Source organism: Carassius gibelio, chromosome A17 (assembly GCF_023724105.1).
Source record: "Carassius gibelio isolate Cgi1373 ecotype wild population from Czech Republic chromosome A17, carGib1.2-hapl.c, whole genome shotgun sequence".
Lineage (NCBI taxonomy): Eukaryota > Metazoa > Chordata > Actinopteri > Cypriniformes > Cyprinidae > Carassius > Carassius gibelio.
This window is the reverse complement of record NC_068387.1, coordinates 831,052-965,085: the sequence shown is the minus strand read 5'-3', so window position 1 is coordinate 965,085 and position 134,034 is coordinate 831,052. Positions and strand designations below refer to the sequence as shown.

General features: G+C 37.4%; 1 protein-coding gene and 1 long non-coding RNA gene across 3 annotated transcripts; one reads left to right on the top strand and one right to left on the bottom strand.

The window, feature by feature from the left end:
* Nucleotides 1-30,119: 30,119 nt before the first annotated feature.
* Nucleotides 30,120-109,271, top strand: LOC128031492 (glycine N-methyltransferase). The gene is made up of 6 exons (XM_052619791.1): nt 30,120-30,423; nt 73,810-73,937; nt 77,913-78,026; nt 78,096-78,238; nt 80,854-80,978; nt 108,846-109,271. Exons 1-6 carry the CDS (start codon nt 30,218-30,220, stop codon nt 109,015-109,017), a joined length of 888 nt encoding a protein of 295 aa, XP_052475751.1. The 5' UTR covers nt 30,120-30,217; the 3' UTR covers nt 109,018-109,271.
* On the bottom strand, nt 32,663-39,870 carry LOC128031498 (uncharacterized). 2 transcript variants are annotated; one of them, XR_008188100.1, is made up of 5 exons: nt 39,221-39,870; nt 38,229-38,290; nt 37,848-37,905; nt 36,977-37,067; nt 32,663-36,497 (listed from the first exon to the last, which is right to left on the bottom strand). It is a non-coding gene; the product is annotated as an uncharacterized LOC128031498 (long non-coding RNA). The 2 variants fall into 2 exon arrangements; XR_008188099.1 differs by having other exon boundaries at nt 38,229-39,870.
* Nucleotides 109,272-134,034: the final 24,763 nt, after the last annotated feature.

Below are 134,034 nucleotides of genomic sequence, written 5' to 3'. Positions count from 1 at the left end.
GAAACACATAGTAAGAATTGGTTATAAACAAAAAACAACTGAAACAGAAATGCAAGAAGGAGAAGGTAAAAGAGATTGATCAAAACAATACTTCTCGCGAGGAGGGCTGAACTGGAGGGTTGCCGCAACCACTACCACGTTATACTAACCTTTTTTAATACCCAACAAAATGGAAATTGAATTCAGATGAACGCACTTTACTGTTTATCATAACAAAGGTCAAGTGTCAAGTGAAACAAGTTTTTCCTAGCAACGACAACTGTGCTAGACACTAATGAGACAAGAAATAAATACACTTACGATCTGCTTTTAACTCCTGCTGATTTAACTGCTTCTCACAAAGGGTATTTCTTTACACTGTCTTGGCTAGCGCTTGAAAGCACTTTACTGTTTATCACAACAAAGGTCTAAGCAAGCGAACAACACTGACAACGTATGCGGTAGAGTAGAGACTTAACGCAGCACGTCTTAACACAGTAAACAAACAAGTGTTTCCTAGAGCAACGACAACTGCGCTAAACACTAATGAGACAAGAAATAAATACACTTATGATCTGCTTTTAATTCCCGCTGATTTAACTGCTTCTCACAAAGGGTATTTCTTTACACTGTCTTGGCTAGCGCTTACAGATAACATTAATCAGTTTGGATTTATTGGCCAGTGCTGCTGTGTTTTCAGTCCAGGCGAGGTCCTCTGTGATGTGCACACCCAGGAACTTGTTGCTGCTAACTCTTTTCACAGTCGCACCGTTGATGGTCAAAGGAGCATGCTGAGTGTTCACTCTCTCGAAGTCTACAACAATCTCCTTTGTCTTCTCTACATTCAGAGAGAGATTGTGGTCACCGCACCACCCGACCAGGCGGCTCACCTCACTCCTGTAGTTGGTCTCATCTCTGTTGCTATGACTTGATATGGTCCATGACTAGCCATTCAGAGCACTTCATTATAATAGGAGTAAGTGCAACTAGACAGTAGGCATTGAAGCAGGTTGGAGATGGCTTCTTCAGGACTGTAATGATGGTGGTAGCCTTGAAGCATGTGGGAGCAACAGCCTGACTAAGTGGGATGTTGAAAATGTCTGTAAAGACATCAGTGAGTTCCACTGCACAGTTTCTCAGTACACGCCAAGTAATGTTGTCAGGACCCGGAGCTTTGCGTGCATTGATCCTGCTGAAGGATCTCCTGACGCTGTCTTGGGTCATCATCATCACCTGGTTGCCGGGAAAAGGTGGAACTTTCTGTGCAGTGGTGCTGTTTTGTTTCTAAAAGCTAGCAAAGAAGGCGTTTACCTCGTTCAGCAGAGAGATGTTGCTGTAACAGGTCGACGGTGGTGGCTTGTAGTCCGTAATGGTCTGTATGCCCTGCCACAGGCTCCGTGTGTCTCTGCTGTCGCTGAATTGATGGGCTATCCTCCCGGAGTACTGTCTCTTAGCCTCTCTGATGCCACGGAATAGGTTGTCCCTGGCTGTCCTCAGGCCCATCTCATCTCCAGCTCTAAGGCAGTCTTCCGCGTCTTCAGGAGTTTGTAGACCTCCCCTGTCATCCACGGCTTCTGGTTGGCCCGGACAATGATGGTTTTTGTGACTGTTACATCATCAGTAAACTTGTTGATGTAGGCAGTGACAGTCTCTGAGTACTCTTGGAGGTCTGTGGTGTTATTGTATGTGGCAGTCTGCTTAAACATATTCCAGTCAGTGGTGTCAAAGCAGTCTTGAAGAGCCTCTGACGACCCTTCCGGCCACAATTTGTTTGTGAACTGGTTTGGAGACTTTAATGAACATTCTGTATGCAGGCAATAGCATGATGTGGTCTGAGGCACCGAGATGGGGGAGGGGGCGGGCTCCTCTCTGTGTGGTGTAAACACAGTCTAAAATGTTATTACCTCATGTTGGAAAGTTAATGTGTTGGTGTATTTTTGGAAACACACTCTTTAAGTCTGCATGGTTGAAATATCCAACTATGATGAGAAAAGCATCAGGGTAGGCTGTCTGCTGCTCACTGATTTGCTGGTACAGTTAATTTAGTGCATTATTCCTGTTGCTGTTGTTTGAGTTTGGAGGAATGTAAACAGCAACGAGCAGTATGGCTGTATATTCCCTCACTAGATAGAACAGCTGGTACTTCATAATCATAAACTCAACCAGGGGTGTGCAGACCACAACAGCATCATGGCACCACACATTGTTGAAGTAAACACAAAGACTACCAAAACTAGCCCAATTGCGTTTCCAGGAGGGCAGCGTGCGCTAAACTGCTGTCGAATAACAACACAGGAACCGCTGGCACAATCAGAACTCGCTACATATTTCTGAAGGAGGGGCTTTATAGAACAAGGAAGTCATCACCCCGTTTTTATGACAGTGAAAACAGCGGTATACAGATAAGTTAATTGTGTGAAAAATACAGTGTTTTTTACATGCGAAACATGAACACGTTATATTGCACACTGTAAACACAATCAAAGCTTTAAAAAAATGTGAGCTTTAAGTCAGATGCAGCGGTGATATTACTATCACCAACATTAAAACACGTTATTAGCTTAATGTTATCAAATCCAAAAAAGTTTAACAGGAATATAAAGGCAGGCTACCTAAAAGTGACGCAAGGGCCTCATCTTGGGCTTTTTTCTTTTTCTTATCTCAACACCGGACTACTGTTGTCTTTTCCCGGGTATAGTTGTCCATCAGTTATGATCATTTGCAATCAGCTGCAAACATGAGGTGAGAGCGAACGTGTGCACGGCTGCGGGAATGGCGCGTCACATGTCTGTCTATCTTCACCGTAAAACACATTTTTTATGATTGTATATATATATATATATGTTCACGTTTACATGCTTATTTACGTATACATACTGTCGCACTGTTTCCTGCTCGTCTCATGTTACGTCATGTTGATTGTTTCAGGTGGGTGTTACCGCTGATCATCTTGATCAGCTGCAGCTGCAGCTCATTACATCAGCCTATTTAATGCCCTGTCTTTTGTCTCTTGTTTGTCAATGGAACGAGGAGGCGCAGTGGGATATGTTCCTGCATGGGCTGGCTGACCACGTCCAGAAGGAGATCTACGCCCTGGACCTTCTGACCTCACTCAATGGACTCATTGAGCTGGCACTAAGGGTAGAGGCATGACTGACACTGACGCGGCGAGGATGCGGCCAGCCCCTTCTACGATCACGAGCCCATGCAGGTAGGGCGAGCTCAGCTTTCCCGGGAGGAGAAGGAGAGGTGAAGATCCCTGGACCTTTGCCTCTACTGCGGTGGAACTGGTCATCATGCCTACATCTGTCCGGTAAAAGGCCAAGCTCGGTAGTAAGTATGAGGCTACTATCGGGTGGGATCTCCGCCGAGAAGACCTCATCAGCATCTACACTCCTCCCGGTAAGACTGAGATGGTCAGCATGATCTCATGACTGTCAAGCACTTCTGGACTCCAGGGCTGAAGGTAATTTCATGGACCATGCACTTGCACGCAAAGGCTGGCAGCAAATTCCCCTCAGACCCCTCACTCACCAGATCACGGTTCACGCCCTCATTGGACAAAGACTGCCGGTTATCTCACTCACCACTGGAAACATTACCCTCATCACATCAGGCAACCACTCAGAAGTCACCTCATTCTATATACTAGACTCACCCCTTGCACCCATAGTTCTTGGTCACCCCTGGCTCCTCCATCACAATCCCAAAGTGGACTGGCAACTTCATTCCATCAGTTTGCAATCAGTAATAAATGTAATGAGTCTTGTCTAGTGTCTGCTTGTCCGTCTGTTTCTATGTCTATGTTTCAGGAGGAAGCAGTGAATTTGTGTTTTACGGTGAAGATAGACAGACATGTGACGCGCCATTCCCGCAGCCGTGCACACGTTCGCTATCACCTCATGTTTGCAGCTGATTGCAAATTTGTCTAACGTGCCCGCGGAGTCCCTCAACCTGAAGGAAGTGTTCAGTAAGTCTCATGCTGCTTCTCTCCCTCCGCATTGTCCTATGACTGTGCCATAGATTTACTGTCAGGTATGAGTTATTGGTATAGGCAATTGAGCTATTTTCATCTTCAATAAAATTTAGTGTAAATGTCATATGAGATATATATTAATCATATTCCTGATTAATTATTCAAATTCGCTATATATAATTTGAGTTAATTATTATGTACAACCCAGTGCGGCTACATATTGGTGGAGAAAAGCGGGCATTTCAAACGTCGTTTTGTGAGCAATCAATCTGTGTATATGGTTTTTAATAATTTCTGCATGTGCGCTATTAAATTATGTACTTGTGAGATAAGTCGCAAGACGCGAACTCACTCCTAACTGACTGAGGCAAAAAGCTTATCAGTCAGCACGTTAGGTATTTATAGAAACTTAACAGTATAGTCACTGTCATTTTTAATGAAAGTAAACTGCAGTATAACGTTAAAAGTCTCCTGTTAAGAAAGACCAAAATCTTTTTACAGTGAGAACATTTTAATATGAATACAGGGTTTCCGCGGGGTTGTAAAAGGTAGTAAATTAAATTATGCCAAACTAAGGCCAGTAAATAGAAGTAAAAAGTAGTAAACGTCATCTAACGAGGTAGTAAATTTTCGAAGCCCCATCTAACTGGGTCTATATCCAGGGTCCGAAATTAAGTTTTTTTTATTTTATTTTTATTTATTTTTTTTTTTTTTTATTTCAAAGTGTTTTTATTGTTTTAAATGTACATAACACAAACCGACATATATTCTCTTATGTCATACAAGGCATCCCCATCCACAAACCTCATACTTTATACATTATCTCACATATCCCCTTTCGTCGCAGATTGGCATCCAAGGTTTGCACAAATATTGAGAATGCACACAGAACACCCAAAAACAAAACAAAACAAACAAAAAAGAAAAATAAATAATAATAATAAAAAAATAAATAATAAATAAATAAATAAAATAAAATAAAAAATAAAAAAATAAGGAGAGGGGAAAAGAGGAGATGACAACATACCTTTTTTTTTTTTTAATCTAAAGAATTAGCATCAAATGCAGTTTCGTAATAATCGAAGAAAGGTTGCCATACATTCTGAAACCTTTCTGCTGAGTTTTGGACTATAGTTCTTAACTTTTCAAGCTGGAGGAAGGACATAGTTTCGCACACCCAACGTGAGTGTTTTGGGGGTGAGGAAGATTTCCAATTTGTAAGAATTAGTCGACGAGCTAACAGTGTAGAAAATGCTATTAATTGAGATTGGTCTCTTGATACCCCAAATTTACCATGTACCACCCCAAATATTGCAATTATAGGATCTGGATCCATATTCTTTTTACAGATGTAGGTGAATATATTAAATATCTCAGACCAGAATGTGCCTATGCTTGGGCATGACCAAAACATGTGAGCCAGAGAGGCAGGGGCTTGGTGACAGCGCGTACAGTTGGGATCCACATTAGTATATATTTTGGCCAATTTGGTCCTAGAGAGATGCAGGCGATTAAATACTTTGAATTGTATCAACCTGTGCCTAACACAGATAGACGATGTGTATATTTTATGTATAGCTCTTTGCCAAATTTCATCCGTCAATTCTGTGTTTAGATCCTCCTCCCACTGTACCTTAAGAGACAGTAGAGAAGGGCATTTCATGGCCTGAATAGCAGTATACAGCTGGGAGACACCACCCGAAAGATGAGGATTGACCGTCAGACAATGATCAAGAGGGCCGATATTTGGTTTTAAGGGGAATGAACGAAACTGGGAACGGACAAAATCACGGACCTGAAGGTACCTAAAAAAATGTGTTTTTGGTAAACTTAATTCATTAACCAAATAGTCAAAAGAAACAAACGTGCCATCTACAAAAAGATCTCCCACACTGTTTATGCCTTTTCTAGTCCAGGTGAGAAAGGCCGCATCTATAAGCGATGGCTTAAAAAGAAAGTTTGAGGAAAGAGGCATAGACACCAAAGCTTGTATGTGACCAAAATGTTTCCGAAATTGGGTCCATATGCGTAAGCTGCCTCTTACAATAGGATTGTCCGTGTGTGCACCCACCGCCACTGGCAGTGGAGCACACAACATTGAGGCCAAAGAAACGGACGAGCATGAATGTTGTTCCATTAGACACCAACTCGGACTACTCCCACCAATAGAAGCTCCATACCATATTACTAATTTGTGAATGTTTGCAGCCCAATAATAGTATAAAAAATTTGGTAGAGCTAGCCCAGCATTCTCCTTACGTCTCTCGAGAACTGTTTTCCGTACGCGAGGTATAGTTTTGTTCCATATAAATGTACTGATATGCCTGTCAAGCTCTTTAAAGAATGATTTGGGTATGAAGATCGGGACTGTTTGGAATAAGTACAAGATTTTAGGTAGCGTTACCATCTTTATTGAATTAATGCGTCCAGCTAGGGACAGGGGCAGATTAGACCAGCGATTAAGGTTCTCCTTGATCTGTCCTAAAGCTGGTTTGAAGTTATTTTGGAATAGGTCCTTATATCTACTTGTGACACTTACTCCCAGGTATGTCATGGGGCCCTCTTTATGAACCAGGCCACCCCTCGTGATACCCCGTATATTGTTATTACTTCGCAATGCCGCGGCAAGTGGCTCAATGACCAGATCAAAGAGAAGAGGGGACAACGGACAACCCTGTCGTGTCCCTCTCTGAACAGTGAAATATTGCGAATTAAAGTTATTAGTCCTCACTCTAGCTTGGGGTGCTGCATACAACGTCTGAATCCAAGAAACAAAGACTGGGCCAAAGCCGAATTTGCTCAGAGTTTTGAAAAGGTGTCCATACTCAATTCGATCGAAAGCTTTATGCGCGTCTAATGAGATCACTATTTCTGGCGAGTGAATCGAATGTTTAGAATATATTATGTTAAAGAGGCGACGTAAATTATGAAAAGACTGCCTGCCCTTTACAAAGCCTGTCTGGTCAGGATGCACAATTTTTGGTACTATGGGTTCCAATCTTAAGGAGAGAATCTTTGTAAGTATTTTATAATCACATGTGAGTAGGCTGATCGGGCGATAAGACTCGCATTTAGTGGGGTCTTTGTCCTTTTTGGGAAGCACAGATATTGTGGCCTGGGTCATAGATGTAGGCAGCTTTCCTTGTTTGAGTGATTCATTATAGACTAAGCACAGTAAAGGTATCAACTTAGAGGCAAAAGCCTTATAAAACTCAATTGGATACCCATCAGGGCCTGGTGCCTTTCTATTTTTCATTAACCTAATTGCTTGACTAATCTCAGTTTCAAATATCGGCTGTTCAAGGATGGCCTTATCCTCCTCAGCTATAGTCGGCAGAGTTAAATTTTCAAGAAATACATGGTCACTAGGATTTTCTGAAGAATATAAGGATGAATAAAATAATCTGAATTGTTCATTAATGTCTTTTGGGTCAAGCTTAAATTCTCCATCCGCAGTTTGTATTTTTGTAATAAAATTGGTTGCAGAATATTGACGCAGCTGGTGAGAGAGTAACCTGCTTGCCCGCTCTCCATGTTCGTAAAAGTTTTGTCTAGATTTCAGAAATTTCTCTCCTGCTTCCGTAGAGGCAAGAAGATCAAATTCAGTTTGTAATGCTATTCTTTTTTTGCGTAGGTCAGCTGTAGGGGCCGAGGAGTGTTGCTGGTCAACATTGTGGATTAGATTGATCAACTCATTGTAGCGTCTAGACCTGTTTTTTTTTAGACGAGCAGTGTATTCTATTATTTGACCTCTAATATATGCTTTAAGAGTTTCCCAAAGTATTAAAATATCAGTGTCTGGCAGCTGGTTAGTTTCAATAAAGAAATCAATCTGTGTTGAAATAAAGTCTACAAATGTTTCATCAGACAACAAAGATGTATTAAATCGCCAATTACATTGAATTGGCCTTCTAGCCTGGAGCCAAAGTTCCATAGTGACCGGAGAGTGGTCAGAAATAACAATGCTTTCATAACTGCAAGACTTAATTGATGAAAGCATTTTTTGATCCAGCAAAAAGAAATCTATTCTTGAGTATGTTTGATGAACAGCGGAGAAAAAGGAAAACTCCTTTAATGTAGGATTCTTAAATCTCCATGGATCTACTACACCACTAGAACCGCAAAAAGCATTTATAATAGTTGCAGATTTAGAGGGGGAAGGAGGGGCTGTAAATGCTTTGGAACGGTCTAGATGAGGTTTAAGAACCGTATTAAAGTCTCCTCCCACAATCAGATGATGTGTGCCCGGCTCTGGTATACGGCCAAACAGTTCTTTAAAAAAGTCTGGGTTATCCCAATTTGGAGCGTACACACTAACTAGGACCACCGGCACCTTATAAAGTCTACCCTGGACAATAACAAAACACCCGCATTTATCCCTAATAACACTGGTTTGTATAAATTGTACATTTTTGCCAATCAAGATGGCTGTACCGCGAAATTTAGAATTTAATTCAGAGTGGTAGACCTGTGATACGCATCCTCTCTTTAATTTAGGAATGTCTGTTGTGCGAAGGTGTGTTTCCTGTAGGAATATTATCTCTGCTTTCAATTTGTTTAAATGTGAAAACACCTTACTTCGCTTTACAGGATGATTGAGTCCCCTCACGTTCCAGCTCACAAATTTAGTCGCAGGTCTATTCATTCCATCTGCAGAACCCATGGCTGATAAAGTCCAACTCAGTGCTATTATGAAAACTCATCTCCAACGCTAAGAAAAAGAAAGAAGGTAAAGGGGAAAGGAACAAAGACACAAAGACAGAGAAAAAACAAACTGTGCAAAGTAAAAAGAAAACTTTTAACTCACCCATTAACAACACAAACCCCTGCTGGTCCCTCCCCAAATGAGAGACTGCACCCCCCCAACCTCCCAAGCCACTATGAAGTTTCATAGAAAGAAGAAAATAAAATTTACCGAGTGGAGCTGAGGCCCCACACAAACCTTATAATAACCATTTAGCCGAACATTTTAAAACCGTCAAATTATCCATACTTGTTCCTACATTAGAAGACAGTTCTGAGTGAGACAAAAAAAAAAAAAACACGCCTCAATCCGCATATGCAACTAGCCGTCAGTACACCCACTGTCCAATGCCACTGAACTGATCCAATGTCCCATGGCATTACATTGCAGCAATATTGATCCCCAACAATAATTGGTTCACTCCAATACTCCCAACAAATATATCGAGGTGTGTAGCCGAACAGACACCCATATTAATCACTCATAAGTCCCCTGACGAAGGTAACCGCCTTCTCTGGGTCAGTAAAGCTCTTCTGCTGGCCGTCCCGAGTCGTAATCCTCAGTTTTGCAGGATACAACAGCCCGTATTTTACTCCCTCGCATTGCCGTAATAACTGTCTCACCTGTCCGAAAGCCGCTCTCCGTCGCGCCACGTTCTGCGTGTAATCAGGGAACACTCTGATAGTGTCGCCATTTTCAGATACGAGTTTTGGAGATGTAACAGCCTTTCGTAGAATGCTTTCCTTCTCTTGATAGTAATGGCATTTGACGACAAAGGCTCTCGGTGGCTGCCCATCTCCCGGGGCTTGCTGCAAAGTACGGTGAGCCCTGTCAATAACTGGCGGCTCGTCCAGGCCCATCACTTTTTGTAAAAGTTTTGCAACGAAGGTGCTCGCTGAAACGCCTGCCTCTCGTCCTTCTTTCACCCCAAAGATGCGTAAATTACATCTCCGTGATCTCGCTTCCAAATCCTCAGCCTTTGCCATCAAACTCACCACCTCTTTTTTCAGTTCAGCCACCTGCTGCTCCAGATTAGCGATAGCATCCGAGTGAGTGTTAGCTGCAGTTTCCAAGCCTGCGGTGCGCTCCTCTAGCGCGTTAGCTTTGGTGTTAGCCTGATCGATTGCACCTTTCAGCTCGTCTCTCAGACCACTGATTTGCTTGCGTATTTCTTCATTTTGCATTTCTGCTTTCTCATCCATTTTCGCCAGCAGTTCATTTCTTAATGAATTTATTGACTGACTGCCCCGAGCTCGTGCTTTCTGCTGGTTCGCTAGCTTTAGCAGCCTTCCTCAGATCCGGCATGTTTATAGATGGCTCAACTCAATTAACAGAATAAAAAACAAAATTCTCACAGTTTACCAATGCACAAAGTGTCTGTATGGCTTCATACACCGAAAAAAGTGTCTTGTCAACGAATTTTAAGGTTCATGTGGGAGAGCTCAGTTAGACACGTCTACATCTCTCCGAGGCCCAACCGGAAGTCAGGGTCCGAAATTAAGTTAAGTGCGGTTAGATTTTTCGTTTGGCGACAGTGAAGTGCCAGTTTCGGCGTCTGTTCAAATCTCCTGCGAATCTAGAGCGAGTGAGCAAAAGCGCGCATGCAAACTGTGTAGCAAGCGCACGGCAAAGCGGGAGAGACCTTGCATGTGTGTGTGTGTGTGTGTGTGTGTGTCTCTCTCTCATGCAGTGGTGGCGCGTTTATATGAACGGCACCTAAACACTGTAAAAAAAAAAATATTATGACATTTTAATTGTTTATTAATAAACAAGTGTTTCTGTGCCAGCTGCAAAGATGAGGTTGACACTGACTCGCGATCTTCGCAGTAGTGAACGCACCGGAGAAAAAGGCATTTCTCAAGGATTAGCCAGGGGTGGACTGACCATCGGGAGCACCGGGACATTTCCCAGTGGCCTGACGGTCAGTCTGGCCTGCCGGCTGCCGCTGTGCAGTCGATCAAGCTGACGTGCAATAGGCTGTTATGCAACTGCAAATTAATTGACGGTCTTGAATCTATGAATCCGGCGATCGCGGAGTGATATGAACCCACCACATGACCAAACATCAGCGAAGCACTGCCTAATTTGCTATATCCAAAGGCAGGCTTTATCTTAGAAAATCGCGCAAAAAATGGAGCGCAAAGGAGGAGCAGAGAGGGAAAGGAGAAAAGCCCTGGCCACAGACGCAGCAAGTTGTTGCAAAATCCCAGCCATTTTTGCCAGAAAGGGAGCAGGTCGGTCAGAATTAAATTTATATTTACTATGGTTCACTGAAAAAAACGAACTGTTCAGTTTAGCACACACGGTTCGACACGCGCTGGGACCGCTGTTCAACTTAAATCTGACAAAGCATCTGTAATATGGTTTAAATAAATGACACGTAAAACAAACAGGGTTCAGATAATATATGTTTCTGTTGATGCTTGCGCATTCTGGATTCCCAGACATTACAACAACAGCAATGGAAAAAAACCCTCTACAAATCATTCACTCTTGTTCAATACTAATACGAACACTGTAAAAAAAAAAGTGAATGTGAAAAAGTCTTTATATTAATCGAACAGCAACAACCAAGAAATCACTCACTGCTCTTGATTAAAAAGCCTTTTTTTTTTTACTTAAATAAAGAATAATCTTACATTTATAGTCCAAAATGCAATGCTGTTTTACATTTGATTACTTTAATTTCTGTACCTAAAAACTAATGCAAGACCTACCTAAAAAAAAAACTGAAAGTCAATTTATTTTATTTGTATCTTTACTCTATTGTACTTATTTGTGATGTTGCTTGTATTTAGAATATTCTTAATAATATGATAATATATATTTTGTGAAAGTATAGTTTTTCCATAAACACAGAATATACAACTATACCGAAACCGTGACTCTAAAACGTGAAACAAACCGAACTGTGAAAAAGTTGAACTGTTCCACCCTAATATTTACACAATCATTTTGCAGATGGAAGCTTTCATTCAAAGCGACTTACAATAGATAAAATCAATTTAAAATAAATATATATTACAAATGTATATAATGATAGATGTTTTAAAAGAGCATCTTAATGACAAACTAGCACACTGTTTTGCATATGAAGATACAGTATTTTTTTAGAGCCAAAATTGACCAGAAACTGATTTTCTATTTCTAGCCTACCATATATAGCCTAGTGTACAATGCTTATTTATTTGGTGATGAAGGAAGCAACAGTAGCACTAGTGCTGTTAGTGCTCCTGCTGTTGAACAAGAGGGGGTGGACAGTTCAGCTTTTGAGTCAGAGCAGGAAACCTTCAGGTAAAGTTTAAGCTATTAACAAAACTAAACATGCTGGCTATACTCTTAGAAAAATATGTGCTTTTATGATTAATAAGGTCATCAGTAGTAGGACTGTGATCATTGGGACATACAATTGATGGCTGCATAATTAATATAGATTATTGAAAGTTTTTATTTGATATTGCAGAGAAACTCAATGTGCAGAGTGAGAGAGAGGGGATTCAGGGAAAGATGATAGAGACAGTGAATGCCTTGATACTTCTTGATACTTAATTTGATTATTTTGCCTGTCCACAGTCTAAGGATTTTGATTTATTTTTTAAGTATAACCCAATTCAAACAACTGAAAGAGCCAAAAAGTTTAACAGACTGGTGGACATATGAATTGGGTGGTGACTGCAGCAACAGAGGTGGCCTGGGGTGGAGTCAGATTCCCGGCCTGATTTACTGTCCCAGTCCACCACTGCCTAGCCTACTTTTATTTAGTTTTGAATGGTTCTGTTTAAAAGTAGAAATTTCAACCTTTCTGTAGATAATAGATATAGGATATTTGTAATTTGTTTAGGTCTGTGAGGCGAGTAGCCTAGGCTACCTATACGCTGAGTTTCGGTTCATGTCTGAACGTGTTATGATTATACAAAATAATGAAACATGGATTAAAATTAAGATAAAATTAATACAAAACGAAATTCGTTTCAAAGAGAGGCTTTGTGTTTTCTGTTTGATGTTTTCTCTCTTTTCTCTCTCTGTGTGTGTGTGTTGGACAGTGCTTGGCTTGTGTCCAGTGTTAACGTTATTTGTTTATTAATGAAATACTGTTACTATAGTGTACAATTGCAGTGCACTCTATTATTACACATTGTGTAGCTGTTCATTCTAAAGGTCCAGTCTGTCTTCTAATTTTTATGTAATTGTTACTCTTTGACATATTGAGTAAATCCTATGGACCAAGACCTGTTGTGATATCTTGATTAATCCAAGTCCTATGGTAGCGTTTCCTCTTACTTGAATGTAGCTCACTCACTTGCCCTAACACACATGCACACTCACATACACCTACAGAACCTCTCCTGACTTTCACTTTCTCGCTCTCTCTGGTTCTCTATCTCTCCCTCCCAGTGTTGAAATTAAGTTATAATTGCCTCATTAAATTGTGATTAAATATGTTATTAATTAATTTTGGAAAGATGTTTCATGTCTTTACTTGTCACTTTACTTAACACTTAACACTGCTACAGTTGAAGTTTGAAGCCGTGTTGGTAGTAAAAATATTGTGGTGGTAGTAAAATAGGTGGTAAAAAGGTAGTAAATTCAATTTAAGAATCTCTGTATAAACCCTGGAATAATTAAAAGATGAAGAAATCTTTTATTAGTTGCAACGTAAATCTGAACATGAGCGATGTTCTTCTGATTCAGTTAAAAAGGCCTTGCTTATTAAATATTGTTATTGAATTTGTGGTGAACCACAGTGATATTCAAAAATAAACTATAAAAAAAACTCCTGGTCTAAAATTGGCTTAGCTACCCGATTTCTAAACCTATAACATTTAAATCATAAGTGCTATTTTGATAAATGTTTAATGGGAGTCAACAGATGGAAAATTCCTGTTTTTTTTTTTTTTTGTTTTTTTTTACATTTGTGTTTTGGAAGTGAACGGATCCTTCCTTCACCCTATGTTTAATATAGCACCACAGAGTTAAAACCTTTTCTGTTTGATGCAGAAAATCAGCCTTACAAACGATCAGATTCTAAGTCATTTTGAAATGGCAATTCTGTAATTCCGCTATGTAAACACCAGAGGGAGCTCGTTGTTTAGAAGTTTCAAGTTACGCCCTGCCTTCTGATTCCATCTTGCATGAGTGCAAAATTCTAAAGTCTAAAATTCTCAACAATTATTTGCATTTACAGCTTTGCTCGTGCGAATATTATTACAGGGAAACAAAAGAATTTTCCCTTCCTTTGACTGTTGACATTTACTTTGAGTTTGGTTCAAACATGATTTGAATTAAAATGTAATTGTTTAATATTGGAAATCTAGATGTTTCAGGTCAACTACTGATTGACCCACTTAGAAGGTAAGCCATCTAGTGGCAGTCTCCTGTTAAATTGACTAACAGATATCTCCCTTTGAATTGCATGTCTTACCTTTGTTTTGATTAATTTCATAATTATTAATGATACCTTACAGCTATCATTGGTTATTATAGAATATTATTCAGATTTTCATTTTAATTCTTACATGCTTATTTAAAATTTTGATTTAAACCAGTTTTGAATTTTTTTAATTTGAATTAAGTTTTCTGCTCACCAGGTTAAGCACAGAGAGGCAGTACTTCCCCCTAGTGGTGAAAACCAGCTACTTCTCACGTGTTCCATTCCTGTCTTTTATTTTGATTTTTTATTATTTTTCTTCTCTCTCTTGGCTTAGGTTATTTTGATAATTACCATTATTATCATAATCCCTTTTCTTTGTTTTATCATTATTAGGTAAAAGCTGTTACCTTTCCTTTCTACATATATATTTACTCAATCGTTGTTAAACAAACCAAACCTTAATTAACTTTAAGTTTCCTTTGTTCATCCTTTGTGTATTTGAGTGTAGAACTCCCTTGGAGATTGGACAGTCATCTCAGGTTTCCAGTGAGCAAGGCTGCCCGACCAGTGTCACCGACACTGGCTGCGAGTGAAACTCGGTTCCTCTTGTCTCTGTCCGTTAGCGGCACGCAGTGGAGACATCAGCAATTTGGCACTCCAAAGGTTGTGTTAAAAGTCACAAGCTGTTCAAGAGGGTGCAATGCCAGAGTAACAGAGGACCGGGGACACTGCGGTTGAGTGTTTGTGGAGCACCGGAGAGGTTGACCCAGCCACTGGTTTCCACCTGAATGACTACAATTCACCCAGGTGAACCAAATGTGATAAAACCCATCCACTTATTATAAGCCACAGAATATTAGATATCCCCCGGATATATTTTAAAGGGGGGGGGGGGGGGTGAAATGCTCGTTTTCACTCAATATCCTGTTAATCTTGAGTACCTATAGAGTAGTACTGCATCCTTCATAACTCCAAAAAGTCTTTATTTTTATTATATTTATAAGAGAAAGATAGTCTGTACCAATTTTTCCCGGAAAAACACGAGCGCCTAGAGGCGTGACGTGTGGGCGGAGCTAAAGAATCACGAGCGCCAGTAGGCTTTTGAGTTGAGAGCATGTGGAAGCTGTGACACAGATCCAGAGGCTGAAATTTAACAAGAGCAGCATCAGCAAAGGCGGTATGCTATGTGGTATGTACTGAAACTGTATATATTTGCTTAGCGGTTTTGGAAAATGACTAAGTTCCACTTTATGTCGTCTTTTTTTTTTTTTTTAAGCTGTACATGTGGAAAGTGCAGTTTGATGACAACATCGCATGTTGTTTACTTGATGTGCTTACGCGCTGATAGCTAAGTTAACAACACAGAGATATTTGAAGCAGTTTTACTCACCGCATGTGGTTCTAACACACGATCGTGACCCTTTTTAGTTTTTATGTGCAATCCGAAATGCAGGGAACAAACAAAAGCTCTTGCACAACTCCGTTGATGCTCTGTAAAAATAAACTCCATCCACTGGTCCCTTAATGCTGTTTCTCTTTTGGTAATCTGTGCAGGGTTGTCTTGCCCTGGCAACCAAAAACACACTTCTTTTGTGACTTTTCGCGACGCTCTCGCTCTGATCAGGCTGTGCTCAGCCTCTCAGTGCTCTGCTATACGGGAGCGCGCGCTCTTCCGGCAGAAGTGCCTTAGGACCCATATAAGGAAATTCCGCTCCATCTAACGTCACACAGAGCCATACTCAAAAAAAACTTTCCGAAACTTGTGACAAACCGGAAGAGGTTTTTTTGGAACAAAAATACTCCTTCAAACGTACAACTTAATTTTTGAAACTTTGTCCATGTTTAGCATGGGAATCCAACTCTTTAACAGTGTAAAAAACTCAGTATGCATGAAATAGCATTTCACCCCCCCTTTAAGTGTTTGACCCCTTTTGCTTCTTTAAGCCACACCATATTTCTAGGTTTCCTACCCAGATAGCCCACTCACCTGTTGGCCCTATCTTAAAACCTAGCAGTAGGCTTAGGCCTCCTTACTCTCACTAACACATTGTGTTTCTATTGTTTTTATCTCATTTCAAGTGTTGTGTTTCACTTTGATCTTTTTCTATCCTCTGTTCTGTTGTGATTTGTTTCTTTCATTTCACATAGAGACAGTAACCTGTGAGAGCCACCAAGGAAGCTAAATAGTAGAGCGACAACCAGCAGCCGGTGTCATCACGTGACCCGCTAGGCTACTGCCTGTCAAATCTCCTTTTCAGGTCCTTCGTTGACCCAAGTTAATTGGCTACTGAACTGTCTGACTGTTTGCATCAGTTAGCCCCAAAATTCTCATAAACGACACAGAACAGCTGGAGAGAGAAGCCAGAAAAGAACTCAACAAAAAAACTCCAGCCAGGTGACGCTCTCCTAAAAAGAGCAGAGACTGAACAAAAAGAAAGAGACTATAAAACCTGGGCCTGCAAAACACACTTGCAAGCGGCCCTAGCTAAAATCAACGAGCTTACTCTGCAGAGAGATGAGCTCCAAGATGAACTTGACACTGTTCACACAGAACTGAGATAATCTCACAGATTACAGAGTGGCTGGATTGGAGAAACACACACCACAAAGTTTCTGTCGGCCCGCCACTCCAACCCTTTCAGCCAAGAACCCAGAGCTTAAAAAGGGGGTGTAAGCTCACGGCCAGGGGCGTAGCAACCGGGGGGGACGGGGGGGGGGACACGTCCCCCGCACTTTTAGAAACAGGTGATTCTGACCCCTGCTATTTTTTTTTTTTTTTTTTTTAGGATCCAGCGTGAATATTTCCTGTAGTGTTCTCTGATTTGTTACTTAGATTTGAGTGAAGTAACATTCAGCCAATCACAGAGCGAATCATCTCCTGGGCGCGTCTGCTATGAGCTTCAAATCTCTTGTTGCTCTTCTGAATTTTCGTTCGTTCGTTTGTTCACTTTGCTATTAGTCCGTCTGGGATAAAATGCACCCCAGAAAAAAGCAAAGGACGATTACATCCTTTTTTCAAACACACACTGTAAGTATGTTACAGTATGTCGCGATGACACGAATCGCGCGATAAAGTTTTCATGTTATGATTTAACCTATTGAACCCTAATGGACCTCGTCACGTCGCGCCGGATTCAGTGTGTTAAATGCTCTCCTAATTGTCACTTTGGATAAAAGCGTCTGCTAAATAAGACGTAACAATGTTATTGGTTTCTGCTGTCTTTTGTTTGTCTACATGCTGCTCGCGGAGTAAAATTATCATTTCACAATAAATCATATTTGTTTTGCAACGAATATCTTAAAATACTTTATCAAATTTTATTCTTTTAATTCATAACTGTTACTTTATGTCCTAACTAGTCTGTAGGAAAGGCAGGCTGTGACGTCACTGGCAGAGAGAGGGGGCAGTTGCTCAACCTCTCCAGAATGTGTACAGGTGAGATTTGTATAAAAAAAAAGCAGATTGACTATCTTAAACTGCAGTAGGGAACTTTTGTCGCTCTAGCGGTTAATAAACAGAACTGCTTGCGTCTTGCGGAAGAACATCGTAGACGGAATTACTTCTCTATGGTTAATGTCTATGAAGAATCACATGTACTGGGTTAATCCGCCGCGGTATCCCCGAAGCAATCTAAAATAGTCCGAATATAAACACTTATTATAGGTGCACCCTAGTGATTCAGGACAAGCCAAAAACACGGTTTGGAAAATGGATTCATGGTGTACTCGCTTATTATATACATTTTTCTACATTTTGAACAAACAAAGTTACGGACCGCAGCTCTGATTGGTTGTTTTTTAACGGGAGCGATGTATTTCTGCAAAAGGCAATAGGACCACTGGGAGGAGCCAGAGGAGCTTGATTTTTTCACAGATTATCTGTCTCATATTTTTCATAAAATGTATGTTGTATAAAATTACTGTAGATGTAATCTGTATACTCATTTAACACCTGTTTTTGTCCAACTTTAAAAAAAAAAAAAAGTTATTGTTCAAATGTAGTGCAACTGAAATATTGTAAATATCATAAAATATCTTTATTTCATAAAAAAAATATATATATATATAGATGGTCTCCCATTGGTCTCAAAGTCCTGCAGTATTTTTAAATTTTGAGTATGATTTAACAAAAATAGGTTCCTGTAAGCTATCATGTCATGTTCCCAAATTTGAAAAAGTAAAATGCCAATTGGTATTCTATTTAGAATTTATTATGAACATCAGCTTTGGGTCAAATCACCATACAGCTGTCCCCCCCACTTTTAAAATGGCTGCTACGCCCCTGCTCACGGCTCAAGAAATCACCAGCCAGCTTACAAGAACACCTGTCAACAACGGAGGGGAGAGAACCCTTCCAGAGAACGCATGCCACTAAACCCTGCACGGCTCACCGAGAACTTGACAAGCTAGCCAGAAGCATCTCTACATTCAATCCAGATCCTGCAGGAGAACATGATGTTCATGCTTCTTTACAAGAAATTGGCTTTCACTGGCAAACTGTCACCAACGTGACAGATGTGAACACATACCTGTTAAAAATCACGTCCTGCCATGATGTGCATTGTTTTCTGGATCGTCAACCAGAGACTGTCAAAGCGTACTACCAGCAACTGCTACAAACTTTGATTCTTGAATTCTCTGATCCAGGCTTAGACCATGGGCTCCTTATTGCTATGGACCTCAAACAGGGCCGACTTGAAAACCCACAGACTTTCTGTAGTCAGCTACGAAAAGCCTACTTCGGAGCATGCAACGAACCAAGTATGGAAAGGGATGTCAACTTAAAAACTCTGTTCCTTCTAAACCTACATGCCAGTTGGAGTTTTCATCTCAGAGTCCCAGCGTGTCCGAGTACCATGACTACACAAGAGTTACGGAACTTGGCCCACAAAGCTTGCACCAAGCAAAAGACTATTTGTGAAAAGACTGTGAAAAACCCCAAAATCTCTGTCTCTGAGCACTGCTTGGAGTTAACCCTAGAGGGCGCCCTACAACACCACAGTCACAGACATTTTTACTGAGTCAATACCGTTCCAAGCCAGCAGAGGGCAACACAATCATGGTGGTGCTCATCCAACGCACCAGAGCGAGTGATTCTGGGACCGGCGACCCAAAAAGAGCCGATCCCCACCATCCAGGACACAAAGCCCCGACAGCCGGCAATGGAACCACTCTCAACATGACACTGGTAAGCTCAATCCTGAGCCCACGTCAGAAAAACAGAGTGCAGCCACGTCTGAGACAGCAGAGATCCTGAGGATGCTGAAAGAGCTTCTTTACATGAAAACTCGCAAGAAAGACAAGGAAGATGAACCAGACATCGTATGTCTAAGCATAAGAACTGAAACCAACACCCTGTCTAACTGCCATTTGGATGAGCCAAGCACCCAGAACACTGCCCGTCATCCACAGACCACAAAGCTAACTTTCACATCACAAGGTGACAACATCACCCAAGCTCCACAGCTGACACCTGCACACCCTGAACAAGACGGCACAGGTCCTCACACCAGGTACCACAAACACAAGGTACCAGAAAATGCTGTTTTGACTACCTGCCTTCGCAGCGAGCTACACAAGACCGGTCCTCACCACCGATCGATCGTCACACCTGCCCTGATGCCAACATTCCTGGGCAGCATTGTCAAAAAGGGGGTGAGCCGAAATGGAGTCAGCATGGAAGACCTGATCGACACAGGATTAAACCTGACGGTGATCTCATCCCACCTTTTCAAAAGACTCCAATTTGAAGCTAAGAGACAAGATCGAACTCTTACACCTCAAACTTATGAACTGAATGTACAGGCGTACAGACAGAATGACATCCGGTTTGAACAGGTTGTTTCCATTCACCTGACAATCGTTCTGATGAGTCTAGTACATCCCATGTATGTCTCACCAATGAACACTCATACATTTCTCATCGACAAAGACCTGCTAGACCACTTTGACCCTTGTCTGAACTTCAAACAGCTAAAAGACTTTGCTCAAGTGCGATAACCTCTTTCCCTCCAGCCACACAGGTTGCCAGAGCCAGACTGCCAGGTCACAGAGGTCACAGGAACTCCTACAGAGCCAGACTGTCAGGTCACAGAGGTCACAGGAACCCCAGCACCCAGCCGTGGCTCAAGTTCAAATTCAAGCCCCTGCACCTTAGTCAACAAACAGGGTATGGTGGTACCAGCTTACACCAAAGGGGTCGCTGGTCGGCTCAACCTGCAATGTGGTCAAACCTTAAACCACACGCTGGGTTTCTTCCAATCCTCACCTGAATGTGTGGAACTCGGACTCACATTTGAAGCCACACCTCTCACTGAAATGTCATCTTGTATAGTCTACATCCTGTGCAACAACTGCAGGGCAACGGACATCAACATTCCCAAGGCCTACCAGCTGGGATGGCTAGTGAGCCATGACTTTAATGACTTTGAACTAGTACTACCTGTCATTGAGCCCATTCCACCTGCACTGATACCCGAAGGGAGTACAAACAACACATTGTACACTGCACCCTTCAAATTTGTCGCCATCACATCTCTCATGTCGGTGAGCAAAGACCAGGTGTGCAGAATGGATCTGACAGATGACCAACACCTCACAGTATACACAGTCTCCCACCAGAACGTCAGTGAGGCTGATGAAGCTGCTACACCTCTCAATACCAAACTGACATTAACACTTGGCGACCGTCAGTTCACCTTCAACAGGTGTCTGTTCGACTATGCCAACTCACCAGCTGAATTCAACATCTGTTTGAACAAAGCCTGTACAGACTCTAACTATGCTAGACTCAGTTTCGTGTGCCATCTTCCATGCTGTAAACAGAATGGTTTCAAAACTGCAAACAACAAGCATGTCAAACACCAACACCTGTTCCAGCAATGTGATAACATCACAAAAACACACAATGTGACCATGTACTGGAGGAAGGTAAAAGAACACTCGAAGCTACTAAGTCTAGACAAGGACTTAAAAGATCAATCTGACACCCTTGCCAATACTGGCACACTAAACAACATTCTGTGGTCACTCCCAACCCACCCACCCACATTCAAAGTTGTAGTGATTACACACAGCATGAGAACTTTACTAGCTAAACTGTCTACCTCAGAATCGCTTACGCTGGCTCCGTTGTCTACACTGACCAACATAGTGGACATGCAGGCTTCTGAAACCTCCATAATGACTTTGCTTTACCACCTCTCAGACCCCTCCATCCACCCTGGCAACCAGTCTACAGTCACTGACAACCAACGCCCCAGACCACTGCATGATACACAAAACATGCTGCGTGCACAGAACAATATTGTGGGTTGTGCACCGTCTGACATCACAATGCCAGGGCTTGTAATGCCACGGAGCAAAAGGGGGATAATGCCAATATATTTCCATGACACAGCATGTACTGCACCACGCAGCACCAGAGCCACTGACAAAACATTGAAGCAACCGTCATGCCAGCAGCAAGATGTGGCAAAACATGGGGCAGGGTGAGCAAAACCCAGTCGCCGCCCACTAAGCAAAGAGGCTGCCCTATCCAACCAAAGACAGCCCTCGCTTGTTTCTTCCTCCCCTTTCTCTCTCTCTCTCCCTATTATCTGACTCAGCTGTTTACAGAGTTAACAACAGACATGCTGTGGGAGGTTACCTCCTCCAATGACACCCTAACCACGGGTAACACCCCACCATACATGATACCCTTAAGCCTTGTGCTAACTGTGCTGGCTTACACCATCACCACGCCAGCTGACCTACTACAAATACACCTGGCCAACTCTCTGGATAATGCCATCCTACTGCACGTCAACCCCAAACAGAGAGAAGTGAATGTGCTCCTGAACCAACCCATCAGCGAGTCAAGCCAAGTCTACAGACGTAAAGACATTGTCAGTGTCAGGTTGTGGAAAAGCAACACCCACACCAAGACACACATTCCAGATGTGGTGGCCTACCACGACAGCGACACACAGCTGTACCTGGCCCCAAACATGCACCCTTCCTCAGACACAACGCTGAAGGAATCTGCGGGTTGCAACCCCGGGTCAGCGATACGCGCTGCCCTGCCGAAGTCAAGCCTCGTACACAAGTCACAGAAACGCAAGCAGAGATTGTGGGTGACAGATAGCTCGTCAACACTCCTGTGCGCTCAGCTACACTGACCTACGACCAGCATGACACTGCCACCCATGTCAACCTGCTTGACCAAGTACTCAACGAGATGCAAACCGCTACAGCCAAACTCACGACAAGCATGGCTGGAGGTCTCCGATGGAATCCCCGGAAAGGGGGTGCCAAGTCAAAGACAACACCGAACCTCATCAAGCTGAATCCTCAACTTCAGGAACTACCTGCCATCATGATCCACCTGCTACATGACCATCACGATTCACCTGTCATCTGCCCATCCTGATAATTGCAGTCCGATGATGTCCACACAGGGACTTCATCCGACGAAAAGGGGGAGGTGTAACGGATATGCAGGTCATCGATTCATGGGTTAAATTCAGGCATACAAATGAAACCTTTTTACACTAATGCCTTTTCTTTTCATTACTAAGTTTATTCACCTATTCGCCTCTCCACACGAGGAAGACGAATCCTGAAACACTGCCTTGTTAAACCTTTCAAATACAGCGCGATTCCGCAGCAGCCCGGAAGATGAACGGACACTCCTTGCCACAAAGGACCATGCTGCTCCAGCTCACGCGGCTCCAGCACACGCACGCTGGTTTCAAAAGATCAAGCGTTACACAGAGGCATTTGCAAGTATAATTTTTCTATGGAGATTTAAATGCTGCTTAAAGTTTGTCTGTGATTTGAGTCGTTGTTGGCGTCCAAGGTTTACTGTACTTTACGGGTTTACGGCTTTAAGGGTTGCTCACATTACGAGCAGTGTTGGGAACGTTACTTTAAAAAAGTAATTAGTTATAGTTACTCACTACTTGTTTCAAAAAGTAACTGAGTTAGTAACTGAATTACTCTATAATAAAAGTAACTCGTTACCAGGGAAAGTAACTATTTGCGTTACTGTAAAAAAAAAAAAAAGTTGCTACATGTCAGAGAATTGTTCGAATTGATGAAAATGCCAACTTTTCATCGGATTGCTCCTGACTCGCCATCTCTGCTGCGAATCTCTGTGTAGCTGTTGCGTGTGTGTGTTTGCCGCGTGAGCCGCGTGTGCCGGCATGTGTGTAAAAACACTGGCTCTGATTGGCTACCATGAAACACATGACTCTGCCTTAGCCAATCACAACCGCTTATCTCGTCATTAACCCACCTGCTCACTCGCTGTGTGAGCCAGGGGTGCGTTCGGATTGCATATTATTAAATCAATGCATAGTAACGCACCGCATTTAACGTTCAGTAACGTTAAGGGCATTGTAACGACGGGAAAAGTAATTAGTTAGATTACCCCGTTACTGAAAAAAAATTTCAGTATATTGGCGGATCCCCTTATCTCCAGTGTCCAAAGAAAAAACAGCCTTCACAACGCCGTTTGGATTGCACCAATTCGTGACGCTTCCATTCGGTTTGTTCGGGGCCCCGGCTACGTTCCAGCGTCTCATGGATAGGGTGCTAAGACCCCATGCTGCATATGCCGTGGCCTATCTGGATGATATCATCATCTATATTGGAGACTGGCAGCAGCACATGGAGCATGTGAGGGCCGTCCTTGGGGCGCTGAGACAGGCGGGGCTAACGGCCAACCCGAAGAAGTGCGAAGTTGGGCGGGTGGAGGTAAGGTATCTGGGCTTCCACTTGGGTCATGGGCAGGTGCGTCCCCAAATTGATAAGACTGCAGTGATTGCAGCCTGCCCCAGGCCCAAGACCAAAAAGGATGTGAGGCAGTTCCTGGGGCTGGCAGGATATTACAGGAGGTTTATCCCTGACTATTCGAACCTCACCAGCCCGCTGACTGACCTCACTAAAAAGGGGGTACCAGATACGGTCCAGTGGACGGAGCAGAGCCAACAGGCCTTCACCCGGGTTAAGGCTGCCCACAGGCTGGCAGCAACAGTAGTAAGAGACCTGTAACTTGAGCAACAGTACGAAGCCGAGAACTCGTTCTGAATATTTTAAAGGCTTAACAGCTGATGAAAAAGCAGAAGCGATTGTAGACGAAAATAAAGAGTGATTTTATCTCAGTTTTTATTTTATACAAAACATTTTCATCTAATCTTTTTTCGTCAACAATAATGCATGTTAATTTAGTCTTAGTCAGCGTTTTTGGACAGTGGTGCAGTCTTGTCATCGTCTTGTCTTAGTAATGAAAAAAAGGTAGTTGACGAACACATTTCGTCTCGTCTGACAAAATTAACACTATCTAAGGGCTAACAAAATTCTTGCTGTGTTCTGGCCAATGTTCTTAAAAAAAGCCTCTGGATATTCGTGTGGCCGAGTGTTCTGTAACGGGGAGAGACGTGCGGATCCAATGTGCAAGCTTTTATTACACAGAGACGTGCTCATAAAAGGCATGGGTCAAACAATGGCAAACAGGTATATAGAGGACAAGACAAAGAATATTCCAAGGGCAAGCATGGGTCTTCAATGAAAGAACAATATCCAGAGGGCTAAGCAAGAGGAGTATTACAGAATCCAGAGCAAAGGGTCAAAACAAGAGTAACAGAGAAAAAGACTAGAAATACAAGAAAACGACTAAACTATGAAATCTATAAACTGAAACAAGAGTATGAAAACAATAAACTGAAAAGAGACTATGAAAACATTAAACTGAAAAGAGACTATGAAAACTATAAACCAAAACAAGACTATTTAAATAAATAAATAAATAAAGGTGACTTGATCTGACAACTATTTTCTAATGAATCAGTGTTCACACTGGTCACAGAGTACACAAGAGGTGAGGGGGTGATAACAGATAACCTGATAATCTGTTCAAGATTGCAAGTCAATGGCAAAACATGTACTGATATTCTCAATGTTACCCAGAAAACAGGATACAGGTTTAACTACTTTGAAATAGTTCTGCTTAAAGCTGCGGTAGGGAACTTTTGACGCTCTACCAAAACAATCCAAGGTTTTTATTTAGCACTGTGGCTAAATTAACAAATTACCAGACGCCACCTGATTCAAATATCCCACCAACGTTTAAAGCTGCAGTCTGTAACTTTTGACGCTCTAGCGGTTAATAAACAGAACTTCTTGCGTCTTGCGGAAGAACATCGTAGCCGGAACTACTTCTCTCTGTTTATGTCTATGAAGAATCACAAAGGTACTGGGTTACTCCGCCGCGGTATCCCTGAAGCAATCTAAAATAGTCAGAATATAAACACTTATTATAGGTGCACCCTAGTGATTCAGAACAAGCAAAAACACGGTTTGGAAAATGGATTCATGGTGTACTCGCTTATTATATAAATTTTTCTGCATTTTGAACACAAACAAAGTTACGGACCGCAGCTCTGATTGGTTATTTTTTACCGGGAGCGATGGAGTTTCTGCAAATTGCAATAGGACCACTGGGAGGAGCCAGAGGAGCTTGATTTTTTTTTCACAGATTATCTGTCTCATATTCTACTGTCAGGACATAATGACAGGTTTAATAAATATGTAAAAAATATTTTTTTACAAAACTTCCCTACAGCACCTTTAATGTTATACTGTCAGACATGCAAAATAAATGTAATGTATCTCTTGCTCTGGCTACTGTGTATAGACCACCAGGGCCGTATACAGAATTCCTAAAAGAATATGCAGATTTCCTCTCAGACCTTCTGGTTACAGTTGATAAGGCGCTAATCATGGGAGATTTTAATATTCACATTGATAATACAAATGATGCATTAGGACTTGCGTTTACTGACCTAATAAACTCTTTTAGAGTCAAGCAAAATGTCACCGGGCCCACTCATCGTTTTAATCATACACTAAATTTAATTTGCATGGAATCGATCTTACTGATATAGATATCGTACCTCAAAGTGATGATGTTACAGACCATTTCCTTGTATCGTGCATGCATATGTCTCAGGGTTACCGTCTGGGCAGAACTATATTGTTCCAGCCATCAAAGACAGATTCCCAAATAACCTGCATGATCTATCTCAACTGCTATTTGTAACCAAAAATACACATGAATTAGACTAAATGATTGACAACATGGGCACTATTTTCTCTAATACATTAAAGGCTGTTGCCCCCATCAAATTGAAAAAGGTTAGAGAAAAACGTACTGTGCCATGGTATAACAGTAATACTCACTCTCTCAAGAAAGTAACTCGTAGTCTTGAACGCAAATAGAGAAAAACTAACCTGGAAGTTTTTAGAATTGCATGGAAAAACAGTATGTCTACCCAGACAGGCTCTAAAAACTGCTAGGGCAGAGCATATCCACAAACTCATAGAAAATAACCAAAACAATCCAAGGTTTTTATTTAGCACTGTGGCTAAATTAACAAATTACCAGACGCCACCTGATTCAAATATTACACCAACGTTTAAAGCTGCAGTCGGTAACTTTTGACGCTCTAGCGGTTAATAAACAGAACTGCTTGCGTCTTGCGGAAGAACATTGTAGCCGGATCTACTTCTCTCTGTTTATGTCTATGAAGAATCACAAAGGTACTGGGTTACTCCGCCGTGTTGCCCCCAAGCAATCTAAAATAGTCTGAATATAAACACTTATTATAGGTGTACCCTAGTGATTCAGGACAGGCTAAAAACCCGGTTTGGAAAATGGATTCATGATGTACTCACTTATTATATAAATTTTTTAAAATTTTGAACACATAAAAAAGTTACGGACCGCAGCTCTGATTGGTTGTTTCTTACCGGGAGCGATGTATTCCTGCAAATTGCAATAGGACCACTGGGAGGAGCCAGAGGAGCTTGATTTTTTTCACAGATTATCTGTCTCATATTCTACTGTCAGGACATAATGACAGGTTTAACAAATATGTAAAAAACACATTTTTACAAAAGTTACCTACTGCAGCTTTAATAGTAATGACTTTATGAATTTCTTCACTGATCAAATAGATAACATTAGAAATAAAATAGCGAATGTAGATTCTACAGCGTTTAACACTTCAGTTTCATCCATCGCACCCAAAGATAAACTGCAGTGCTTTACAAATATAGGACAGGAAGAGCTAAATAAACTTATCACTGTATCTAAATCAGCAACATGTTTATTAGATCCTGTACCCACTAAATTACTGAAAGAGTTGTTACCTGTAGCCGAAGAACCGCTTCTCAATATCATTAACTCTTCGTTATCTTTAGGTCACGTCCCAAAACCATTCAAGCTGGTGATTATTAAGCCTCTTATTAAGAAACCAAAACTAGATCCTAGTGAACTGGCAAATTATAGGCCTATTTCAAATCTTCCATTTATGTCTACAATTTTAGAAAAAGTTGTGTCTGCTCAATTGAGCACCTTCCTACACAAAAATGATCTGTATGAAGAATTTCAGTCAGGTTTAAGGCCCAATCATAGCACAGAAACTGCACTTGTTAAAATTACAAATGACCTGCTTCTTTCGTCAGATCCAGGCTGCATCTCATTTCTAGTCTTACTTGATCTCAGTGCTACGTTCGACACCATAGATCATGACATACTCATAGATCGATTACAAAACTATACAGGTATTCAAGGGCAGGCTATAAGATGGTTTAGATCCTACCTGTCCGATCGCTACCATTTTGTTTACTTAAATGGGGAGTCATCTCATTTATCATCAGTAAAATATGGAGTGCCACAAGGATCCGTACAAAGTCCCCTTCTATTTTCAATATACATGTTGCCCCTTGGTAATATTATTTGAAAATACGGAATTAGCTTCCACTGTTATGCTGATGATACTCAGCTATATATCTCAACGAGACCAGATTAAATTTCTAAATTATCTAAGCTAACAGAGTGTGTCAAAAATGTAAAAGATTGGATGACAAATAATTTTCTCCAATTAAATTCGGATAAGACAGAGATATTAATTATTGGACCAAAAAACACAACACAGAATCTTGTAGATTACAATCTGCAACTAGACAGATGTACTGTTACTTCCTCTACACTCAAAAATATGGGTGTTATATTAGACAGCAAATTGTCTTTTGAAAATCATATTTCCCATGTTACAAAAACTGCATTCTTCCATCTTAGAAACATTGCCAAGCTACGAAACATGTTATCTTTTTCTGATGCAGAAAAGCTATTTCATGCATTTATGACCTCTAGACTGGACTATTGTAATGCACTTCTTGGTGGTTGTCCTGCTTCTTCAATAAGCTACAGGTAGTCCAAAATACCTCAGCTAGAGTCCTTACCAGGTCAAGAAAATATGATCATATTACCCCAATTTTACAGTCCCTGTACTGGCTACCTATTACGTTCTGTATCAGTTACAAATTATCATTACTTGCCTGTAAGGCCCTAGATGGTTTAGCTCCTGCGTACCTAACTAGCCTTCTACCACGTTACAATCCATCACTAAGGTCACAAAACGCTGGACTTTTGGTTGGTCCTAGAATAGCAAAGTCCACTAAAGGAGGTAGAGCTTTTTCACATTTGGCTCCCAAACTCTGGAATAGCCTTCCTGATAATGTTCGGGGGTTCAGGCACACTGTTTCTGTTTAAATATAGATTAAAAACGCATCTTTTGCATGAAATGTATAGTGATATAGAGTAGAAACACTTATGTATTAGAAATAGTTTTTATGATGAATGGACAATATAGTAATTAAGGTGTATTTCGCAGATGGTTAAGAGGAAAAAGAAGAGGAAAAGGGCTAAAGCAATGCGACTTAAACAACTGAAAGCTTCGGCAGAGGAGTTGGCCGCACTCCAGGTGATGACATCAGAAGAACCAGCGTTCGACGTCTGTGTATAAAATACTGAGAGAGAGACTAGACGGACGGATACTGAACAAGCGCAGTATCCCTCGACGCCTGATACCAGCTGATTATACCTTGACTTTATTGAAATTATTGTCTGCAAAAGTAGTAATTTAAGAGCCCTAAGCAAGAACTGACCACAGGGAAGTCTTCTGAGCTTATTGTAAGTTTTTTTTTAATGCTTATAGTTTTGTCCAGAGTCGACTTTCCTTACCTACCTGAGAATAATAAATAAATAGGTAAAATGTGTATAGATAAAGGTGACACCATAAAACACAACAAACATAACTAACAAATATTGCTACAAGTGTGACTTCATCATATAATAATTAATAATAATATTAATAATGTTCATCATCTGGCTGACTACGTCTTGTATTAATTGTTCTACAAATCCCGTCATACATGCACAAACTGACAGTCACCACTATTACTAAATATTGTAGAAACATAATTTTCTTTAAAGTTGCTTTGTAACGATTGTATTGTAAAAAGTGCTTTCCAAATAAACTTAATTGAACTGAACTCAATATGCTGCATTTGAGGCATTAGAAAAATAAACACATTTTCATGACTGGAATTTGACAAGTACATAAAAATATTAATGTTACATAAATAGATACTTTGCAGTGTATTAAATGACACAAACTCATAGATAATAATAATTATAAAAAGAATGCACATGAACAAACACAACAGCGAAATTAATGTAAAAAGCCATTAAATAATATATTGTGACAGCCTCAGTGAGGAATAATATAACACATAAGATCTATATTATGTGTTAAGTGCTAGTGTTCGAGAAATGTGGATATTTATTTTAGAAATGTATTAATTTTTTTTTTTTCCACTGAATCATTTAATTACGTTCATACAGTAGGCTATTTTCATTCTCTTTAATATTTTCATTGTCTTTAATAAAACCCAACAATGCAGGTTTTTACTTTACTTTGAACTTAAAAAAGAAAAGTATAAAATATTTTAGGCAGTGCCCACGTTTCCACATGTCCAACAATATCATATCAGTCACACTTTTCTTAACACTTAAGTTACTCTTTAATTTTCTTTTTTTTTTTTTTTTTATCTGACGAAACACAGGTCGGATGTGTATCAGTAATAGACTGAGCACGTCATCAAAAGTCTTGGCCAATGGAAATGTAGGCGTTAGTGTATTCGCGCCTCAGATTGGTCAAAAGTTTCTGTTTCAACACGCGATATAAATGTCAACATCGACATTGTAAGCCTGAAAAAGAGACTCAAACAGGAGATTAACCGTTCACGTGGTGTGATAATGGTGGACAGTGTTTATCGTACACGCTCTCTCGGTGTTGGTGTAGTTGGTCTTCCTGATCAGTATGCCGACGGTAAAGCAGCGAAAGTGTGGCAGCTGTACATCGGAGACACTCGGAGCAGGACAGAGGAGTACAAGAGCTGGTTGCTCTCCCTGCTCAGAAAACATGGGGTTCAGAAGGTGCTGGATGTAGCCTGCGGCACAGGGTATGACTTAAATTAAGTAATAATGATAATAATAAATTTGCTTTGTGGTTTACTCAACTCCCCCTCTCAGAAATCTTGGTCATGCGGTTGGCCATTGAAACTGAAGGCATTTTATCTGAACAACACAAAGGCCGTGTTGCAGCAAGAGTCATGTATTCTTTTGTTATTTGACACTGGCAGGAGTGCTCTTGTTTTTGTGACATATCAGGACACAAGTGAGATGGGTATGACATGGGTATTACAAGGAGAGGGTGACTTATGAGGACATAATGTCCCCATTTTTCAAAAAGCTTATGAATCATACAGAATGATTTTTTGAGAAAGTAAAAATGCACAAAGTTTCCTGTGAGGGTTAGGGTTCGGTGTAGGGTTGGTGAAGGGTGATAGAATATACCGTTTGTACAGTATAAAAACCATTACACCTATGGGATGTCCCCACTTTTCACAGAAACAAACGTGTGTGTGTGGGTATAGAAATACATATGACACAATATAGATAGATAGATAGATAGATAGATAGATAGATAGATAGATAGATAATAAGATAGATACTGGTGGTAAGGAAGTAACAGATAGTTAAGATTTTTGTACTATATATTACCACTTTATAAATGTACACACCAACTTGTCTAATAATATCCATTGCTGGGCAGTGCTGTGTAGTAGCTGTATTTGAGGGAGTGTCTTCAATGTTAACTCAGCATAACCTGCAAAACCTGTTTTCCAGCCCAGACATTTGTATTCTCCACACAGGCTTGTCTGTAGCATATATTTAACAGCATATTTAAATGTAAACGGCGAATGATTGGTTTAAAGTCAGCATTAAATGGAAATTGTGACCGACTTTTCTATAATGTGATGTATATAGAAGTGAATAATCTGTCTATTACAAGAAATATAGGCCAAGACTTCATCCATTTAGAATTGATGGAATCAAAGAAAGTTGTTTTGCTAACTAAATGGAGGAAGATCTGAATGCATGTTTGTAGTCAGTTGTGGAGAGAGAAGTTGTTGGAGGGGAGGGATTGAAATTCACCTGGCCATTGGACAACCTTATTGCCCAGCCTTCACATTAATATACACGTCAGAGTAGAAATGCTGTTACGAGAAGAATAAAAGGGCACATTAACAAAAAAAAAAAAAAAATAAGAAGAAGAATTGTCAATTTTGATTGCATGGGGATTAATAGTGTCAGTACCAGCACTCTTTAATTATGCACTGCAAAGCTCGATGTGTGATATAGGAGAAAAAGACTTGACAAATGCATGCATCACTCTGCATTTATTAAATGCATGTTTCAAATTAAATCACAATTTTGTGCATTTGTTTCATTAAAGTTCATTGAAGTTTCATTGAAGTTCATTAAAGTTTCATTGAAGTTAATTTTTGTATGTAACTATATTTAAAATGTAGAACTGCCAAGGAATGCGAGTTTGCTTAAAATTGATAATATTTTTACACCATTAAATATAATTAGCTTTATTTCATCTTGTCATTATAAGCACATCATTCTGTTCTCTTTAATTTAGTCAGCCATACAGCCCTTAAAAGTAGAGAAAAAATCACTGCATAAGGGTGTGTTGAAAGTCGTCAAGTCATAATAAGTAGAATGCAGACATAATTTTTTTACGTAATTAATTAAAGTGCTTTAGTGCATTTTAGAGCAGGAGTTTTGAAATAGATTAGATATAATTAAAAAGATTATAGATCAGTCAATACAATAGTTTATTGTCAGTGAATATTAAAGAAGTCATGTGATGTTGCTAAAAAGAACATTATTTTGTGCATTGTGTTTGTGCATTTTAAGGTTAAAAACACGGTAGCACTTTATTTTACAGTCCTATTCCTCATGTACATGCTATGTACTTAGATTTATATTACTTTTACATGTAGTCATTTAGCAGATGCTTTTATCCAAAGCGACTTACAAATGAAGACAATGGAAGCAATCAAAAACAACAAGAGCAATGATATATAACTGTTTTAACAAGTCTCAGTTAGCTAAAAGGGCTTTTAAATAATATAATAAAAAAAAAACAAAAAAAAAAACAGATAGAATAGAAAAAGAATAGGACATCTTTTTTATAATTATATAATAAGTGAAAAGAAAATAGATAGAATACAAAAAGATTAGAAAGTTATTTATTTATTTATTTAGTTTTAAGAATTTAATTAGAATAGTGAGTGCTTAACCCTCTGACCCTCTTTGTTTGGGAGTCACACTTACCTTCTTCGCGGTCAAAAGTGACCGAAGCCTTGAAATGTAACTTTTTTTTTTCTTCAGGAAAACCAATGTAATATATTTTTGTTCAATAATATTTTTGGATTATTATATATGATTTTTAGGTAATTTTATGATACTATGCAATATTTATACAATATTAACGAGATATTTTCTCCATTAGAATTAATGTATATTTTTTATCTCTTTATGTATTTATTTATTTTTTTAATAAATGCAATAGTTCACATTAAAATAAAGTGAAAGCATTTAAAATCCATTTTTTGATGTGAGAATTGGGCAATCTGGAGGCATTAAAAAGGTAAAAACTTGGTGTAATGTTGCGTAACCTCTTGTATTAACACCCTATAGAATTATAGAGGCTTTTGGATTCACATAGTTTTTTAGACCTCATCTCTTGATTTTTTTTTAGGTTTTGCATTTAGATCTATGTCGAGACATTTTAAAAGATAACTTTTTGTCAAGGTTTAGATATTTTTGGTTAGATAAGTATCAGGTTTTACATTATGATTTCAGTCAAACATTAAAATCTTGTTAGAAAGGGAACACATAGAAAGCATTTTTGTTACTCAGTATTTGATAATTGAAAAATCTAACAAAATAAGGAATGAAAAGTGATCATTCAAAGCACTATACAAACATTTTGTAATTAATATTTTATGCAATGTACTCAAATGTTAGAGAGAGAGAATGAGAATCTCCTTTGGATTTTTTGATTTATGATTTACTGATTTTATTTCAATAACTTGAAAAAAATAATATTTTATTCTGATGCAGTCTTACCAGTTCATTTCTGTGTGTTTTTGTGTGTGTGTGTGTGTGAGAGAGAGAGAGAGACACTTTTTTATTTTTTCCATTTATTGATTGGTGTCAATTTTGCCCTCCTGATATTCTGTAGAGTCACCCCTTGATTGCTGCACACTTTTTTTCCATCATAATGAATGGTTAAAGCCGGAGTCACGCCCGTTTCACACATACTCCGTCTGCGGTGCGTATGTGTTGCGTATTTTTTTATGCATCCATGTTAACGGATTTCAGCGTTCACACTGCACGCGGTTGCGGTCCGTCAGTGCATTCCAGGAGCAGTGCGTCTGCAAGCAGTGCATCGATCATTTACGTACCAAGTCTATTTTTGCTGTGCTGCATGCACTGAATTAAAGTGACAGTGCATTGTTCGCGGTAAAAATGAGCATGGATTGACACGGAAATGCAGTCATTTCACAATAAATGTATACTTATCAAAGCCTACTGTGTTTCACACGCAACACATGGGTTTTTATGGAAGTTTTTTCCTAACATAATTAAAATTAAAATTAAAATGCTTAAAAAGATCAAATAATAAATCAAAGTCTCAAAACAACTGTTCAAATGATAAATCAAATGGTCAAAATATTAAATAATAAATCAAACACTCAAAATGTCTGCACAAATTAAAAATCAAATGCTCAAACCATATTTCATTTCCTCATTTGGATTTGATTTTTAATTTTCATCATCAACCCAGGAGAAACCTGTCAAAATTGAATATAAAAGTCAATGCTCAAGTCATGAATCTGATGCTCAAATTATATATCAAATACTCAAATGCACATGGCAAATGATAAATCAAATGCTCAAACGCACATCGCAAATGATAAATCAAATGCTCAAACAGACATCGCAAATGGCAAATAAAATGCTCAAACCTACATCGCAAATGTTACATCAAAAGTTGAATGTCAATCAACCTAGTGTGGGCGGAGCTTTGAGATGGAAGAGATCAAGATCGGATGGTGGAAATTGTTTTTCAAACTATAATTTTACATTTGCGTGGACAAGCAACGTCATTTTTTGTGGTTGAAAGTGCAAGTGAATTCGTGGAGCTTTTAGTGAGTAGTTAGAAAGCAAATGTGTTAGACAGACAGTTTTGTTTTTTTTTTGTTAACACTTGAACACCTGACAGGCGAATTTAGCAGTCATACACAGCAAAAAACGTTGGGTTGTTTTTTTTAACCCAACCGTTGGGTTACACATATTGGGTCAATGTGTTGGGTTATCTTAAAATTTGTTGGGTAATTTTTTTCGTCGTTGGGTTATTAGTTGGGTTATTTAGTTATAACCCAACTGTTGGGTTAAATATGTTTCCCGCTTCACTCCTGTTCAAATTTTAACGGTCCAGTCAGAGACTCAGTGCGGACATCAGCAGCAGCCTGCGTGATTATGAAGGGTAAGTAACTGTTAATATAATCATATGATGTATATAACTGTCATAACATTAAGTAATGTGTCTGATATGTTAATTATTGTTTTTTTATACGTTAAAAAAGTTTTAATTCCCTTTAGTCCGTTTGTTTCCCCCAGATAATCAGATCGATTGTCAATTAATGCTATTCATGTTTGTTAGCCAGTATTAATACAATAAAAGATTTAGACAAGTATGACTTAAAAGTTAATAAAAATGTTAGAAAAGCCGCACGGACCATTTATCGGATCGGACCAGTGAAAGAAGCTGCTCGAGCGAGCTCTGAGCTCACACACCAGTAATGCGACAGACAACAGACTCCGCGAGAATCGTTTGAATGAACCTGCAATTTTCTGTTATAAAAGTTCAAAACCCAGACGAAAGAAGAGCGCGCAGTCGTGAGGCAATCCGCTCTTTCAGCGGAAATTTATACTAGTGCCCCAAATTTACATAACATTACTCCTCCCACCAATCTTTAAGAGGGGAGCTAAAAACAGAAAAGTCATATTCGTCTTAGCGCACCAGCACTAATTAATTGTACTGTAAAAGTGTTTTTATGATTTAACTTATTCATATTGAATATTGTTATGCATCTATTGGAATACCCTATAATTACAGCAGTTTCTCTTATGAAGCTAGATTGATTGACATGTTTTTTAAATTTGTTGTACTAAATGTGTTTATACTTATGTTTTAGACAATGGACTTTTTCGTGATGGAAAAAATGCAACAATATAATTTCTGCCTGTTAACTGAAACATTTCAAGGTAAGTAACCTACACTCAAAAAAATAAATCGTTGGTCTAACTTAATATAATTATGACACCTATTTCCACACATTTGAATGGTGTTGTCTCAACTTAATTTAGGCAAATGGAACCCAAGAGCAAAATTCATTTTGAACCAACAAGATCAAATCATTTTCATTTGAATCATATTATCGTATTTATCTATAAACTATTTAATCTTGTTGAGCCAATTAATCTTAATCACTTAATTTAGAAAACCAGAAATATTGTGTCAACTACTATCGTTAAGTTAATTGTACAACTTTATTTACATCAAACAAATGTTTAATTGTTGACATGTCTATCAAAATGTAATTTACTGCACAAATAAAATGTTCTCAAAGTGAATGTCACAAGTTTCTCTTTATTCTTATTTCAAGGCAAATTTTCAGGTGAAAAAAAAAAAAATATATCATCCAAGATGAACAACATTATATTTCAATGTATATGCACAGCTAATACCTTCTTGAGTCAAGATTTAGTCTTTTGAGAATACACACGTAAGGTAACTTACTCCAACATCTTGTTCTTAAGGGCTGGTACCTTTAGTGAAAGTTTTTGTCCATCCAAGATAAAGAACACTTTCTGGATGACCTCAAATGTAGCCTTGAGTTCTCGTGGGTAGCTGAGGTTCAAGGCGTAAGTAAGTCCAAACAGCATGGCCACTCCTACACGTTCTTCAAAGAGCAGAGCACCTCGGTCCCTTCAATCAGGATACCAATGTCCACAGGTTTATCCCCTGGTTGGTGTCTACTGACTGGATGATGTAGATCCCCATTACCATCTGCTCTATGGCTTCTTTAGCATTCATCCAGTCGCAATCCTGGGCAAGACAAATAAAATGTGTTTAGTGTGTAAAACAACAATATTTATTAATGACAGTAAACATTTGGGGTGCAACAGTTCAAAATGCTCATGGTTCGGTTCGTATCACAGTACGGTTCAGTATGTGCTATGTTCAGGGAAAATTGGACTACTGCAAAATAAAAATTAAGAACAATTAATAAGAACAAATAATCAAACTACAAGCAACATTACAAATAAATACAATAGATCAAGATTCAAATAAAATATTTGAATCATTTCTTGTGTGATTTAACATTAAAAACACAGGCAGTGAGAATAGTCATCGTCATTAGAGGTGGACCGCGGTTCAAGTGCGTGCCGAACCGTAAGTAGAGAATGGTACGGTTAGATTTTTTACAGAGAACCATTGCACCCCTAGAAACATATGAAAACTGTAACAAGTGTACAAAACATAACGTAAACATAAAAGTGAAGAAGAGAAAAGCAGTAGCTTACATTGTACTCCTTGAACAGCTGTAGATGGTCCTCCTTTAAGTATACACAGTTCTTTGAGGATGCATTCTCTTTCCATGTCTACGCTGTTGTTCTGTAAAAAAAAAAAAAAATGCACAAAAACATTGATTATTTGACCATATCATATAGATAACTAAGTATATCAGGACAACCAATAATAAAAATTCTATCATTAATTACTCACCCTCGTGTCATGCTCGAAGACATTCGTTCATCTTTGGATCACAAATAAAAAAATTTTTTATGAATTCTGAAAGTTTTCTGTCCCTCCATAAACAGCTATGCAACTGAGACTTTGATACTTCAAAAAGTACATAAAGAGATCATAAAACAAATCCATATAAATTGAGCGGTTTAGTCACATTTCTCTGAAGACTCGCTTTATATTATGAACAGATTTAGATTTGGATTTTATTCACATATAAACATTCATCAACTCGCACATCAGTTGTGGTGAACGGAAGCATAAGCATGTTTGTTTGGCATGCGAGAACCAATGAGGTTCATTCTCGTTACGCAGCACGTCTGAGCTTCTGTTTTTGGGCATCAATCAGGTTCAGTTGACCTTCCATTGATGTTTGCTGATCAATGTTTATATGCAAGTGAAAGCCTAAATTAAATCTGTTCATCATACTTTCAAACATCGAACTTATTAAAACGTCAAAGTCTCAGTTGTGTCGCTGTTCATGAAAGGACATAAATCTTTCAGAAATCATCAAAAAGATCTTCATTTGTGTTCCAAAGATGAACGAAAGTCTTACGGATTTGGGACGACATGAGGGTAAGTAATTAATGACATCATTTTCATTTTTGGCTGAACTAACCCTTTAAGAACATCACTAATACAACTTACCACATGAAAAAGTTTACTAAAACCCAAGCATGGGATGCTGTTTATTGCTCTTGTAAACCTGTAAAATAAAAATATAAAAATAATTTTTACATAAATTTGCAGTGTTCTCATCTTTACCTGAACAGAGAAATCTCCTACAGATTGCTCAGCAGCAGTCGTCTGAATGAAATGGCTAATTTTATAACTGAAACAATATAGTAAAATAACTATCAAATTGTATGAAATCAGAAAATTACATTATCCATTCGTATGTTGGTTATGAAAACATTAGGTATTACCAAGCACACACTAATAAAACACTTTAAACTTTCCTTTATTTTATTACAGTAATAATGAGCCATTTTTCTAAACCCATTTAAGAACATACTTAATACAACTTACCATGTGAAAAAGTATACTATAACCCAAGTATAGGATGCAATTTAATGAGCTCTTGTAAAAACCTGTAAAATAAAACAATGTTTACATAAATTTGCAGTACACTTGTATTTACCTGTACAGATGTTTCACGTATTACATGCTCAGCAACAGTAAAATTATATATACAAACACAAAACAATTCTGAAGAAAACGGGCGATCCTGCTCTACCGACTAAACCGAGGCTGATTTTCCCATGCAATATGCATTATAACTGAAATCAATATAAAAAGTAAATGCTGCCCGGAAGGGAAGTTTCGATCATTATATTTCATACAAACAAAAATCAAATTGTCTTTAAATCATTCTCATTCAATTACAGCAACTGTAACAATAATACAACGTAATACAAAAATGTGCAGTAGCAATTACAACACACAGTGATAAGATTAAAGTATAAATATCACGTTTAAGATCACATCTATAAAACATTACGAATTTGAACATGTAACAGAAGTGAGGGAATCACTTACGGTCACAGTATTCATCTGTGCGAAATAACAACGCGTGCACCCTAATCCTGTGCGATCATAGTCAAATGACACATGCCTAGTACGCATGTGCTCTATACTGTATTCCACGCCGCCTGGCTGCTTGTTGATTAACATCAAGCATATAATTGTATTGACATCTTTGTTTGTTGTTTCGTTTTAACATTAATTCGCAGTGTTCTCGTCTTTACTTGTACAGAAGCATCACTTAACAGTTAACTGAAACAATCTAGTACAATAACGCTTGCAACTACCGCATTAATGTTAAATTATGTACATACATGCAGGCGTTTATATCGATTTACTATGTTTTTATCGAGTATGAACATGTGACTAATAGAGTAGTTCAAATATTCCAATAAGCGGTCAAATATCCGCTTAATGTTGAATTCTGACTGATTTAAATAGTTTTACTCTCTATCAGCACAATGCAGACAAAGAAAATAAAGGATTTTTGAACTTACCAATTCTACAGCATTCCACCATAGACTGGACTCCACCACGTAATGGCGCCCGCGATAACTGACGAGGTCACGTGGATTTCCTGTCATCAGCGCATGCGCAAAAGTAGTAGTTTGACTCGAATCATTATTTTTTGTTGTTTCGACACAAATGAATTGAGCTCTTTTAAGGTTGTATGGATTTAGTTCAGACTGATTTAAAATAATTGTGTACATCCCTTAAACTGATTAATTTTATTTGTTTCAAAATGCTCTATTTATTTTTATCGAACAACACCCAGATTTCATTTTTTTGAGTGTATTTAAATCAATGATACATACATTTTCAATTTTACTTAGACCTATGACAAAAGGACCTATGAAAAAGGACAAGTGAGGTGAAATAAGTGTATTGTTGCATTCCGTCCAACAAAGCTTCCTTTCATTTACAGTGTACTTTTGTTCCTCCCTACAAGCCAAATCAGTTTGGGGTATAGGGTGGGAAAATTTACTCACATTAGCCGCAAATATAGCCAAATTTTCTGGAGGGAGTGAAAACTGGTTTAGTCTGTCTCTTAGTGCAAATGATAGTAGATCCCCACAAAGACTGTAAAAATTTAAACTGAGATAATTTTTTTTTTTTTTTACTTGTATGTAAAATCTCTGTACTTTTGTCATTAGGCCTTCGTGCAGAAATTATCTTTAAACCCCTTCCTGCCATCTGCACCATACCACACAAATGGAAAAATGGTCTGCATATCATACACGGAAATGAAGTTGTCCTTCATTGACATTCAACCTGTAAGTAAAAACAACACTTAAAATTACAGTGCCCTGTGTAGTCAAGTCACCTTTATTTATTTTGTATAAGACACACGTTGTACAATACAAATAGTTCCAAGAAGATATTTTGAATAAAAAAATGATGACAGAATTTTCATTTTTGGGTGAATTATCACTTTAACCAATTTAAATTCGCTATAGCTTTTAACTCATTTAAATTCACTCATTTGTAAAGTGAGTGTATCAATGAAATATCATCACAATTCATGTTAACTGATTTTTTTTAAATTCTTTTAAGGTTTACACTAATTAGTGCTGTACTTGAATCACGAGACAAGCCAGTATTCACATGTCTTGATGCTTGGTGACAAGGAAAACTCCTCCCAAGATTTTATTATTTTAAACGGGGAGGCGATGGAATAGAAGACGATACTACAAGCAGTCGATCGGTGTTTCAAACTTTTCTTTGTATATGACATCTACTACCCAAAGCCCTCTGCTCCCATTTGAGAGTTTTTGGAACACACAGTCTTTGATAGTTTCTTCTGCACACTGTCTCCTCCTTAAAAACTTTGTATTTAGTAATCAATAAAAAAACTTTTTTATTTTATTGATCATCAGTAGGTCCAGCAGTATATTATTATTATTACTTGATTTTATGATTATTTTTTGTTTTATTATATGTTATGTTCATTTTACACACACAGCAGTGAGAAGTGAATACACACCCGGAACAGTGGGCAGCTATAAATCCAGCGTCTGGAGAGCAACTGGGGGTACAGTGCCTTGCTCAAGTGCACTTCAGCCATGGGTATTGAGGTTGGGAGAGAGCGCTGTTCATTCACTCCCTCTCACCTACAACTCCTGCCAGTACCGAGACCTAAAACCTGTGACTTTCGGTTTCCAGGTCCAACTCTCTAGCCATTAGGCCACAGCTGTGAACTGTATTTGCACATTTGTGTGTTTTGATATGAATATGAATCAACACATTTGTACATCTTGAAAATGTCAGTTGTATTTTTACATGTTCTTGTACATTTAAATAAAATATTTTAAAATATATTTGTAAATGTGTTACTTGCATATTAAAATAAAATCTGTAAGTTACAACAAAGTAGTTTCAAAATATGGTTGTGGTAAGTAATTTTTAATAAAAATACTGATGTTAATTAATGTAAATAATTAACTCAACTGTTGGGTAATTTTTAACCCAACAGGATTTTAACCCAATGGGTTGGGTTGAAATAACCCATAGATGGGAAGGTGCTATACCAACCCATAGTTGGGTTATTTTTAACCCAACATTTTTTAGTGTGTAGTTTTGTCTGTTCGTTGTTTGGAAATTTGCAAGGTTAATATTCAGTGTTTAAACTATGCTATGTAGAATCAGACCTTTATGCTTGTTAACATTTGTCATATGATATTTCTTTAAAAGGCATGCTTTTTTATGCACTTTTTGCAGAAAGTTGACTTTCTCATGCTTTGTGCTATGTTGACAACAATTGATTGTTCAACTTAAATATGATTGAAAGAGTTGTAATATCATTAAATAAAACCATTTCCACCAGCCGATCTTGATCTTTGAGCATTTGATTTATCATTTGAGCATCTTATTCATGATTTGAGCATTGACTTTTATATTCAATTATGACAGGTTTATACTGGGTTGATGATGAAAATTAAAAATCAAATCCGAATGAGGAAATGAAATATGGTTTGAGCATTTGATTTTTAATTTGTGCAGACATTTTGAGAGTTTGATTTATTATTTAATATTTTGACCATTTGATTTATCATTTGAACGGTTGTTTTGAGACTTTGATTTATTATTTGATCTTTTTAAGCATTTTCATTTTCATTTTAATTATGTTAGGAAAAATCTTCAATAGGTTTTGGCTAGATTTAAAACAAGAAAAGGAGCAACTTTAGAGAAACAAGGCAACATTATATATGCACTTTTATAGAGGAAGAAAAACAAAGTTATTTAAGACCCGTTGGATTGCGTGTAATAAAGATTTAAATGCAAAAGGCACGAGAGTTGACTGTTTCTGTCAGTGGTGAGTTTTAATTTTGAATGTTTGTGATATCCTAACAAGAAAAGTAGGCTAATGTTGCGTTTAAATGTGTTTGCTACAAAATTTAAATGTGTAAATGTGTGCAGCTTGTTTCAGCAACTTATTATAAAAACCTAGCAGTCAAATGCATGAGTAGTAATACATTTGTTTATATTTGAATTTAAATGTGTCTATGAAAGATTGTTACTGTAGCCTACTGTGATGAAAGAGTATCACAATGCTGAAAAAGCTTTTTGAATTTTTTTTTTTTTTTTTTTTTTACATGATTTGATATCAAAATAATGGACAAAGCTTGTGTTTTGTGGCTTAAACTGCCGCGGATCAGTAGCGGACTGCAAACGCGTCCTGTGTGAAAGCACAATGAGTCCGTGCTGCTTCAGCACAACATACATACACACGGACTGCAGACGGATTATATGTGAAACAGGCGTCACCATATGGAAAGCCAAATGGGTCAGAATACGCGTGCTTTTCAACGCCGTATTAATTTTAAAACACCGTTTTCATAACGCCGCCAGGCGTTAAATAAGCGCCGTTACGCGTTAAGTTAACGCCAGACGCCACCACACGTTAAAATAACGCCACACGCCGATAGACGTTAAGTTAACGCGACACGCCACTTAAGATGCAGATTTATTTACTCATCTACATGGACACACCTCTCATGGCTACAAGGACTCTACGGCAAGTCAGAGCATCCAGTTTGCAAGAGCGCGAAGATGGCTAGCCCTTACAATTCTACATATAGCTTTTGTCTCATAAAGTTATCACCCCAGGCATGAATAAGTGCAAATTTGGAAAAGATTTTATTCAACAGTTAAATTAATAAGAAAGTAATATTATTATTGTATTATTATATTATATTTTGAGTAGGCTATCATTTCAATTTAATAAATAGTTGGCGATAGTTTCACAAATATAGAAAATCTGTTTATTTACATTTACATTTACTCAACCTAATGTTGTTTCAAACCTTATTCCTGTATATATATATATATATATATTTATAAACATAAACTGAAATTATAATCATAGCTGAATTAAGCAGAACTGCAGAGCTGACCCCCACTAAAAATAGACTTATGGGAGTTCCCCCTGATATTTTGTATTAGCATCAACAACAAAGGCAAATCTGAATAATAATAATAATAATAATAATAATAATAATAATAATAATAATAATAATAATGCAATTAGGATAGTAAATAAGATTAAACAGAAGGAGTATGGGGATTGAATGAAGGCTGTAAATGTTTATTGGTTCACCTCAGATCGTGAAAGCAGGCTGCAGTATTGTCATTCATCATAACAAACAGTGTAGAGATGACTCCCTCGGAAGAAATCCTGCAGGCGCCCCTGAACATATGGACTTAAATTTCAGGGACACTTAATTTGCTCTATTTCTTAAAAACAAATTCAAACAAAGTCCAAACAAACACACAGCTGTTTCTGAACAACGTTTATGAATGAATCTGCATTTTAGAACAAATCTAGCGAGTCAATGATTTACCCATCACCCATTCATAAAGAGAGTCATTTGCTTTGTGATTCATTGATAAGGCAGTGACATGCTGCCACCTACTGTCGGTTTCAGTTTCATTTGAAAGTATAAATGAGTCATTTAAATCGTTTAATATTTCCATTTTCAAAACTTTATATTTTAAACATTAATTTCATTACATCGTTCTTATGAAATACATTAACGCCACCTCCAAGTCTTCTCAAAAAGTCTGCATAATCCTTAATGCGACAGCAGAGTTCTGTGTCTTGCAAAGCTGAAATGTTGATGCTGATTTCATTTGACTGGTAACTTATTCTTCTGGATTGTATTTTACTAATTTAATAAAAATTAGATGGAAAATGGGATCAAAAAGCTAAAAAAAAAAAAAAATCAAATATTGCCCTATTAATTTAGAATCAGAATCAGAATCAGAATCAGCTTTATTGCCAGGTATGTTTACACATACGAGGAATTTGTTTTCGTGACAGAAGAATTTATTCAAATTCATTGAATTTATGTTCCTAAACAAAGAAATATCAAAAAAAGAAAAGCATAGAGGCCTTGATACTGTAACGTTACCTTTTAAAAAACTAATTGCAAACGTTTATGCAAAGTGTATTATGTACAAATAATGCAATACTGTACCACTAAATAAGAAAGGTTTTGAGGGCAAAGCTAATCAGGCCAATGGGAGACAATTAATAATCAGTCTCATTTTATATTAAATCATTCTTTCATTTCACTAATCAATCTTTTTTATTTTTTTTTTATTAAACACAAAGGGGTCATTAATGATGCTTACATTATAGCATGTGCAAATTCACAAACAAAGTATATATAATTTGGCCAAAATTACAGGTACCTATATTAATATTCAAGAATGAACAAATGTACTGTTATTATAGATTACAAAGGTATTTATAATTAAATACATCCAAAAGGTCAGGACTTGCCATACATTTTCTCATTTATTTAACCATTGTAATAATTTCCAAATTTGGACTTATTTGTGTCATTCGATAACTATATTCCCTATATCCATATTTGTAATTGCTTTATTGTAAAATAAATCAGGTAACTACTTTTGAGTATGATTTCAGTTTATCATATGTTATTATGTTTTTAAAAAGGAAGAAAAAGTACCCTCAGAAGATATTTTAGAGCCTAATTGAGTTAAATCTGAAAAAGCAAACAAAATGTAGCTTTAAATATTAATATTTAATTTAGAATTACACATGCTATACTTTTGTTACAGAAACTGCATCTGAATCATTGGGTTGAGTAAATGTAAATAAACAGAATTTCTATTTTTGTGAAACTATGACCAACTATTTATTAAATTGAAATGATAGCCTACTCAAAATATAATATAATAATAAAATAATAATATTACTTTCGTATTAATTTAACTGTTGAATAAAATATTTTCCAAATTTGCACTCATTCGTGTTTTAACTTTATGAGACAAAAGCTATATGTAGAATTGTAAGGGCTATCCTTGCCATCTTCGCGCTCTTGCAAACTGGATGCTCTGACTTGCCGTAGAGTCCTTGTAGCCATGAGAGGTGTGTCCATGTAGATGAGTAAATAAATCTGCATCTTAAGTGGCGTGTCGCGTTAACTTAACGTCTGTCGGCGTGTGGCGTTATTTTAACGCGTGGTGGCGTCTGGCGTTTACTTATCGCGTAACGGCGCTTATTTAACACCTGGCGGCGTTATGAAAACGGCGTTTTAAAATTAATACGGCGTTGAAAAGCACGCGTTTTCTGGTCCACTTGGCTTTCCATATCACCAACCCGTCGATCGCGGTCGACAAGTCGATCTTGGAAGCATTTAAGTCGATTGCGAAGATTTTTAAAGATCTTAGAAAAAAACTGTATTTTTATTAATTATTATTTATTATTTTAAAATGCACGATGTGTGAGCCTATTGTGTGTAGTAAATTGTGTCTAGGGGAGGGAGATGGGTATATTTGTCCAATCAAATAGCCTATAGTTTACATATAATGTCTGTAAAACAACCACTTTCTTTAGGGCCGTTTCATAGTCAACGCGAGAAATGCGAGCAAGCAACGCGAGTGACGCGCTCCCTTTCATAGTCTAAACAGTGAACGCAAGCGTCACTTGTGATGCGTGTATGCAATACACCGCTCACGCAACAGGGGGTAGTCGGGTGATATTAGTAGAGTCGGGTCGCGTGATATTCAGATCACAATGGCAACTGAAGAGGAGTGTATTCTGTTGCTGATGAACTATTGTGTAAATGTGGATGAATACGTATAAGTTTGCATAATTTTTCCTCTTCGCCCGCCGTTGTATTCAAACCTTCTTCTTCTGTAAACACAATATACTTTAATTAATGTACAATACTTGCAATGTCGCCCCCACCGACAGCGCATAGTATTGCGTGAATCGGCGCGTCGCGTATCAAAAACTAGGACGACACAAACTAGGACGACACAAAGCGTAACGATGCGTAGCCTCGGGGACGCATATGCGTACAGATGCGTTGACTATGAAACGGCCCTTAAATATGGAAGGCCAAAAGGGTCAAATTCACGTGAATTTTAACGCGTCAACAAATGCGTTAAATACGTGTTGTTTACGTGTTAAAAATCAGCGCGTATTTAACGTGTATTTAACGTGTATTTCACGTGTTAAATACACACATGTGAAGTACACGTTAAAAATCTGTTTGAGCGGGTCAATGTCATTGGCTGCTGAGGACTTGGGTCAAACCACTTCTGTGAGCTTAGAGGGGTGTACCATTCACAGACAGGCAACCATCATTTAACATGCTATAGATCAGCTTATTCAGCCTTATTATTTAGTCTTTTTTGTATAGCCTATAGAAATAATATATTTAAATTGCAGTTTTATTAAATATTTATTTTTTAATAAATATTAATTAAAATTTTGTGGTGATAGTATAATGTTTACAAAAGTTACATTATTTTGTAATGAAACAGGACTTTTTGTTTAGCTCTTGACTCGCCGAAGTATACTATTTAAATACTGTTGCTTTCTGAGTGCCATACACAAAAATACCAACTCATAACTCCACGAATATAGCAAGGAGAGTCAAAAGTTATAGTCTGATTCTACTGTGACGATCCAAGGGGCTGTAGTATTTTATTTTGCTCAGCAGGTGTCATGGGGTAACACTTTTTGTGTCTTTAGGTTAAGTGCTGTGATGCAGGTGTGGAAAATTGATTGTGATTAACAATGCTGCCTATAAGATGCTGGCTTTCTTACCCTCTGGAGGGAAGGAGATTGGGGCTTGGTCTTTGCTGGTCTTGCTGTTTGGTGGTCAGGCGGACTTTCTCACGCTCTCAGTCCAAGGCTTGATGTTGGTTTTTTGTATCTTTATATTTTTTATGTTTTACCTCAATGTAGTTATGTCTGTTTTCTGATTAAAACACATATTTGTGCAAATTTGATTATGTTGTATGGACTCTCTATTCATGTTGCTACTCCTTGATCCAAGGGGTTGTAACACTACGTTCTGTCAAATGTTTAATAGAGCTCTCCAACTGATTCATGGGTTTAGGTATTATTTACATATGAAAGATCTTAATGGATTGTTTTGATTTTGGACTCATTTCAATCTTGAGAATCTGCTGTAAATAATGATATGCCTGTGGCGAGTGGGGCGGGGCCGAGAGGCGTGGGAACGAGGAGTGAGGCCAGGTGTAGTGATTGGAGATGAGCTACACCTGCGCCCCACCGCCAGTATCGAGACCCACGTAGGAGATGGAAGGATATAAAACTGGAGTGACGACCGTGAAGGACAAGAGAGGACCAGGCCTGGGACATTATTTTATGTTTTGGCTTTTATTTGTGCGCGTCAGTCGCCGTGAGGGGCTGACGTGCTGTTTTGTTTATTTTTGAATATTAAAGTCTTTATTTGATTGTGCGCCGGTTCCTGCCTCCTTCTTCCCGATGAATATGGAGATTTGTAAATCATTACAGTGGTGCCGAAGCCCGGGAGTAGGGGTGACGCGCTGCTGAAGATCCCTCGCCGCTGTGGTGAATCCGCGGTGCCCTCGAGCAGGCGAGGTATGTGCCGCCATGGACGCTCGAGGCGGTGGGCTGGAGCGAGTTGCCGGGGACGGGCGAGCTCGCTGCCGACCGCCCACGATATGGAGGGGCGGCTGCCGTCCGTGAGGGAGCGGAGGAGTCGGCGCCGTTCGCCAGGGGGCCGGAGCCTGCCGCCTCCGTGACGGAATCCGGAGGGGCAGGGAACGGGGCACTTCTGCCGCTGCCCAAAATCGGAGGAGCCGTCGCCATCCACCGGGCGGCGGAGGAGTGTCGTGCCATCCGCCGAGGGCCGTCCAGTGCCACCGCCGGGCACCGCGGAGGAGATCACCCAGCCGGTGGGGGGCCGAGCAGCAGTGCGTCTGGGAACCAGAATTTTATTTTTTTTTTTTTCTCCTCTCTCCCCGCTCTCGTCCTTGTCGCTCCTCCTTCCATCTCCTTTTCTCTCGCCTCGTCTGTCCAGGTGTCCTACCCTCGGGTTCCTGCAGGTCCCCGTGAGCGGTCCCCCCCGGAGGGAAGGGGGGGGGGGGGGGAGTAGAGCGCAGTCTCGAGGGTACCCCCCGGCCTGCGAGGGGCGATGGGGGTATGTGGCGAGTGGGGCGGGGCCGAGAGGCGTGGGAACGAGGAGTGAGGCCAGGTGTAGTGATTGGAGATGAGCTACACCTGCGCCCCACCGCCAGTATCGAGTCCCACGTAGGAGATGGAAGGATATAAAACTGGAGTGACGACCGTGAAGGACGAGAGAGGACCAGGCCTGGGACATTATTTTATGTTTTGGCTTTTATTTGTGCGCGTCAGTCGCCGTGAGGGGCTGACGCGCTGTTTTGTTTATTTTTGAATATTAAAGTCTTTATTTGATTGTGCGCCGGTTCCCGCCTCCTTCTTCCCGATGAATATGGAGATTTGTAAATCATTACAATGCCATTTTTCACAATCAGAGCATGTTTCATGAAGTTATAAAGGTAAAACCATGAGAATATTGCAGCATGTGTGCATTTTGAGTTTTTTCTTTTTTTTTGTTATAATTCGTTGACAAATATCTTCAAATCTAAATGACAGATTATTGTATAATTGGGCTCATTTTAATTGAGAGAATTAAAAATTTGACAGAGTACAGGGATAATTCCTGGTCAAAACAATGGAGCCTAAAGTGGCTGGTCTGGGAAGCCTGTGATCAGTGAGACAGGGTACAGGTGAGGCGGCGGACCCCTCGTTACTCCTCACGGCAGATAACTGGGGGGTGAACAAGACAACAAACAGTCCATACAAAACTCTCCAAACGACTTGACAAGACTAGACAGGACAGGACAGGACAGGACTAATGGTCTGTAGAAAAAGCACAAAAACGTCAGAAACATCCAAAATGGTTAGTAATAATCTAACAGGGAATGTAAAGAGACAGAGCTAGAAATAGAGAGCCTAATGATAGGACATAGAGAGCAGGTGAGCGGAGGAGAACGAGGAAAAGAAAGAACCAGCAGATGGAGACCGAACTGGGATCATGACAGTTGCAATCCCGACTCTTCATCTCCTCATTAGAAGCGCTTTTAGAGATAAGTACATCTTTATGGGTTATAGTTATAATGAAAGTATAAAGTTATAATGAAATTTTTTTTTTTGTTTTTTTTTTTTGTTAAGTAGTTATTTAAAGCTATATATATATATATATATATATATATATATATATATATATATATATATATATATATATATATATATATATATATATATTTATATATATATATATATATATATATATATATATATATATATATATATATATATTTATATATATATATATATATATATATATATATATATATATATATATATATGTAGATGTGTGTGTGTATGTATGTATATGTTTTCAGTTTCGGTTAATTTTTGTACTCCTATTAAAGACAACACTGCAGAACGAGCAACTGTTTTGTTGATATTGCGTGTACAGTTATGAATAATGTATTACTTTTACCTTTTATGAGCAAAAATGATGGCATATCCAAGGAAAAAATTGCAAGTGATCATGCTGCCGTCTCCCTGTCCTGAAGCATCTCCTCACAAATGATTGGATAGCTTACATTTATCTGGGTCTAACAAACATCTGGGTCATATGCTTCAACTGTTTTATATCTATAGATTTTATTTTAGGCAAGTCGTGATGATTTGAGAAGGCTAAATTGATCAAACATATAGGCTCACTGTCTGCCGCTGGCAGCTTGGTCGTTACTTAAAAAAAACTGAAACTTATATTTAACAAACATAAAATGCTCCAAACGCTTTTCTAACTAAACTTAATAAAATATATTATATTAACAAAATATAATGACTTTGCTATTACATATAAAACTGAACTATTTTAATAGCTGATACAATAAGTGTAAGCTGTTTAGGGACTGTTCACCTGTTCAAATCAGACAGGTTTGTCTGATTTGTCCCATTTTTTTCAGACACAGTGGAAGATCTGATAAGAATCAGTGTAGAGGGCCAAGTCTGGAAGATTTTGATGCTAGAGAGAATGTGGCCAGCTGGATTAGCAAAGGCCAAAGATCAAGAAGGCCAAACTATAGGAATTGTCCATCTGAGGGGCATGTGACTGCAGTGGAGGATAGTCCATAAGACATTGAGCCATTGTTCAGTTTGAAGCCCTTAAAACCTTAATTTAGATTTTCTTTTTATTTCATATATCTTGAGATGTTTTAGGTTTAAATTTCACCTCAGTGAAACACTTTAAGCACCAAAACTTTTTCAGTAAGTTACCTTTCTTGTAGAAATGTGCTTCAAATACATTATGTTGACCAGATTGTTAGTTAATCTTTTAGACTACAAGTCAATATTGTTTATATGGACAGCAATTAAAAAAAAAAGTGGACTTGTAAGAAAAAAGTTAGGCGCACTAGTGTAATAAGTGAAAAAAATGAGCCTAGAGCCCTGTTGTTTTATTCTACTTCATGAGGACTTTCAGATGAAATGTGGCACATGTGTATCCGAGTTGTGTGATATTTTTATAAATATTAGAGTACATGGCAAAATGATGATTATAATTTTTTTTCTCAGCACTATTTTGGAGTTGATCAACATGCTATGCATTGTAATGCTCAGACTCTAAGTTTTCAAATGAGTTCTATTTTTTATTGATTTTAATTCAGCAGTTTGAAAAATATGATTAGTTATATTGATGCGTTGGGGGGGGGGGTGTTGACGACGGTGGTAGTAATAGAATACTTCTGTTGTCCTGACCCTAGTACAAGTTTTCATTCTAATCCTGAAAGTCTTAAATGCTTGTGTCTTATAACATCACCTGTGTACCTAATTACTGATTGTCTGATGAGTGCATCGCTGAACAAAAAGTGCAGAATTGCTGAACAAAAAAGAGGTTTCAATAAGTGCCACCTGCTTGGCGATAGCTGTAAATGTAAGCACAATAAAAGCTGTTGATTCCTAAGATGATTGTTTTCTAAAGACAGATATTGATTTCAATGGTTTGTATCTTAAACCTGAATTCATTGCTTACCTCCATTGTAACTATTTCCCCCACACAAATGTTAATGCTCGATGCTAACTTAAGCCTTATACTATCACAAAACATTTGAAACCGATACTTTAACTAAACTTATGTATGTCCTGAGATATTGAATATCAAATAAGATGGATATTAATTTATCTTCAACACTATATTTTTTCTTACATTTTTGTCAGTTATTTCTCAGCAGGAGAATGTGCAAATATATATTTTTATTTACTGAAAGTCAGAGTTGAGCAGTAAGTAGTTGCTAGTAATTTAGTTATTTTAATAATATTGGAAAATTTGAAATTCTCTCGATTAAAATGAGCCCAATTATACAATAATCTGTCATTTAGATTTGAAGATATCCGTCATCGAATTATAACAAAACAAGAAAAAAACTCAAAATGCACACATGCTACAAAATTCTCATGGTTTTACCTTTATAACTTCATGAAACATGCTCGGATTGTGAAAAATGGCATATCATTATTTACAGCCGATTCTCAAGTTTGAAATGAGTCCAAAATCAAAACAATCCATTACAATCTTTCATATGTAAAAAATACCTAAACCCATGAATCAGTTGGAGAGCTCTATTAAACATTTGACACAATGTAGTGTTACAACCCCTTGGATCAAGGAGTAGCAACATGAATAGAGAGTCCATACAACATAATCAAATTTGCACAAATATGTGTTTTAATCAGAAAACAGCCATAACCACATTGAGGTTAAACATAAAAAAAATATAAAGATACAAAAACACAACATCAAGCCTTGGACTGGAGAGCGTGAGAAAGTCCGCCTGACCACCAAACAGCAAGACCAGCAGAGACCAAGCCCCAATCTCCTTCCCTCCAGAGGGTAAGAAAGCCAGCATCTTATAGGCAGCATGGTTAATCACAATAAATTTTCCACACCTGCATCACAGCACTTAACCTAAAGACACAAAAAGTGTTACCCCATGACACCTGCTGGGCAAAATAAAATACTACAGCCCCTTGGATCGTCACAGTAGATTCAGACTACTAACTTTTGACTCTCCTTGCTATATTCGTTGAGTTATGAGTTGGTATTTTTGTGTATGGCACTCAGAAAGCAACAGTATTTAAATAGTATATTTTGGCGAGTCAAAAGCTAAACAAAAAGTCCTGTTTCATTACAAAACACTGTAACTTTTATAAACATTATACTATCACCACAAAATGTTGAATAAGCTGAAAAGGCTCAAAAGGCTGAATAAGCTGATCTTATAGCATGTTAAATGATGGTTGCCTGTCTGTGAATGGTACACCCCTCTAAGCTCACAGAAGTGGTTTGACCCAAGTACTCAGCAGCCAATGACATTGACCCATTCAATTAATTAATTAATGCGTACTTCACGTGTATTTAACACGTGGAATACACGTTAAATAGACGTTAAATACCCGTTGATTTTTAACACGTAAATAACACGTATTTAATGCGATAAATACGTGTTGTTTACGCGTGAAATACACGTATTTAACGTGTTGTTGACGCGTTAAAATTCACGTGAATTTGACCCTTTTGGCCTTCCATACTTATACTTTGGCCTGGCACCGCAGCGCGAGCCTCCACTGACTGCGCGCGCACATCCCAAAACAGACGAGACATTTATACTTGACGCAGCTGTTTTAGACTGAAAACCAGACCATACAACTGATTTAGACGTGGGTGCTGGTGTGATGACATGTACTTACATCCGTCTGCTCGGGCATGATTGTTTTAAGCCTGTAATCGATTGATTATTGAGGTAATGGTGTGGCACCGTTCGCTGAAAAAAAAAAAGTTCGGTTCAACCACACACGGTTCGGCACGCGCTTCAACAAATCTGAAAAAGCATCTGTAATATCATCTGTAATATGGCTTGCTATAAATGGCACGTAAAAAACAGGTTCAGAGTTAATCTAATAAATGTTTCTGTTGATGCTTGCGCATTCTGGCTTCCCAGCCATTACAAAAACATGAGAGGAAAAAAAAAACCTGGACAAATCATTCACTCTTGTTCAACGCGAATGCTGTATATGAGCAGTCATTTATTCCGTCATCACCTGGGTGCTGATATCTGTGTTTAAACTAAACTCATTTAAGCTTTGTCAGTTAAAACATTTAAGACCCAGAGGACACGAGCACGCGCGTACAGTCTGAAGATTTGTGCGTGAGCTCATCCATGGCGCGTAAACGCGCGCTCTCCATGCGCGCAAATATAAGCTCTCTCTGAAGTATTTTGTTTAAATGGACAAATTCACACAAAAATCATGTCAAAATGTCTGTTTTAAGTATCCTACAGCAGACATAGCCAGCTGAACGTAGGCCACTGTATCAGTGCATTCTCTAAAGTGACAGTCTTTATATGAATCGAACAGCAACAACAAAGAAATCACTCTCTGCTCCTGATTAAATGAAAAAAAAAAGCTAAGTTTAATAAAGAACAATCTTTAATTTATACAGTCAAATATGTGATGCTGTTTTAAATTTGATTACATTATTCAATTTCTGTAGCTAAAAATGAATGTAGGTCTGTAATTTGTTTGAACATATTTTTGAAGAATTGAAGGATGACTGTTGTCATAATATTTTTTATGCTAGTTGCAATAACCTGAGTATTTCCATTTTGAAGTGTTTGAAATATGTTTTAAAAGGGAAAGTGAAACAGTACATTAGGCCTGTAATTGACTGATTATTGTGTTTATATAAGAGTAATAAGCCTGTGGAAATACTTAATGTTATATTACTGTTGAAAATGTTGAATTATAGTTGGCAGTTTGTATAGTCATATACTAGTTGAGTAGTTAAATAATTGTCAATGTGTAATAAATAACCTATAAAATCATTTAAAGTTAGACTGGAGTGAGATGAAACTAGATCAAATCACAAAGCAAGCTGTTGCTAGCTAGCTGCTAATTTTCTAAAATTTTATATGGTAAAAAATTACACTATTACACCTTTTAATGCTATGTTTTTGTTGCAACATTGTTGTATGTTTGACACCCCTGAGTTAGAGGGTCAAATAAAGATGGAAGAGATGTGTTTTAAGCCGATTCTTGAAGATAGCTAAGGACTGCCAAAAGGATTTAGTTTGGCAAGTCATTGCACCAGCAGGGAACATTTAATGTAAAAGTCCATAAAAGTGATTTTTTGCTTTTTTGGGATGGCACAATCAAGCGACGTTCATTTGCAGAACGCAAGCTTCTAGAGAGCACATAAGTCAGAAGTAATGAATTTAGGTAAAGGCAGTGGTGGTTTTGTAGGCAAACATCAATGCCTTGAATTTTATGCGAGCAGCTATTGGTGGCCAGTGCAAACTGATAAAAAGAAATGTGACGTGTATTATTTTTGCCTAATTAAAAATGTATCTTGCTGCCGCGTTCTGGATTAATTGTAAAGGTTTGATAAAACTGTCTGGAAGACCTGCCAAGAGAGCATTGCAATAGTCTTGCCTGGAAAGAACAAGAGCTTGAACAAGGAGTTGTGCAGCATGTTCCGAAAGAAAAGGCCTGATCTTCTTAATGTTGAATAAAGCAAATCTGCAGGACCGGACAGTTTTTGAAGGGGTTATGGTTGATGTGCCCAAATTGATGGTGAAATTGTGATGAAACGATGGGTTTGCTGGAACCACAAGCAGTTCTGTCTTGGCAAGTTTGAGTTGAAGGTGATGGTCCATCCTCCATTAAGAAATGTCTGTTAGACAAGCTGAGATGCAAGCAGCTACCGTTGGATCATCAGGATAGAATGAGAGGTAGAGTTGAGTGTCATCAGCATAGCAGTGATATGAAAAACCATGTTTCTGAATGACAGAACGTAATGATGCCATGTAGACGGAGAAGAGAAGTGGTTCAAGAACTGAGCCCCGAGGCACCCCGGTAGTTAGATGTTGCGACCTGGAGACCTTACCTCTCCAAGATACTTTGAAGGACCTATCTGATAGATAAGACTCAAACCACTGGAGATGGTTCCTGAGATGCCCTTTGCCAGTAGGGTTGACAGGAGGATCTGGTGGTTAACCGTGTCAAAAGCAGCGGACAGATCAAGCACGATAAGTATTGAAGATTTGGATTACGCTCTTGCCGGTTTTAGGGCTTCAACAACTGAGAGCAAGGCAGCAAGGCAGTCTCAATTGAATGTCCACTTGCCAGATTGGTTGCTGTCAAGCAGGTTGATCTGTGTGAGAAAGACAGAAACTTGGTTGAACACAGCTCGTTCAAGTGTTTTTGCAATGAAAAGAAGGCAAACTGTCTGTAGTTCTCTAAAAGAGATGGATTTAGGTTAGGTTTCTTAAGTAGTGGAGTAATATGAGCCTGTCTAAATGATGAGGGAAAAACACCAGTGAGGAGGCTTGTGTTAATGATGTGAGTGAGTGTAGGTACAACTGCAGGAGAAATGGCTTGAAGGAGATGAGATGGAATATGATCAAGCGGACAAGTAGTAGGATGATTAGAAAGAATGAGTTTGGAGACTTCTGCCTCAGAGAGTGAAGAGAAGGATGTGAATGAGTGTATGTCTGCTGGTGAGATGTGCGTGATGGACAGTGGTTTGGAAAATTGTGCGCTGTTGTTTTTAATTTTATTAATGAAAAATGTGGCAAAGTCGTCAGCTATTAGAGATGAAGCAGGAAGAGGAGGAGAAGGACAAAGGAGCGAATAATTTTTTTTAAAAAGCATGCAAGAGTTGATTATTATTATGAATTTATTAATTTTATTATGTTAATATGTCCTTTTAGCAGTCTAGAGACATTAGCAGAGAAGGAAGAGAGGAGTGACTGAAACACATTAAGGTCAGTTGTATTTTTGGATTTGCGCCACACTCTTTCAGTAGCTCTAAGCTTAGAACGATGTTGGCGTAGAACATCAGATAACCGAGGGGCAGAAGGGGTGGTACGGGCTGGCCTGGAAGACAAGGGGCTAACAGTGTCTAAACAAGATGTAAGAGTGGAGCAGAAAGTATCAGTAGCACTGTTAGCCTTTGTAAATTAAAAAGTAACAAAGCACAAAGCGATTACTGGACGGCAAGTGCACTTAATATAATTAAGTTCATGCATTAACAGAATACAGCATGGACTAAGATCTTGTTAAGAAGAAGCCTTATGATTATAAACGAGAACTGTTAACGATATTGCCAATATCCACACAGATGACAGCTTTACTTGTAGTTTGTTCAAGTTATGAACGAAATAGACGCTGTTTTTCTGCACTTTCTCTTCAAGTCTCCATCATTTCTCTCTCTCGCGTGTTTATCAGGTGTGTGTCAGCGCTTCTGCGCGGCAGATAAGGACTGTTTAAAACTCTTTTTCCCACTAAAACTTCAATGTGCATTCACTCAATGCGCGAACATAACAAAAGTTGTGAATGCAAAACAATCAGGAAAAAAGGCATTACATGCAATTTTTTAAGAGATAACATGTAAATACATAGGCCTAGTCGCCAGTGGCGACCTCAGTAAAAACTTCACTCGCATTTTTATATTTATGGTCGCAAATGCGACCGTTTTAGTCGCAGTTTGGAGCCCTGCTACGATGACCTCGGAATAAGAGAGAAACAGACAAATATTAGCATAGATGCCATTCTTCTAACGATGTAGCAATTAAATAGGGTGTTATGGGAAGTGTTTCCGGTTCCGGTTTACCTAATTAATGCATCCTAAAAATCCTTTAACGGATTTGGATATTAAAAGCATATTAGTATGTTATGTGTAAACCAGGTTAAAGAGATGGGTCTTTAATCTAGATTTAAACTGCAAGAGTGTGTATGCCTCCCGAACAATGTTAGGTAGGTTATTCCAGAGTTTAGGCGCCAAATAGGAAAAGAATTTGCCACCCACAGTTGATTTTGATATTCTAGGTATTATCAAATTGCCTGAGTTTTGAGAATGTCTAAAAAATCTATACAATGTTTGATAGGGAGCCAGTGCAGTGTTGACAGGACTGGGCTAATATGGTCATACTTCCTGGTTCTAGTAAGAACTATTGCTGCTGCATTTTGGACTAGCTGTTTGGTTACTAAGCGTGTAGAACAACCACCCAATAAAGCATTACAATAACCTAACCTTGAGGTCATAAATGCATGGATTAGCATTTCTGCATTTGACATTGAGAGCATAGGCCGTAATTTACATATATTTTTGAGATGGAAAAATGCAGTTTTACAAATGCTAGAAACGTGGCTTTCTAAGGAAAGATTGCGATTAAATAGCACACCTAGGTTCCTAACTGATGACGAAGAATTGACAGAGCAGCCATCAAGTCTTAGACAGTGTTCTAGGTTATTACAAGCAGAGTTTTTAGGTCCTATAATTAACACCTCTGTTTTTTCAGAATTTAGCAGTAAGAAATTACTCGTCATCCAGTTTTTTATATCGAACATGCATTCCATTAGTTTTTCAAATTGGTGTGTTTTTACCGGGCCGTAAAGAAATATAGAGCCTGAGTATCATCAGCATAACAGTAAAAGCTTACACCATGTTTCCTGATGATATCTCACAAGGGTAACATATAAAGTGTGAAGAGTAGCGGCCCTAGTACTGATCCTTGAGGTACTCCATACTGCACTTGTGATCGATATGATACATCTTCATTCACTGCTACGAACTGATGGCGGTCATTTAAGTACGATTTAAACCAGTCAATGCAAAAGAATGCCGTGGTCAATTGTGTCAAACGCAGCACTAAGATCCAATAAAACTAATAGAGAGACTAATATATTTTATATCTAGCTTTCGCAACGCATACTGCACTTTTGGAATTCTTTATTTTCTTTTTCTGCTTGTTTGTGAGTTTTGTTACATCTATATTTTTTAATTGTTAATTATTTTAAAATTAATAGTGTACATATTTGTTAAAATCAATTCCCTATTTTCATTTTCGAAACTTTTTTTGGTTGGTCTGATCGATTGTGCAATCGATTTTCGAATTAAAAGTGACAGCCCTAACATATACCATTTTTCTCTAAGAAGGAATATAATTGTGAGGATACCACCTTTTCAAGTATCTTGGACAAAAAAGGGAGATTCAAGATTTGTCTATAATTAACTAGTTCTTTGGGGTCAAGTTGTGGTTTTTTGATGAGAGGCTTAATAACAGCCAGTTTGAAGGTTTTGGGTACATATCCTAATGACAATGAGGAATTAATAATAGTCAGAAGAGGATCTATGATTTCTGGAAGCACCTCTTTTAGGAGCTTAGATGGCATAGGGTCTAACATACATGCTGTTGGTTTAGATGATTTAACAAGTTTATACAATTCTTCCTCTCCTATAGTAGAAAATGAGTGGAACTGTTCCTCAGGGGGTCTATAGTGCACTGTCTGATGCGTTACTGTCACAATCATTACATGGAGTGCCCATGAACTTTTGTAGAGGGCACTCCAATCAGGACAATTCCACACTCACCACCAGATGCCACTTGGACTCTAGCACCTCTTATCTGTTGCACCACACCCTAACTACATTTCCCATTAGTCTCTGCATCACAATCACCCTGCCACACCTGCACATCATTCCTCAATCAATCTCCTTGCCACACCTGCACCTCATTTACACACACATATAAGCAGCACACTCACTCTCACTCACTGCGAAGTCTTGTTTAGCCAGTCTGACATTTCCGAGCATTTTCCTTGTGTTTCCCTTCTGTACCTGACCTTTGGATTGTTTATACCGACTCTGAAGGGTCCACTGGGAACTGACTCGACTCTGGAGGGTCCACTGGGAACTGACTCGACTCTGGAGGGTCCACTGGGAACTGACTCGACTCTGGAGGGTCCACTGGGAACTGACTCGACCCTGGAGGGTCCACTGGGAACTGACTCGACCCTGGAAAGTCAATGGGCACCTGACTCGACCCTGGAAAGTCAATGGGCAGCTGACTTGACTTTGGACTGCCTGTAGAGACGTGAGACGCCTCAGCTTCGGGCACCGCCTCTGGAACGGCCTCGGGCACCGCCTCGGTAACGGCCTCAGGAGCGGCCTCGGGAATGATCTCCGGGCTTTGAGGAACGGTAGACACCTGTCTCCTCCTCCTCCGCCCTCTATGGTGGCGAGTCGGTGGCACCTGGTCTGGAGGCTCAGGCGTTGAGTCGGCCATCTTGTGCTGTGGCGCTGGGCTGGCGGCCATCTTGTGCTGTGGCGTTGGGCTGGCGGCCATCTTACAGATAGGAGCTGGATACATTGGAGAAGTAACCTCCTCAACTGTAAAGGGAGAGCCACAAAACTCCAACACAAAGTCAATAAACTGTCCCAGGGTCCAGCTAGGGTCTCCCTCCGGTAAACTCAAGCTTACCCTAGTATCAAGACCACTCCAGAAACAGTCCTTTACCAGTTCCTCATCCCCAGGCAAAAGGTGACTATACTGAATGAATTCCTCCACAAAGAGCTCAATTGGTCTACCATACTGAAAGATGGAGCATAGCACCTTTATAGGGTTGCATGAACTGTTAGCCGACTCCATACCTGGTCTGGGGTTCAAGAAAGCTTCTGGATCCTGGTTTGGCGAAGTCTTCTGTAATGATGAGACAGAGAGATTCGGATCCATGTGCAGAACTTTTAATGAGAATGGTCAGACAGGCAATGATCAGTAACGGCGTCAGGTATGTGGGGATAATCAGAATCGATAACAGGAACAAGCAGATGTCGGGGGCAGGCAGCAGAGAATCAGAGTCGGTATAAACAATCCAAAGGTCAGGTACAGAAGGGAAACACAAGGAAAACGCTCGGAAATGTCAGACTGGCTAAACAAGACTTCGCAGTGAGTGAGAGTGAGTGTGCTGCTTATATGTGTGTGTAAATGAGGTGCAGATGTGGCAAGGAGATTGATTGAGGAATGATGTGCAGGTGTGGCAGGGTGATTGTGATGCAGAGACTAATGGGAAATGTAGTTAGGGTGTGGTGCAACAGATAAGAGGTGCTAGAGTCCAAGTGGCATCTGGTGGTGAGTGTGGAATTGTCCTGATTGGAGTGCCCTCTACAAAAGTTCATGGGCACTCCATGTAATGATCGTGACAGATACTGTAGCTGACGGCTGAATGGTTGCAATTTTATCTCTAATAGTATCGATTTTAGAAGTAAAGTAGTTCATAAAGTCATTACTGCTGTGGTGTTGGGACATGTCAACACTTGTTGAGGCTTTATTTTTCATTAATTTAGCCACTGTATTGAATAAATACCTGGGGTTATGTTTGTTTTCTTCTAAAAGAGAAGAAAAGTAATTGAATCTAGCAGTTTTTAACGCTTTTCTGAAGGATAGGTTACTTTCCCGCCAAGCAATACAAAATACCTCTAGTTTTGTTTTCCTCCAGCTGCGCTCCATTTTTCGTGCTCCTCTCTTTAGGGTGCGAGTATGCTCATTATACCATGGTGTCAAACTGTTTTCCTTAACCTTCCTTAAGCGTAAAGGAGCAACTGTATTTAAAGTGCTAGAAAAGAGAGAGTCCATTTTCTGTTACATCATCAAGTTGTTCTAAGATTTTGGATATGCTAAGGAATTTGGATAAATCAGGAAGATAACTTAAAAAACAGTCTTTTGTGGTAGAAGTGATGGTTCTACCATACTTGTAACAAGAAGTACAATTTACAATTTTGCCTATATGAAGTTTGCACAAAACTAAATAATGATCTGAGATGTCATCACTTGGCTGCATAATTTCAACACTATCAACATCAACTCCATGTGACAGTATTAAATCTAAAGTATGATTTCGACAATGAGTAGGTCCTGAAATGTGTTGTCTAACCCCAATAGAGTTCAGAATGTCTATAAATGCTGATCACAATGCATCTTTTTTATTATTAACATGGATATTAAAATCACCAACTATTAAAACTTTATCTGCAGCCAGAACTAACTCGAATGTAAAATCTCCAAACTCTTTAATAAAGTCTGTATGGTGCCCTGGTGGCCTGTATACAGTAGCCAGTACGAACTATAACAGGGGATTTATCATTAACATTTGTTTCTCTGGATAATGTTATATGAAGCACCATTACTTCAAACGAGTTATACTTGAAGCCTGCCCTCTGAGAAATCCTGAAAAAGTTGTTATAAATTGAAGCAACACCTCCCCCTTTGCCTTTTAGACGCGGCCCATGTTTATAACAGTAATCTTGGGGGGTGGACTCATTTAAAATAATGTAATCATCAGTTTTTAGCCAGGTTTCTGTCAAACAGAGCACATCTAAATTATGATTAGTGATCATATTATTTACAAAAAGTTTTTTCGTAGAAAGGGATCTGATATTCGAAAAACCAAGCTTTATCATTTGTTTATCCATATTGCATCTGTTTTTTATTTGTTGAACCTCAATTAAATTGTTTATCTTAACTTCGTTTGGACGTTTTTTTGTATTTTCTAGTTCCGGGAACAGACACAGTCTCTATAGTGTGATATCAAGGTGAAAGAGTCTCTATGTGCTGAGAATTAGCTGACCTCTGTGACGTGAGGCAGCTAGCAGACGGTCGGTTTAGCCAGTCTGTCTGCTTCCTGACCTGGGCCCCAGTTAGTTAAGTATAAACACTTAGACTATTTGCCATATTTCTAGAGAGAAGAGTGGCGCCACCCCAGTAGGGATGAAGACCATCTCTTTTCAACAGGTCAGGTCTGCCCCAAAAGCTCGTCCAATTGTCTATGAAACCTATGTTATTCTGCGGGCACCACTTAGACATCCAGCCATTCTGCTATGCATCTTGTCACCACGGTAAAGCAGGGAGGGGACCAGAGCATATTACAGTGTCTGTCATCATGCTTGCAAGTTCACACACCTCTTTAATGTTATTTTTAGTGATCTCCGACTGGCGAAGTCGAACATCATTAGCGCCAGCATGAATAACAATCTTACTGTATTTATGTTTAGCATTAGCCAGCACTTTTAAATTTGCCAAGATGTCAGGCGCTCTGGCTCCCGGTAAACATTTGACTATGGTGGCTGGTGTCTCTATATTCACGTTCCGTACAATAGAATCACCAATAACTAGAGCACTTTCATCAGGTAATATATTCTGCGCTAAAGCACATGCATTAAGTTTGCCACAAAGCACATGCAGAAGTAGCCTAATAATTGTGAAAAATGAGACGTTTTAATTATTTATTAATAAACAAATGTTTTCTTGTTGGCTGCAAGATGAAATTCACAGTGCTGGCTCTCTCCAACGAGAGAAATGCAACATTCACAGATTGATGAATGTTAAATATTAATGCGCCCTGTCATTTACGCGCATTAATAATTTTTGCACAAACATTTGAATATGAATATTAAAGAGCCAGTAAGATGAAAATTCTAAGCTTCCTATCACTGTTTATAAGTCCTGTACAACAGGTTTAAATCCATCCAAGGTTAAAAAACATTGTCTTTTGTCAAAATATCATTTTAAAATTACCTCAATTCTCAGAGATCCCCAAACGGTTCGCACGAAGCTGTTCAAAAGATTCAGTTTCCCTAAACCCCACCTTTCGGTAGCATACTGTGTTCTGATTGGTCAACTAACATAGTCAGTTTTGATTGGTTGTTCCACACACAACTTCATGGTAAACAATGCGTTAGCATCTTTTTGGGGTGGATTGTCTTATTCCTCTCATCGCGAAGCAAACAGTAAAATAAAAAACTTGAACAGTCTCGCTGCTTTATCTTCTATGTGTGCGTATTCAAGCCGCACGCTTCAGTTTGAATCTGAATAGCACGTTCAGGGCGGGGGCGTGGTCACATTAGATATAATGAAGGGAGACGTGAAAAACGGACATCGCGTTATTTTCATATGGATTACTTTATCACAGAATATCTGTTAGCAGCACTTGTTACACTTAATTTTAATGACGTGTTTGTAAATGAAGATCAGCAGCACAGACAAAGGCTGCAGACAGCAAACATACTGATAAGACGCTCGGGAGAAAACAAACACATAACTTCATAATCATACATCGCGTTGTGATTCGGAGATGCTTGTTGGTCTAAATAAAGTTGGTAATGAACCCTCTTTTATGGCCAAACGCTTTGAAAATCCCGCCTTGTACTCACCGAGATTAGAAAAGCAGTCATCAGTGAAATGTTGTGAACACAACAAAAGGGATTTGTTGTACTGCTCTGTTATTGTGGTAAAAATGAATTTTAGCCATTGGTTCGTCTGATCTTCATTCTTTGGCAGTGAAAATAAAACAAACTTGCCTTCACAATAAAAAACACACTGTCTCCTCGACATGATGCTATCACACCAACCAGAGCGTTTGTGTGGGGGGTGGGGCAGGTCAGAGTTCCGTTTCTCTCAAGACGGTAGGCGGAGATTATTATGCAAAGTGTTCCTAGTGACGTACATAGAGATGGGCAAAAGATTTGAAATCTATAATGACTCGTTTCAGCGATTCAGAGTCGACTCCTTACTTTAGAAGCCAATAACTTTATAAATCGTGTACTTTTGGTTTAATTAGTTTGCACATCGTTTACACTAATGGACAGCTACATCATACACTGTAATACAGGTAATTTTTGATTTCCCATCTGTGTGCCTCTTCAATTCACATTTTGCATATGGATTACACTGTACATTATTTTTTACATGCAATTATCCAAAATAAAACCAAACAAGATTTGTAATTAAGATAAAACAAATAAGAATAAATGCTGCACAACTACCTACCATCAGTGTAGTGCAAATCTTGCACATATTTTACACACCTGCATTTAAATCCAGCTGCATTTTTTTAAAATTAAATTATATGAAAGCAATTAGGGCTGGGTGGTAAATCGATTTTATCGATTAACTCAAATTTGTAATTTACATTTGTTTGTTTGAATGAAAATTGTTTTTCTTTTTAACATCCACCAACGCACCACTCAAGGCTCCCGTAGTTATCATTTGTTTATCCATATTGCATCTGTTTTTTATTTGTTGAACCTCAATTAAATTGTTTATCTTAACTTCGTTTGGACGTTTTTTTGTATTTTCTAGTTCCGGGAACAGACACAGTCTCTATAGTGTGATATCAAGGTGAAAGAGTCTCTATGTGCTGAGAATTAGCTGACCTCTGTGACGTGAGGCAGCTAGCAGACGGTCGGTTTAGCCAGTCTGTCTGCTTCCTGACCTGGGCCCCAGTTAGTTAAGTATAAACACTTAGACTATTTGCCATATTTCTAGAGAGAAGAGTGGCGCCACCCCAGTAGGGATGAAGACCATCTCTTTTCAACAGGTCAGGTCTGCCCCAAAAGCTCGTCCAATTGTCTATGAAACCTATGTTATTCTGCGGGCACCACTTAGACATCCAGCCATTCTGCTATGCATCTTGTCACCACGGTAAAGCAGGGAGGGGACCAGAGCATATTACAGTGTCTGTCATCATGCTTGCAAGTTCACACACCTCTTTAATGTTATTTTTAGTGATCTCCGACTGGCGAAGTCGAACATCATTAGCGCCAGCATGAATAACAATCTTACTGTATTTATGTTTAGCATTAGCCAGCACTTTTAAATTTGCCAAGATGTCAGGCGCTCTGGCTCCCGGTAAACATTTGACTATGGTGGCTGGTGTCTCTATATTCACGTTCCGTACAATAGAATCACCAATAACTAGAGCACTTTCATCAGGTAATATATTCCGCGCTAAAGCACATGCATTAAGTTTGTCACAAAGCACATGCAGAAGTAGCCTAATAATTGTGAAAAATGAGACGTTTTAATTATTTATTAATAAACAAATGTTTTCTTGTTGGCTGCAAGATGAAATTCACAGTGCTGGCTCTCTCCAACGAGAGAAATGCAACATTCACAGATTGATGAATGTTAAATATTAATGCGCCCTGTCATTTACGCGCATTAATAATTTTTGCACAAACATTTGAATATGAATATTAAAGAGCCAGTAAGATGAAAATTCTAAGCTTCCTATCACTGTTTATAAGTCCTGTACAACAGGTTTAAATCCATCCAAGGTTAAAAAACATTGTCTTTTGTCAAAATATCATTTTAAAATTACCTCAATTCTCAGAGATCCCCAAACGGTTCGCACGAAGCTGTTCAAAAGATTCAGTTTCCCTAAACCCCACCTTTCGGTAGCATACTGTGTTCTGATTGGTCAACTAACATAGTCAGTTTTGATTGGTTGTTCCACACACAACTTCATGGTAAACAATGCGTTAGCATCTTTTTGGGGTGGATTGTCTTATTCCTCTCATCGCGAAGCAAACAGTAAAATAAAAAACTTGAACAGTCTCGCTGCTTTATCTTCTATGTGTGCGTATTCAAGCCGCACGCTTCAGTTTGAATCTGAATAGCACGTTCAGCGCGGGGGCGTGGTCACATTAGATATAATGAAGGGAGACGTGAAAAACGGACATCGCGTTATTTTCATATGGATTACTTTATCACAGAATATCTGTTAGCAGCACTTGTTACACTTAATTTTAATGACGTGTTTGTAAATGAAGATCAGCAGCACAGACAAAGGCTGCAGACAGCAAACATACTGATAAGACGCTCGGGAGAAAACAAACACATAACTTCATAATCATACATCGCGTTGTGATTCGGAGATGCTTGTTGGTCTAAATAAAGTTGGTAACGAACCCTCTTTTATGGCCAAACGCTTTGAAAATCCCGCCTTGTACTCACCGAGATTAGAAAAGCAGTCATCAGTGAAATGTTGTGAACACAACAAAAGGGATTTGTTGTACTGCTCTGTTATTGTGGTAAAAATGAATTTTAGCCATTGGTTCGTCTGATCTTCATTCTTTGGCAGTGAAAATAAAACAAACTTGCCTTCACAATAAAAAACACACTGTCTCCTCGACATGATGCTATCACACCAACCAGAGCGTTTGTGTGGGGGGTGGGGCAGGTCAGAGTTCCGTTTCTCTCAAGACGGTAGGCGGAGATTATTATGCAAAGTGTTCCTAGTGACGTACATAGAGATGGGCAAAAGATCTGAAATCTATAATGACTCGTTTCAGCGATTCAGAGTCGACTCCTTACTTTAGAAGCCAATAACTTTATAAATCGTGTACTTTTTGGTTTAATTAGTTTGCACATCGTTTACACTAATGGACAGCTACATCATACACTGTAATACAGGTAATTTTTGATTTCCCATCTGTGTGGCTCTTCAATTCACATTTTGCATATGGATTACAATGTACATTATTTTTTACATGCAATTATCCAAAATAAAACCAAACAAGATTTGTAATTAAGATAAAACAAATAAGAATAAATGCTGCACAACTACCATCAGTGTAGTGCAAATCTTGCACATATTTTACACACCTGCATTTAAATCCAGCTGCATTTTTTTTTAATTAAATTATATGAAAGCAAGTAGGGCTGGGTGGTAAATCGATTTTATCGATTAACTCAAATTTGTAATTTACATTTGTTTGTTTGAATGAAAATTTTTTTCTTTTTAACATCCACCAACGCACCACTCAAGGCTCCCGTAGTTCCGAATGGGCTCCTCCCCGCGCGTCTGAGATAGAGACACGCTGCTGAGCAGAGGATGAGTGGAGCAGAGTGATTCTGACTGGAGCGAGGAGCAGAGTTTTTAAGAGTCTGAGCGTCATGGTTTTCACTCGCTTCCAGAGCCTCCATCACGAGTACAATTCATGCCAACACCCCGTAAATATAATTGCATATTCAGCAAGAATTCATGTTAAACATATTTAGCTATGGCTTGATCAGAAGGTTATAATGACTTTAATAGTCAAGAGGGATGTTAAAGGCTAGTTTAAGGAGTTTGTCTGTTTCTTTTACTGATTATTTTCAGGTTAAAGCATGATTTAAACAGATACAGCACATTCACACGCAATCGCTTTAGCAATAATGCATTCAAACAAATGTAATCTTACAGTGCTACTACATTATCAGTAGGCTATCTGATTTTGAAATCTTAAAGAAATTCATCGATCTGTCTAGATAAAATAACGCACAAAAATGTACTGTTATTTTCCTCACAAACAAAATTTGCACAGCAGAAAGCAGATTTAATGCTTACAATGTTATAAGTTTGGCATGTGATAGGGAAAAAAGTTTATACACAATAGCCTAAGCCACTTTGAAACTCTCCTGTTATTTTTATTTTTTTATAGGCTACGTTATGAACATAACATTTTAAACATACTGAAATACTTTATCCAGGGAGTGAAGGCGGTATCGGTGCGCGAGAGGAAGTTGTTACAGCTCACAGACTCTTCTGTGAGTGATAGAGATGTTTAAACCCCACTAAATGAAGACGACCGCTTCCATGACTGCGGAGCTGCCAGAAGTTTTTTTTTTTTTAATCATCTTGTCTCAGTTATAAATGTATAACTATATTAAAACTTATTTTGAAAAAAATTTCTTTGTCATTTGAATATTGTTTTTAAAATCGATTTAAATCATAAATCTGATATTTTTATTTTTTTAGGCCATATGCTATTGCCCAGCACTAAAAGCAAGTAAAGGCTCCCTTTAAAATCACTTATGATGTCAGTTAATGAAGCTCTTTTTTACATTGTGTGGATTTTGTTGTTTATAATGACAGAACTTGAGTTTAATCGTGAGGACGGTTTCTTAATCCATCAATTCTTTACAGTTTCAAAGATTTTGCTAAATCGTGCAGGTTTAATTTATTCTATTATATAAAATTATAATATTTTATAAAATAAGTAATTTTACTGTACAGTTTTGGAGACAACTAAAAGTAAATATATATATATATATATATATATTAATTTTGTCCAGCTGCTGTGTAAGCCCTGTTGGCGATGATGGATGTACTACATGGCACTTTAAGCCAAGGGTAGATGGTGGGCACAGATGTGCGGCGATCGTTTCCTCCAGGGGGGGAGTTTGGTGTATCGCCTTTTTGTCAGCTCCGTCAATGGTGGTGAGAGCTGCTGCAGTAGAGGGGTTTACCTTTGCTGAGTAGTGGGCTCGCCGTCTCTTGTCAAGCTTGTCGTGGATGGATGACAAGAATGCGGTTGGGCGCTGGCGGGTCTCTGTCGGGAACCATTCGTCCAGTAATCCATGGGTGGGTTTGTCCGGAGCCGACCACTCGAGTCCCAGATCCTTTGGGAGTACGCAGATTAGCTCAGCGCCTGGCTTCGGTCTCGGCACCTGAGGGGGCGGGGCTGCTTCGGGTTCTGCTCTTTGCTGGAATCACCCCATTCCTCTGTTTCTGATGCTGCCAATGACACAAAGTCATCTGTGGTGACGTCCTAAATGATTATGTCCTCCTCGGACATGCCGAATGAGAATAGTCTGCTCACAGCTGAAGAGGGGTTCTGGTCCTCGTTCGCGTAAGAGGATGCAGGGAGGGTGGGGCATGCGGTCGTTGTGCCGACGTGACAGCTACACAAACACGAACTAATCAGGCTCCAGCAGAAAGGAAAAAATGAGTTTTTCCTATACATAATGGGAGTGAACGTTCCAAAGGGAACTCTGTATTTTCATGCAGTGTGCCTATGTAAAAAGAGTAAATCCGATCAGAAGCTTGTGAAATGTAAACACGCATATCAACCCGATCACTTTATTTAGCGTTCATGTAAACATTACATTCGGATTGGATTCGTCAATCAAAATGAATTCATTCAGATGGAAGCAAAAACTGTAAACGTACCTAATGTCAAATTTACAGTCACTCACAACTGCTGTATTAGAAAGACCCTCATAGAAGCGTTAACTAATTTCATGCAAAGGTAATATAATGACAAATTGAATAAACCTACAAACAGTATTTATGATGCTGATTATCACTGAATTGCATCAACACATTCTTTTTATCACATTCTAGTGATACATTTTCAGTTGATTACCACTGTTTTTAGAAATAAAAAAGTGTTAAATAAGTTTTTTTTTTCATAAAACTTTTTTGTAATTGTCCACTTTGCATTGGAATTTAAAAACATTGTGTATATTTTAACCTTAATACACTAATTGAAGTATAATAAAAATATTAGAATTTAATTTTTTTATTTTAAATGATCATTAATGGATCATAATTTTTGCACAAATATTACATCATACAGAAAAAAAATCCTTAAAGTATTATTGATCTAAAAAAAAACTGTTGCAAAGTACCACTTAAGGTGTCCTGCCAAGAAGATGTCACCTAAGTAAGGAATAACTGAGGCTTAACCTCAAGAACAAAATTAATGTTTTCTCTCTATAACTCCTCAAATGCTACTGTAAATTATAGTCAGCATTGTAATCAGTGCACATTATGCATTAACATTTACCAGTGTTCATCTACAGCGATATCATTGACTTAATTGCAAATAAATGCACGGACACTATTTAACTGAACAGAGATGACATCACTGAATTCAATAATGAACTGCCTTTAACTATCAATTTGCGGTGGCCAAGATGGCGCTGTGAACGGACGGAACATTCGAGCTCTCAGCATCAAACTTAGTTAATTAGGATAAATTAGTCTTCTGAAAGATCTTTCATATTGAGCAAAACTGTGTAGTATTTTGGCATATCTTTTTACACCAATTCATTAAAACAAAATGCCTAAATCTGCACAAAAACGACCACGTGCTATTAGCAAAGCAGTGAACAGTGAAGGCAGGATGTCTATCACTGATCATGATTACGAAGATGGGATGATACATGATCTGGAAAATGAGGAAGAATTTCCCCCACTTCCCTTAACACCCAGTAAGCCTCCGATCGCCAAGAAACCTACGATTTCCCAGTTTAGTGCAGACAACTTGAAGTCTGATGAGATTGTTGCTAAATTAGCTCATCTCATCAATACAAGAAGCGATGCATTAGAAGAGATGGTTAAAGCTACACGAGGAGAAATTAAGGACTTGACGGAAAAGTTGGGCTCCATTGAAAGACGTGTAGAGATAAGTGAACATTCTACTCTGACCTGCATGAATCGTGTGGCAGATATGGAGCGTTACAGCAGGAGATGGAACATGAAAGTGCACGGCATCCCGGAAGCGGTGAAGGAGAATGTTCGCGACAAGGTGATTCGTATTTGTCAAGAAGTGTTACCGCAAGAAAGAGAGCAGTTGCCAGCTGCGATTGATGTAGTGCACCGTTTGGGATCCAAGCGTTTGAATGATTCCAGGCCTTGAGCTGTCATCGTTCGCTTCGTTGTGAGAAGATACAGGGAAGCAGTGTGGAAAGCTGCCAAAAACAACCCGTTTCTTCGAGATCATGGCTTGCGTTTCACCGAAGATTTAATGAAGGAAGACAGAGATTCCAGGCAGAAACTATGGCCTATAATCAAAAAGGCTCGAGAAGAGGGTAAATCGGCATACTTTGTTTAGAGGCCGGGGCTTTATTGACGGTGTGGAGTTGTAAAAGAAACACAAGTATGCTGTTGTAGACTTAAAAATCTGGGTTTGTCGTTTCATTTTACTAGTGAAAGTGGCCAACAGAAACTGTATTTTGCTGCTTCAAGGGGGGAAAATGCTTTTTGAAGGGCTATTATTCCGTTGTGCTGGTTAATGTGTATATGTGTGTATATGTATGCTTATATATATATATAGGATAAAAAAAAAAAAAAAGAAGACAAAAGAAAAGGTGCTGATCTCGGCTCAATCTGAGTTTTAGTTTCTTATAGTTATCTGGAGGTTGACTTCATACTGTATATATAAATATATTTTTTCAACTTTGTTCTGTTAACTCTGTTAAATTTATCTATATTTTCTTTTAACGCTAGGGGGCTGCGTAATAATATTAAAAGAAAAGCACTGTTTTTATTTGCTAAACAATACAGGTCTGATTTTTGTTATATACAAGAAGCTCATTCGGTTGATGATCGTAAATTTTGGAATGCTCAGTGGGGTAATTCGGTATGGTTCTCTAATGGTTCTGAACATTCAGCTGGGGTAATAACACTCAAGAATAGATTTAATGGGGAAGTAGTGCAGTCTGTAAGTGATCCTGAAGGTCATATTGTTTGTCTGTTACTCAATTGTAATGGTACGTTTATTATAACAGCTAATGTTTATGGATACAACAGGAAACCAGAGAATGATAGCCTTTTGGGGGCTGTAGGGAACACCTTTGAAGGTTGGCTGGATAAATATCCAAATGCTTATATAATAATGGGAGGGGATTTTAACATTATTCAGGACTGTACTAAAGATAAATGGCCACCAGGTTGATCAAATTCAATAAATATTAATCTAAAAATGTTCATGGATAAATTTAATTTAAAAGATATCTGGAGAGTTAAACACCCTAATGACATAGCCTTCACATGGAGTAATAAATCAGGCTCTAATCTATCCAGAATAGATTATTGGTTAATTTCAGAAAGTTTTAATAAGGATGGGGTCAAAGTAGATATTTTACATACTCCTTTAACAGAACATAAAGCCAACTATATAAATGTGAACCTGCACTCCAAAAACCATAATGCAAATATCTCATATTGGAAACTTAATTGGCTAAATTGGAAAATGCCTTTGGTAAAAATTGGGAACTTCTAAAGTTTGAAATTGGCAAATATATGAGAAAGTATGGTTCCTTCATGGCCAAAAGTAAACGTGACAAAGAAATTAGAATAATAACAAGGATAACAAATTTGTCTCAGAGACATCCAGACTATCTTTTAGAGGATGAAAAACTAGAAATGGCTGAGTTATCAATTAAACTAGATGATTTGTATAAGAAAAAAGCTGAAGGTGCCTTTACTCGTTCCAGAAAAAAGTTGCTTGAAGCAGGGGAACAAAATTCACATTATTTTTTTTTTATTTAGAAAAGCGGAACTTTGTTTATAACACCATTAATAAATTAAATATTAATGGGGTTATAACAGATGATCATACAGCTATTTCTCAATATTGTAGTGATTTTTATAAAAAATTGTATACATCTAGTTACTCTCAGGTGTCAGCCGAAGCCTTTTTGAATTCGTTGCAGATTAAACCTATTAATAGAACTGAAAAGGAACTTTGTGAAAGACCTGTTACAATCTGCGAGTTGATGGATGCAATTAATCATTTGAAAAATTCCAAATCACCAGGTACTGATGGCCTGACATCAGAATTTTATAAATTATTTTCAAAGGAATTGGCTCCCTTTCTTTTAGAGGTTTTTGTTGACAAACAAAACAGTGTCTTCCACCTAATTTAACACAAGGTTTAATTGTATTGCTTCCAAAAACAAATAAAGACAGAGAGTATATTGATAATTGGCGCCCTATTTGTTTATTGAATAATGATTATAAACTGCTGGCCCTAATTTTAGCTGGAAGATTGAAAAAAATTTTAGATTCAGTAATCGATGAATCACAATCAGGATTCATGAAAAATCGGCACATAACAAATAATATACGATCAGTTTTGGACATTTTGGACTATTCAGATCTGATTAATAATGGTTTTATATTATTTTTAGATTTTTGTAAAGCTTTTGATTCTGTAGAACATCAGTTTATCCTTGATACTCTAAAGAAATTTGATTTTGGAATTTTTTTTTCTTCAGCAATCGAAACCCTTTACAAAAATGGTAACTGTTCTATAAAGTTATTTAATGGTACTTCCCCTAGATTTGATATTTCCAAAGGTATTAGGCAGGGGTGCCCAGTATCTCCATACCTCTTTTTGTTAGTAAGTCAGCTTCTTTCCTCTCATATTATATCAAGCCCACTGAGAGGTATTACCATTATTGATAGAGAGATAAAAATTACACAATTAGCCGATGACACTACTCTCTTTATTCAAAATGAAAATCAGATATCTGTGGCAACTGATCTAATTGGCAAATTTTCAAGAGGATCTGGGGTATACTTAAATTTGGCTAAATGTGAGCTTATGGCCATAAAGGAATGTCTCAAAAATAACTATAATGGTATTCCCTTAAAGAATGAGGTTCAATATCTTGGAATATTGATAACCAAAGACCAGAAAAAAGAAGGTGCTTGCTGAATTTTAGTCCTATTATTGAAAAAACTAAAAAGTTAAATCATTGGCTCTTAAGAGACCTCTCTTTAAGGGGTAGAGTTTTAATTACAAAGGCAGAGGGTATTTCTAGACTTATTTATGCAGCAATGGCTTTACATCTTGATAAAAAACTATGTAAAGAAATTGACAAAATATTGATTGATTTCATTTGGAAAAATAAAATACATTACATAAAGAAGACAGTTATTATGAATTCATATGAGAATGGTGGCTTAAATGTTTTGGACTTTACTACATTGAATAATACATGTAAGGTTAATTGGCTTAAACAAATTGTTAAAAATCCTAATTCCATTTGGTGTTTTATTCCCTCCCATATTCTTTCAAAACTGGGTGGTATTCATTTTTTTCTTAGCTGTAATTATAATATTGATAAAATACCAGCAAAACTAGCTGAATTTCACCGTCAGGCCTTTTTATCATGGTCTTTGATCCACAAGCAAAATTTTTCTCCTCATAGGTACTATAAATGGAACAATAAGGATATAATATATAAACACAAATCGCTTTATCTGAAACACTGGTTTGATAATGGCATCATATTGGTGGATCAGTTATTTAATTTGAATGGTTTTCTTTTAACTTATGGTGAGTTTTTGGCACAGTATAAGATTCCTGTTACACCAGGGGACTATGCCAACGTTTTTGGGGCTATTTCTCCTGAAGTTTGCATGTTATTTAGACATCAGACAAGAATCAACATCCAACAATTGTCTCTGCCTAATGTAATGAGTTCTTATATAGGTAACATCTGTTTTTCTTTTAAATCACACTTTCTCCAATGTTGTTTTATATATATATATATATATATATAGGGTGGATTCCATCATGTTGGTAGAAGAGGGATTCAAGGTGGTTAGTGTGGATGCCAGTGACAAAATGCTCAAATACGCTCTTAAAGAGAGATGGGAGAGGAGAAAAGAGCCCACCTTCGATAACTGGGGTAAGTGTAGGTCTGTCATGATAACAACTTTTTTTTGTATGATATATTGCCCCAGAAATAATTGCTGTACATTATATGTTGTCATTTTAAGACCATTTTATACCATTGAATATATAATCATAATATAACAGCATAATAATGCAAGAAGGCCTACACGCTTACAAATGACAACAAACTTTTAATTATTAAGAATATTTAGATAATGGAAATTTAGTCTGGGTATAAGATACCTTAAAAAAAATTGAATAAATAGTCAATATATTTTCTATGTAAATTAAGGGTGCACTTTATTGCTGAAAAACTCAATCCCTACTTGCAGTCAGATGTCCATATGAGCAAAGGCACAGATCCCTAAATGAGGCAATACAGGTCCTTCTCAAAAAATTAGCATATTGTGATAAAAGTTCATTATTTTCCGTAATGTAATGATAAAAATTAAACTTTCATATATTTTAGATTCATTGCACACCAACTGAAATATTTCAGGTCTTTTATTGTTTTAATACTGATGATTTTGGCATATAGCTCATGAAAACCCAAAATACCTATCTCAAAAAATTAGCATATCATGAAAAGGTTCTCTAAACGAGCTATTAACCTAATCATCTGAATCAACTAATTAACTCTAAACACCTGCAAAAGATTCCTGAGGCTTTTAAAAACTCCCAGCCTGGTTCATTACTCAAAACCGCAATCATGGGTAAGACTGCCCTCCTGACTGCTGTCCAGAAGGCCATGATTGACACCCTCAAGCGAGAGGGTAAGACACAGAAAGACATTTCTGAACAAATGGGCTGTTCCCAGAGTGCTGTATCAAGGCACCTCAGTGGGAAGTCTGTGGGAAGGAAAAAGTGTGGCAAAAAACGTTGCACAACGAAAAGAGGTGACCAGACCCTGAGGAAGATTGTGGAGAAGGACCGATTCCAGACCTTGGGGAACCTGCGGAAGCAGTGGACTGAGTCTGGAGTAGAAACATCCAGAGCCACCGTGCACAGGCGTGTGAAGGAAATTGGCTACAGAGAAGCAGCACTGGACTGTTGCTCAGTGGTCCAAAGTACTTTTTTCGGATGAAAGCAAATTTTGCATGTCATTCGGAAATCAAGGTACCAGAGTCTGGAGGAAGACTGGGGAGAAGGAAATTCCAAAATGCCTGAAGTCCAGTGTCAAGTACCCACAGTCAGTGATGGTCTGGGGTGCCATGTCAGCTGCTGGTGTTGGTCCACTGTTTTTTATCATGGGCAGGGTCAATGCAGCTAGTTATCTGGAGATTTTGGAGCACTTCATGCTTCCATCTGCTGAAAAGCTTTATGGAGATGAAGATTTTGTTTTTCAGCACGACCTGGCACCTGCTCACAGTGCCAAAAACCACCGGTAAATGGTTTACTGACCATGGTATTACTGTGCTCAGTTAGTTCTCCTGACCTGAACCCCATAGAGCAGGGATCCTCAAATCTGGACCTCGAGATCCACTTTCCTGCAGAGTTTAGCTCTAACCCTAATCAAACACACCTGAGCATGCTAATCAATGCCAATGAATGTCTTTGGGATCATTAGAGAATCCCAGACAGGTGAGGTTGATCAGGTTTGGAGCTAAACACTGCAGTGCATTGGACCTCCAGGGTAAGATTTGAGGAAGGGGGCCATAGAGAATCTGTGGGATATTGTGAAGAGAAAGTTGAGAGACGCAAGACCAAACACTCTGGATGAACTTAAGGCCGCTATCGAAGCATCCTGGGCCTCCATAACACCTGAGCAGTGCCACAGGCTGATTGCCTCCTTTTCACGCCGTATTGAAGCAGTCATTTCTGCAAAAGGATTCCTGACCAAGTATTGAGTGCATAACTGAACATAATTATTTGAAGGTTTACTTTTTTTTTGTATTAAAAACACTTTTCTTTTATTGGTCAGAAGAAATATGCTAATTTTTTTAGATAGGAATTTTGGGTTTTCATGAGCTGTATGCCAAAATCATCAGTATTAAAACGAAGAAGACCTGAAATTTTTCAGTTGGTGTGAAATGAATCTAAAATATATGAAAGTTTAATTTTTATCATTACATTATGCTAATTTTTTGAGAAGGACCTGTATATGAAGATGAAACTTTTTTGTAGAAGCACTAACTATACCACATTATATACGAGAAGCTGCAAAAGACACAGGAGAAAAAACATGGCGACATTAACTTTTATTTAAATACAATGAGCAGTAAATTGCGTCACCAAAAATGATTGAGGTCATGTACATATATTGTGCGATAAGTCAATATGACAGGACTAGGTAAGTGGAGATCCCCGTTTTGAGTGGGTGTGTTTAAATGGGTGTAGAAATATGTGTAAGCAATTTTTTTGTACAAATATTGGGATTTATAAAAAATAAACTTGGCGTAAATATGTACCATGTGTATGCACTCATTTTCCTGGAGTGAGAAACGTAATGAAAAAAACAATGATTCAATGTTTTCATTTGGATTTACACGTTTACATAAAATATTCCACTCTCATTAATGGAAATAAGCATTGAAATTGCATAAAATCATTACGCAGAAGTTAAACAAAAATGAAATTAATTTAGACATATTTTGATAGTGGATGCGCTTGATCACTTTTCAAGGTGGCATGCTAATGTCAGGGAGGAGTGTTTTAGGTGCACAAAAACTCCATCTTTAAATTAAACTACAAATCTCATGTTATGAGAAAATATTTTTATTGAGAACAGTGATGTGCACTTCGATATTATGGCAGACATTGCTGGATTTAGCGGTCGAACGGTCTATTGTTCATCTTGGATAGGTCCAGTGATAATACCTTACTGTATACAACCACAGCTGCACAGAGGTGGTGATGTCGTTGTATGGTGTTGTATAGGCATCTCCACAAGTTTATGAAAAATACCACTGTATCTGAAGAATAACACATTGAGAAAATGGTAATTTGCATGTTTCCTTGTTAAAAAAAACTGTCAGTGAAGTTAGACAATAGTATTTACATTGCAATATTTTATATAGTCTGAGAATAGCTAAAAGATGTTCACCTTATCAGCAAAACTGCATAAATGTAATTTGATTTAATTGTTTAAAAAAATGTAAATACTATTTGGCCAGTGGAAAATAATGACTTCCACTCTATTCTAAAATATTTATCTGAAAAACTATTTTAATCAGTTTTGTATTTATGGATATTTTGATATATTTATTCTGAAACATAACATGGATTTAAGCAATAATAATTGTGACCCTGGAGCATAAAATCAGTCTTATAACACTGGTCAAAATGTTATATTTTTTTAATGCCAAAATTCATTAGGATATTAAGTAAAAATCATGTTCCATGAAGATGTTTTGTAAATTTCCTACTGTAAATATATAAAATTTTTAATTTTTGATTATTAAATATACATTGTTAATAATTCATTTGGACAACTTCAAAGGCGATTTTCTCAATATTTATTTATTTTCACCCTCAGATTACAGATATACAAATTTTTGTATCTCGGCCAAATATTGTCCTATCCTAACTAGCCATACATCAATGAAAAGCTTATCAATTTAAAAAAATTGACACTTAAGACACTTAAGGTTTTGTGGTCCAGGGTCCAGGGTCACAATTGTGTATGGCACAAATGGAATTTATAGTCCATATCTCATATTTCCTTTGACGGTGTTGAACGTGGTGTCACATGGATGGAATATGCATGGAAATGAAATTCTGATGAGGTTATGCATAGTAAAACTAGGCATTTTATCTCCATATATGGTGATCTCGAGGAGGAGAAAGGATTGAAATTCATGTACACACATTCTTCCCATGACTGGGATTTATAAAAGGATTTTTGTGCAGGTTCTGGTTTACGCATGGCTTTATAAATCTGAAAACCTTTTGTGCCTACGTTAAATCTAGTATTTGAGCATTATGTACACTTTTAGGATCAAATCTACATTGAGTTTTATAAATGAAACCCCTGGTCTTTTTATTTCAGTAATTGAGGAGGCCAACTGGTTAACATTACCAGAAGATGTAAAAAAACCTGGAGATGGATTTGATGCAGTAATTTGTCTAGGCAATTCATTTGCTCATTTGCCAGACTTCAAAGGTAAGAATACAATACCAAAATATGTTTTAATATTTTTACGGATTTATCTATTTTTATCATGTTTTACAGGGGACCAGAGTGATCAGAAGCTTGCTTTACAAAACATAGCCAGCATGGTGAAACCTGGAGGGATCCTAATCATTGACCACCGTAACTATGATTACATCCTTGAGACTGGCCAAGCACCCCAAGGAAAGAATATTTACTACAAGGTAGTTAAAAACCTACTGCGGTGTGCTGACCTCATTTTCAATGAAACAGGAAGTTAGAGCGAGACGTATCGCGTGAGATTTCCCCTTTTAAAAATAAAAAATAGCCAATAGTGTTTCCTTTATGTCACAACCACAGTTTTATAAAAGAATACATTTAATACATTACTCCTTTAGGCCGTGTTTACACCTGGTATTAAGATGCATTAAGAACGCTAAAGATAGGTGTAAAGGAAGTTTGAAAGGTTTTGAGCTCGTCTACTTTTGATCATTTACAGAAATAAGTTGAAAATGCATTCGAACAGATTGTTTCATGTTGATTCACTCATGTGATCGAATGTGTTTGAACGGCCACTAAAGAGTGCCTCCTCTCTTGCCTACCTATCATTACTTAAATTATAGGACATGAAGCGTGCCAGCCAGCCAGAATTTAAACTACTGAAATTTAAACTTGGTATTAAAGGTGCCACAGAATGCAAGAATCACTTTTATAAGGTGTTTGAATACAGTTGTGTGGCTGCAGTGTGTGAAAATAACCAGCCTATAATGGTAAAAATCCAAATAATTCATAAACGGTCTCTCCACACTAGCAGGTCCAGGTTTCTCAGTACTTTGACAACATAACCGGTGAAAGACGCTCTCTGTCAAGTCACCTTTATTTATATAGCGCTTTAAACAAAATACATTGCGTCAAAGCAACTGAACAACATTCATTAAGAAAACAGTGTGTCAATAATACAAAATGACAGTTAAAGGCAGTTCATCATTGTATTCAGTGTTGTCATCTCTGTTCAGTTTAAATAGTGTCTGTGCATTCATTTACAATCAAGTCAACGATATCGTTTCACCGGGCTGCGAAGAAATATAGTGCTGAGTATCATCAGCAAAACAGTGAAAGCTAACACCATGTTTCCTGATGATATCTCCCAAGGATAACATGGATAAACACGGACTTGGCAGGAGCAGCAGCTCATTTTGATTTAAAGGGGACAAACACAAATAACTGCACGTTTTATTTGTTTTATACGTTTAACATACCCAAAAAGTGGCATTTTCAACATGCTTTTAAAAATGATCTGTCTTCATTCCCAGGTCGACATCACGCAAAAAGCCGTCCCCTCTCTCACGAACTGCAGATAAAGATATATGGAGAACATGCATGTGGAGTGCTAGTGAGACTCCTACATTTATCTTTGATTCGTAAAATGTCCCACGACTGGAAATGCTTTTCAAAAGAAAACCCACCACTTCAGGTTGACTTTGCGCCAGGCCATTCTCTGCAGACTGATTTAAATATTGCACAGGAAAGATTGATCCGATCGGTTATCCAGATAAAAAAGTCAGTTGATGTTGCCAAGTGTAAATGCGCCATGTCCTGATTGACGGTGATCGCATGTTAATAATGCCAAGTGTAATTACAGCCTTAGATTCAAAGATAAGAAAAAGCTCATTCACCCACCTATAGACACTTCCTTCTATGAAATTAGGAAAATGTTCGGAAATGGCTAAAAGAGACTGATTAAAACACCAGGTGTAATCGGGAAATGTGTCTTGTGTATTTGTTATCCGATTAGTCAAAATGCATCTTAATACCAGATGTAAACAGGGCATTAGAACTGTTACTAGGAAAAAAACTGTGATACTTTTCAGAAATACAGTTTGAAAATGCTGGTGCATGGCGCACCGGTGGTATCTCCTTTCCTCATAATTTCTGTTTATAATGCAGAAGACGTCTAACCAGTCTTGCGATGTTTGTTTCCTTCATCACAATTTAAAATACAGCATTACATACATTTTGTTGTCTGTGCTGACTCGTGCATATGATGATATCACTCTGTGATATCATGTCTGTGGACCAGAGCACACTGTCCATGCTGTGGAGGTTTGCATGACTTCATTCACCCCGTTGGAAGCATGTTTAAACATGTTATCACTCCCCATCCTATATATAGTGTAATATGTGCCATTTGCCATATATATTAGTGAAAAGTTCAATATAATTTTCCATATTGGCATAAGTGGGAGACTATAAGTTTTGAATTCTTATATCTTCTAAATGCAAATTTTGTTCATGTTTTGTAGCAAATTAGCTTATAGTAGTAGTAGTAGTAGCCCTTTATTGTCACTAGTCACAAGTACCAGCTAATTTATAGATATCCTTAAGACTAACATATTCATACTAAAAACTCTCTGAGTTTTGATTTTATGGTGCCTTTAAAAATCTAACTTTGTACTTGGGACCAGAATTCACTACATTTTGTTTTAAGAATAACCTATAGACTATAATTGTGATTGGCTTTTGTCTGAAATCATCCACTTGGTTTATCTTTTTTTTTTTTTTTACGTCAGGGCTTAGCTGCAAAAATGTACAAAAAAAAAAAAAGTTCTCATCAAAATTTTGTCAGCATACCCTGCCTAAACATGACATGAATTAAAGGTGCAGTAATGCATTTTCTGAGAAACAGTGAAAATGTAAGTTATGCAAAATGCAAACAAACAGTTCTGTGAATATTTGCTAGCTGTCTGTTCTGTTTTATGAGAAACAAAGAATTTTATTTTTATTTTATTTTATGCCTTGAAAATAGCCTTTGATGCTGACGTGGCACTATACTTTTCAGAGTGACATGAAACAGGACATCTCCACCTCAGTACTGTGGGTAAATAGCAAGCCTCACATGATCACACTGGACTACACTTTGGAACTGCCTCAACCAGAGGATGTTCAGACTCAACCTGATGCAAGGTACTGTGACCTGAGCTTTTGGTAGGGTCCGTTTTTGAGTGGTTGTGATCTATCTAATTATAGATTACTAATCTGTCTGTCTATCTGTCTACCTACATACCTACCTACTGCTACTACTACCACCACTACCAGTCAAACAAATGCAGGCTTGGTGAAAAGAAGTGTAAGGGAAATTGGTCAATTTAGCTCAAAGGGAATCATTTAAGATTTTAAAGGGAATTTGAACAGAATCAGTGTTTCACGGCTGATTTCACTGAGACGCCCTGCAATTCACTGAACGAGCCGGTTAACATCAAATCTGCACTGGATATTAATATCCAAAGTATAGTGAAAACACTATCAATTAGCACAGTAAAAAGATCGGCAGTTTAAGACATTAACTTATAAGCACAAAACACAAGATACTTCTCCTTTCAATATGAATAAGGCTTTATTAGATAAATCTAAGACATATAAACTAATCTTACACATAAGCACACACACTCACACATTCATACAAGTTGCAGGAAGATAGAAAGTTAGGGAAGAATGAGTTTAAGAGAACGAAAATGTACGAAAATTATATTAGATACAGCAGTATAGATCAGTCTGGAGGTACTACTTGCTAGGGCTGCACGATGTGTCGTTTAAGCATCGATATCAGATGTACGAATCCACGATAGTCACATCGCAGGATGTGCGATGTAGGCTGTAGTAGTTGATCCGTTATTAACTGTATGGGCCAGCTGCTCCCCGGCCCTTGACGAATGTGATTCGCGGATTAATTGCACAGCTAAACCATCATAGAGTGAAAGTTTATAATTGACAGGACTGAAAACCACATGCAAGTTTAACAGGGCAGAGAGAGAGGGAGCGCGAGAGAGACAGAGAGAGAGAGAGAGGGCGCGAGAAAGACAGAGAGAGAGAGAGAGCGCGTGCGAGACAGACAGAGAGAAAGAGCGTGCGCGAGAGAGACAGAGGCCGGTGACACACTGGCTGCGTGGCGTGAGCGTCGCGTGTCTGAAGCGTCCCAAAACCGTGGTGGCTGCCTTGCGTTTTCTGTGTCTTCTGTCTTTACACACCAGAACCGTGCCTGACGCGGCGCTGGGCTGGAGCGCTGCTGCTACAGAGAGAGCACGCGCGAGAGAGACAGAGAGAAGAGTACATTAGAAGTTCCATCAAAGTTTATAGAAATGTATATGGATTTATTTTGCATGTAATTTTTTTCTTTTTTTCTCTTATGAATATATGTATTTTTGTTTTGTTTATATTCTGATATGTACAATGCTTTGGCAATATGTACCTTTGTATGTCATGCCAATAAAGCAATATGAATTGAATTGAGAGAGAGAGAGAGAGAGAGAAACCGAGAGAGAGCAAGCCGTTTTCAAACAACACAAGCTCTGTCTTGCTCTCTCTCCCTCGCGCATATTAATCAATTGACACTATGGTGTCGATGTTTAAATCATTTAAAATGAGAATGTAAGTGTGCTCACCCCATTTGTTTGTAAGAAAAAATATCGCAATATATATCGCAGAAAAATAATGTCATTTTTTCCCAATATCGTGCAGCCCTACTACTTGCGTCTCTTGTATAAAGGGGGTTTCCCGATGTCGCTGATTGGCTGGAAGTTCAGTAGTCGCTGAAGTGACATCTTAGGAAGTTGGCTGACGATGGTTGGGCGTGGGCTGGTTGAAGTTGAACGTGCATTCGAGGTCAGACTCGGAGACAAGGCATTACAAAACTTAACTCAGAACACGAGACTCTCGAACGGAAAAGAAAAGAAACTAAAGTGAAAGGACAGAAGTAAAGTTTGACAAGACTAGGTGGTGTTTCTTCTCATCGAGGCTAAGTAGCTGCAGGCGTGCAGGCCGACGCAGGCTGGAACCACGCTCAAAGAACTCTTACAGCTAAATTTGATTGTGTCCTGAGCATTTAAACTGGCCTGTTGGCCACACCTCAAATGTTGTCTTGACCAATCAGATATTGTCTTGGCTCGGGGGTATCATAAATCATATGTTATCTTATCAAGGACGTGGTCCGAATTTTCCCACTCTTGCAGGGTATAATTTCGGACATGATTCCTATAACAAGAATTTGATACATTTGACAAATAACTGATGGTCAGGAATGTCTCAAGCAAGCAGACTGAAGCACAAACATACTAAACATGAATATGAATCCTTAAGCTATCCCGTAGTTATAAAAGACATACACAATAAGTGATTATAAACATGATAGTCAAATGTGTGGGTTACATATAAATGAATATGGAGTTAAGCGATGGACTGATATTCATTTATACGGCTAAGAACTTAGCATTTTATACTAAGTCTTGCCTTTCACACATGACAGGGGATACCGCTAGCTTTTGCATAAGCTTGCTGAAGGAGCTGTCTCAAAAGATCCCTAGTAGCAACACCCTGTTAAGATAGGTATCTGAGGATACATAGGTGGAGTGGCCCCCTAAGATGAACGGGGCTTTTACCAACTCAAGATAGGGCACAAAGCAACGGTGCAAAGCCCACACCATATAGGATTTTAGAAAGAATGCAGAATACTAGCGTGCAAACTTACCACAGTGTGTATTTCAGAAAGTGTGCAAAGACTTCACATGCACAATTACCATAGCATGGATTTTCAAATACTGTTCTAAGGAGGAGCTCTCGTGGCACTCTGACAGGGCAGCTCATTGATGGAATGGTGCATCTCAAAACAGTGTGCTTGAGAGTCATCAACTTGATCTGTGGAAATAATATTGGAGTGGGGAAAAAACAGAGAACTCTGTTTTATACAGAGTTCATACTGGTTCTTTACATTTACATTTACATTTATTCATTTAGCAGACGCTTTTATCCAAAGCGACTTACAGATGAAGACAGTGGAAGCAATCAAAAACAACAAAAAGGGCAAAGATATATAAGTGCTATAACAAGTCTCAGTTAGGTTAACACAGTACGCGTAGCAAGAGATTTTAAATAATATAATAAAAAGAAAACAGATAGAATAAAAAAATTAAAAAAAAGAATAGAGCAAGCTAGTTAGAGGTCTTTACACACACACACACACACACACACACACACACACACACACACACATATATATATATATATATTAGTGCTGTCAATCGATTAAAAAAAATTAACTAATTAATCGCACAATTTTTTAAAATTAATCGCGATTAATCGCGATTAATCGCAATTAAAAGACTGAAACTTTTTGGATATTTAAATGTAAATAATTAATGTAAACTCAAGACAAAGAAACTATTTAAATTCAAAATATGATTGTTTATTGGAATTTTTGTTTAACTTGTAACACAGATTTTCTCATGTAAACAACATACCTGCAATAAATCATCAATATCCTCCAAATTAACTGTTGGCTTGAAAGCCATATTTATTACAGAAATAAAAACACAGGCATGTAAGTACCATTTGAATTTCAAAACAATCAATGCCAATAAAAAACAAAAATGATTTCCATGTTGAATTCTAAGTGGACTGCAAAAAAATTCCAAAGTATAGTCATTGCCAGTGCTTTAAGTGGGCCGGTACACACCGGTACTCAGTACCGCCACTTCCAAATATAGCTCTTGAGCGTACCGCCACCTCTCCGTGCGCGCAGAACGTGCTTGTAGCGTACCGCTACGCTCATTTGGACATCTGTTTTAATAGAGGTTTTAATCTTTTACCTGGACTGCCGATTTTCAGAGCGCCCTTCACAATGCAAGCTTCCTAATTCATCCCACCCAGAGCAGAAACTACATTACCCATTCACCCTTAAGTTACACAAGTGAATAGCGCATGTGTCGCTTTTCCCACTGTTAAGTGTCAACAACTCAACGTGGCCGGAGAAGGTGTGTGAAACTCGTTGTGAGTTATACTAAAGCTAAATCTTGAGTATTTATTGTCTGATAAACATTAAAAACTGTCTGCTGAGGTTGAGTCGTCCTGCAGCCCCCGCTGGCTGCTCATTGGCTGCAGCATCTTTTTTCTAAGTTCTAAAAAAAATACCGTAGACGGCAAGGCACAAATTTAGATATTCATTTATCTAATTAATCTATAGCCTATGCACAAAGACAATATGATCTTTTTGTCCCCTTTTTGTTTTAAAGCTTGATGAAGAGAGAGAGCGCAAGTTGCTGCAGCTGCGAGGAGGACAGTGATGCACGCGTACAGGAGTGATTGACAGTTCGCGGCACTGTGTACAAAAATACTCCGCTACACAATTATTTCTTTATTTTCGTTTAAGCTTATTAACGTTAGCGTTACAGAAAGGTCTGATTTACGCACTGTTACAGTCATTGTTTTTTTTTTTTTTTTTAAACAATGACATTTGAGTTCATGATTTTAATGTTGCTGTTTCTTTGGCAGACTAAATGAAGAGTAATGTTTCTTGTGGCAGACTGAAGAGTAATCCGGCAGAGTTTTATACTGAAACTTTCCGTCTAAAAGTCCTTCCTTGGTCTTATCCATATTTCTTTGCACGTTGAACACACATAGGCCACAACTGGAAATAAAAAAAACTGCAACCGCGTTAATTGCGTTATTTTTTTTTAACGCGTTAAATATTTCAAATTAATCGAATGCGTTAACGCGCTAATTTTGACAGCACTAATATATATATATATATATATATATATATATATATACAATAGCATAATAAATGAAAAGAAAATAGAATACAAAAAGATTAGAAAGGTAGTTAGATTTTTTTAAAGAATAGAATTAGAAAAAGTGAGTGTTAAAGTAAGAGGGTCAAATAAAGATGGAAGAGATGGGTTTTAAGCCGATTCTTGAAGAAATGCGTGATTCAAACAGAACAGTCAGTGAAGACGAAGAAGAGAAAGACGTGTTCTCCTGGTGCCTGTTTATAGTTGCGCTGGTAGTGACATCAGAGGATGTCGCCAGCCAACAAGTTGGTGTTTTTTCAATGGATGCTTGAGATACGGGTCACAACAAGGTGTTCCCCATAGCACCCCCTAGAGGACGCAGTAAGATCTACTTAACGCCATTGGTTCCTCAAGCTCTCAGCAAAAATTCGAACTTCACCCGTGTCCACTCAGACAATATGTCTGGAAAGGCTAATGTTTTTTGTGTTTTTTTCTGTTGTTTTTTTTCATTTAGCCAATATACTTTTGTACATTTTAAATATCCTGTGCATATGCACTTAATCGTTTATATCATGAGATTTTGACCAAGTTAGGCCCAGGATGGGCTCCTGATACCCAGTTAATCCCAGGAAGGGATCCTGTTCCCCAGTTAAGCCCAGGAAGGGCTCCTGATCCCCAGTTAAGCCCAGGATGAGCTCCAGCCCCAGATCTTGCTCCAGTGTCGGCTCCAGCCCCAGAGTTTGCTCCAGTGTCAGCTCCACCCAGAGCTATTATGGCTGTCGCCTGGGTCCAGCTGGCGACAGCCATAATAGTTCCAGATCCCATCTCTCTTCTCCATGGCTCCTCCCACCATCAGCTCCACCTTGGGCCATTATGGCAGTGGCCTAGGTCCAGCTGGACTCCTCCTGCTCCATATCCCTCCTGTCTCCTGTCTCTGCTGGTCCCATCCAGCCCCTTCTTCATCCGTGGTTTTCTCATCCAGCCCTGAGAGGGCTTCCAATTCCCCAGTGCTGGTTTCCCAGTTAGGCCCAGGATGGGCTCCTGTTCCCCAGTTAGGTCCAGGAAGGGCTCCTGTTCCCCACTTAAGCGCAGGATTGGCTCCAGCCCAAGAGCTCGCTCCAGTGTCTGCTCCAGCCCCAGAGGCCGCTCCAATGCCTGCTCTTAGAAGGTGTCTTCTTGCGGCCACTCGTCCGAAATGACCACCCTCCCATCTGTCTGCTGGCCCCCTCCCGGGAGTCCGTCCTCCACCGAAACCTCCTCCCAAGTTCCCACCCATTCCCCCTCCCCTCTGTTGTTCCATGGTGCGAGATCGAACCTTCCGGCAGGGAGGAGTAATGTCACACCCCTGGACTAATTATGTTGTGTTTTCCATTCCCCATGTTCTCTGTGACCCAGTTTCTGTCTCCCATGTTTGCTTAATTTGATTCCAGGTGTCTCAAGCTTCTTCCATGTGTTCCATGCCCCCATTAATTTAGTCATTCCTCTCATCTGTGTTTCTCCAATTATCTTTTGTATAAAAGTCCTAGTCATTTCAGTCTGTGTTTTTTTAGGATTCGTTAATGAATAGAAAGCTAAAAAAACATAAATGATCGTAAGTCAACATATTGAATGATTTCTGAAGGATTATGTGACACTTAAGACTGGTGTAGGCAAATCAAGTCAAGTCGCCTTTATTTATATAGCGCTTTAAACAAAATACATTGCGTCAACTGAACAACATTCATTAGAAAAACAGTGTGTCAATAATGCAAAATGACAATTAAAGGCAGTTCATCATTGAAATCAGTTGTCATCTCTGTTCAGTTTAAATAGTGTCTCACCAACTCCATTGGTGACAGAATGGAGAAAAAAACCTTGAGAGAAACCAGGCTCAGGGCCTGTTCTCCTCTGACCAGACAAAACCAGCAGTTCAATTCCAGGCTGCAGCAAAGTCAGATTGTGCAGAAGAATCATCTGTTTTTTGTGGTCTTGTCCCGGTGATCGTCTGAGATGAGGTCTTTACCCCCTGTATCTGGGGCTCTAATTGTCCTGGTCTCCGCTGTCTTTTTAGGGCTGTAGAGGTTCTTTCTAGGTGCTGATCCACCATCTGGTCTGGATACGTACTGGATCTGGGTGACTGCAGTGACCTTCTGATCTGGATACAGACTGGATCTGGTGGCTACAGTGACCTCGGAATAAGACAGAAACAGACTAATATTAGCGTAGATGCTGTTCTTCTAATGATGTAGCAAGTAAATAGGGTGTTATGGGAAGTGTTCCCGGTTCTGGTTTACCTAATTAGTGCAGCCTAAAAATTATTTTATGGATTTAAATATTAGAAGCATATTAGTGTACAATGTGTAAACCAGATTAAAGAGATGGGTCTTTAATCTAGATTTAAACTGCAAGTGTAATCGGGTTCACGTTTTCTGCGTGTGTGAAGGAAGGAGACCAAGGGTCGACGTACTGAGGCTCGAGGAAGATTTTATTGTTTCAAAGAGAAAGTAAAACCTAAAACAAAGTCGCGCCAAATGCGCATAAACATTTACGTTCGTTCACTCGTCACTAAGGTTTCACTTTCATCGCTGCTGCTGCGTCCTTCCCCGAGTCCTCAGGTCTCTCTCCCTCTGCCGGTCCTCGGGCGGCTTAAATAGCGCTTCCCCACGGCAATCACTATAATGAGAACCAGGTGTACAATCTGTATAAGTGGCCATCAGCACTTATTTGCATCGTAATTCATAGTAAATGTTGCATTTCTAGCAATCTCAGGATTTTCTTTAACTGGCAAACAAAGTTAAATCTTTTTTTTTGTTCTTGTTATTCTTATTCTTCTTACTCAAATTATTCTTATTGTATTTTCTAGTGCTCAAATAAATCACTTATACGATGTCTAAGTTTCTGTCTAGTGTTTTATAATGGAAAAAAAACTGCAGTGGTATGTTTAATGACTAAATAGTTTGTAGAAGCCTTCAATACTATTGGGAAATATATTTTCTTAAATTTGGGGGGTGGGGGTGTAGACATAGTCTCATAAAAATATTTGCAGGAGTCTCATTTTTCATGAATATTATTCAGATTTGAAATAGAACCTCATGAGGTATGTGACTTTCAACCCATTACTTTTCTAGATTGCTCCAGGTATCATCTCATGTATTTTCATATCAAATAAAAAAATATTTAAGTGTGGTAAAAAAAAAAAATTCAAGGCACTTTAGTGTATATAACTTTTAATATTTTTGAGCATTATCAAATTTAGTTGATAAAAAGTAAAACCCAAAAGGTCTTCTTTCCAAAGACACCAAAATTATGTTTGTAACACACTGAAGTAGGAAACTGTTACAATTATCTAACAAATAGGAGCTTTTCAGTTACCCTGGGCTATTTTTCATCATCATCTGCCTCTCTTACATATGGGACCTGCTATGTTTTCATTGTATATGCTGCCAACTGGATCTATCTTTAGTAAACATGGTATATCGTTAGAGGGAATAAAGGGTAGGTTGTCTCCAACAATTTGATTGATGAGGGTCATAAAAGCCATCTGTTCTGGACACCTGTTTGTACACCCCCCCTCCCCTCGCTGTACACCCCGGTGACCTAGATATGAACTTATGAACCTAAGATGAACTTACGAACCTAAAAAGGAATTTCGGTGAGGGATGGGGGAAAATGTGTTGGGATCTATGTGCTTTTTTTTTTTGTTAAACTCTGAAAAGGGCGAAATCATGAAAATGGTATAAGGGGATTTTTTGTTAAGGTTTTAAGTACACAGTGCATTTCAAGAAAAAGCTTTAAAGAGGAATTTGTGATGTATTTGGAGACGTTAAAAGGAATGAAATGTCCCAAAGCAAGATTTTTGTATTCTTCATTAAAGGACTTTGGTTTTTCTTAATGTGAAAATCTGTTACTCCCCTACTTTTTCGTTCTTTATCTTTTTCTTCAGTGTTGTTTTATTTATTTTACATTTATTTAGTTTTATGATGTACAGAGTGTGAACGAAAATTGAATGTAATCTCAGACCGTATTTGTAAATCTACCAGTAAAGTACTCCTTTATGTTTTTAATGTTTAAAACTTTGAATAAAAAAGAAATAAAAAAACACCCACAAACACATACCTCTAACACCTCCCTAATAATGTTGGTCACAAAGGTTTAAATGTATGTTAAAAGAGTTAAACAAAGTAACGTTTTTAATAAAAAACACATCAGTTCTTATTTGATGAAAACATTCTACCTGGTTTTAATATTAGACCGATGTTTTTACTTTAAAATTGGGTTAACCTATACCATTTTATTTTCATCTCAACAAAAATTCCTTGTTGGAAATTTTTTTTTTGTTTTATTTCATTTTAAGTCACTCACACATACTTTAGTATTCTAAATCCTTGAATACGTCTTTTATTTTGTCAGTATTAACTTCTATCATTGCTATATCGTTGCTATATCAATTAAAACATGCATTTAGGCATACACAAATCTAACTGGAATGAAATGTTTTGGAATGTCTTTGATTTTCTTGCCAAAGAAACTTTAACAACATTACAGGAGAGGCTAAATATTTCATCTCAAGTAGTGCGTAGAAACGCGTCTGGTGTCTGGAATCTGATGTCTTTGTGTTTACTGTTACGACCATGTCAGCGAAGATTGTAAAACATCTAAAGGTTTTTGGGGTTTCCAACTCAACTGTTATCTAATTAGTTTTCCGGGGGTTCTGGTGTTGTAAATGGTCTGCTGCAGGTCAGCTAAAGTTTAAAAATGTATGTATTCACTGATCAAAGGGGTACAATTTAAACTTTATGGTTTAGGCCTGTGATCGTGAGGTTAGCTAAAAGTTCATTTACTGGTCAAATGGACGTGAAATCTTTTAACAAGTCAGACCATATAGGAATATGTAGTTTAATTCGAGTTAATTTAGTTTATTTTAGTTACATTTATAATTTTTATTAACCCCTAGATCTTTCAACCTCAACATAAATGTACCGAGAGTGCAAACAAGTACACAAACACAACCATACAATCATAAACACACACACACACACACAAATGTAAACATTACAGAAAACATGAACATGCAAACTAAATAAATACTAATATACACTCAAACAAGTACAAAAATACACAAACAAACAAAATAGGTCACAAACACGAACATATCTATATAAGATTGAACATGAGTTGTCCTAAGTTTTCTTTGAAACCAAAAGTGTTTGTTGGTACAAATGTCTGACAGAAATGTATACAATAGATTAGACGTCCTTTCTCAATTTCCAAATGGTGTTGTTAACCATGATGTTTAAAATAGTTTTAAAAAAGTATTATTTTTTAGCTTTCATGCAGGATTCATGTCAGCACTCAAGTGTTTTAACAAGAGTCCAGAGACAGATGAAAATAGATGTGTGAAGAAAAAAAAATGTAAGAGGTTTTTAAGGATAGACTAAATGGTTTAGATTGTTTAAAACAATTGAGTTTACGCATTTCTCTTGAATGTGTGTACGGTAACCGTTGCATACATGAAGCAGAACAAATACATAACTCATGAACGCATTGTGGTTAATAAAAAACACTTATTTATCTAGCATAACTTACTTTCTTTTCATAACAATAAACATTCTTACGACTTTAACAACTGCAAACAAACGGTTTGGTTGGAAAAAAAAAAAAAAATAAAAACATATTGTGTTTTCTTAGTTATAATGCGTATAGTTTGTAGTAAAATCACATATGTAAGCTAAAAAAAAATTCTTCCAAACCATGCTGCTTTCACAAATCTAAAAGTTTAAAAAGTAATGTAACTGATAACATTTGATTACATGTTTTAAGACTTGTAATGTTTTCAACCGTTAATCTTTTGAAACGTGTAAACAGAACAGGGGTTAACATTAGAGTACTCAACAACTAATGACCGTCAGACTTTTCAAATCCTTCATCACTTAAATTAGGATTGTGATCATTTCATTTTAAAGCACAACCACCACGAAATCAGATTTGCTTGGAGATTAAATACATATTTAAAAACACAACAAGAAAGTTTAACAGCTATGATACTGTTTTTAAATCAGGTTTTTGCACACCTATGAAGGGAAATGCCATGGCATCTAACAACGGTTGGTAAATCGGTTCAATTTAACAAATAAATATACATCGGCCAAATAGGAAATAAGCATACGTCTTTAACTCATGAAACATCTGACGCATATTTTAGAGTATTTAAGGTGGTTTATGAAATATATCAATGAAATCTGTAATCTGTAAAAATATTCAGATGTAACATTTTCATAATTAACCGCAATTTAATTATTTTTCTCACTGACTGTAACTGATTACATTTATTTTTTATCAAATTATATAATTTAGCTATATGTAACTAGTTGACCCCCTAACACTGATTATGCGTTTTAACAAGAATAGTTGGTGAAAGAGTTCATTACCATCTTTAACTTTAAAAATGCGTACAATGTCCACAAACAAGGGTTTGCTCTTAAAACAAGCCCCAGACACCGACTTGGAAGCACCGTAACAAGTATAGCCATTGCAGAAATTTGTTATAGAGATTCAGTAAGTTAAACTCTGGATGCACGATTGACCGACTTACGTTTGCCATATTATTACTTTTTCTAAAGATAAAGACAATTATTTGGTTTCAGGACACACAAATCCTAACGCCCAATGGTTCACAAGATAACATGACAACTGTTGCTCCATTACAGCATAGTCAACCCATTTTAGCCTGTTTTAGCACATGTATATCGTATTATTGTTGAATATAGTCGTTTGCTCTAAATATGTGTTAACAGTTATTTTATTGTTGTTATATGTATTATATGTTTTTGTTTTACAAATTTAATATGTTTACCTAATACCTCATTCAAGCTATGTAGATCTTCAGGTCAGGGAACTACAATACCCATCACACACCTCAGGCTTCAAACATGCCTGTCGTGAATACATACTCATATTGTATGTGGCAACGCTCTAAATCATTGGACATCTGATTAAACGCATACGCAGATAACCTAAATAAAAAGACTCATATTCTTTTCTGTGATCTGTTTTAGTGATGCAAAGTTCGATTCACTTCTGAAAAATTATTTATTTGGACAGTTTGGTTCAATGAACCGATTCATAGGGTCTTTAAGTCATTTTCGCAGTTACGTAGTACACTTTTTTTTTCTTCTAACAACTGAAGAGTCATTTTTATTTCTGTGAATCATCTAAATAAATGTAATTGTGTGAACACATATTGTTGGTTATTATCTTTTGTTCATTTAAGTTAATTCTGAAACATCTAAATAAAGTTAACTGTGTGAACACACATTAGCGGCTATTGTCTTTTGTTCATTTAAGTTAATTCTGAATCATCTAAAAAAAAAAAAAAAAAAAAAAAGTTAATTGTGTGAACACATATTGGTGGTTATTATCTTTTGTTAATTTAAGTTAGTGATGTTTGTGTTTGCAGTTTTATGCACAGTGTCTCTGTCGTTGTTTAGTTTAAACATCAGTTTTTAGTCAGTTACAAAAGTGTCAGGCATTAAGTTTTTGTATTTTTAATTCACCTTATTATGACAGAGTTACAGGTTTCGGGTGTTTTTGAAAGTGTAAGCGGTGAAAACTTAAATGTGACCGTCGAGTAACGTTAGCTACTCAAACGAAGACAAATTGTGTAAGTGTTCATTAAGATGCAGAAATGAAAATAAGCGTACAAATATTAATAATGACAAGTACAATATAACCTAAAAACACTATAGCCCCCTGCTAAGTATACCTAAAATTTTCTAGAGCGGTGAGATATTTACATTTACTGTACATTTATTCATTTAGCAGACGCTTTTATCCAAAGTGACTTACAGATGAGGACGGTGGAAGCAATCAAAAACAACAAAAAGAGCAATGATATATAAATGTATAAATAAATATATAAATGGGGCTTGTTTTAAGAGCAAACCCTTGTTTGTGGACATTGTACGCATTTTTAAAGTTAAAGATGGTAATGAACTCTTTCACCAACTATTCTTGTTAAAACGCATAATCAGTGTTAGGGGGTCAACTAGTTACTAGGGGTGTAACGGTTCACAAAATTCACGGTTCGGTTCGATACGATACACTGATGTCACGGTTTGGTTCGGTTCGGTTCGATACGTTTTAGATACAGCAAAATGTAAAAACATCTCAACTTTTCAGAATGCCGCAAGCCCACCGCGGGTCATGTGACAAGAACTAACCAATCAGCTTCATCCTTTCCCGTAACAACGTTGAGAGCTCAGCCAAGATGAAGGAACAGCTGATCATAGTTGTATATGGATTGCAATTTTGAAATAAATTTAGTAGCAGAGCTACTGCAAGCGATTTTTAGAGCTGCAAATCCATTTATCCTTCGCTGAAATTTCCGCGTCTCATGGAGAGAGCACGTCATTGTTGCTTAGCAAAGACAGACGCCTCATGAGCGCTTCTGCCCAAGCGCTTTGGAAAGGAGGAGAAAGACGCGCTTAGCGTTTTCCATGCGTTTTTAGGCACGATATGTGAACGACCCCTAAGGCGCTCGCTCACTCAGCACGCGCTGAAGGCTCGTTGCAAAATGTCGAATGCCTTTAACAGACCAGAAATATAAGATCCTAAAATAACCAACAGGTCTGGTGTTTGGGTTGGATTCCCTGTAAGCTATAGTTTCTAAATGCTGCAGGGATAGTTTGCTGCGTGCATGTTTCTCCTTTTTTTCGTCTTTTCCCAGATAGTACTGACGCATATATCCCAGATATTCCCGCTGGTGTTTTTTTTTTTTTTTATTCCCGGTATGTTGCAGATGCGACATACCGTTGTTTTTTTATCCACCACTCTCTTGCCATCACCATTATAGCTTAAAGGGAATCCAAAGTGCACCCAAACACCAGACCTGTTGGTTATTGGAGGATCTTCTCATTTCTAGTCTGTTAAACGCATTGGCTATTTTGCAACGAGCCTTCAGCGCGTACTGAGTGAGCGAGCGCCTGCTGAGTAGCCTAACATAAACATATAAGATGGTGTTTTTTTCTTCTTCGGGAGTGTCAGGGGCGTTGCCTGTTACGTTGTTTGGGTTATTGGGCTACCTTGTTGAACGCATATCATTATATTTCTCTCTCTCTCTTTTTTTTTTTTTTTCAAATATAATTAATTACTCCAACGAACCGTTCGGTATACATAATGCGTACCGCGTACCGAACCGAAAGCGTCGTACCGAACGGTTCAATACGAATACGCGTATCGTTACACCCCTACTAGTTCAATCAATCACCTTTATTTATATAGTGCTTTAAACAAAATACATTGCGCCAAAGCACTGAACAACATTCATTTGGAAAACAGTGTCTCAATAATGCAAAATGATAGTTAAAGGCAGTTCATCATTGAATTCATTGATGTCATCTCTGTTGAAATAGTGTCTGTTTTAATTTGCAATCAAGTCAACGATATCGCTGTAGATGAAGTGACCCCAACTAAGCAAGCCAGAGGCGACAGCGGCAAGGAACCGAAACTCCATCGGTGACAGAATGGAGAAAAAAAACCTTGGGAGAAACCAGGCTCAGTTGGGGGGCCAGTTCTCCTCTGACCAGACGAAACCAGTAGTTCAATTCCAGGCTGCAGCAAAGTCAGATTGTGCAGAAGAATCATCTGTTTCCTGTGGTCTTGTCCTGGTGCTCCTCTGAGACAAGGTCTTTACAGGGGATCTGTATCTGGGGCTCTAGTTGTCCTGGTCTCCGCTGTCTTTCAGGGCAGTAGAGGTCCTTTCTAGGTGCTGATCCACCATCTGGTCTGGATACGTACTGGATCCGGGTGACTGCAGTGACCCTCTGATCTGGACACAGACTGGATCTGGTGGCCACGGTGACCTCGGAACAAGAGAGAAACAGACAAATATTAGCGTAGATGCCATTCTTCTAATGATGTAGAAAGTACGGTGTTATGTGAAGTGTTCCGGTTCCAGTTTACCTAATTAATGCAGCCTAAAAATCCTTTAACGGATTTGGATATTAAAAGCATATTAGTATGTTATGTGTATGCCAGGTTAAAGAGATGGGTCTTTAATCTAGATTTAAACTGCAAGAGTGTGTCTGCCTCCCGAACAATGTTAGGTAGGTTATTCCAGAGTTTAGGCGCCAAATAGGAAAAGGATCTGCCGCCCGCAGTTGATTTTGATATTCTAGGTATTATCAAATTGCCTGAGTTTTGAGAACGTAGCGGACGTAGAGGAGTATACTGTAAAAGGAGCTCATTCAAATACTGAGGTGCTAAACCATTCAGGGCTTTATAAGTAATAAGCAATATTTTAAAATCTATACGATGTTTGATAGGGAGCCAGTGCAGTGTGGACAGGACCGGGCTAATATGGTCATACTTCCTGGTTCTAGTAAGAACTCTTGCTGCTGCATTTTGGACTAGCTGTAGTTTGTTTACCAAGCGTGCAGAACAACCACCCAATAAAGCATTACAGTAGTCTAACCTTGAAGTCATAAATGCATGGATTAACATTTCTGCATTTGACATTGAGAGCATAGGCCGTAATTTAGATATATTTTTGAGATGGAAAAATGCAGTTTTACAAATGCTAGAAACGTGGCTTTCTAAGGAAAGATTGCGATCAAGTAGCACACCTAGGTTCCTAACTGATGACGAAGAATTGACAGAGCAACCATCAAGTCTTAGACAGTGTTCTAGGTTATTACAAGTAGAGTTTTTAGGCCCTATGATTAACACCTCTGTTTTTTCTGAATTTAGCAGTAAGAAATTACTCGTCATCCAATTTTTTATATCGACTATGCATTCCATTAGTTTTTCAAATTGGTGTGTTTCACCGGGCTGCGAGGAAATATAGAGCTGCGTATCATCAGCATAACAGTGAAAGCTAACACCATGTTTCCTGATGATATCTCCCAAGGGTAACATATAAAGCGTGAAGAGTAGCGGCCCTAGAACTGAGCCTTGAGGTACTCCATACTGCACGGTAGGATATGCTACTTTCCCGCCAAGCAATACGAAATACCTCTAGTTTTGTTTTCCTCCAGCTGCGCTCCATTTTTCGGGCTGCTCTCTTTAGGGTGCGAGTATGCTCATTATACCATGGTGTCAAACTGTTTTCCTTAACCTTTCTTAAGCGTAAAGGAGCAACTGTATTTAAAGTGCTAGAAAAGAGAGAGTCCATAGTTTCTGTTACATCATCAAGTTGTTCTGAGGTTTTGGATATGCTAAGGAATTCGGATACATCAGGAAGATAACTTAAAAAGCAGTCTTTTGTGGTAGAAGTGATGGTTCTTCGATACTTGTAACAAGAAGTAGAATTTACAATTTTGGCTATATGAAGTTTACACAGAACTAAATAATGATCTGAGATATCATCACTTGGCTGAATAATTTCAACACTATCAACATCAATTCCATGTGACAGTATTAAATCTAGAGTATGATTTCGACAATGAGTAGGTCCTGAAACGTGTTGTCTAACACCAATAGAGTTCAGAATGTCTATAAATGCTGATCCCAATACATCTTTTTCATTATCGACATGGATATTAAAATCACCAACTATTAAGACTTTATCTGCAGCCAGAACTAACTCGGATGTAAAATCACCAAACTCTTTAATAAAGTCTGTATGGTGCCCTGGTGGCCTGTATACAGTAGCCAGTACAAACATAACAGGGGGTTTATCATTAACATTGGTTTCTCTGGATAATGTTATATGAAGCACCATTACTTCAAACGAGTTATACTTGAAGCCTGCCCTCTGAGAAATCCTGAAAACGTTATTATAAATTGAAGCAACACCTCCCCCTTTGCCTTTTAGACGCGGCTCGTGTTTATAACAATAATCTTGGGGGGTGGACTCATTTAAAATAATGTAATCATCAGGTTTTAGCCAGGTTTCTGTCAAGCAGAGCACATCTATATTATGATCAGTTATCATATTATTTACAAAAAGTGTTTTCGTAGAAATGGATCTGATATTCAATAAGCCAATCTTTATCATTTGTTTATCCATATTGCATTTGTTTTTTATTTGTTGAACCTCAATTAAATTGTTAATTAGTTACATATAGCTAAATTATATAATTTGAAAAATAAAAATAAATGTAATCAGTTACAGTCAGTGAGAAAAATAATTAAATTGCGGTTAATTATGAAAATGTTACATCTGAATATTTTTACAGATTACAGATTTCATTGATATATTTCATAAACCACCTTAAATACTCTAAAATATGCGTCAGATGTTTCATGAGTTAAAGACGTATGCTTATTTCCTATTTGGCCGATGTATATTTATTTGTTAAATTGAACCGATTTACCAACAGTTGTTAGATACCATGGCATTTCCCTTCATAGGTGTGCAAAAACCTGATTTAAAAACAGTATCATAGCTGTTAAACTTTCTTGTTGTGTTTTTAAATATGTATTTAATCTCCAAGCAAATCTGATTTCGTGGTGGTTGTGCTTTAAAATGAAATGATCACAATCCTAATTTAAGTGATGAAGGATTTGAAATGTCTGATGGTCATTAGTTGTTGAGTACTCTAATGTTAACCCCTGTCCTGTTTACACGTTTCAAAAGATTAACGGTTGAAAACATTACAAGTCTTAAATCATGTAATCAAATGTTATCAGTTACATTACTTTTTAAACTTTTCGATTTTAAATGGGTTAATTTGTGATCTATAACCTATTACAACGTTCATAGTAACCTCCCCAAAACTGTACATAAATAATTCCACCAAGGTCTCAGGTACAGCTAAACGTTATAACAAAAACTTAAGGTCCTTGTTGACAGTTTTGTGAGGTGTGTGTGTGTGTGTGTGAAAGCAGCATGGTTTGGAAGAAATTTTTTTTAGCTTATATATGTGATTTTACTACAAACTATAAGCATTCTAACTAAGAAAACACAATATGTTTTTATTTATTTTTTTATTTTCCAACCAAACAGTTTGTTTGCAGTTGTTAAAGTCGTAAGAATGTTTATTGTTATGAAAAGAAAGTAAGTTATGCTAGATAAATAAGTGTTTTTTATTAACCACAATGCGTTTATGAGTTATGTATTTGTTCTGCTTCATGTATGCAACGGTTACCGTACACACATTCAAGAGAAATGCGTAAACTCAATTGTTTTAAACAATCTAAACCATTTAGTCTATCCTTAAAAACCTCTTACATTTTTTTTTCTTCACACATCTATTTTCATCTGTCTCTGGACTCTTGTTAAAACACTTGAGTGCTGACATGAATCCTGCATGAAAGCTAAAAAATAATACTTTTTTAAAACTATTTTAAACATCATGGTTAACAACACCATTTGGAAAGTGAGAAAGGACGTCTAATCTATTGTATACATTTCTGTCAGACATTTGTACCAACAAACACTTTTGGTTTCAAAGAAAACTTAGGACAACTCATTTTCAATCTTATAAAGATATGTTCGTGTTTGTGACCTATATTGTTTGTTTGTGTATTTTTGTACTTGTTTGAGTGTATATTAGTATTTATTTAGTTTGCATGTTCATGTTTTCTGTAATGTTTACATTTGTGTGTGTGTGTGTGTGTGTTTATGATTGTATGGTTGTGTTTGTGTACTTGTTTGCATTCTCGGTACATTTATGTTGAGGTTGAAAGATCTAGGGGTTAATAAAAATTATAAATGTAACTAAAATAAACTAAATTAACTCGAATTAAACTACATATTCCTATATGGTCTGACTTGTTAAAAGATTTCACGTCCATTTGACCAGTAAATGAACTTTTAGCTAACCTCACGATCACAGGCCTAAACGATAAAGTTTAAATTGTACCCCTTTGATCAGTGAATACATACAATTTTTAAACTTTAGCTGACCTGCAGCAGACCATTTACAACACCAGAACCCCGGAAAACTAATTAGATTACAGTTGAGTTGCAACCCCAAAAACGATGTTTTTACAGGCGTTTGATGTCTTACTAATATGCAGGTACCAGTAATCACACAGACACTAGATGCCCGGCACGGTCACGTTTCGATGCACGATCTGAGACAAGATATTTCTTCCCTGCTATATTGTTAAATGGGGATACTTTTAACTACATGTGTCTGGTTTATTAACCAGATAACACAACACAAGCGCGGCAGAAGGAAAGTATGTGTGTGTTTGTGTGTGTGGGTGGGTGTGTGTGTGTGTGTGTGTTAATTGTCATAGCTTGAGAAATTAAGCTTGACAAAAATAAAAGATCTATCGACGGCAATAGTCTAAATTTAGACTAGTCGTAGATTAGAGTAATTAACTTAATACATTAAAAACAAATAATGCTTTTTCAATGCTGTTTTTTATTATTATTTTGTATTTTTAAGACTAAAAGTAAATAAAAATCGCATAAAGCTACATCATTTAAAAAGTACAAATTGATCTTATGTTTAAACGGATTTAAGGTTTTCGCTAATTAAGGACTGATGTCTATTTATTAAAAACTACTTAGTTTAATTATTTAAACATTTAAATCTATTTGACGCTGCTATCACGCCTCCAGCGCTAGAGACTGCCCCCGCTGTAGGCGTGGTTTTTTTTCCGGAGCATTCCCCGAGCCTCATTCTAAGTGTGTCTGCGATGCTGTCAGGATCACTCAACGGAGATGTCGTAACACTTTGCTGTGAGATCTTTTTTTTCTTTCGTCTAACTCTCTGTCAGTAACACTCTCGATTTTTAAAGTTGTAGTTAGTGGTAAAGTACAACATAGATTTGACAAGTTTCTTGTCTGATGGATTTTATTTTAGATCCGCGTAATGCCTTCCATCTTTTTTCTTTTGTTTTAACTTTTTCTCACATTATGACAAACGCCATGTTTTCTGGTTTGTATCGCCGCTTTACATTCGTTTCTTTTTTAGTTTGAGGTAAGGTATAAGTGATAAATGCTTTATTTTCTAGCTGGTAACAAAACACCTTTTTACATTTTTACAAGCTCTCACATCTTTTTCACGTGTTGCTTAACGAAAACACATCTGATAGTTTTGACTTGTTTAGTTGTTTTAGATAAATAACCAATAGTTTTCTTTAATTTGTTACAACTTTAACAACGTTGTACACTTTTCCAACTACGAAAAACGAGCATTACATCGTTTCCATCTCGTATGTGTTTATAAGCTTTTTCTTGAAATGCACTGTGTACTTAAAACCTTAATAAAAAATCCCCTTATACCATTTTCATGATTTCGCCCTTTTCAGAGTTTAACAAAAAAAAAGCACATAGATCCCAACACATTTTCCCCCATCCCTCACCGAAATTCCTTCTTGATTCGTAAGTTCATCTTAGGTTCATAAGTTCATATCTAGGTCACCGGGGTGTACAGCGAGGAGAGGGGGGGTGTGCAAACAGGTGTCCAGAACAGATGGCTTTTATGACCCTCATCAATCAAATTGTTGGAGACAACCCACCCTTTATTCTCTCTATCGTTTAACTGCTACGCTGATGATAGGCAGATCTATGTACCTTTAAAGAATAAAGGCAACTTTTTATAACCTCTTCTCGCATGCTTAAAGGACTTGAAAACATGGTTGGCTGTAAATTTTCTGCACTTAAATGAAAGTAAAACCAAAACTATTGTTTTTGCACCCTCCGATGCATCTGGGTCTACTAGTATTGGTTTAGGCCCTTTATCTATCTATGGTAAATCCATGGCAAAAATGTAGGTGTAATTTTTGATGATGCCTTGAAATTTGATAAGCAGATCAATGGTGTTGTTCGATAAGGGTTTTTTCAATTAAGAACACTGGCAAAGATTAAACCATTTTTATCCTTTTGTGGTTTTGAAAGAGTGATGCATGCTTTTGTGTCTTCCTGTTTGGACTACTGTAATTCCCTGTAGGGATTAGTCAGTCCACCCTTTCGTGACTGCAGATTGTCAAGAATGCCGCTGCAAGGTTGTTAACTAGTTCTCGGAAACAGGACCATATCAGTCCAGTGACAAAGGACAACTCCTTTCAGGCAGATAAAACGGACTGTTTGAGAATCAGCCAATCAGAAGTGTCACTGCGCTCTGCGGCTCGCGGAAGCAGAGAGCTTTAGTTTCAGTTTCGAGACACTTAGAAGAGATCGCTGACGTTGAAAGACTGTGCAGTGTTATTTCAAAAATAATATATAGAAAGTTTTGCTGTACTTATATAAATGTTCCTAGTATTGTGTGCGTGCCACTACCAAACCACACACATATACTTTGAACCTTTATTTCAATAAAACACCTTAAACGGAACATCTCGTCTGCATTCTAATCGATGCCCCCTGGTGGTCAAAACCTTCCAAAAACCAGTCAAATTATACAGTCCTTAACAATCACCAAAACAATTGGTCCTTTGAGCCGGATCCAAATGGTCACTGTGGGATTGTTTAGAGATGTTCTCAGATCAGTATACATGCACAGAAGAAGCTCGACCCCGCCGAACAGCCTGGTTGAAGACTATGACATCCCCCAACAAGCATTGCAGCAGCCCTCTCGTTTACCTCAACAATCGCTTAGCTTGTCAGAGCAACAGCGGCCTTACGACAGAATGGTTAGATTCCCAGAGACAGCGCCTAAGGTCCTTGAAGCTCTTTATAAACTGCAGGAAGATAATCTAAGGCTGCAGCAACAGGTAATGGACATGCACAGGCGACTTGAAGCCCGGACAGCACTTTCTCCTTTACCTACAACAACCCCCCCCAACAGCAGTATAACATAGAGCAGGATGGCGATGCGTACCAAACAGTGTTAATTTTGACACAAAATCTTAATTTAGTTTTAGTCTTAGTCTTTTGACTATAATTCTTTTTAGTTTTAGTCAAGTTTTAGTCATCTGAATTGTTTTAATTTTAGTCTTATTTTAGTCGACTAAAATTGCTTGGTATTTTAGTCGACTAAAATTGCTTGGTATTTTAGTCGACTAAAATAAGACTAAAATCAATAACAGATTTACTAGACAATTTTTTACAGCTGGTATAGGAAACAAACTTAACCAAAATATATAAAACACAAATTCAACTTTATTTCAACACAACTGTGTCTTTATTTCGATTCAAAAGCTTTTATGCAGCAACAAACACTGTCATGATAATGTAAACAATAACTAGCTGCCAATTGACCATCAATAAAAGAAAAATAAAGTTAGGTCCAGGACCTTAAAGCTTACAGCTTAGCTGAACAATAAGTGCATAAATTTAAAGTAAATATTTAATAAGTTGGGTGGATAAAAAAGTAACAAGATTTTATAAGGTATTCATTTGTCTAGCAATATTGTATGTTTTAAATACTACAATATTGCTAGATTAGTATGTATAATGATAGGATGTGAACATTTACGTTTCACATGACTAATATAGAAATATTTGTGATATTGTCAACAAGTAGAACATTATAAAATAATACTAAACATTAGTATTAATCAAATGTATGTATCATAATATTACGTATTAGTATTGTGCTCTCATCTAACAAAAGAATATCGTTGTGAAATTACATTTGAGAAAATGTCCAGGTGGCTCGTCTGTAAATGTCTTTTCAAATTGGTTGTGTTCTTGTTACGAATGAGCGCTCCGCGTGCTTTACACTTTGTTTTGTTTTGTTCGTCGTCAAACGTGAAGTGAGCTGTGGACATTTTGTCGCTCTTTTAGACATCACCTCTTCGAATGCCGACTTCCCGGGAGCTCATTTAAAAACTGAAAACCTTTGCTTCACGTCTCAGTAAGTCAGGCTCGGATTGGTTCTCTTCTCTCATGCAGTCTCGCCTGTTCCGTTTTGCAGGTTCTTTTGCTCATTCCTCGCATCTCTCCCGTCTGCTGATTTGATTTTCGTCACAGTCTATTTTCATCTTGTCCTTTATTCGTTGACAATAATGTCAATCAATTTAGTCATAGTTTTAGTCTCCATCAGTGCCTTCTTTTTTAGTTTTCGTTTCGTTTTCGTCCGCAAAAATATATTCGTGACGAAAATAATGACGAAAATATTTAGTCAACGAAATTAACACTGGTACCAAACCAAGCCAATCACGCCACTTGTGCAAGTTAGTGGTCACACTCTGCCTACGGATGATGATGACTGGCCACCGCCACCACCCCCAGTAGCAGATGTTTATCAGCCACCATCACAGGACCTTATGGCAGAGCTCATAACAGCACTGAGAGACATTAGGATGACAGAACGGAAGGAGTCTCCCAGACATCCTGAGCCCCATCATTCAGTACCCGGGGTACAGACACCAGAGTACTGTGTACCCTACACCCCACAAAGATGTGAGTCGCTGCACGAAGAGCTGCAACCCTCTCACTACCATGAGACAGGGATTGTGGGCCTAAACCCACAATCCCTACATTCACCAAAGGGGATCCGAGAGAGTTTGCCAGACTTAAGGTTGCTCTGGAGAACCTACTGCCTGTTGATGCTACAGAGCGTTTTAAATACCAGATCCTGGTGGATCACCTGAAGTATGAGGAGGCACTTCTAATAGCGGACTCATATACAAACTCACTGCAGCCCTACACTGACACAATGACAAGCCTAATTGAGAATTATGGACAGCCTCACCAGCTAGCTCTCAGGAAAATAGCTGATTTAATGGAGGCCCCCAATATTGCACGGGGCAACTCCAGTGAAAGCGATTCGCCTTGAAAGTGAGAGCACTCGTGGCGATGTTAGACCAGCTTGGGGACACTGGAAAGACTGAGCTTCACTGTGGTTCACATGTGACACGGCTTATGTCTAAACTGCCACATGATATACGGGCCGAATTTAAGAGATTCCTGTACCCAATGCCTGTTACAATCCCAAGCCTATTGCACTTTTCTGACTGGCTTGACTACGAGCTGAAGATGCAGGAGACAGTGTATGAGCCTCTAACCAGTGAAAACAAGAGCAGAGCAGGACCCAGAACAGAGCGCCGCCGTGACACTAAGAGTGGGAAGAATACCAACATCATGCACACCACAGACCAACCCGAGGGCACACTGACAATACAAAAGGCCTTATCTAGCACCAAGCAGCCAGAGAGGACCGCATACTGCCCTTACTGCTCGAACACGCAACACTTCCTAGATAAGTGTGCAAATTTTGCACAGCTTACAGTGGAACAGATAACAGCTTGGATTAAGACCAACAAGAGGTGCTGGCGATGCGGTCGCACACACCAGGCTGCACAGTGCCGCTTGAAAATGACATGTCACAAGTGTAAGGGGAGACACCTGCAAGCTTTGCATGAAGTGAATATAAAACCTGCAGCTGAGGATACATCCTGCCTTATCAGCACAACTAATGAAGTTCTGTATGTGGACAGGCGGGGCTGGATGCAGCCAAGTGCTACTGAAAGTGAGTAAAGTACTGCTGTGCAACGGTGAACACACCTTGGAGACATATGCCATCCTTGATGATGGATCGGAGCGGACCATTCTCCTCCCTGCTGCAGCGCAGAGCCTTAAGCTTACTGGTGAACCAGAAAATCTGATCCTCAGAACTGTTCGGCAAGATATCAGGGTTCTGCATGGCACTGCAGTGTCGTTCTCCATCTCCCCAGTAGACCATCCAAAGAAGTCCTACAAGATACAGAGAGCATTCACTGCTGATCAACTGGGTCTGGCTGAACACACTTACTCAATGAAGGCACTTCAGAGGAAGCACAAACATTTAAGAGGTCTCCCTCTCCAGACGATTAACAGAGTGCAACCCCTGTTGTTAATTGGATCAGATTATACCCACTTAATCACTCCAGTAGAGCCAGTGCGTGTGGGACCCCATGGGGTACCAGCCGCAGTGAAGACCAAGTATGGCTGGATACTTCAGGGGCCAATCAGGTATAGCAAGCAGCAGGCAACAGCACAACAGTGTCTGCACATCTCCACCCTCTCACCCACTAACGAGCTTCTACAGAGTGTAGAGAGATTGTGGCAGCTGGATGTTCTGCCTTACAGGAGTGAAAAGCTTGTCACACGCTCCAGGCAGGATCAGGAAGCAGTCCGCCTGCTGGAGGCAAAGACCACACGATTAGATGTTGATGGAATTCAGCGCTACGCTACTCCCCTCCTCAGGGTGAAGAACATGCCACTGCTTTAGGCACCTAAGGAGGCTGTGCTAGCTAATCTCCGCAGTACAGAGAGGCGTCTGCGGCAAGACCCTCAAAGAGCAGCAGCATACTGTGCAGAGATTGGAAAGCTGGAAAATGTGGGTTATGCAGTTAAAGTGTCAGAAGAGGAGCTGAGCAAAGCAGCTGAATCCTGGTTCATCCCACATCACACGGTGAGCCATAACGGAAAGAATAGGATTGTGTTCAACTGTTCCTTCAAGTATAAGGGAAACAACCTCAATGAGCTGCTGTTGCCTGGGCCCACCTTAACCCTCTGGAGTCTAAGGGTATTTTTGGGGCCTGGAGAAGTTTTGTCATGCCCTGATATTTGTGCTTTTTTCAGTTTCTTATAAATATCTAAATGGGTAAAGTCTAATATCACTGTAGTCAGCACAAACTGGGCTATAATATTATGTGAAATGCAAGCATGTACATGATTGTATTTTTGAGAAAAAAAATGTTATGCATGGTTAGTGAAAAACTAAAAATGTTAAATCACTTGAATAAGGCCATAAAACACATACATAACATTGGTTCCCGGGATTGTTGAGAACTGGAGCTTGTAGCCTAGAATTTTTCTTTCTAAATTATGTGAAAATCATCTTGTTTACTCATTCACAGAAAACAATATATTGATTTAAATTTTCTAAGACACTTATTGTTGGTAAAAGTCATATGCGAGTAGGCGTCAACTATCATGAATATCATTGTGATTTACACCTGAGAAGACAAAGCCCTGCATAATGACCTGCATAATGAGCCTCTCATTCAACTGTGCCACTGTGAGGGAGGACTTACAAGAAAGAATGTGAGAACAAAATAAAAGTATATAATTTTATGTTTGTAGTTTATTAAGAATATATTTAATTATCCCACAACATAATTTAATTCCTACTTGGGGGAGCAGTTAAACAGTTTATTAGGGACAATCAAAGCTGACTTTCAAACAATTTTTTAGGCATCCTTACTCTAGTCACACAATCCTTCAGAAATACTTTTAACAATCTTATTTTCTACCAAAAAAAAAAAAAAAAACATTATCATCATCATCATCATCATTATTATTATTAATGTTGAAAAGAGCTGAGAATTTTTTTTTAGGGGGAATAAATTGAAAGAACTGCATTGTTTTTACATTTGTTAGAGTTATCTCTATTTGACACATTTATATTATTTACATCAAGCTTTTGAATGGTATAGTATTGTATACTGTTATTGAAACTTCATAATGTTTCACTTGATCATACATTTAGTCAGGAATTATAGTTTGGAAAAAGTATTTTGAAAAAGTCTAACTAGTAAAATGTTTACACGTTATGTGAAAACTAGTACAAATAAATAAAAAGAGACTTACTCATGTTTATGATCTCTGCTGAATAAAGTGCTTCATTCTTTTTTCTGAGGAAATCCATTTCTCAAATCCTCAACCACATCACATCTTTTTGGAGTGATTTATGTCTTATTCCTCTCATCGCGAAGCAAACAGTAAAATAATATAAAAACTCGAAGAACAGTCTGGCTGCTTTTTCTTCTGTGTGGGCGTATTCAAGCCGCGCGCTTCAGTTTGAATCTGAATAGCGTGTTCAGCGCGGGGGCGTGGTCACATTACACGCGTTGTTTTCATATGGATTACTTTATCTCAGAGTATTTGCACTTGTTTAGTTTAAAAGTAGACATTTCAGACTTTCTATAGATACCTCTCTCATGTCTCTTCATTGAGTATTCACGGAGTTACAGTTCATTTTAATGACGTGTTTGTACATGACGATCAGCTGAGACAAAGACTGCAGACAGCGCACCTTGTTTGTTATCTTTATTTTATAAGTGCACAAAGGTTTTTTGTTATTATTTCTGTATCCAAAAAAAACTAGACCCTTTACAGATTCGATTGATGTATTGCTCTTATCTGTACGATTAAAACTGAGAGTGTAATTTATGTTCTTTTCGGGGTTATCAGGAGAAAATGACTCAAAACGCATATATGCGTTAATCGACTCGAAAGGGTTAATAAGGTGTGTACTGAATTTAGTCATCCAGTGTGTAACAAACGTTCATAGTCACGGGAAGAAGGAGGCAGGAACCGGCGAACATTCAAACAAACTTTAATAATACAATATACCTAAAAGAGCGTGACAGCCCTTTCTCGTGGACGACTGTCGCACACAAACAGAACCAAAACCCAAAATAAAGTCCGAGCCTGGTCCTCTCTCATCCAACACTGTCATCAGTCCCTCCTCCGAAGCTCCCGCAGGACTCGATAACGTTACCGGTGAATGGCGCAGGTGTTCCACCGGCCTCGCTCCGTTCCCTCAGCTCTCGTCACACAGTGTTTTACATTAACGTTTTACTATGTCCCAAAACCGTGCCTTAATAAGCATGCAGTGACTATTTCTCCGAGTTCAAAACAAAACTCTATGAACCGCTCCATTGTGGACATTGGAGCTGTATGAACTACAAGCTGTAAAGTAAACAGGAACTGTTTGTCTGAACTCAGCAGGTTTTGCGAGAGAACGCAAAAGTTTTGCGAGAGAACTCAAATATCTTTGCGAGAGAACGCAAAAGTTTTGCGAGAGAACGCAAATATCTTTGCGAGATAACGCAAAAGTTTTGCGAGAGAATGCAAAAAATCAAAAAAATATTTTTTTCCTCCCACCAGAAATTTCCCACCAAAATGACACTTAAGGGGCTCCGTATATTTCATATCTGTTGCAACCGTACACTCCATCAAGGTCTTTTAGGTCTTCTGACCAGAAACTTTTGATTGTTCCTAGGTCAAGACGCAAACAGTGGGGGGATCGTGCTTTTGCAATAGTGGCCCCAAGGCTTTGGAATAGTTTACCGTTAAATATAAGAACTGCCTCCACATTGGTGTAATTTAAGTCCCTTTTAAAAACTCTTTTATTCTCCCATGCTTTTTTGCTAAATGCTATTCAGTGATATGGTATGTTGTTATTTGTAAAATGTTTTTTTTTGTGTATAAATTGTTTGTTTATTTACGTTTTTAGAATCTGTATAGCACATTGGTCAACTTGTTGTATTTAATCGTGCTTTAGAAATAAACTGCCTTGCCTTGCCCTTTTGATACCTCACTACATGAGGTTTTCACTGAACTCTAGCCATTTTAAATGAAATAAGTAGTGTGTGTGTGTGTGCGTGTGTGTGTGTGAATTGGTTCTATATGATGTTGCATGCATGATGTTCTTAAAAAATTTTCTTTTCTGTCTTGTAGTAAATTCCGCCTGTCATATTACCCCCATCGTTTGGAGAGTTTTAAGGAGATTTTGAGAGCATCGTTCTTTGGAAAATGCGAGCACAATGTATATGGAGACTTCAAGCAATACATCCCAGGTCAAGGAGATGTGCCCTGTTATTTCATTCATGTGGTTAAAAAGACTACTTAAATCAACATGTATTCTGCCATTTTTTTTTTCATCTTAATCTTAACATGAAAAAAAAAAACATGTCAGACAGAATGTGTTTTTTGTTTTATGTAAACATGCGCTAGATGGATGTCACACATGTCAAATTACATAAGTCAAAATAAAAAGATAAATGCATAAAAAACCCTTTATCACCCATGAATATTAAAGCATACTGGAATATGCTATGTAATATAAACAGATACGTAAGCAATAAAAGAGTGGTTGTGACACAAGTACGTAAGTATATCCATGTTATTCAGAGTAAAAGCACTAATCGTGCTGTAATATAGACTTGTTCGGTGTCGTGTTATAGATGTGTGGGAAGAGTCGGCATGGGGGAAAACAGTGCTTTTCCCCTTATTGGAAAAACATGGTGTTGACTCAGAATGGCATACATAAAATCATTTTTGCCGCTCGAGGTGTTCTTTCTCAACATTTTTGTTACATGATTGAGCAAAAGACCGTTTACTATAAGCCTATACAAGAACGAGATGGCTTGTGAAAGTAAATATTTGTCATTTTGTTTTGCTTAATTTTAATAAAAGTAATAAAAGATGATTAAAAGCCTATCATATTTTCTTATTGTTATATTAAAAATATTTTTAACATTGACAAAACAGGTTACATTAAGGTCCACTTAAATAATACACAGCATTATTCTATGAGGTGTGTGCTGCGGCTGCCTAATAATTTTCACAAATACATGGCGTAAAATAAAAAGATAACATGAAAATGTGTATACCAAAAAAACGATTATTGGTTACTGCAGTTAAACCATGGTAAAAAACAACGTTCTGCTACACTAACCATAGATTAACCATGATATTTGTAGTAAAACTGCTTATAGGCTATGACTGGTAATAAAAAAAATTAAAAAAAAAGCTTGGCTAGCCTACTTTACTTTTACTATAGTAATACAATTTGCTAATTTTCATAAGGAATTGTGTATAATAATATGAAATAAATGCTTTAAAAGATTATGACATCACAAAATATCATAGAGTGATATTTATTTAATTGTGATGAATAATTGTGGCAAGTGTAGCCTACCTCCGGTAGTCGGTTTGTTTATCAGTCATATACATCTTCAGATCAGGTTTTTTAACTTATCAGAGGTACAGAACGCAATAGAGCAACTTTTTGGCACTGCACCAATCAAAAATCGAACTAAATCTTCACAAAAGTAAAGATTTAGCGCCTAACCAGGTCTCTGCATGTTAATTCAAATGGTTTGTTTTCCCCCTCAGCATAAACGGTTATGACGTTTTTGTGGGCTTCCCAGCAATGCCGAACAAGTCTATTACTTTTAAATACAAGTGATAAAATTATAAGTCACTCTGTTTGGAACTGTGTATCAAATAGACAAAGCTGAAGTAGCAATTCATACTGAAAGTTCGAGAAACACACAATATGAATATTTTTGAATAAATTGTGTTTAATGATATATAAAGTTCAAACTGTATTTTCTTAAACATCTTATGGAGATTTTACCACTTTTTCTTAAGGTTTTTAAGACTTTATTGTATTTTCATTTATGTGAGTTGACCCATATCAAAGTCCTTCGACACCCACACAATGCCAGGACTTTCTGGTGTTGCATTCCAAATTAAAATCAGAGAGGATCCAATACACCTTGTCTCAAAAAATTTGATTGATGAGGGTCATAAAAGCCATCTGTTCTGGACACCTGTTTGTACACCCCCCTCCCCTCCCCTCCCCGTACACCCCAGTGACCTAAATATGAACTTATGAACCTAAGAAGGAATTTCGGTGAGGGAAGGGAAAATGTGTTGGGCTCTATGTGCTTTTTTTTAAAATTTGGAAAGGGTGAAATCATGAAAATGGTATAAGGGAAGTTTTTATTAAGGTTTTAAGTACACAGTGTATTTCAAGATAAAGGTTATAAACATAGCTGCAATGGAAACAATGTAATGATCGTTTTCGTAGTTGGAAAAGTGTAAAACATTGTTGAAGTTGTAACAAATTAAATCAAACTAGGTTACTGGTTATTTATCTAAAACAACCAAACAAGTAAAAAAACTATCAGATATGTTTTCGTTAAGCAACACGTGAAAAAGATGTGAGAGCTTGTAGCATTGCAGTTGAAAAAGGTGTAAAAACGTTGCTAAAGTTGTTACAAATTAAATAAAAAAAACTAGGTTACTGGATATTTATGTTAAACGACTAAAGTCAAAAACTATCAGAAAAAGGTTAAACAGACGAGACAGAAACAATGTAATGGTCTTTTTTTTTCTTGCATGGAAGTGTAAAAATGGTGTTAAAGTTGTTACAAATTAAATAAAAAGAAAACTAGGTTACTGGTTATTTATCTAAAACAACTAAACAAGTCAAAAACTAACAGATACGTTTCCTTAAGCAACACACAAAAAAGATGTGAGAGGTTGTAGTATTACAATTTAAAAAGCTGTTTTGTTACCAGCTAGAAAATAAAGAAAATTAGGTTACAGAGTTTTAGCATTTGTACCTTACCTCAAACTAAAAACTAAAAAAAGAAACGAATGTAAAGCGGCGATACAAACCAGAAAAGTTGGCGTTTGTCACGATGTTAGAAAAAGTTAAAACAAAAGAAAAAAAGAGGTATGCTTTACGCGGATCTAAAATAAAATACATCAGACAAGATTCTAGTCAAATCTATGCAGTACTTTCCCACTAATTATCATTTTAAAAATCGAGAGTGTTACTGACAGAGAGTTAAACAAAAGCAAAAAAGATCTCACAGCAAAGTGTTACAATGTCTCCGGTAACATTAGATCAACTCAGAGTTTTAGCATTTGTACCTTACCTCAAACTAAAAACTAAAAAAAGAAGTGAATGTAAAGAAACGATACAAACCAGAAAAGTTGGCGTTTGTCACGATGTTAGAAAAAGTTCAAACAAAAGAAAAAAAGATGGTAGGCATTTTCGCTGATCTCAAAGAAAATACGTCAGACCTCATCTTTAAAACACCAGCACAAGATACTTGGCAAAACTGTCGTTCTCTACCACTAACTACAACTTTAAAAATCTAGACTATTAGACAGAGAGTTAAAAGAAAGAAAATAAAAAGATCCCCCAGCAGAATTTGCGAAGCCTCCGGTAAAACGACCTCACAGCACCGCTAGTGATGTGACATTTGAACCGAGGCTTCGGAGCTTGTGTCGAGAAAAAAGGGGCGTGCCAGATGAAGCCGCGATTCGAGGCTTGTGTTGTTAACATGGAAATCACGTGACTGATGACAAACGAGGCCTCAGTTTGTGTGGAGTGTCTGTTCCGGATAAAGGGGGTTCGAAACTCACGCCACCTTGTGGGTGTTGTCAGGAGTAGATGAATCAGTTGTAGTAGAGTCAGCGAGTCAGAGTTAGAGTTAGATAGTTGTGTCGTCATCATTATTGTGTCATATATGTGTTAGGGCTGTATATTATTAGATTATATCAGGTTATATTAGTTATAGTATATTGTTATTATTAATTAAAGTAGTTATATTATAGTATTTTTATATTAATTAGATAACATTTTTTGGATTGATTTGTTTTTTTTTTTGTTTGTTTTTTTTGGATTTGTTTGCTTTTTGTGACATCTTCCTTTTTCCTTGTAATGGAGCCAGCAAGAAAGAGGAATCCTCCTCTGTCTGGGAGTTTTTTGAAATGGTTGGTCACAATTAGGTATGTGTATTATTATTGTTTTACTATCTTGATCTAATAATAATACTCACTATAAGGCTGTATTATATTTCATGTCTATTCATTTATGTTTCTAGGTGAAATGCTTGCTGTGCCTAAAGGAGCTGACATACAACAATAACACCTCCTCCATGCTCAGGCATCATCAAGCACTGCACGAGCATGCACAGACTACTAACAATCTTTATCAATCAAATCAATATTTATCCAAAGTGAATCTCACAAGATCTGAGGATCCACTAGTATATTGGGCTCAACATAAACATCTGTATCCTCATTTATACCAGCTGACACTGACATTTTTATGTTCCCCCGTGTCCTCTGTTCCATGCGAAAGGATCTTTTCCAAGGCTGGAGAGGTTCTGTCCAAAAGGAGGAATCGTCTAAGCCCCAACACAGAAAATATTCTGTTCCTCAATAAAAAGAATGTGTGTTCCTTCCTTCACCCATCCAGTGTTGCAGTTTGTTCCTTTAAATCCATAGTCCCATAAGCACAACACTGCACTAAAACTAGTAACAGTTTAATGCACAAAACACACCAGAAACAATTCTTAACCTTTCCCACCCCACACTTCACACTGTTGTAATTTGCGTTATTACACTCCCTCCACCATAATCACTACACTCAGCACAGTCTCACTTTTGTTGTTCCTACTGTCACTATCCAAACAATTTATGAATAATGAATGAACTGTGTGTGACAGTTGTCTCTGCACAAGTAAATTCAGACAGAGAGGGAAACATATTTTATTTGATACCCAGGCAATGGACAAATGTCTGCTCAGGTCATTGATTCAGTATTTTTATTGGTCTGCTATTTCTTTGCACAGTAGCTAGGTGTCACTAGTGAGCAATAATGAATGAAGCTTCGAGTAATGAACCTTTTGGTGAAGCAATGAGCTGCGAGGTCTCAGTGGTTCAGGAAGCCTCATTTTGCCATCACTAAGCACCGCTGACACACTCAGAATGCTTATGTCCGGTCCCACTCAAACCACTTCTTCTTCGTTTCGACACAAAGCTTTAGGTGCATTTACCGCCACCTATAGGGCAGGAGTGTGGAGCATTGACCTTAATGAAAACTAACTCAAACATAAGAGGTAAAAGAAATACAAAAAATAAAATGAATGAGAATAATAAACTTAGTAGTGATTCTTTAAAGCCTGTTTATCAACCCTTTGAGATACTTAATCATTGAAACATTTCTATAGTCACATCTTTATTTAACATTTTCTAAAATGAGATCTGGTTTATTTATATAATAATTGCTTGTGTAAGTTGTATTCTTTCGTTGTCATATCTTTTACATTTTATTAAAATAGGTTCAACTGATTCAGGAAGATCACATTTAACACAAAGCCCAGACACATGTTTTTCCTCTTATAAATAATGACTGATTAAGTGCAATGTGTCCAATTCTATGGCGAGATCTTCCTTTCTAACACCAAAATTCTCCTTTCATTTCCAACTGTTCTTTGAATATTATATTTATTCTCACCAACCCATTTAATTTGCCACATATCTTTTTATGTTTTTTGTTGTTGTTTTTTTGTTACCCCTTTTATTTCTAATTTACTCATTGGAGTATTAAATTTGATGTCTGACATTTTAATGTTTTATCTGGTCCACTACTTTCATTACCTATATGTTCAGGTATCTATACAAAATAAATATTTGTTTTTGCTTGTATTCTGAACAAACTCTGTAAAATGACTGACAAATTGTCTTGTCTAGTTGAAGAACACTTTAAACTTGATAGTACTGAAAATGAGTCTGAACATATGACTACTTTAGGTATTTTAGCGTGTTCAACCCACTGAAGAGCCAAAAATTTTGCAATCTGACGGATGATTAGATGTACTTTTTGCTATTCTATACCTAAGCCTTAGAGCATATGTGTCCTGTTTCAGGAGCTTTAGATATATCTATGTATATGAGTTACTTTAAAACTAGGTTACCCTATATGATCTTTATTTTTCATCTAAACAAAAGTCCTTGATGTTTTATTTTATTTTAATAAGCCACTCATACTTACTTTAGTAGGCTAACCTAAATCCTTGAATATGTCTTTTAATTTGTCAATATCAACGTCTGGCACTACATTTTACATTCATAAATATATGTTTCTCAAAACTCCCCACGTTTAGTGGCATTTAAAGAGGAATTTGTGATGTATTTGGAGACGTTAAAAGGAATGAAAAGTCCCAAAGCAAGATTTTTGTATTATTCATTAGAGGACTTTGGTTTCTTAATGCGAAAATCTCTTACTGCCCTACTTTTTCTTTATTTTTATTTATTTTACATGTTATTTTGTTTCATGATGTACAGAGTGTGAACAAACTTTGAGTGTAATCTCAGACCGTATTTGTAAATCTACCAGTAATGTACGTCTTTATGTTTTTTAATGTTTAAAGCATCAAATAAAAAATAAAAAACACCCACTAACACTTTCCCCCTAACACCTCCCTAGTAACGTTGGTCGCAAAGGTTTAAATGTATGTTAAAAGAATTAAACAAAGTAACGTTTTTAATAAAAACATATCAGTTCTTATTGGATGAAAACATTCTACCTGGTTTTACAGTTTTTTTCAGTCGCTAACAAGCATTTGTCCAAGCAGTTGTCACATTTTCAAAACTCTAAACACAATTAGCACAGCATCTGTCTATTGTGGCCATACCATTCACACATTTCATGTCGTTTTCACACAATATTGAGTCATTGAACACATTTCCACAATGCTTTTAGCAAATACCTGTAAAACTGAAAAATAAAAGTCTATGCAGTTTTTGTAATGTCAACAATAACCAGTATTTTGAAACCTGGTGTACTTTGATTGACTGCATGTACCTTTTGAGGTGAAAACAAGTGTTATTCTTTGACAGAATAATTTAATTTTGAGTCAGATTTCCAGTGTTTTGGTAAAGGTGGTGTGTGCAGAGAAAGATGCGTTCTATTTTGAAATGAAGATTTAGTATATATTTAACAAAATGTGTTTTTGAGAAGAAAATTATCCATTTGGCCAATTGTGTTTTGTAGGTGTGAGTCTGTGTTAAGAGTTTAGAAAAAGTATCTGAAGTATGGTCAAGCGCTTGTTAGCAATTGAAAAAAACTGTAATATTAGGCCGATGTTTTTACTTTAAAATTAGGTTAACCTACACCATTTTATTTCCATCTCAACAAAAGTTTTTGTTTTATTTTAATAAGTCACTCACACATACTTTAGTGGTCTAAATCCATGAATACGTCTTTTATTTTGTCAATATTAACTTCTATCATTGCTATATCGTTGCTATATCAATTAAAACATGCGTTTAGGCATACACAAATCTAACTGGAATGAAATGTTTTGAAATGTCTTTGATTTTCTTGCCAAAGAAACTTTAACAACATTACAGGAAAGGCTAAATATTTCATCTCAAGTAGTGCATAGAAATGTGTCTGGTGTCTGACATCTGATGTCTTTGTGTTTACTGTTACGACCATGTCAGCGAAGATGGCTCAAACTTCGAAAGACACAACATTGTGCTACATTGTCAGGATTTCACAGGGTCACATTCTGCGAAGGCTTTGGTGAATGCATTTAGCGGCATGTTTCAGTCACGTGGGATACAAAGAGAAAAAATCCATGCAATTTTTACAGACAACGCCAAAAACATGCAGAAAGCAATGAGAGGCGCAGATTTCCCTGACCTGCCTTGTGTAGCACACACTCTCCAGTTTGCTGTGCATGAGGATGTATTATCCCAGCAAAGTATTTTGGATATCATGGCCTCAGGGAGACGCATTGTTGGGCACTTTAGCATTCTCTTTTGGCATATACCCAGCTGGAAAATATTCAAAAGCAACTCGGCCAGCTGATTAAAAAGCTCCACCAGGATGTGTCGACTCGATGGAACAGTACATTGTACATGTTCCAAAGACTGTTAGAACAGAAACTGGCACTTGCAGCCTATGCTGCAGAACATGAATTGCCATGCAAGTTCACAATTCAACAGTGGAAATTAAACGAAAATATGGTCTCTATCCTCCCCCCGTTTGAAGAGCTCACACAACAAATTAGCTCATCAACTGCATCCGCTCCGGATGTGATTCCGTGTATAAGAGCTCTCACTCGATTCTTGGAGAAGACCGTGGAGTCTGACCATGGTGTTAAAACATCAAAAACTGTACTACTGGAAGCTGTCAGAAAACAATTTGCTGACATTGATATACAGAAGCTATATGCAATTGTGACGGTGCTAGAGCCATGGTAAGAGAAACTTATCATTAGTCTTCCCTTTAATCTGAAGTCTTAAATAAGCCCTTTAACAAAATGTAAAAAAATCGTACAACAAGTAAAAGATTGTATACAACAGGCTTTTATGCAAAGTTGATAGCTCATGGTGACACAATGGGTCTCAGAAATGTTTCAAATGTATGTGTGTGGCCTGCATGAAATCACTATAATTGATTTCACATAGTTTTTCATTTTTATATCCATTTCAAATACAAAGACAGATGCTTTCCAGAGGCACTCAAACCAACTGTGCATGATCTGTTTCGGGACCTCGTTACAGCCCATTGCCACACTGAATTGCCAAGTACAAGCAGTGTGGAGGTGCCCAGTTCCAGCAGGTCAACAGACAAAAGCCCACCAGCTTGCTCTTTACAGGCAATGTTTGCTGAACTGGTGGAGGAGGATACAGGACAAACTGATGAGGAAATCACGATCGTCTCACAGATCAACCAAAATCTAGAAGTAATGCCACACAGTGGACTGCCACTTGCTTATTGGCAGGCGAATAAAGGCTGCTTCCCTGCACTTGCACAGACAGCAAGAACATATCTTTATTCACCATGCACAAGTGTGGTTAGTGAGTGACTGTTTAGCACTGCTGCAAACGTTATTGATGACAAAAGAAACTTGCTGACATCAAAAAAAATGCAGAGATGCTCATAGTCATCAAGAGAAACGTGCCTTTTATGATTGAGACCTGAATGATTTTGTACTCTGTGTTAGTAGGCAGAGGCAAGTTTAGGTTTGAAACGTTTTGTGGCCAATTGTTTAATTTTAATATTTAAAAGAAAGGCTACATTTTACAAGTAGCCTGGGCCTATGTGACCCTATCCCATCCCAAGTTCATCTGGTTGGTAACTATCTGCTTGGCCTCCTTGTTTCTCTGCTTTGTTATTTAGGAAGGATGGCATTGGCATACAGTAGCTTACATTATTAAATTTTTTGGATCTGATGTAGTAGGTTCCTCAACTACATCAGACGTTCATAATAATAACAGAAAGAAAAAAAAACGTAAAAATTGAATCAGTGTTTTGAGAGGCTTAATCCCATTAAGCTTATCTGATGTGTGTTGGTCTGCCTAACTCCTCTTTGTTTGTTTGTTTGTAATTTTATGTTACTCTGCCTTTTGGGAAAGAAACCTTTTGGGGACTACAGTAGCCTTAAGTTATCTCATTTTCTAAAATAAACACTTGGTGGTTCTTCAAGATCTTGACTCTAGCCTATTTCTACAGTTTATTTTTTCTCAATACAGTTAATTTAGGGTTAGTTCCATTTCTACAAATAGTACAAACTCTGCTAGATTATAGATAAGAGATTCTCATTCCCCTGCCATACTGTGGTCGGCAGTGATCGGCAATCTGCAGATCATGATCTTGGTGATCGGTGATCGCCCCCAAAAATGCTGATCGGAGCATCTCTAGTAGTCATAATTCATTTAAATTTATTTAAAAATGTACATGCATGCTTAATTTTATTGTATGGTGGTAGGTGTACAGTAAAAAAATAAATAATTATACAGCTTTTGAAAATGACCAATGATCTTTAGAATGTTTACTATGATGGTAGGTTTAGGGGATGATACTGTATAAAAATCATTAATATGATGTAAAGATAAATATAAAAGGTTCTAAATATTATGTAGAAGATAACAATTAATGTGAAGTGAATTGAATTTATTTGAATTGTGCCTACGGAAAGTCTGCATAAAACATGTCAATGACATGTCCGGGGTCCCCAATAGCCCATATCGTTCGGGCCTGTTCAATTATATGGTAAATGGACTGCATTTATATAGCGCTTTCAACAGACCACATGGCCATCCAAAGCACTTTACAATTTGCCTCACATTCACCCATTCACACACCGACTGCGGTGTCTGCCATTCAAGGCGCCATCCAGCTCGTCGGGAGCAGCTGGGGTAGGTGTCTTGCTCAAGGACACCTCGACACTTGGTCAGGTGGAGCCGGGGATTGAACCACTTGTAGACAACCTACATGAACCACTGAGCCACTGCTTCCCCATAATATATGTATTTTTTCCCTGATCCTGGTAAAATAAATGAATACATTTTTATATTTTTAGTGGACTAAAACTACTGTAAATGTTTTATATTGTGTGTGATCACATTATTTATTTATTTTTCATTTAAAAGAAGAAAATAATACTTGGGGACAATTGAATGTGAGAGAGAGAGAGATAGGTGGATGAAAAAAGAGACATGAATGCAACAGGAATACCCAAGCATGTGGCCCACAGATGCATCTATGGCTTGAGAGAGGATTTAGAGGAGAGACATTAATATTGATGATTCACCAATCTATAACCTTGGAAAATGCCAAATGGTCACGTCGTATGGAGCTCTCAGAATTTTTAGCACAAAGGTATAGTGTAAAAGAGATGTGAATTGAATCTCACAAAATTGACAGGACCGGCTGAGTCTAAGACACACACACAGAGAGACAGAGAGAGCACAAGACAGCGGAGACAAGGACAACTACAGCCCCAGATACAGATCCCTTGTAAAGACCTTGTTTCAGACCACAGGAAACAGGTGATTCTTCTGCACATCTGACTTTGCTGCAGCCTGCAATTTAACTGCTGGTTTCATCTGGTCAGAGGAGAACTGGCCCCCAACTGAGCCTGGTTTCTCCCAAGGTATCTTTCTCCATTCTGTCACCGATGGAGATTTTATTTCCTTGCCACTGTCACCTCTGGATTGCTTAGTTGGGGTCCCTTTATTTACAGCGATATCGTTGACCTGATTGCAAATGAACGCACGGACACTATTTAAACTGAACAGAGATGACATCACTGAATTCAATGATGAACAGGCTTTAACTGTCATTTTGCATTATTGACGCACGTTTTCCTTATGAATGTTGTTCTGTTGCTTTGACGCAATGTATTTTGTTTAAAGCACTATATAAATAAAAGTGAATTAACTTGACAATATAGGGGTGAAAGAGAGGGGCATGTTTTAGAGGTTTCAACTGTACAATATGAATCTAGTATTAAGAGGAAACTTTTATTATTAGAATTTTATTTAAAACCTTCATTATGCAGTTTATTTATTGGTTGTTTTATTTGCATTTAATTATATTACAAAAAAAGCCTTTACACCAAAACAAGTAGGGGGCCCCTTCTCTCTAGGGAGGAATCGAATTGTAAGCATAAGGAAAATTATGACTATTTGGAATGCCCTGTATACTGTATATAAGGAGATACCACATAATATTCGAGAGATCTTCTTGCAAGGAACTCTCAACTTTATTCTCCTTGAAATAAACTATTTTTTTCTGAAATCAAAACGCCAGACTGAGTGTGATTCCTCAGAGCAATGACAGACGACACTACACATCTGGCTCCCAAACAGGGAATGGAAAAGAGCAGCAGAGTGGACGACCACTTTTGAGCTGACCGATGATCAACACAACCGGATGACCACCATAAAATAAGGACTAGGTATCCACTCAAGAGGGATGAATGTATGATGAGCCTTGATAATAAAAGGACAATTAATGACTGATTAATCCCTTAGATAAAGGGAAACAGTATGCCTGAATAAACACTCTGGCTCAATAAAGAGTATAGAAAGTATGAATGATTTTATGAAAAATCGTATCAAACCAAACCCACACACGTTACTGACAAATTTCCCTCCTGATGCCAAATACTTTACTGTAATTGATCTTTGCTCTGCCAACTTCAGTGTACCATGTGTAACATTATACATATACAAAAATTCCTCAGCAACATAAATATTCACCATATTTATTTAATACAATTCTTAAGGATGATTTAGAAGATCTCATAATAGACGCTACACTATTACAATACATGGATGATTTAATTATCTGTGCTACCAAACTAGAACAATGTCACAAAGAGTCAATTAAGCTATTTACAAAATTAGCACAAGGAGTCCAAAAACAAATTGCAATATTGCAGTTAGGTTAGATATTCAAAGCACAAGATGCTTAGTTCAGTGCTTCTGGTAACAGTAACACTAATCAAATGCAATTAAGCAAATGAAGAGAATGCAAGCCCACATATGCTGAAATCCATCTTTCTCTAGAAACAATTATACCACAGGTAAAGAAATGTTATTTGCAAAGCAGAAAGACAGATTTTAATGTGTTAGGAGTTTTATGATCACAAAGCTAGGTTAGAGCTTTTAAGTACAAGATGCTTTGTTTAGTGCTTCTGGTTTCAGTAACACAATGTTAAAGCTTCAAAGTGTGTCCAGTTTACAGATTTCTGAGACCACTAATGTTGAAATAGTGTTTCTTATCAAATGAACTGAAAACTAGCCCAAACCTGCTCAAAAGCAATCAAGCCGTATTTCCAACGCAGGAACTTTACCCAGGAACTAGGGACTTTGGCCTGGTACTCGGTATGTTTCCACTGCAGGAACCAGGAACTAAATAAAGTTCCGGGTAAAAAAATGCCCCTCAGAAAGTCCCTGCTGGTCCTTATTACTGTTATTTTGTCATGAAATGTAATTTTAAAAGTATTTAAGTCGAGAATGTAGTTGTTTAAAACTCAAATCTGTGGTTTATTTATGAAAATTTTTACAGTTTTTAGCGCCTATTTAAAAATGTGTTACGCCGATCTCGGAGATCAACGTGAGCTCAGTAATCATGTATCCGCCAAGAAGCAGCCTCACCTCAGCTAGACCTTCTGATTTGTGCAACTGGCACTGATGTCCCTTTAGTGGTTAAACATAAAATATAATTAAGTTTTGGGTAAATATAACAGGTAATATTTGGTCTGTATTCATTTTATCTATATGTTAAAATTAGGCAATAATAAGGCAAATTTATATAATATTTTGTTTCATTGTAATGGCTGTATATATATACACACATATCTCTGAACTAAGAACATTTCTGCAGCTGTTATTTAAATTGACAGTTTCTAAATGTGTTAGAAATTATATGCTTATATATATACTTATGTTAGGACTTCAATGAACAAGATTGTCAGTTTAAAGCTTTCTGAGTCCAGTAATGTTGAAATAGTGCGTCTGTTCAAATGAAGTGAAATCTAGCCCAAATCTGCTCAAAAGCTTGTCTCTCTATTAGAGAAAGCTGTTTCATTCAGTATTCAGTGCAAATCTTGCCAAACTGAAAGATGCTTATGCCATATGAAATACAATGTTTTCTGCAATGCTGTAAGACAGTTTTTAATGTGTTAGAAGTTATATGCACAAAAACTTATGTTAGGACTTCTATGATCAAGATTGTCAGTTTACAGCTTTCTGAGTCCAGTAATGTTGAAATAGTGCTTATGTTCAAATGAAGGGAAATCTAGCCCAAATCTGCTCAAAAGCTTGTCTCTATAATAGAGAAAGCTGTTTCATTCAGTATTCAGTGCAAATCTTGACAAACTGAAAGATGCTTATGCCTTATGAAATACAATGTTTTCTGCAATGCTGTAAGACAGTTTTTAATGTGTTAGAAGTTATATGCACAAAAACTTATGCTAGGACTACAATGCTCGAGATTGTCAGTTTACATGTTTCTGAGTCCAGTAATGTTGAAATAGTGCTGCTGTTCAAATGAAGTGCAATCTAGCCCAAATCTGCTCAAAAGCTTGTCTCTCTATTAGAAAAAGCTGTTTCATTCAATATTCAGTGCAAATCTTGCCAAACTGAAAGATGCTTATGCCTTATGAAATACAATGTTTTCTGCAATGCTGTAAGACAGTTTTGAATGTGTTAGAAGTTATATGCACAAAAACTTATGTTAGGACTTCAATGATCAAGATTGTCAGTTTACAGCTTTCTGAGTCCAGTAATGTTGAAATAGTGATTCTGTTCAAATGAAGTGAAACCAAGCCCAAATCTGCTCAAAAGCTTTTCTCTCTATTAGAGAAAGCTGTTTCATTCAGTATTCAGTGCAAATCTTGCCAAACTGAAAGATGTTTATGCCTTATGAAATACAATGTTTTCTGCAATGCTGTAAGACAGTTTTTAATGTGTTAGAAGTTATATGCACAAAAACTAATGTTAGGACTTCAATGATCAAGATTGTCAGTTTACAGCTTTCTAAGTCCAATAATGTTGAAATAGTGCTTCTGTTCAAATGAAGTGAAATCTAGCCCAAATCTGCTCAAAAGCTTTTCTCTCTAATAGAGAAAGCTGTTTCATTCAATATTCAGTGCAAATCTTGCCAAACTGAAACATGCTTATGTCTTATGAAATAAAATGTTTTCTGCAATACTGTAAGACAGTTTTTAATGTGTTAGAAGTTATATGCACAAAAACTTATGTAAGGACTTCTATGATCAAGATTGTCAGTTTACAGCTTTCTGAGTCCAGTAATGTTGAAATAGTGCTTATGTTCAAATGAAGGGAAATCTAGCCCAAATCTGCTCAAAAGCTTGTCTCTATAATAGAGAAAGCTGTTTCATTCAGTATTCAGTGCAAATCTTGACAAACTGAAAGATGCTTATGCCTTATGAAATACAATGTTTTCTCCAATGCTGTAAGACAGTTTTTAATGTGTTAGAAGTTATATGCACAAAAACTTATGCTAGGACTACAATGCTCGAGATTGTCAGTTTACATGTTTCTGAGTCCAGTAATGTTGAAATAGTGCTGCTGTTCAAATGAAGTGCAATCTAGCCCAAATCTGCTCAAAAGCTTGTCTCTCTATTAGAAAAAGCTGTTTCATTCAATATTCAGTGCAAATCTTGCCAAACTGAAAGATGCTTATGCCTTATGAAATACAATGTTTTCTGCAATGCTGTAAGACAGTTTTTAATGTGTTAGAAGTTATATGCACAAAAACTAATGTTAGGACTTCAACGATCAAGATTGTCAGTTTACAGCTTTCTGAGTCCAATAATGTTGAAATAGTGCTTCTGTTCAAATGAAGTGAAATCTAGCCCAAATCTGCTCAAAAGCTTTTCTCTCTAATAGAGAAAGCTGTTTCATTCAATATTCAGTGCAAATCTTGCCAAACTGAAACATGCTTATGTCTTATGAAATAAAATGTTTTCTGCAATGCTGTAAGACAGTTTTTAATGTGTTAGAAGTTATATGCACAAAAACTAATGTTAGGACTTCAATGATCAAGATTGTCAGTTTACAGCTTTCTGAGTCCAGTAATGTTGAAATAGTGATTCTGTTCAAATGAAGTGAAACCAAGCCCAAATCTGCTCAAAAGCTTTTCTCTCTATTAGAGAAAGCTGTTTTATTCAGTATTCAGTGCAAATCTTGCCAAACTGAAAGATGTTTATGCCTTATGAAATACAATGTTTTCTGCAATAATGTAAGACAGTTTTTAATGTGTTAGAAGTTATATGCACAAAAACTAATGTTAGGACTTCAATGATCAAGATTGTCAGTTTACAGCTTTCTGAGTCCAGTAATGTTGAAATAGTGCTTCTGTTCAAATGAAGTGAAATCTAGCCCAAATCTGCTCAAAAGCTTTTCTCTCTAATAGAGAAAGCTGTTTCATTCAATATTCAGTGCAAATCTTGCCAAACTGATAGATGCTTATGCCTTATGAAATACAATGTTTTCTGCAATGCTGAAAGACAGTTTTTAATGTGTTAGAAGTTATATGCACATAAACCAATGTTAGGACTTCAATGATCAAGATTGTCAGTTTACAGCTTTCTGAGTCCAGTAATGTTGAAAAAGTGCTTCTGTTCAAATGAAGTGAAACCAAGTCCAAATCTGCTCAAAAGCTTTTCTCTCTATTAGAGAAAGCTGTTTCATTCAGTATTCAGTGCAAATCTTGCCAAACTGATAGATGCTTATGCCTTATGAAATACAATGTTTTCTGCAATGCTGTAAGACAGTTTTTAATGTGTTAGAAGTTATATGCACAAAAACTAATGTTAGGACTTCAATGATCAAGATTGTCAGTTTACAGCTTTCTGAGTCCAGTAATGTTGAAATAGTGATTCTGTTCAAATGAAGTGAAATCAAGCCCAAATCTGCTCAAAAGCTTTTCTCTCTATTAGAGAAAGCTGTTTCATTCAGTATTCAGTGCAAATCTTGCCAAACTGATAGATGCTTATGCCTTATGAAATACAATGTTTTCTGAAATGCTGTAAGACAGTTTTTAATGTGTTAGAAGTTATATGCACAAAAACTAATGTTAGGACTTCAATGATCAAGATTGTCAGTTTACAGCTTTCTGAGTCCAATAATGTTGAAATAGTGCTTCTGTTCAAATGAAGTGAAATCTAGCCCAAATCTGCTCAAAAGCTTTTCTCTCTATTAGAGAAAGCTGTTTCATTCAATATTCAGTGCAAATCTTGCCAAACTGAAAGATGTTTTTGCCTTATGAAATACAATGTTTTCTGCAATGCTGTAAGACAGTTTTTAATGTGTTAGAAGTTATATGCACAAAAACTAATGTTAGGACTTCAATGATCAAGATTGTCAGTTTACAGCTTTCTGAGTCCAATAATGTTGAAATAGTGCTTCTGTTCAAATGAAGTGAAATCTAGCCCAAATCTGCTCAAAAGCTTTTCTCTCTAATAGAGAAAGCTGTTTCATTCAATATTCAATGCAAATCTTGCCAAACTGAAACATGCTTATGTCTTATGAAATAAAATGTTTTCTGCAATGCTGTAAGACAGTTTTTAATGTGTTAAAAGTTATATGCACAAAAACTAATGTTAGGACTTCAATGATCAAGATTGTCAGTTTACAGCTTTCTGAGTCCAGTAATGTTGAAATAGTGATTCTGTTCAAATGAAGTGAAACCAAGCCCAAATCTGCTCAAAAGCTTTTCTCTCTATTAGAGAAAGCTGTTTTATTCAGTATTCAGTGCAAATCTTGCCAAACTGAAAGATGTTTATGCCTTATGAAATACAATGTTTTCTGCAATGCTGTAAGACAGTTTTTAATGTGTTAGAAGTTATATGCACAAAAACTAATGTTAGGACTTCAATGATCAAGATTGTCAGTTTACAGCTTTCTGAGTCCAGTAATGTTGAAATAGTGCTTCTGTTCAAATGAAGTGAAATCTAGCCCAAATCTGCTCAAAAGTTTTTCTCTCTAATAGAGAAAGCTGTTTCATTCAATATTAAGTGCAAATCTTGCCAAACTGATAGATGCTTATGCCTTATGAATTACAATGTTTTCTGCAATGCTGTAAGACAGTTTTTAATGTGTTAGACGTTATATGCACAAAAACTAATGTTAGGACTTCAATGATCAAGATTGTCAGTTTACAGCTTTCTGAGTCCAGTAATGTTGAAATAGTGATTCTGTTCAAATGAAGTGAAATCAAGCCCAAATCTGCTCAAAAGCTTTTCTCTCTATTAGAGAAAGCTGTTTCATTCAGTATTCAGTGCAAATCTTGCCAAACTGATAGATGCTTATGCCTTATGAAATACAATGTTTTCTGAAATGCTGTAAGACAGTTTTTAATGTGTTAGAAGTTATATGCACAAAAACTAATGTTAGGACTTCAATGATCAAGATTGTCAGTTTACAGCTTTCTGAGTCCAATAATGTTGAAATAGTGCTTCTGTTCAAATGAAGTGAAATCTAGCCCAAATCTGCTCAAAAGCTTTTCTCTCTAATAGAGAAAGCTGTTTCATTCAATATTCAATGCAAATCTTGCCAAACTGAAACATGCTTATGTCTTATGAAATAAAATGTTTTCTGCAATGCTGTAAGACAGTTTTTAATGTGTTAAAAGTTATATGCACAAAAACTAATGTTAGGACTTCAATGATCAAGATTGTCAGTTTACAGCTTTCTGAGTCCAGTAATGTTGAAATAGTGATTCTGTTCAAATGAAGTGAAACCAAGCCCAAATCTGCTCAAAAGCTTTTCTCTCTATTAGAGAAAGCTGTTTTATTCAGTATTCAGTGCAAATCTTGCCAAACTGAAAGATGTTTATGCCTTATGAAATACAATGTTTTCTGCAATGCTGTAAGACAGTTTTTAATGTGTTAGAAGTTATATGCACAAAAACTAATGTTAGGACTTCAATGATCAAGATTGTCAGTTTACAGCTTTCTGAGTCCAGTAATGTTGAAATAGTGATTCTGTTCAAATGAAGTGAAATCTAGCCCAAATCTGCTCAAAAGTTTTTCTCTCTAATAGAGAAAGCTGTTTCATTCAATATTAAGTGCAAATCTTGCCAAACTGATAGATGCTTATGCCTTATGAATTACAATGTTTTCTGCAATGCTGTAAGACAGTTTTTAATGTGTTAGAAGTTATATGCACAAAAACTAATGTTAGGACTTCAATGATCAAGATTGTCAGTTTACAGCTTTCTGAGTCCAATAATGTTGAAATAGTGCTTCTGTTCAAATGAAGTGAAATCTAGCCCAAATCTGCTCAAAAGCTTTTCTCTCTAATAGAGAAAGCTGTTTCATTCAATATTCAATGCAAATCTTGCCAAACTGAAACATGCTTATGTCTTATGAAATAAAATGTTTTTTGCAATGCTGTAAGACAGTTTTTAATGTGTTAGAAGTTATATGCACAAAAACTAATGTTAGGACTTCAATGATCAAGATTGTCAGTTTACAGCTTTCTGAGTCCAGTAATGTTGAAATAGTGATTCTGTTCAAATGAAGTGAAACCAAGCCCAAATCTGCTCAAAAGCTTTTCTCTCTATTAGAGAAAGCTGTTTCATTCAGTATTCAGTGCAAATCTTGCCAAACTGAAAGATGTTTATGCCTTATGAAATACAATGTTTTCTGCAATGCTGTAAGACAGTTTTTAATGTGTTAGAAGTTATATGCACAAAAACTAATGTTAGGACTTCAATGATCAAGATTGTCAGTTTACAGCTTTCTAAGTCCAATAATGTTGAAATAGTGCTTCTGTTCAAATGAAGTGAAATCTAGCCCAAATCTGCTCAAAAGCTTTTCTCTCTAATAGAGAAAGCTGTTTCATTCAATATTCAGTGCAAATCTTGCCAAACTGAAACATGCTTATGTCTTATGAAATAAAATGTTTTCTGCAATACTGTAAGACAGTTTTTAATGTGTTAGAAGTTATATGCACAAAAACTTATGTAAGGACTTCTATGATCAAGATTGTCAGTTTACAGCTTTCTGAGTCCAGTAATGTTGAAATAGTGCTTATGTTCAAATGAAGGGAAATCTAGCCCAAATCTGCTCAAAAGCTTGTCTCTATAATAGAGAAAGCTGTTTCATTCAGTATTCAGTGCAAATCTTGACAAACTGAAAGATGCTTATGCCTTATGAAATACAATGTTTTCTCCAATGCTGTAAGACAGTTTTTAATGTGTTAGAAGTTATATGCACAAAAACTTATGCTAGGACTACAATGCTCGAGATTGTCAGTTTACATGTTTCTGAGTCCAGTAATGTTGAAATAGTGCTGCTGTTCAAATGAAGTGCAATCTAGCCCAAATCTGCTCAAAAGCTTGTCTCTCTATTAGAAAAAGCTGTTTCATTCAATATTCAGTGCAAATCTTGCCAAACTGAAAGATGCTTATGCCTTATGAAATACAATGTTTTCTGCAATGCTGTAAGACAGTTTTTAATGTGTTAGAAGTTATATGCACAAAAACTAATGTTAGGACTTCAACGATCAAGATTGTCAGTTTACAGCTTTCTGAGTCCAATAATGTTGAAATAGTGCTTCTGTTCAAATGAAGTGAAATCTAGCCCAAATCTGCTCAAAAGCTTTTCTCTCTAATAGAGAAAGCTGTTTCATTCAATATTCAGTGCAAATCTTGCCAAACTGAAACATGCTTATGTCTTATGAAATAAAATGTTTTCTGCAATGCTGTAAGACAGTTTTTAATGTGTTAGAAGTTATATGCACAAAAACTAATGTTAGGACTTCAATGATCAAGATTGTCAGTTTACAGCTTTCTGAGTCCAGTAATGTTGAAATAGTGATTCTGTTCAAATGAAGTGAAACCAAGCCCAAATCTGCTCAAAAGCTTTTCTCTCTATTAGAGAAAGCTGTTTTATTCAGTATTCAGTGCAAATCTTGCCAAACTGAAAGATGTTTATGCCTTATGAAATACAATGTTTTCTGCAATAATGTAAGACAGTTTTTAATGTGTTAGAAGTTATATGCACAAAAACTAATGTTAGGACTTCAATGATCAAGATTGTCAGTTTACAGCTTTCTGAGTCCAGTAATGTTGAAATAGTGCTTCTGTTCAAATGAAGTGAAATCTAGCCCAAATCTGCTCAAAAGCTTTTCTCTCTAATAGAGAAAGCTGTTTCATTCAATATTCAGTGCAAATCTTGCCAAACTGATAGATGCTTATGCCTTATGAAATACAATGTTTTCTGCAATGCTGAAAGACAGTTTTTAATGTGTTAGAAGTTATATGCACATAAACCAATGTTAGGACTTCAATGATCAAGATTGTCAGTTTACAGCTTTCTGAGTCCAGTAATGTTGAAAAAGTGCTTCTGTTCAAATGAAGTGAAACCAAGTCCAAATCTGCTCAAAAGCTTTTCTCTCTATTAGAGAAAGCTGTTTCATTCAGTATTCAGTGCAAATCTTGCCAAACTGATAGATGCTTATGCCTTATGAAATACAATGTTTTCTGCAATGCTGTAAGACAGTTTTTAATGTGTTAGAAGTTATATGCACAAAAACTAATGTTAGGACTTCAATGATCAAGATTGTCAGTTTACAGCTTTCTGAGTCCAGTAATGTTGAAATAGTGATTCTGTTCAAATGAAGTGAAATCAAGCCCAAATCTGCTCAAAAGCTTTTCTCTCTATTAGAGAAAGCTGTTTCATTCAGTATTCAGTGCAAATCTTGCCAAACTGATAGATGCTTATGCCTTATGAAATACAATGTTTTCTGAAATGCTGTAAGACAGTTTTTAATGTGTTAGAAGTTATATGCACAAAAACTAATGTTAGGACTTCAATGATCAAGATTGTCAGTTTACAGCTTTCTGAGTCCAATAATGTTGAAATAGTGCTTCTGTTCAAATGAAGTGAAATCTAGCCCAAATCTGCTCAAAAGCTTTTCTCTCTATTAGAGAAAGCTGTTTCATTCAATATTCAGTGCAAATCTTGCCAAACTGAAAGATGTTTTTGCCTTATGAAATACAATGTTTTCTGCAATGCTGTAAGACAGTTTTTAATGTGTTAGAAGTTATATGCACAAAAACTAATGTTAGGACTTCAATGATCAAGATTGTCAGTTTACAGCTTTCTGAGTCCAATAATGTTGAAATAGTGCTTCTGTTCAAATGAAGTGAAATCTAGCCCAAATCTGCTCAAAAGCTTTTCTCTCTAATAGAGAAAGCTGTTTCATTCAATATTCAATGCAAATCTTGCCAAACTGAAACATGCTTATGTCTTATGAAATAAAATGTTTTCTGCAATGCTGTAAGACAGTTTTTAATGTGTTAAAAGTTATATGCACAAAAACTAATGTTAGGACTTCAATGATCAAGATTGTCAGTTTACAGCTTTCTGAGTCCAGTAATGTTGAAATAGTGATTCTGTTCAAATGAAGTGAAACCAAGCCCAAATCTGCTCAAAAGCTTTTCTCTCTATTAGAGAAAGCTGTTTTATTCAGTATTCAGTGCAAATCTTGCCAAACTGAAAGATGTTTATGCCTTATGAAATACAATGTTTTCTGCAATGCTGTAAGACAGTTTTTAATGTGTTAGAAGTTATATGCACAAAAACTAATGTTAGGACTTCAATGATCAAGATTGTCAGTTTACAGCTTTCTGAGTCCAGTAATGTTGAAATAGTGCTTCTGTTCAAATGAAGTGAAATCTAGCCCAAATCTGCTCAAAAGTTTTTCTCTCTAATAGAGAAAGCTGTTTCATTCAATATTAAGTGCAAATCTTGCCAAACTGATAGATGCTTATGCCTTATGAATTACAATGTTTTCTGCAATGCTGTAAGACAGTTTTTAATGTGTTAGAAGTTATATGCACAAAAACTAATGTTAGGACTTCAATGATCAAGATTGTCAGTTTACAGCTTTCTGAGTCCAGTAATGTTGAAATAGTGATTCTGTTCAAATGAAGTGAAATCAAGCCCAAATCTGCTCAAAAGCTTTTCTCTCTATTAGAGAAAGCTGTTTCATTCAGTATTCAGTGCAAATCTTGCCAAACTGATAGATGCTTATGCCTTATGAAATACAATGTTTTCTGAAATGCTGTAAGACAGTTTTTAATGTGTTAGAAGTTATATGCACAAAAACTAATGTTAGGACTTCAATGATCAAGATTGTCAGTTTACAGCTTTCTGAGTCCAATAATGTTGAAATAGTGCTTCTGTTCAAATGAAGTGAAATCTAGCCCAAATCTGCTCAAAAGCTTTTCTCTCTAATAGAGAAAGCTGTTTCATTCAATATTCAATGCAAATCTTGCCAAACTGAAACATGCTTATGTCTTATGAAATAAAATGTTTTCTGCAATGCTGTAAGACAGTTTTTAATGTGTTAAAAGTTATATGCACAAAAACTAATGTTAGGACTTCAATGATCAAGATTGTCAGTTTACAGCTTTCTGAGTCCAGTAATGTTGAAATAGTGATTCTGTTCAAATGAAGTGAAACCAAGCCCAAATCTGCTCAAAAGCTTTTCTCTCTATTAGAGAAAGCTGTTTTATTCAGTATTCAGTGCAAATCTTGCCAAACTGAAAGATGTTTATGCCTTATGAAATACAATGTTTTCTGCAATGCTGTAAGACAGTTTTTAATGTGTTAGAAGTTATATGCACAAAAACTAATGTTAGGACTTCAATGATCAAGATTGTCAGTTTACAGCTTTCTGAGTCCAGTAATGTTGAAATAGTGATTCTGTTCAAATGAAGTGAAATCTAGCCCAAATCTGCTCAAAAGTTTTTCTCTCTAATAGAGAAAGCTGTTTCATTCAATATTAAGTGCAAATCTTGCCAAACTGATAGATGCTTATGCCTTATGAATTACAATGTTTTCTGCAATGCTGTAAGACAGTTTTTAATGTGTTAGAAGTTATATGCACAAAAACTAATGTTAGGACTTCAATGATCAAGATTGTCAGTTTACAGCTTTCTGAGTCCAATAATGTTGAAATAGTGCTTCTGTTCAAATGAAGTGAAATCTAGCCCAAATCTGCTCAAAAGCTTTTCTCTCTAATAGAGAAAGCTGTTTCATTCAATATTCAATGCAAATCTTGCCAAACTGAAACATGCTTATGTCTTATGAAATAAAATGTTTTTTGCAATGCTGTAAGACAGTTTTTAATGTGTTAAAAGTTATATGCACAAAAACTAATGTTAGGACTTCAATGATCAAGATTGTCAGTTTACAGCTTTCTGAGTCCAGTAATGTTGAAATAGTGATTCTGTTCAAATGAAGTGAAACCAAGCCCAAATCTGCTCAAAAGCTTTTCTCTCTATTAGAGAAAGCTGTTTTATTCAGTATTCAGTGCAAATCTTGCCAAACTGAAAGATGTTTATGCCTTATGAAATACAATGTTTTCTGCAATGCTGTAAGACAGTTTTTAATGTGTTAGAAGTTATATGCACAAAAACTAATGTTAGGACTTCAATGATCAAGATTGTCAGTTTACAGCTTTCTGAGTCCAGTAATGTTGAAATAGTGCTTCTGTTCAAATGAAGTGAAATCTAGCCCAAATCTGCTCAAAAGTTTTTCTCTCTAATAGAGAAAGCTGTTTCATTCAATATTCAGTGCAAATCTTGCCAAACTGATAGATGCTTATGCCTTATGAAATACAATGTTTTCTGCAATGCTGTAAGACAGTTTTTAATGTGTTAGAAGTTATATGCACAAAAACTAATGTTAGGACTTCAATGATCAAGATTGTCAGTTTACAGCTTTCTGAGTCCAGTAATGTTAAAATAGTGATTCTGTTCAAATGAAGTGAAATCAAGCCCAAATCTGCTCAAAAGCTTTTCTCTCTATTAGAGAAAGCTGTTTCATTCAGTATTCAGTGCAAATCTTGCCAAACTGATAGATGCTTATGCCTTATGAAATACAATGTTTTCTGCAATGCTGTAAGACAGTTTTTAATGTGTTAGAAGTTATATGCACAAAAACTTATGTTAGGACTTCAATGATCAAGATTGTCAGTTTACAGCTTTCTGAGTCCAGTAATGTTGAAATAGTGCTGCTGTTCAAATGAAGTGAAATCAAGCCCAAATCTGCTCAAAAGCTTTTCTCTCTATTAGAGAAAGCTGTTTCATTCAGTATTCAGTGCAAATCTTGCCAAACTGATAGATGCTTATGCCTTATGAAATACAATGTTTTCTGCAATGCTGTAAGACAGTTTTTAATGTGTTAGAAGTTATATGCACAAAAACTAATGTTAGGACTTCAATGATCAAGATTGTCAGTTTACAGCTTTCTGAGTCCAGTAATGTTAAAATAGTGATTCTGTTCAAATGAAGTGAAATCAAGCCCAAATCTGCTCAAAAGCTTTTCTCTCTATTAGAGAAAGCTGTTTCATTCAGTATTGAGTGCAAATCTTGCCAAACTAATAGATGCTTATGCCTTATGAAATACAATGTTTTCTGCAATGCTGTAAGACAGTTTTTAATGTGTTAGAAGTTATATGCACAAAAACTTATGTTAGGACTTCAATGATCAAGATTTTCAGTTTACAGCTTTCTGAGTCCAGTAATGTTGAAATAGTGCTGCTGTTCAAATGAAGTGAAATCAAGCCCAAATCTGCTCAAAAGCTTTTCTCTCTATTAGAGAAAGCTGTTTCATTCAGTATTCAGTGCAAATCTTGCCAAACTGATAGATGCTTATGCCTTATGAAATACAATGTTTTCTGCAATGCTGTAAGACAGTTTTTAATGTGTTAGAAGTTATATGCACAAAAACTTATGTTAGGACTTCAATGATCAAGATTGTCAGTTTACAGCTTTCTGAGTCCAGTAATGTTGTAATAGTGCTGCTGTTCAAATGAAGTGAAATCAAGCCCAAATCTGCTCAAAAGCTTTTCCCTCTATCAGAGTAAGCTGTTTCATTCAGTATTAAGTGCAAATCTTGCCAAACTGATAGATGCTTATGCCTTATGAATTACAATGTTTTCTGCAATGCTGTAAGACAGTTTTTAATGTGTTAGAAGTTATATG

Coding starts and splice junctions, on each gene's coding strand:
- LOC128031492 (XM_052619791.1), top strand. CDS start 30,218: ATGGTGGACAGTGTTTATCGTACACGCTCTCTCGGTGTTGGTGTAGTT. Junction 30,424..73,809: donor GATGTAGCCTGCGGCACAGG/GTATGACTTAAA, acceptor ATATATATATAG/GGTGGATTCCATCATGTTGG. Junction 78,239..80,853: donor GAAAGAATATTTACTACAAG/GTAGTTAAAAAC, acceptor TATACTTTTCAG/AGTGACATGAAACAGGACAT.